This window comes from Triturus cristatus, chromosome 6, assembly GCF_964204655.1.
Source record: "Triturus cristatus chromosome 6, aTriCri1.1, whole genome shotgun sequence".
NCBI classification, from domain to species: domain Eukaryota; kingdom Metazoa; phylum Chordata; class Amphibia; order Caudata; family Salamandridae; genus Triturus; species Triturus cristatus.
The window spans coordinates 166022962-166167140 of NC_140589.1; the positions used below are offsets into that span (position 1 = coordinate 166022962).

At 45.5% G+C, this 144179-nt stretch overlaps 1 protein-coding gene across 2 annotated transcripts; it reads right to left on the reverse strand.

Moving 5' to 3' along the window:
* Positions 1-13586: 13586 nt before the first annotated feature.
* On the reverse strand, positions 13587-104046 carry CTSB (cathepsin B). 2 transcript variants are annotated; one of them, XM_085610438.1, is made up of 10 exons: positions 103864-104046; positions 88617-88749; positions 61662-61750; positions 48968-49082; positions 40869-40987; positions 39326-39411; positions 29964-30110; positions 27515-27631; positions 26700-26828; positions 13587-14598 (listed from the first exon to the last, which is right to left on the reverse strand). In XM_085610438.1, exons 2-10 carry the CDS (start codon positions 88737-88739, stop codon positions 14513-14515), a joined length of 1011 nt encoding a protein of 336 aa, XP_085466564.1. In that variant the 5' UTR covers positions 88740-88749; positions 103864-104046; the 3' UTR covers positions 13587-14512. The 2 variants fall into 2 exon arrangements, with proteins under 2 accessions (XP_085466564.1, XP_085466565.1); XM_085610439.1 differs by lacking the exon at positions 88617-88749 and having other exon boundaries at positions 103864-104010.
* Positions 104047-144179: the final 40133 nt, after the last annotated feature.

The window sequence follows — 144179 nt, forward strand, 5'->3', positions numbered from 1 at the left end:
CTCTCTGGTAACCTCTGATAAATGTAGACTGGGCGGGAGTCTTCTGAGAGGTGGAGGGACCGTCTGAGGAGTAGCCTCTGGGGGTGCCCTTGTAAGGTGAGCGACGAAAGGAACATCTGTGAGCTTGCAGCTGCAAGGCTCCCAACGATTTTGCTGTGTCCGTATCCTTTCATTTTTTCAAGGGTTGAATCCACATTTGGACCAAATAGGTGCTCCTGATCAAAAGGCTGGTCGAGGATGGAGCTCTGAACTTCAGGTTTATAACCAGAGACGCGTAGCCAGGCATGCCTACGCAAAAGGACACTCGTGTTTACTGCTCTGGAGGCGGGGTCTGACACATCAAGAGCGCAACGGATGAAGGTGTTGGTGATGAGCTTACCCTCCTGTAGGAGTTCATTGGCCCGGTTTCTGTATTTATCTGGGAGGTGCTGCATTATGGACTCTAGTTCATCATATTGTGCCCTATCATACCTGGCTAACAGCGCCTGAGTGTTGGCGATGCACCATATATTAGCCGCTTGTGAGGCTGTTCTTTTGCCAGAGGCGTCCAAGAGTTTAGACTCCTTGTAGGGGGTGGAGCATCACCTGATGTCTGTGAATTGGCCCTTTTCCTAGCATTGGAAACTACCAGGGAATCCATGGGTACTGGGCCTTTAATGTAAGGTGGGTCGTCAGGGGGAGCTTTATATTTTGTCGATCCTGGGGTTAATAACTCTAGCCCTAACATGATCTTTAAAGACCTCAGGTGCATGCTTAATAACACCTTTAAGCATAGGTAGTGTTGAGGTGGATCTTTGAGCGGTGTCAAATGTATCCATTAGGAAGTCCTGCTCTATGGGGTCTGTATGCAAGGCAACCCCGTGGTATTGGGCAGCTCTGTGGAAGAACTGATTAAAGCCCATGGTGTCCTCTGGAGGGGAAGGCCTGGAGGGGTAGATGTCATCCTGTGAAACATTAGGGACATCTGGCATGTTAGTCATCCCAGGGTTCTGGCGAAGAAGGTGGACTAGGATCCCCTAGTGGCACATCGTCCAGACCCTCCCCCATGCCATCCGTTCTTATTTATGACCCGCTGCACCGTTGTGATCTCTTCAACGGAGTCGTCTGCTTCTGAGGCACTGACGAGGCCTTCGACTCGCTCTCGCTCCGTCGGAAGATGTTGTCAGGGAATGATGTTGCCAAGTGAGCCATGGTTCTTCACGCGTGTCGGTCCCAAATGGTCTTTTTAAAGCGGAAAGAGGCACAAGCTAGACAGTCTCTGGCCTCGTGCTCTGGTGAAAGGCAGAGGTTGCACACCTCATGCAGATCGGTGTGGGGAAACTTTGACCCACATTGAGGACACTTCTTGAATGGTGTCCTTTCCATGAGCCAGAAGCCACGGCAGGCCCTAAGGCCTTAGTCGACGATCGGAATCAATGACTTCGATTTGGAGAGATGCGCGACAATTAGGGTTCGCGATCGAGACAATACCGTCGAAAGGGTGAAGGATTGCATGTTGAAAGTGGAATCGGTAACGGTTCCGAACTGGAGCTCGACAAACACATTTGAACCCGATGGCGGAAAAAAAAAAACAATCTGAGGATGGAGCCCATGCGCACTATAGTCCAAAGGAGTCACCTGTCCCGTGACTTCCAAAGACTTTTCCAAGACAAAAACAAGTGCAAACATCCGGGCCCAACACCAGATGGCAATCTATGCCAAGTGTGTGATCTGCAGCTCATATGACTCAAACATGTTTTTCCCCCATAGGATAACATTACTGCAATAGAGACAATAGAAGTGTATTTACCAGTTTTCTTCAAGACTACCATTTTAAAAAGTACTTATCAATAACAAAGTTCTTGATGTCAACAATTGTATAAAGATACGGCTTATTTTTCTATATTGGCGTCAATCTCCATTGAGTGTGCATCATTTAAGGACAGTGTGTATGCAACACATGTCAAAAACTCCTCCTTGATAAGCCTAAGGCTGTTGGACCACCCTACCACAAACAGAGCACATTGGGATTGTTAAACCAAGCCCCTGTCCACTCAGATGGGACACCTTGACTTTAAATAATAAACCAAAAAAAAAAAGGTATATTATGTAGAAAGAGCTAGCTTCCTTCACTGTTGTAGAGGGGTGGGCTCCATAGCTCGTTTGAGTAAGAGCTTGAACTTCCTGTTTGAGTAATGTTTGGTGTTCCAGAGAGCCTGTGTGTGCGGGAGGTGGAATGTTTGGAGGTGTGGTGATTACTCCGGACAATAACTATATTGGATAATGCGCAACACCCACAGATCCGATGTTATGGATTGCCAAACGGGGAAAAACTATTGCACTTGTTCTGACAGGTGTGAAGTGATCGGGTGAGGGAATAGAGAAGTGTCACTGCTTAGTGGTAGGTGCAGCACCACGTGGGGAAGCACCTTTGACTCTACCCTTGGAGTTGTTGACCCTGTAGTAGCCTCGTGGAGAGAAGTTGCGACTCAAGCCTCGGTATGAGGGAGAGGCATCGTAAGATGTTTTTGAGCCCACCCTATAGGAGGAGCAGCAAAAGGAGCTACAGGGACTTGGTGTTTGAAACGCACACATGGACTTGGCATCTTTGGTGTCCTTTTATATTTTCTCAAGAGTCTGGTCAACCTGTGGGCCAAAAAGGTGTTACTTATCAAAGGGGACATTTAACAGGCTTGTTGGACTTCTGGCTTGAAGCCCAAGAGGCACAGCCAGGCATGGTGGCACAACAAAACACTAGTGCTAATACCCCACCAGCAGTGTTTGCTGAGTCAAGGGCACACTAAATACATGCATTAGAGATAAGTTAACCCTCAGCTACAAGGTCCTGCCCTCTTTTTATGCTCTTCTTGGAGGTGCTGGAGGAGTTCCTCCATTTGGGCCTAGTGGGGACGATTGTATATGGCCAATAACCCCATGACATTAGCAATACGCCAGTGACTAGTGGACTGTGCTGCTACTCTCTTGCCAGCGGCACCAATAAGCTTGTGAATCAGCCCTCTTAACGGGTGTGGGAACCAACCAGAGAGTAAAGTGGAATTTGTCCTTTGATATAAATAGGGTCTGAAGGTAAATCCTAATATATATATAGGTTTTTTTTAAACACATCAGCCCTGGGAGTCATAGTACAGGCTTATGCAGGATCAAAGACAACAAAAAAAATAAAATATATATATATATATATATATATATATATATATATATACACACACACACACACACACACACACACACGTATGTCATAACATACCCTTGAGCATAGGGAGATAGTGTTGCCCCATGTGTAGTGGAAAGGGTTTCGAGGAGTAAATCCTCTTCTATAGGCTCCTTATGGAGTAGCACTAGATGATAAATTGCAGCCCTGACAATAAGCTCCTGATAAGAGGTGGTGTAATCAGGAGGAGATAGTCTAGCAAACTACAAGTCTGGATCAGTGTCCCAAGGGGAAAAAATCAATGTCGCGAGCCGATCATAGGGCTGTGGTCCAAAGGTATCATCCCTGCCCACCTGGGAAAGGATGTGGGGACCCCTGAGAAGTGATGTCTAATGGATCACACCGAGAGGGAGGGGGGGGGGTGGGGGGGGGGGTTAGAGTAAGAAGGTTGAAGAATAAAGGGTGGTGGAGAAGAGAGTGTAGGAAGGTGCAACAGATGGTTTGCACTGGCAGATCAATGGAGACTCCAAAGGAGGGTTGGTGCTGCGACAGAGGCAGTGCAGTCTTAGCCAGAATATGCTTAGTGTGAGGCTGTATTTTATTTGGATTTGCCTCTGGAGGACAGTTTCTCCTGCATCTTGTGAAGACATCGGTTCCACTGGAATACCAAGGTCAGATCTTGGTGCTGGTCTTGAAATAGTCAAAGCAAGATAGATTTGTGTTTCGGCACTGAAGTGCCGAAGATGGAGCAGGTTGACTCAGCACCTAAGTGTCTTCAGTGCAGAGCCCGAGGGTGGGGCATCCAAATCAGATTTTCAGGGTAGATTATGGCCTGCTGGCAGTGGTGGATCAGGAGCCTAGTGTTCAGCCGGAGCCCAAATGTTTTTTACGTAGTACAGGGACTTCAGTACTCAGTGTGCTACTCTGGTGGCAGGGCCTGCATCTCGAGGTCGATTTCTGAGTTGGAGCCTTTGGTGGAAAAAGCCTCTTCGGCTACAGAGGCCTCGTGGAGTACCTCCTCGATATCCTTGTGCCCAAAGAAGTCGAGCAGGTCATAGATTGCCTCCGCTGCATCTGCCTGCGATGTGCCGTTCGGTCTTGTAGTTTTCTTCGACTGAAACGATTGGCAGGCTTCGCAGTCCTCTTTCTTGTGGTCAGGAGACTAACACGGGTTGCACACCTGGTGAAGGCTGGTCTGCGGGTACCTGGTGGGGCACCTCGGGTAGAAACAGAAAGGAGTCCATTACAAAGCCAAAGAGGATAGAAAGATAGGCCCGGAGGGCCGCTCTTCTAGCTAGTCGATCCAGGAGGCAATAGTTTACAGATTATTTGATAACAATACCGGTAAAGGCAAGTGTGAATCACAAACTGAAGGGAGCCGGAAACATTCTGGAACTGGAGTGCAGGGATACATGGCTGAACCAGACAGTGTAAAGAACACAATAGAGTCGATGCTAATGTGTATTATCACCAAGGAGTCCCTTTACCTCATGCCTCGAAAGATCTTTGAAGAAAAACTAAATGCACACATACAGACCAAACACTAGATGGCAGGAGTATGCAAAGCATGTGCATCTACAGCCACACATGCCTCAAACATTTCCACGTCATTAATATTGCTCTAGCACAGCCACATAGTTAAGAGCCTGTAACTCACTGTGCCACAGAAGATTGTATTGGTTGAAATGGTAAAAGTAGATAGTATGTGTATACTAGACCTGTATTCGTTCCAGCCAGCTCTTGACGTGAGCAGTTTGTTCCAAAGTCTGTAACCAAAAAAGGTACTATGTTGGGAGGGGAGGGGGGGGAGTAGTAACACCATTGAACTTTCACTTTGTGTAAAATGATTTCTGATGTTCAGTTGTAGGAGTAGAAGAGAAGTCATCACTCTGATTGCTGCATCAATAATCTAGCTGGCCGCCTTTTAAGCAATCAGAATAGGTGTTAGAAGGTGGTTCTGACCATCTGAGTCGCCCGGATTTAGCTTTTTGAACACCTAATTGAGCTTTTACTGTGGGAGACCATGAAGTTGGTACTCAACCACAGTGAACTCATGACGAAAGATACTGTATGTGGATTTTACTGGTGTCCCCCTGGTGAGTAGGCCGCTGCGCTGCAGCCGGAAAAAGGGGCACCGGTCTGGTTACATGCAGACACATTTGTACATGCATGTGCACACGTGTAGGAGAGATTCCTGGTGTGCACAGCCCAGAAGCAGGTACAGATAGAATGGTGTGGCAGGAATTATGCAGAGCTGGGTGGTGACATGGAATAGGCTTTATATTATGGGAAGAAACATGTAAGGGAAAGTCAGTGTGCTTTACTGTTTTCACTGATGGACCACTCCCATTATTCTCCTATGAAGATGGGGATCACATGGGATAGTTTGTTCCCTAGGGCCTACAAATTCCAGACACACACCAAAGTACACTAACTTGTGTGAAAGGAATATGGTACTTACCAGTATGCATCTGTTCTTGGCATGTAGAGCCACAGATCTGCACACTTTGGCATAGATCGCCATCTGGTGTTGGGCCCGGATGTTTGCAGTTTGTTTTTCCTCTTGGAAAGTCTTTGGAAATCACGAGGTCGGTGACTCCTCCCTTGGTTCGTATTGCGCATGGGCTTCGGCTCCATCCTCAGATTGTTTTTCGCCAATAGGGAAAGATGGAGCGTAGTAATAACAGTGAAGAAACCCATGTGTGTTGTATCTAAATAAGATAGACTGGAACAGATCCAGGTAGCCGAGGAGGCGGGTGGCCGTGTGTAGATCTGCAGCTCTACATGCCAAGAACAGATGCATACTGGTAAGTAGCATATTCCGCTCGAGGCATATGAGCTGCAGATTACACACTTTTGCAGACTATATAGCAGTTCCCAACCTTCGCAGCGACCACCAGTATCTGTTGCAGTGGTTTGAAATAGTGTTTTTAGTACAGCCTGGCCCACACTAGCTTGTTGCTTGGTTTGCACATCTACACAGTAATGTTTAGTGAAAGTGTGCGGTGTTGACCATGTAGCTGCTTTGCAGATATCATCTAATGGGATGTTCCATAGAAAAGCCATAAAAGCCCCTATCTTTCGTGTAGAGTGGGCTTTAGGGGGAACAGATAGCGTTCGATTTGCTTTGTGGTAGCAAATCTGTATGCATTTTACATACCACCTAGCTATCCCTGATTTTGAGATGCGGTTGCCCTTGTGTGGTGGAGAGAAAGAGACAAACAGTTGTTTGGTTTTTCTGAAAGGTTGTGTTTTCTGGATATAGTAAAGTAAGGCCCGTTTAAGAGGGTTGATTGTGTGGTTACGGCAATAAATAACAAATCTTTTCCACTTTGCAGCGTAGCAGGCTCTAGTGGTAAGGCGTCTAGCTTCTCTGATGATGTTCATACAGTCAGGGGGAAGGTTAAGGTATCCGAATTCTAGGATCTCAGGAACCAGATCGCAAGGTAGAGCTGAGCTGGGTCCGGGTGTTTGATCTCTCCATGGTTCTGGGTTAGGAGGCATGGTGAGAGGAGTAGCTTTTAGTGTGGTACTACCGAGAGTTCCAGCAGCTTGGTGTACCACGGTTGTCTGGCCCACGTTGGAGCTACTAGGATCAGTATGAGGGAATGCTGTTGTAGCTTTCGCACCACTAATGTAATTAGTGGGAGAGGTGGAAAGGCGTACGCAAATTTGTCTGACCAGTTCATCCATATCGCATTGCCTTTGGACAATGGGTGTGGGTATCTGGCGGCGAAGCTTGGGCATTTTTTGTTTTCGTGGGTGGCGAAGAGGTCTATCTGTGGATGCCCCCACATCTGAAAGAACGGGTGAAGAACCTGTGGGTGTAGTTCCCACTCGTGGATCTGCTGCGTCTGTCTGCAGAGTAGATCTGCCATGGTGTTGGACTCCTGGGACATGTTGGGCTAGGAGAAAGATTGTGTGGAATTGCCCATCTCTATATGCTCTGTGCTAGCTGAGAGCTGTGGAGAGTGTGCCGCCTTGTTTTTGAATGTTGTACATGGCCGTCATGTTGTCTGTGCGAATGAGGACTGCCTTGCCTAAAATCTGTGTTTGAAAGGATTTTAGGGCTAGGAAGATTGCCAGTAACTCCAGATGGTTGATATGGAGTAACTTTTGTTGCGGTGTTCATGTGCCTTGCACTGCGAGGTGTAATAGATAAGCTCCCCAGCCGGAGAGCGATGCATCTTAGTATTATTTGTGGAACCGGGTCCAGGAACGGTCGACCTCTGGAAAGAGAGCGATGGGTGCGACTGTCTACCAACACCAGATCTGTCAGTTGCCCCTGGGCCTGGTTCCATTGGCGGGCTAAGCACTCTTGGAGTGGACGCATCTGGAGTCTTGCGTGAAGCACTATGAAAATGCAAGAGGCCATCATCCCTATTAGTTGCATAAACACTCTTGCTGGAAGAGTGTGTTGCGGTATGAATCTTTGACGCAAAGCCTGAATGCTTGCAATCCTGGCCGGATTGGGGTAGGCTATGGCTTTTGAGGTGTCTATGGTGGCATCGAGGTATTGCTTTATGTGGGATGGTGTTAGCTGGGACTTTTGGTGGTTCACCGTGAAGCCTAGCTGGTGAAGTAGTTGGATTGTAGTGGCGGTGTGGTGTACACATTGGTTGTAGGACGTGGCTTTTATCAGCCAGTCGTCCAAATATGGGAAGACGTGAATGTGCCGTCTGAGGTGTACCGCCACTACCGCTAGGCACTTGGTGAATACCCTTGGTGCTGTTGTGACCGCGAATGGGAGCACCTTGAACTGGTAGTGTTGCCCGTCCACTGCAAATCTGAGGTACTTTGTGAGCATGGTGTACCGGAATGTGAAAGTATGCGTCTTTCAAGTCCAGAGTGGTGAGAAAGTCGTTCTGGGAGAGGAGCGGAAGTACCTGCTGAAGTGTTACCATGTGAAAATGGTCCGAATGTATGTACGTGTTTAGAGGCCGGAGATCTAGAATAGGTCGTAGAGTCTCGTACCTTTTTGGTATTAGAAAATATAGGGAGTAGACCCCTAAATTTTGCTGATTGGCGGGAACTTGTTCTATTGCCAGTTTTTGTAGGAGGGAGATTACCTCTTGTTTTAGTAATGTGGAATGTTCGTGACATAGGGCGTGGCCTGGGTGGAATGTTGGGGGGTAGATGTTAATTCTAGGCAGTACCCTGAGCGAATAATTTGGGTCACCCATTTGTCTGAGGTGATGGTCTCCCAGACTTGAAGGAAATTTTGTAGCCTGCCCCCGACCGGAGTGGGATGAGCTGGAGGGAGCAAGGGGGGGGGGGGGGGGGTGAAGTCATTGGGTAGGCGGTGTGGCAGAGCGGGCGGTATTTGTTTTGCCTCTGCCTTTGTTATTGCCTCTATAGCTGCCTCTTTGATAACCCCTTGTGAAGGTGGCCTGAGCAGGGGATTTGTAGGAAGTGGACATGCTATCTGAGGAGTAGCCTCTAGCCGTACCCCAAAAGGAAGAGCAATGAAATGAGCGCCTAGGAGGGTGTGACTGCAGGGCTCCCATAGATTGCCATATCCGTATCCGTGTCCTTCATTTTCTCGAGGGCCTCATCTACCTTTGGACCGAATAGGTGTTCTTGGTCGAAGGGATGATTTAGAATGGAGGCCTGTACCTCAGGCTTGAAACCTGATACCCTCAGCCAAGCATGGCAACGGAGGAGGACGCTAGTGTTAATGGCCCTGGAGGCTGTGTCTGCTGCGTCTAGGGCACAGCGTATGGAGGTGTTAGTTATAGTCTTACCCTCTTGAATTAATTCATTGGCACTATTTTTGTATCTTTCTGGGAGGTGGTGCATTATGGTTTCCAATTCATCAAAATGCCCTCTATCGTATCTGGCCAATAGCGCTTGAGTGTTGGCGATACGCCATATATTGGCTGCCTGTGACGCAGTGCGCTTTCCTGACGCGTCCAGTAGCATTTACTCTGTCAGGTGGTGGTGCTTAACCTGACGCCTGGGGGTTTGACCTCTTCCCTGCAGTGGAAACCACTAGGGAATCTAGTGGCGCTGGCCCTTTGATATAGGCAGGATCTGTGGGGGCAGCTTTGTACTCTATGCGTGGGTTAATGACCCTAGCCCTGACTGGGTCCTCTGGCGCATGTTTTATCACCCCCTTGAGCATAGGTAGTATGGAGGTAGACCTATGTGCGGTATCAAAGGTGTCGAGGAGGAAATCCTCCTCTACTGGGTCAGTGTGTAGCTCTACCCCATGATAGTGTGCCGCCCTCTGAAGTAGGTGGTGGAAACCCAATGAGTCTTCCGGTGGAGATGGCCTGGAAGGGTAAAGGTCATCTTGTGGGACGTCTGGAATGTCTGGATTATTGTAGTTGTCCCATGGGTCTGGGGATCCTGTAGGGGTGGGGTCTTGGGGCACATCCCCTGGATCGTAATATGGGTCCCCCTGATAATCATCGTCTGGAGATGGGGTCGGGGAGCGATTAGGTGGGGTGGAGAAGGCGGAGGAGGTGGTGGAGGTGGAGGAGGCATTCTGGAAGGGGAGGTAGCAGAGTCCTTCCTCGGTGGAGCCGGATTGTCCAAATGTCTCTTTTTAGAAGACAGTGCCAAATGTCCATTTTTTGGATCCTTGGTAAGAGTCTTTTGCAATGGATCCGGTGTAAACTGTTCCTGTAACAAGGTTTGTTACGTCGGCGCCGAAGGTTTCGGGGCCGATGACTTTAGGCTTGTCCGTGCCGTGCTTAGCACTGGGTTAGGGAACCTCAGATTTCTTGGTCAGCACCGAGGTGGGCTTCGGCGTAGAAGTGTCGGTGCAGAGGGCCTTATGGGGTTTGGTCGGTACCGAAAGGCTGGGTTTCGACACTGAGGACTTTGGTGCGGAGCTTGGTGCCGAGGTAGAGGCCGGTGTCTTTTTCGGTGCCGAAGTGTGTTTCTCGGCACCGCTGGAGGACTGGCTCGAGCCGCCGGAAGGCTTATTTGGCTTCTTCACCGGGCCCGAAGGAGGGGTGTTTGAAGCAGTGTCTCTGATTTTGCCTACGCCCGGAGGCGAAGGCGTGACCGAAGTCTTTTTGGGTGTTGGCACAGGAGGGGGGTACAGTACTCACGACCCTCTGCGCCGGGGTGATGTCCTCCACATGAGTCGTCTGCTTCGGAAGCGCGGACGAGGTACTCTTCGGTGTGCTGCTTTCCCGGATCTTCGACGTCGTCCCCGAAGATGTCGACTGGAACGGAGGTAGAGGAGTGTGCCATGTTTCGTCTGGCCCTTCGATCTCGAATAGTCTTTTTTGATCTGAGAGACATGCAGGCCGGACAGTCTCAAGCCTCGTGTTCCGGGGAGAGGCAGAGGTTGCACACATCATGAAGATCGGTGTGGGGGAATTTGGACCCACATCGAGGGCACTTCTTGAATGGAGTTCTTTCCATCAGCTGGGATCTGAGCTTGGGTACGCCCGAAGGCCGCCGTGGATGACTGGAATCAAAGATGTGTCAAAGAGAAGGTGATTGAGGTGATCTGGATCTAAACAATACCGCGATGAGAGAGGATTCCGCTTAGATCGAACTGGAAATATTCGGAAGCGGAGCGCGAAGTATTACATCAGAGCCCAATGGCGGAAAAAAACAATCTGAGGATGGAGCCGAAGCCCATGCGCAATACGATCCAAGGGAGGAGTCACCGACCTCGTGCCTTCCAAAGACTTTCCAAGAGGAAAAACAAACTGCAAACATCCGGGCCCAAGACCAGATGACGATCTATGCAAAAGTGTGTAATCTGCAGCTCATATGCCTCGAACATAAGTATTCCGCTGAGTCCAAAACCATATCTGTACTGCTTATGGGTCATCCAGAAATGTCAAATTCATCTGACTCCACTCATAACCAGAGCCTGGCTAGATGTGACCCTGCCAGGCTGGATTAATGACCTTCCTCCCCAAACTGAAGCATCAGAGGACTAGCTAGCTTTTCACGGCAAGCATTCCTTTGCGAAGGTCTCCTCTCCAAGAGGGAGAGAAGGTGGGTGGAGCTGCAGGTTATCCATCAGCAGCTGTCACCTGGTGCCAGGTACCAAGCTGCTCTGGAGAGAAGGCAGCAAAAGGGGGAGTGAGGGGGAAGGGAGGGAGACCCCTGGACGACATCATTTTGAACTAGCCCAGAGACCTGGGCAGGAAGGAGGGAGCAGGGGCAGAGAGGTGATGTGTCGCTGCCTGATCGGGCAAGCAGAGCCTTCCTGCCAGCCCCCTCCAAATTACTTTCAAAGGTCTTGCACAGGAAGAGGAGCTCTCTGGGGTGCGGTCTGCTGAGGAAGACTGGTGCTGGAGTCTAGTGCCATGCGCAGTTGGCAGGAGAAAAAAAAAGTCCCACGACCCTGGATTGCGCCACAAAGGGGATTCTAGGACCAGTGAGCAGTAGCCTGGCCCTCTGCGCAAGGAGAAGAGGCCCAGGAGGAGAGCCAGGTGAAAGGCTGGCGCAGGGAGCCAGTGAAGACCGCTCCCTGCTGCGTCTACTCTGAGACCAGGAGGGCAAAGGAAAGTGATCCCTGTGGCTGGGGGGTGCCACCAGGAGCAAAAAGAGGCCAAAATAGTGCAAATTGGCCTACTGGGGGTAGAGAAGCCCGCCTCCTCCCCCCCCCCCCCCCCCCCCGAAGCTAGGAGACCTTTGACCTCTGCGAGGACCGACAATGAAGCGCCTGGGGTCCTAGATGTGCCCTCGGGGGTCAGGTCCCGTGGGCTGACCCACAAGAAGAGAGTCAGGGAGCGCCGCACTCCCAGTGAAAGCATTCCCACGGGGTGCCAGGAGCCCACCCTGAAGTCACAGGAGGGAGAGGAGCACCGTCACGCTCCCCTTGAAGAGGGTCCTGGGGCTCGGGACCCCAACCCCCTGAAGCCAAGCCAGGGAGCCCCGTCACGCTCCCCGTGAAAGCAGTTATGGGACCCAAACTCCAGGTCCGAAGCCGGGGAGCGCCACTCTCCCCGGAGTCTGTCTGCCCACAGGAGAGGGTAGATCAGAACCGAGGTGCCAGCTCCCGTGGCATCACACAAGGGTGCTGGCCAGTCCGGGAGCCACCGGTGGTGGGGTCCCAGACTGGCTCTCCAACGCTGCTTAGATGCAGGGTGCCCGGGTCCCCAAACAAAGTAGGGCGGCCAGGGGTGGGCTCCCTGAGCAGTGCAGAGCTCACCTGTAGGCACGGGGTCCGGGTGGGACCGGATCCCCAACGAGGGGCAAATGCAGCACAGGGCCGCCATCACAGGCAGCAAGGCTCTCCCCAGAGCAGCGAGACAGCCGCTCATCAAATATGCACGCAGTGGCGGAAGAGCACCCCATAATGCCTTACAGGGATGGACCAGCCTGCGAGGAAACGCAGCTTGTTCTCGGTGTGTGGTGACCCCAGGAGGACGGGGTCACTGTCAAGTGTGTGACAAGGTGCAGGGGGAGCTGCAGGAGCAACGCAGTCTCTCCCAGCACAAAGATTAAAGCACCAGGGTGTGAAGGACTGAGCTGGGGACGTCTGGAGAAGGGCATCCCCTGGAGGTGAAGGTGCATTTACCAATGTGATTTCTATTGAGGGACTGAAGGTCACATGTGTAATGTGAAGTCATAATCAAAGTGGGGTTATGTTGCTGGACATTCCTGTTGGGTGTCTGGCTAGATATGCTTAATCCTGTAACTATAAATGTGATGCCTTTTATTGCAATGCTTTATCAGCTATGATAAGTACTGTCATTTTAAGTGATGCTTAAACATGTATTCTTGCTGCTGCGTTCGGTGAAGAACAACCCAGACTGTTAGCACCCAAGATGTAGCGGTGTATACTGCACGGTCAGTACGAGATGCTCAGTCAGGGTTGTGTCACCAGGGCAGGTGTGCACATTTTAAATGCTTGAGATAATTGGGTGGTTCGCCACTGGGACGGTGCCAGTGGGCATGGCCCTCACTCCAGGTTATGTTCAATCCACTGCATTAGGGGGCACGATGATATGCATACATGGGAGTGATAGTACTAGACGACCCCCTCTCCCCCCCCCCCCCCCCCTTGCAGGCGGGGTGGAAATGTTATGCAATGTCACTAATTCCAACAACTTATGTACATTTGTAAATTGTTGCATAGCATGGAGTGTGTTTAATAAATGTACTCTCTTCCTTTTATAAAGCCAAGTACAGACTGGACAATCAATTGAGTTACTTCTGCATACTGGTAAATGGCAATTACTAGCCCACACCACCTCCCTTGAGTAAGCCTTGGACTGCTCTGCAACGCTACCCTCTTAAAGTGCTACTATGGGGTGTTTGGTTCCCAGTGAAGGACAAATTGAGTCATGTTATTTGTGCAGGCTTCACAGATGCTGCCTCGTTTTCCAACAATAGGTTTTTTTGTTAAAACTCAAATGTGCTGCTGCCCGAGACACGGGTGCAGGTAATTTCAGTCTGTGGTGCACTATGGCTCCAATAAAATTGGGCATGAAAAATTATAAAACAGGCACAGTAAGGTTTTAAAGTTTATTTTTTAAGCAAAACTTCAGAACAGGTACATTGGGCTTCAGTGGTTTGCCAACATAACATTGATTTGAACATGTTTATCAAAAGTAAAACCTAACTCATTCACACAAGATCATGCTATTGTCAGTTATGTACACACCACAGGAATAGAAAACAATTTATTTAGAATGGACCAAAAAGCTATAAAACATGTTATCATACATTTCTATGTGGACCAGTTTGTTATGGGAAACTGGCGTGGACCAGCACATTTGTACACAATGTGCCCACCCCCCCACCACCCAAAAAAAAAAAAAAAAAAAAAGTTATCCCCTCATGGTCAGTACGTTTACGTCCGTAAAAGACAACAATCTAAAAATTGTCACTATGCATTTAAGGCAAGTCAAACTTAAGCACTAGTGCCTTTGGCAATTAAAAACAAAACCTGCTTAGAAGGCTAAAAACAAGCTGCAATTGCTTTAGCTCCTAGTCATCCAGGAGCCATCCAAACATTTGTAGTGATCATTCGATCACCCTCCTTTCCTAAGCAGCAGTGCACGTAATGGACTGATTGTGCCATATTTAAAACTACTGTTCTTAAGAGCAACGTACTGTTTCATGAAAGGAAGTCACAAAACAGACTGATATTTGCATATACATGGTTTTCTAAAATCCGTAGATCAAGTGTGGTTGCCAGAATAGATTCATTTCAATTTATGAGTGCAAGGTTGTGGAAGCCAGCTACCACACTTTTTTTTAACCCAAAAGGGTACTAAAAAAAGGAAATGGCCATCTTCTCCTCTGCAAGCAGCGTCAAACTAAAAAAGGTCCTGCTGTAATCAAAAGGAATAACCCACAAATATGGCAGCACCGTTGGAAGCTCTCAAGTCAACAGGCCACCATTTTCAGATTTTCTTGCCAATAGAAAAAGAATCAATACATTTCATTTTTTGGTACTCCAGCTACAATCTCCGATTCAATTCCACAGTGGTCCTCTCCCCGGACAATCTTAAAATAACCTAAAGAATAAAAAAAGGCAAGTATTACAAAATTACAGCAGCTGAAATTTTGATAGCCAGTTCATAAGATAAGCAACTTTCCACATGTGATCGTCACTTTAACCGTTGTACAAGTTCTTCTCAGAACACACCTGGAAAATGAAAGTAGTGAATGAATGGTTGACTACACATTATGTATGAAACTATAGGTTCAGAGAGTAGTTAACACTGTTCTGAGGCTTGTAGGGACAGCCGCTTTGGAAAAGAATCCAAAGAAGGCACTGTGATCCTGTCCAACTTGTTATTTTTAATGCACAATAAATGCTGTTAAATAGTTAACTAATATGGATTGGAGGAGGTCAGAGTTCATACAATCTTTATTATGCCATCTAGGAAACCAAAAAGCCCAGATACACAAAAATGGACTGTCAAGAGGAGGGAGGGCGGGTCTAAGAAGCTAGCTGCATTGTGTATGCAAATAATTAAAGCTACTTGATTGGGGATCTGACCAATGCTTGTGTAGTTTAATGGTCTAAGCTGGAGGCACATGTAGTAGTAGCCGAGATTTACCAAGGGGAGCACTTTACTTATCTCCCCAGGCCTCCTGCTCCCTTATGTCTCGCACCCATATCTAGTTTATCAGAGGAAATCCCTCATAAACCGCACATAGGTTTCTTTTCACATGTGGAATATCTGGATTGCACAGTGAGCTCCAATTACCTTGCAGCTTAATGCCAGACTTGTGTCCGAGATAAAGGGTTTACCTGACGCAACATTTTTGGGTGGGAGGAAATGTAGGGAGGGGCATTTCAGCCATCTCCTGGCTCAAGTAACCATGTGCAGTGGAACTGTGAGTTATATTAAAGTGCAAAAAACACATGAATGACATTTTTATTTTTTTAAATAGGTAAGGAAATGCATCTTTTTGCATGATCACCCCAATGTTTTAGACGGATGCTGTTGGTTTTTTGATGCACTGAAGCCTGGTAACCGGATCTCAGTGCCAGTATTCCAACACTCTACAAAAGGTTGGTTGAATTGGCTACCCTCAATTGGCATAAGCCGACTTACTTCCAAATCCTTGGTATATGGTAACAAGAGTATATAATTTAATGTTGCCACCCAGCTCTGCATTCCTTAAATCAGTGGATTGTGCCACCCTGCATGTGACTAGTACAACATTTCTTCCAGCCTGCCACTGCAGCCTAGAAGTACAGTTTAAAAACTGCTAGTTTGACTTTGCAATTTAAACCTACAGCAAAACCCCACTTCCTTTAACAATACACATGTATCCCCTAAGGAAGGCCTATCGAGACCCAAGGAAGAGAGCTAGATATTATTTAGTGGAACATGTACTTTAATATTTCTTAACAATTAAACTTCCAAATTTACTGTGGAAAGGTTAGTCGCTCCATTGGCCAATATAGAGTTCCAGGCTGACATCTCAATCCTTTCATCTTCTGAAGGAGACTACTAAAAGGAGTACTTCAAGGTATCAAAGTAATTGTGGTATTAAGTCCGAGGCCAAAGTTTGATGTCACTTAAGAAAGGGCAACTTTTATAAAACTGCAACTCTGTTGTCCAGTTTGCCCATTGGCCTCTCAGTTGCTGGCCACTAGAGAGCCTTTTGCCCTCCTGGGGCGTATTGTGAACAGCTCCCAATGTGCAGAATACAAGCAAGCCACAGAATGAGGCGAGACCTCCCCACTACTGGAAGCCAAACAAGGTATTGGCCCAATAGGCGAGCTCCAAAAGGGAAGTCACCTATGGTGAACAAATTGCTATCACACTTGTAAGGCTGCCCCTTTGTTCAGATAAGACGGGTTGGCAGCTACAAAGTGCATAACAAAGGCAGAATAGTGCACTCTGGGACTGCTAGATCCCACACATAGCGCCATAGGGTGGAAGAGATCTTGGTAGTCCATTGACTAGTGCCTGCTTCATCCTCCTCCCTCCCCGGACACTTTCTGGGCATAAATGGCACCCTCATCACCCTGAACTTCCGATCACATCTGGACAGGAGTGAAGACTGAACTGCAGGCTGACCCCTGGATCTGGCAAGTGGCTGCACCAACCGTTGGACTGCACCTGCTTCCCCATTGGGCTAGCAAAGAGTACTCTGCCTGTGGTGCCTGGCTTGAGGATAGGTTGCGCCTAAGCCCCAGAAAAGAAATCGTGACTCAAAGGGTCAGTCGGCTGACCCCCCCCCCACCACTGTTCCAGCACCAGGTCCACAAAAGCTAAAAAGTCACCCTTCCTGGCAAGTCAATAGCCAGTCTCAGGAATCACCCCTGACCGCCGCTGTGCAGACAAGACCTTTACTACAGACTCAAGAAATGCACCTTGGTCTGATAGGCCAGAGAACGCCAGAGTGTGGATTGGTCACCAAACACCGACATTAGCCCTCACCCAAGAATACAGACGGACCCGCTGGGACAGGAGATCCGTGGTCATAGCTGGGCTTCTACTTTCAGAGGACTTTGAGGAACTCTGACCCCCGTGGCCAAAGTCACCCCACCTTACCCATCGACTGAGGAATAACCCCAGCAGGCACCAGTCAACTGCACAGCACCCAGAGCATAGAGCAGCTTCCTGCATCAGGAGCACTCTATTGAAGTCTATGGCAGTCTTGATGTAAAGTGTGGAACTGGAGTTGCGATGTAAAGTGTGGAACTGGAGTTGAGACTGCTTTGGTGAACAGGTAACTGTCCAAATACTCCTTACTGGCTCCCCTTACGTTCTCCCGGATGTAACCGGTTCCCCAGTCTGGGCCAGAGTAGCTGAGCAAAAAACACTTCCAAACTTTTCAAAAGTTTGCAAACTTTACAGTTGCTCGTTTCAAGATAAAGCTTTTAAACAATAACAAAATCGGTCCTTTGATGGGGAGCTGAAACTTGGAGGACAACAGTGGCAACCACCAACAAAGTCTAGACCTTCATCAAAACCTCCACAGGATAGTCAGGAAGAACGACCTATGGCAGCAGACTTTCCAACCCCCTGCTCATGAAGAAAAGACGCAATGGATAGGTCACACTCCAAAAGCCTGCATCAAACACAAGCAGGCAAGCTCTCAACTGAAACAGGCTAGAGAAAAAAGGAATGCTAAGAAACACTTGGCACCAAGGCTTCTAGGGAGACTGCAAGGTGATGAGTTACACCGGGAGTCAGTCAGATGACTAGAGTCCTGGCTGGTGGACTATACCCCAAGAGGGGTAGTAGACATAAGCAAGTTCTGCTCATTGGACCAAAATGCAAAGATTAAAGTTTTATTTAAAAATGTATATCTACAGACCACCCCCCATGGATTTTGCTGATCTTGGTGTTTAAAAATGCATATAAAAATCTATTTATAAACTGGTGTCGGATTTCCTTTGTTTTATTTCTTTGGCGCTTCTAAATACTTTATACTAGTACCTTTAAGCCTTGATGCACAAAGCCACAGCTACCCAGGGTTGAGCTAGAGGTTTCAAATGAGACTGACTGGACTAAAGACTGGTTCAGGAGTATTACACAGTAAGGTCGTGCAACCATACCATATAATACACCACAATCCTCACAGCAAAGTTTTTCGTATTAATTGCACATTAGGTAATGACAATGCCTCCTTGAGTTGTAGTGTCCTCCATTAAGTTTCGCAAGACCGATTGATATTACTGAGTTCTACAGGAGAAGGAAATCTTACCACCTGCAATTCTAGGTTTCCTCATCATAAGGATGCTGTATGGGTGTAAGGTTTTTTGTAATGACAGGAAGATTGGCGGTCAAGCTAGAATGAGTGTATTTGCTATGCTTTGTGCATGTACGGTGCTGCCAGGTCGGAGGAAGACACCTTGAAACCCCCGTAAATATGCGAGTCCAGAAACCCGCAATAATAATGAGAAACTGTCCCGGGCACACTTAATTGGGATAACTTTCTGGTTTAAAAAGTCTCGTATCTCAACAGAATCTGCGGTCCACACCAGTATGAGGATTTAAATGCATTTAATAATGCAACAACAAAAAACAACCAGCCAACACGTGTTTCATCACATGAGGGAGTAATCCTGGGACTTCAGGGCTGTGTGGAGCTACGGGGCAGATGGAAGATTCGACTGGCCGGTGATAATTCCAACACGGCTGGGTTATCTAGAAAGGTTTGATTAGGGCAGTTTAGTCCCTGGGTAAATCAACCTAAAGTAGGTGCGTGGAACGATATGCGTGTGCAGGACACATCCGAATGATCCAACTGGGGATGTAGAGTGCCGTAAGTGGTGGATAAGGCGTGGTCCAGTATGGAAAAGGCAAGTGCGCCTAATGGCGGAGAGTCTAAAGTTCGAAAATGGGGTGAGACTGGTGCAGTCTTGCTTTCCAGATGTGAGATACGAGACCTTTTAAACCAGAAAGTTATCCCAATTACGTGTGCCCAGGACAGTGTTTATCATAAGGATGCTCATTGAGACAATACACAATTGTCCCACACAAGTGTAGGACCTAGGAGCATTTTTAAATGAGAACTCTGAAAAATTAATCGGAATATGCCGATCAATTGGTTATTTTCAGGGCCACTGGAATTATGCGATTGTGTGGCTACGGCGATTTTCTAATAGACTTGCTGCATTTGCCACAATGTATCTGATGCATAATCTGCAGATTTTAATTAAAAAAAATTAGCTTCTAGTACAGTTTAAATGTTACTAAAAGTACAGCAACACTAGTTTCTAGTCCCTTTGTAAAGCTGGATTGGTACCGGGGGGTGTGAGGGGGAGGCACGTCATGTTTTAGGAGCACTTTTTCCTCTGTTAAATTGAAATCTTACACCTTCATGATTGTCACAGGGGATGACATTCAAACCATTGCCTAGTATGGTAAACTAAGATTTCATGGATTCAATTTTTTTTAAAAAAAATTTAAAATACCAACCTCTGGCACAGTGCGATAATTCACCATAAAAATATATTAGCTTTAACAAATGCTTTTCACAATTGTTGGAAACTGGGTTTTTGTGTTGCCGCCCCCGCCTATTTGAGGAAAGGAAAGACGTGGACATAGCTTCTCCGAAGATGAGCAGCGACCACTGCAAGGCACTTTGTGAAAACTCTGGGGGTGGTAGTTACCTCGAAAGGTATAACTTTGAACTGAAAGTGATGTCCACTTACCTTGGGTAGTGGCAGTGGACTGGGTGGATAGGAATGTGGAAATACGCGTCCTTCAGATCTATGGTGTCATTAAGTCTCCCTGCTGCAACAGAGGGATGATTTCCTGGAGCCTGACCATGTGGAAAGGCTCCAACAATTTGTACTGGAGGGGCCAGAGATCGAGGATGGGCCACAGACCCCATACTTGTTTTTGAGATTAGAAAGTATAGGAGTACACCCCTTTGCCATGTTGGTGTGGCAGCACAGGCTCTATGGCCCCTCTGAGTCAGCTTGGACTTTCTTGGAGGTGGCACGGATGGTCTGCAGAGATGGAGTGTTTGCGAGGGGTGGGGGGGGGGGGGGGGGCGGGGGGGGGAGGGAGGAGGATATTTGGTGGTGGGGCAGCAAATTCTAGGCAGTAACCCACCTCCATAATGGAAAGTACCCATTGAGCTCCGGAGATGTGTTGCCAGTAGGTGAGGAACCCCTCCAGCCTTCCCTCAACAGGTTGTGTGGTCGAGGAGAGAGGGGGTTTAAACAGTCACTGTTTGGCAGGCCCAGTTCTACAGTGCCGCACCCCTTCATCCCTTGGAATTTCCTCCTATATGCTCGAGTAAAGCCAGGAGGGTTGCTACTGGTGCTTGCTTTGGTAGGAGGTGGAAGCCGCCAGGGCGGTGGTTTTGGCTCAGCCGTGGAACTGGTAACTGTGAAAAGTGGTGATGGGGTATGAAGAGCACCTCCCCTCCCCCCATAGTTTTGGCTGTGTCCTTCTTGATCTTTTCTAGTAACTAAGCTTGAGGCCTCAAGGAGGTGTTTCCTCAAAGGGCATGTTGATTAGATGCTACTGGATCTTTGGTATAAACCTGGAGACAGACCCAGGCATGGCAGCAGGGAAGGACGCTGGGGTTTAAACCACTGGTGGTGGTGTAAGCCGGGTCCATAGCACACCAAATGGTTGCATTAGAAATTGTCAGTACTTCAGAAACTAATTCCAGTGTCCGCTGCCTATACTGCTCAGAAGATATTTGATTAAGTCTCCCATCTCATCCCACTGGGCCCCGTCATCTGTAGATTAAGCCAACTGAGTTGTCGATATGCAGGGGAGTGGCCACTCTGTTCCTGCCGCATCAATCTATTTACTCGGACGGAGCGGTGTCCCCAGTCTCCTGTGCAGTAGCCCGCTTGGGTGCAGTATATACTACTAACGAGTTTGGAGGGAGCTGGCCTCTCTGGCATGGTGGGTGGAAAGATGCAATTTTGATTAATGTGAAAGGGAGGGGGGGGGGGGGGGGGGGGGGGGGGGGGAAGGTGTTCTTTGGAAGGCAATGCAGATTAGTCCTGAGAACGACCTCCTTATATGAACCACGATGAACGGCTCTTTTCGCCGTTGAGGCTTACAATTCACTACCCTGCACAAAAAAACAATTGATACTAGAAATTCAGCTTTTCATGCGAGATATTGCATCCGACAATTATGTAATGGCTCAAACCGAGGCTCACAAGCACTACATTAAGGGTCCACGTAGGGATTTGGTGGTGGTATTGGAGAAATAACTGAAGAAAGCCCATAAATGCCATCCTAAATAAAGCTCTACGCGGTCTATTTTGCATGTAAGCAGCTACCACTGTTAAATGAAGCCTAAAGCATGTGCATGCTAATCCGGATTTCCATTTATGTAAAAGGTGTGAACTGCCATCCTGAGCAGATGCTTGCAGAGGTTGTGTAGGTCTGCTCAAGCAGTAGTGGACAAGTAGTTTTCAACTAGAGATATAGCAATCTCATGTTGTAGGTCTGCGAGCCCGACATAAAATAAGCACAAACACCTTTGACAGTGGAAGGAAATCAAATTAAGATCGCTGGTACCAAATCGAAAGGCGCATTTCTTCAGATGTGGATGCCTCAACTGACTGAATTAAACAAGAGATGCAGGCCTCTATTATAAATCTCAGCCTCTCAGCCAGGGAGGTCATTTTTGGGGAGGCAGTTTTATAAAGCACAAACAGGACCTTAAGGTATCGGAGCGCTTTACGCGAGCACCAGCTGCATTAGACGGTCACATTCATTTACAGACTGTCATTCATTTTTGTTAGGCACTGGGAGATTAATTTATTTGCCCCGAATTACAGGATATTGAGCGTTCTTGCCAAGACTAACCCACTTCCCCAGCTCAGAGGTCGCCAGCTCTAGCAGTTAGGCCACACCTGCAGTATTCATAATGGTCTCATTCCTAGATGTCCTTTGTCCTCTTTATATTGATCACCCAGATGTTGCATCAGGTCCATCACCTCCCACTGTTCATGGCCACATGTATTTAGGTGAGAATGCATTGGCAATCCATCATGTGTTGCCACCGTTTCTATGCGTTTACTATGGTTCTGTTTTGGTGGGCTCAGCGGCGCTGGAGCATTGGGGCCCTTCCTTTGTTGACAGTAAAATGGAATCAGCAAGAGCATCAACCACAATATACACTGGGTCTTGTGCAGATGTTTTAAACTTTTCTACCACGTGGGTTGCTTCGTTTGATTACTATGGTCCCTAAAAAAACCCTTCCCCAGACTTAAACATTGTGGCAACAGCAGAAATAGCCTCTTCTGTGAAGGAAGGAGTGTTTGTAAAAGGTAGAATGCTTCTGCCCGTTATTCCTCCACAGAGGTCGTCCAGTGGGGATGCCTGGAAAGGTAGGACTCGAAACCCTCTTCTGAAGAGTCAGGGACTAAGGCCTCTGTTAGACGGCGACCTCAGAGGAGCCCGGAAAGGGGTCCTAACTACCCTGAGACCCACCCTCAAAGTATCGTAGCCGGGCACTGGCGGGAGATTCCCCAGGGGGAGGACTCTCGCAACTAGGATCGTACTTCTGGCACCACACGACACAGAGGGACCACACTGGGTATTCTCAGAACAAGTTTTATCAAACAGGTATCACTGCAAATATGTACAAGGTGAGCACGGGCTCAAGAGTCTCGGAAAGGTAGGGGGTAGCGGGACTGTCTCTGGTAACGGTTCAAAGGAGGGATGTACCCGGCGCACAGCTCACAATCCTCGAGCTGGGGGGTAGGCTGGTTGTCGTGGGGTCCGGCGGGACCGGTGGAGTCTGTGGAAGCCGCGAGTCACTCAGCGGGCTCAGGTACAAGTTCGGAGGTCTTACGATCTTCAGGGAGCCGCGAGTCACTCAGCAGGGCTCAGGTACACGTTCGGAGGTCTTACGATCTTCAGGGAGCCGCGAGTCACTCAGCAGGGCTCAGGTACAAGTTCGGAGGTCTTACGATCTTCAGGGAGCCGCGAGTCACTCAGCAGGGCTCAGGTACAAGTTCGGAGGTCTTACGATCTTCAGGGAGCCGCGAGTCACTCAGCAGGGCTCAGGTACAAGTTTGGAGGTCTTACGATCTTCAGGGAGCCGCGAGTCACTCAGCAGGGCTCAGGTACAAGTTCGGAGGTCTTACGATCTTCAGGGAGCCGCGAGTCACTCAGCAGGGCTCAGGTGAGTTCCAGTTCCAGGAGCCGCGACCACGTCAGCAGGCTCTCGTTGTTCCAGCGTCGAATCTGCCGGACAGTCTCAGAGCACCCCTTGTTATAGGTCGACCCTGCTTTGATGTCCGGAGTCTGCGCAGGCAGGGGTCTTGTCACCTGGGGGCCGCTTGTCGGGGTTTCCTGCTATTGTCTTTTGATCCTTTCAGGGCCGGGTCGGGAGGAGTCCCAGACACCCAGCAGGCACGGAGCCAGCCCGCAGGGAGGCCGGAGGGCCGATCGAAACCCATCGTCCCAGGGGAGTTCAGAGGTGCGATAGAAACTGCTCCTCCCTCTCTCATCCCCTGGAAGCGTGATGTCCTCCAGCCGGAGTGGCGCCTCTAGGCCCGGGTCGCGCTGGGGCCGGGCGGCCATCTTGTTGCAGGGAGTGGGCACGCGGGCCCGGGGTGGCCGAAGGGAGAGAGGCCATGGACGGTGATGTCCGGAGTTGGCGCAGGTGTCCTGGTGGGAAAGGTCGGCTGGGCCGCGTGCTAGGGCTGCAGGCACCAGGTTTCGGTGGTGCGGGGGCACGGAGGGCCAGTCTACGAGGCCGGGTCCAACAGCCTCCCTTTTGTAATTTCGTGGTGGGCTGTTCATATTGTTCACTCACATCATAAAAGGATACCCGTTCCCCATTTTATGGTTCGGGAGTTCAAGGGGAGGGGTCGGGGTGGCTCTAGCTTAGTTTACATCTCTTCTTCAGTCCTGTTCTGGCTTGGCAGGAATTTAAAAATCCTTAAGGGATTAATAAAATCTATTTCTTTAGCAGAGCCACCATTTTGGCTTCGTGAGTGCACTTTATCCTCTCAATCGCTTGCTGTTCAGCATTGGGATCAGACTTCCACTTCACAGTTTCAAGGTATTCATCCTTCAACCCTTTATCCTTTCCTGATCTTGAACTCTTTTTGGAACCGAGTACAAGTCTGAAGGTTTGTTGCCTTTGGAGACCTTCCTTTCAACTCGCGGGCTCTTGATTTGATCTTAAGACTACAGCAGCTTTGGCAGAGGAACGTTGGAGTCTGAAACGTTCGAGTCCCACTGCAACCCTCTGGGCATGTTTTTTTCTGAGGCTATTAAGCGGTGCTCATGGAAATCTGTTCCCCTTTCGGTTCAACATAAGCAGTTTTTTGGCACGGCACACCTGACATACCTGTGCCTCTGCCACTTCAAAAATCCTCAACACTCAGTCCTGGGTCATTGACGGAGACTCGTCTAGCCTGCATCACTGCGCAGAGCGCCCGCCTCGCTCTTTCCGGGCCCTGGACTATTCTGGGAAGGAACTCCTCGTACACCCCTGAGACTGACGAGCCTCGGGCAGACACAGATTGCAGGCCTTGTACTATTGGGTGTGTGGGGCGGCATTTCAGACAAAAACCTAAAATGGTTATTTTCCGTTCATTCTAATCTTAGGAGGAGACAAGGGACATCAACTACCCTCAGATCACTCCAACAAGATGGAAGCCAAAGTGAAAAACTTAAATCCTGTTTGATGGAATCCTCTCATTAGAAGTTGAAGGATTTAGGCTCCCGTTTGGTGTTCAACAGTTAAACTATCACAAAGCTAGAGCTGTGGACCGTTCTTCCGAGCCAAACATCAGAAAAAAAGAATCAGATTATGGTCACTATGCACTGGGGCATTGCTGGTGTACACTGATGACAGAAGGGGATGGCACTACCCACCTGCTGGTCAGTGTGCAAGAAGAAAAAAGATTTTTCCAGACCCAATTAATAGATGGCAGAACAATGTTCACCACGTTAATTTAAAAAAAAAAAAAAGGATTTATGCAGCAAAAGTTGAATGATGTCTGCAGGGTGGCCATCAATTGCTCCCACAATATGCAATTATTTAGTGACCGGAGGTCAAGGGTAGGCCGCAGAGTGCAGTCTTCGGGATGAAGTACAGCTGTAGACGCCATTGGTGCAGAGGAACATGTTTTATAGCACCTTAGCTGAGAAGTGCTTGCACCTCTTCTTGCACTACTCTATGACCCACTTGTCCAAGGTCATTTCCTCCTAATGTAATAGGAAAAACCAGATTCTAACCAATAGGGGTCGTGTGGATGAGTGAAAATGGTAAGCAAGTTATTGCTGGGAGACAAAGGCACCTCTTAAATCCTCCTCTGGTATAGGACTTCTGGGTTTGGCCCTCCTAAATAGCTTGGTGCTATTTGAAGCCAAAATGCTGCATGGTTTCTTCAATTTTAGCATCCCTTCAGGCACGCTGGAGCTGAAAGCCAATTATTAATTTGCGTTCGCCTTACCAGTCTCCTTTATTGTAAGAAAATTGGCTCATGACCTGGGAAACGCTGCTCTAGAGGCCATATCAACGAATGTAAGGCACAGCAATGTTTAGATAGGATTTTCCCTTTTTTGCACCTACTATACCAAGTTTGTGGTAGGCTTCAGGAGATGCTGATCTGATCAATGCTATCAGTCATCCTTTCCTTGACAGAAGCTCACAGAAGTTGGCTATGTGCCACGGTGTTGCTGCTTCCCTCAAACTTATTTTCCAATAGCATCAATCTTGTGGCTCTCATTTGAAGTGGTGCATTTCCAGTCTCGTGCTGCACTGTGGGTTTCAGTAAGAGTCACAAGTTCAACACAAATTGGTAAGAGTCTGCAGAACACGCAATCTACAGATGCACTTTACATACCAGAGGAATACTAAGGAACCCAAAAAGTATTCAGAGTCAAAGTGGAATGAAGTGCAGAAGTAATCCGGAAGAAAAGATTAAACAGGCTAAGGTACGCGGCCCTGCGAGCATCCTACTTCTGGTCTTGAATGTAGTTCTGGGTGTGCCAAAAAGGTCATGATTGTGTTTCGCAAAAACAGTTGGACAGAATGCAGAACAATGTCATACATTCACCCCAGAACAGAGATCTGGGCCTAAATCCATAGTTTGTTGTTCACCATGCCATTCCAGTTTGAACCCAGCCATATGCAAATCAGTCTTGACCCTGTGCCTCATGGGAACAGTCCTGCCGAGCCAGGTCCTCCCAAGACGTGGGTCCTGGGCTCACTGTCCCACTGGAATCAAGCTATCCTGGCTGAAGAGGGGTGAAACCCTGAAAACGGTCCTAGGATGCTCGTTTCCGGTCCAGGGAGGACCTGGCTTGACAGTTCGGGCTGGACTGTTCCAATGCGGTACAGGGTCAAGACTGATTTGCATATGGCCAGGTCTAAACTGGGGTGGAATTGGGAGCAAAAGAATGATGGATTTAACCCAGATCTCTTGACTGGGGGGAGTGAAGGTTTTGATTCGTTCTGCATTTCGGCCATCAATTGTGCGTCTTTTGCTCATGATTGTGATTTGGCATAAGCTCAAATTCAACTGGACATGCCTGCTTACTATGAGGTTTGTAGGAATATATCATGTGTAGATAAGAATGTACGAGAACTGACCTACACACTAATGTCCTAATTTGCCAACCAAACTTAAATTAAAGTATGAAAATGTGGTTAGGCACGGACAGCCAAGCTGGAGATACAATGCAGCTCTTACCATTATCACCCCAGTCAGTGTTCCAAGAATTTGCGACCAACCAATACTTTGTTCCGTCTTCCACACCCCAGCCAAGAATTCTAATGGCATGGCCTCCAACCTCTTCTCCTGTGACATGGCGGTACACACCTAGGAAGAAAATAAAAAGGAATGCTGCATTATTCAATTCTGGGCACCCAGCAGGAGTGTTTACTCCTTCTCACTGTTAGAAGACATTACGTGTGGCAGGGTTACATTTTGGAAAGGTGGAAAGAGTATGTCTGGAGGGTACACCGTTACATTCTCCTCAAACTGTATTCTGCAAGACTAAGGAAAATGATTGCACCATGTACACTACACACATTGCTTCGTACCTTTACTATATTATGCAAAGGCATGTACGCAGCTAAAATAATCAGTTTGTTTCCATTTTCTGATCTACTCCATCTCTATAGTAACCTCATTCTTATGTAGGCCAAGACTAACACATATATACGTATATATATATATATATATATATATATATATATATATATATATATATATATATATATATACACACACACACACACACACACACACACACACACACACACACACACACAGTTGGAGAATGCACACCTGACAATCAGATTTTTTCAAGTTAGCAGGAAAAAAGTTTCAGGAAGAGGCAAATAATGACAAAGGCTGTCATGTCTTAGATTTGAAGACATTCGTTTCCTGCAAGCATGCATCGACATTTTCAAACTAAAAAAAAAAAACCTAAAAAAAGGTAAAGAACTTACATTGTTTCTTGATTACATAAATAGTGCATTGAGTTAAGTTTCAGGACAAACCTGATTTATACAACAAGAAATCTTCATAAACTGAAAAGGCTGCCTCAACTGGCCCATTTTTGTAAATTTCAGCCATGATCTCCTGCTCACTGCTGGGAACGCTGTAAGACGTAGCACCTGAGGAAAGAAAAGCAGAAGTCTTTAGGGAGCAAAACCACTTGTTAATTAATAAATTACTAAACTTTGTAAGAAGTAACCCCAACTCTCAGGCCCTTTCATGTTTTAAACTCTTGAAGCCAAGGCCGGAGAACCATAAAGTAAATACTTTCAAATTACACTAGCCTTCCAAAATTTTATTAATGCATCTCAGCTCTTAAAACGATATTCTGACATATCTGGATTTGATAGTATGTATCTGGGACTGGCAATTTGAATGAGCCAAGAGAGAAAGAAACAAGTATTGGCATAGCCAACAGTACTCGCCCGTGGGACCTTATAACATTCAGACATGCAGTACATTATCCTGGGTGTTGAGCAGCCTGGGATTGAAGAGCTATACAGTTACTACACCCTGGGTCATGCAGTCTGATTTAGGAACACATGCTTGCTTAAGGATACTTTTATGGACACATTCTAAGGCTTTTTGATGCATGGAAAGAAAGACAAGTGCCTCGATGCAAGTCAACAGTACTATAACATTTTGTTGGTGACTGCAGTATTGAACAGCTAATATAACTAAAAAAAATTTTTTTTTTTTTTAAAGCAGTGAAATATTTTTCCAATAGTGGAGAGGTCACATCCCTTCTCCCAAAGCCCTCTATTCATCATGCGGTCTTTGTCCATAGTTTTCCATTCAAAACACTGCTTGCACCATCTTACCAGCAAGCCCCCAGCTCTGCCCTCAGTCCCCGCCCTCCAAGTATAGGAGCACTGAACATAGGAACAACAAAATACACCCATTTATCAGGTTGAGGAGAAATAATGAATAAACAGGTACAGCATCACTTAAATCTCAGTGCACCTAAAAACAAAAAACATTTAACCTGACCGTGTGTAATGTGAGTGAAGCTTTTGTAAAGCACTCCAATACCTTGGGGTCAGTAGTTTGCACTCTACAAAAATGCCCCCCAAAATCTGACCTTGTGGAATGGAGCGATTTACATGAGCGCTAGTTACACCTACGGGTTGCTAGAGTTTACATTATATAATAAACAATGTCACAGTCCCTGGGGACCTGCTGTGAATGTGCTTTAAAATTAGAGATCTGAGAGGAGGAAGAAGACAGGAAGAGGTAGCGGGGCGGGCATGCAGTGACATGAGTTGCAATGCTGCTCCAATTCGTCAGGTAGATGGAAATGTTAAGGTGCGTGGTCTTTCAAAGTGCCTCAATGATTAAAAATGAAGTGCAGAGGCTGTGAAGTGGGCACTGCACTGATTAAGCCAAACAATACACGAACATTTGAGGCAAGTGCTTGTTCAGATTTTTTTTTTTTTTTTTTTTTATAGTTCCGGAGTCAGGAACTAGAATGGCACAAGTGGAAGCCTACATATAGTGGGGGCCTGCTCCATGGGAGGGAACAAACAATGAAAAGGAGGGACAAAGCGAACAAATAACCTGTTGGAAGCAAGGATTTTTAAACACAAACAAATAAATGGAAAGCAGTAGGCAGGCTGCAAGCCCACAAAGTATATACAATATGTCTCAAGGAGAAAGCGCAAGTGCTGTCTAGGCTCGACCTAAAAATGCTTTTAGCTCCAGTAGCTGTTTTGCCAAGTATTCCCGATGAGCTTTTACAGCATCTGCTGCGATTTACAAATATTAATCTGAATTATCACAAATACGTGAACAGCCATATCTAACCAACAAAATGTTGTACAGACAAACTATTTGATAAGTTTAATGAACTTCCACAAACCAGTTATTCATCAAAAGGTATTGTAAAATCTCAGTCTAGCCTTGTTCTCCATGGTTCTTGTATTCGGGATAAAAGTAATGTGTCCCTTTAAAGGAAACAGCTGCTTTTAAAAAATTTCCTTAAATGTGTTCAGTTTTGAAATGCAACCATGAGGATGGTAGTCTGCAGTTCTTTGGAGGCCAAGCCACCATTCCGGTGATTGCAGTCGATGAATATTAAATAGGCACGCCAATCGGACCTCCAGCGATTCAGTATTTTCTGAATGGACCTGCATACGTCGATCCGCAAACACTACCATTTGCAAAAAACACATGAAAATACCAATCACTTTTTGCAAATGGAATAACGGTACAGCAGGCCCTAGATTTACCTTGCTCACCCCATCCCAGTAAAATGGAAGGTTTGGGAGCCATCTGCCCATGTACCAACTTAATGTCTTTGAATGGCAAACAGCTGAATATTTCTGTATTTTTACATGTTTGTTCCACATTCTACTGCTTTGTACAGCACTTTTCATTTGGGACTAGCCTAAAGCTTTATGAATACCCCCAACCAAATGGGGAAAATTACACTGAACACCACTTGATACTTACCATAATGTTTGTCCTGTTTATACGAAGGGGTATAGCCTTCCTCACATGCAGTCACGCATTTGGGTGTGTCTCCTTCCTCTCCAGTGCATGAAGGACGTGAACCATTCACATGATGCTCACAGGGGGGAATGGTGTATGGTCTGCAGCCTGTAAGTGATAAATGAGTCTTGTTAAATCAAAGCCTTGGTCTATTACATTGTTAGAATGATCACCCACCAGTCAAAACAGATCAACAAATGGGCTTTGACGACTTAGTCGAATGTTTCTGAATACTACAATTAATTGGTTATCCACCCACCCCCCTCAACTCCTCAGCACCACCCTCTTAATATACATTAGCTTATTTAGAGACCATCAAGGGCAATCGCTAGAGACCTTATGCGCAGTCAAGGAGGAATAAATTAATTTGAAAAGTAGGTTACATTTCTGGCATGGGACAATGGCGATATAGTAGAATAGTTAATTCGGCATCAATACCGAAGTAAAGGAGTCTAAACGAAATAACATACTGAAGCATGGGAATACTGTGGCAGCAGTTTCCGGGTCAGATGCAGCGTGTGAAGTTAGAAGTAGCCTTAAGGGAAGCTCATTCACTGACTGGAATAGATCAGGAAAAGTATGGTTTTGTTAGCGGAGAGAGTTTGCTAAGGAATCAGATGGAGTCAATTCTGTTTGACATCACAAATTAATCTGGTGCCAGGGAGACTGGGGATGCCGCAAGCATTTTCTCAGCTTCTGTCTGGACGATGACAGCGAAGTAATGCAACAAGGTTAAAATATTAAAATGGAGGATTGAGTGGAGAGGTATTTGTAAACTCTTAGCTTCGGCTACAGACAGGTCAGTTAAGGGATTGTGGGAGATGTTTAAGGAGCATACTTGGATAGCCCATATGATGGGTGTGAATGTGCTAGTTGGGATTCGAGGTGTACTTTAGGGGTGGCAAGTACAAGTGCTGGAAAACGAGGGAAATGGGGTACGCAGATGCGAGCTTGAGGAATGAACCGCAATTACAGATTTAGGGTAAAAAAAGTGTCATGGTGGCAATGCAATCAAGCACAGAAATTTCCAGATATAACAAAGCCTACAGAATTAGCAACAGGGCAGAATGCCTCAATTTCAGAAAATCTTTAGTGGAAAAGTCAGACAAAATACTTTGCAGCCTCCTACAGGAGGGACATTGCTCATGAGTTGCAGCAAAATCATCCTCACATCAGCCATCCACTCCATGCATGGCACCCTCCTACACCTGTACTGCGGTCACCAAGATGGTAAAAAAAAAAAAAAAAAAAGTATAGTATCACAGGCAAGTAGCAATGGAGAACACATCTACGGCAGCTCAATTGTTCCTTTATAACTTCCTTAACCGAAGAGCACCAACAGATTAGGTCTAGTTTCCTTTGGATTTGGGGTGTGGGGTGGCAGGAGGTTGGATGAGGGTTGTTTTGGGGGGTTGAGTGTCATTAGTGCCCATAGCTGCAGCAGGGGCTACTGGGCCCAATTGTGGCAGCGGAGGCCACTTACCACCACCATGGCTTCCAGGGCCCAGTCTACAATCCCTCTGCTATCTACACCAAGTACAACCCATTCAACACCGCTTTAATCGCAGGTAGAAAAGGCGAGCAGTTAAGCTTCATATATGTGGAGGGCTTAAACCGAGCACTCCACAATCAAACAATGCTTGTAGTCACAGCTGTACTAACTACCACAGACTTAATGGAATACTAAAGCTAGAGGTCCTGAGGGCAGTTAATTGTAGGAGCTACATCCACCCATCCGGCTACCTCCCCAAGTGTTTTCCCTGGTTCTTGGTTCTTATTCTCACTAATAATCAACAGCATAAACCAGGCAGAGGTACAGTTAGACGCCAACAAGCCAAATGTTCTTTACCCCTCCTTAGGATAGTTGATATCTTTTAAAGTCTTTGAGGTTGCATCCTACCAGGGGGGCGGGGGGGGGACGTCTTGTGCACTCAAGAACTACAGGAAGCTAGTAAGTTTCAGCTTTCATCGAGCCAAATACAGCTCATGAGGCAGCGTGCTCACTCAGCACTTCCTGTAGAGGTTGTGGTGCCGGGACCTACGTAGATGTAGATCCAGCCACTGTAGTCTTCTGTACAGCCTGCGAGTTGGGCAGTGGCAGTCTCAGCAGGTTGCAGATCAAGGCTGACTGCAGGTAGGTGCAGCCCCTGTCTGCAACAATGCAATCCGGCAGTTGCAGCCCCAACTGGGATGAAATGAAGCAGAGGTGGTGCAGTTTTGAATATGCTACTTACCAGTATGCATCTGTTCTTGGCATGTAGGGCTGCTGACATTCATATCTGTGCATAGATCGCCGCCTAGTGTTGGGTCCGGATGTTTGCACGTTGTTGTCCTGGAAGAGTCTTCGAAGTATCCTGGGATAGGCGACTCCTCCCCTGGACCACAGTGCGCATGGGCATCCTCTCCATCCTCAGATTGTTTTTTGCCATTGTGGCAGTGATGGAGTAGATACAGAAAGTGATGACCATGCTTACAGTAATTCTGAGAGCTGCAGCTGCTACAGGCGCCGGGGAGGAGGGTGGGCGATATGAATGTCAGCAGCCCTACATGCCAATAACAGATGCATACTGGTAAGTAGCATATTCAGTTCGAGGCATGTGGGCTGCTGAATTCATATCAGTGCATAGAATATATAGCAGTACCCTCTATTAGCGGCGGCTACCAGTGCCAGCTGCAGCGGTCTGAAAACAAGTTTTGAGAACAGCCTGTCCTACAGCTGCCTGCTGTTTTGATTGCACATCTACACAATAGTGTTTGGTAAATGTATGTGTAGTGGACCAGGTGGCTGCTCTACATATATCATGTAAAGGAATGTTTCCCAGGAAAGCCATGGAGGCCCCTAACTTACGTGTTGAGTGGGCCCGTGGGGGGGGGGGATCGTTAATGTGAGTTTAGCTTTTTGATAGCAAATTTGAATACATTTAACGATCCATCTGGCTATACCTGCTTTGGAGATGGCGTTACCTTTGTGGTGTGGGGCAAAGGCAACGAAAAGTTTTGTTTTCCTAATGACTTTAGTCCTGTCTATATAGTACATGAGGGCTCTCTTTACATCCAGTGTATGGAGTGCTCTTTCTGCGACAGTTTGTGGATTTTGAAAGAAAACCGGCAGTTCAATGATTTGATTTATGTGGAACTGCGATATCACCTTGGGCATGAATTTGGGGTTGGTACGTAGTACGACCCTGTTGGCGTGAACCTGTATGAATGGCTCTTGAACGGTTAGTGCCTGGAGTTCACTAACTCTCCTCAACGAAGTGATCGCTACTAGGAAAGCTACTTTCCAGGTGAGGAATTGAATCTCGCATGAGTGTAGAGGTTCGAAGGGTGGACCCATCAGGCGTGTGAGGACCAAGTTGAGGTTCCACATTGCAGCTGGTGGGTGGCTTGGAGGAATTACTCGTTTGAGTCCTTCCAAGAATGCTTTGATGGCAGGCACTCTGAATAAAGAGGTGCTGCCTGTTCTGGAGATAGGCTGAGATTGCGGTCAAATGGACACGTATTGAGGTGTATGCCAGATTGCATCGGTATAGGTGTAAGAGGTAACAAATTATGTTTTGGATGGATGCGTCTAGCGGGTTAATGTCATTGTTATTGCAATAAATTACGAACCTTTTCCATTTGGCTGCATAGCAAGCTCTGGTAGTGGGTCTTCTAGCTTCCTTAATGATGTCCATACAGTCAGGTGGCAGGTTTAGGTAGCCAAACTCTAGGACTTCAGGAGCCAGATTGCCAGGTTCAGCTGTTGCGGATCTGGGTGCTGAATCTCTCCATGGTTCTGCGTCAAATGCGCGGGTTTGATCCGCAGCCTTTGATGCGGCACCACGGAAAGTTCGAGAAAGGTGGTGTACCATGGTTGGCGTGCTTATGTTGGAGCAACCAGGACGAGTGTTAGTGAGTGTTGTCTGAGTTTGCGTGCCACCAGCGGTATCAATGGTGCTGGGGGAAAAGCGTACGCAAATCTGCCGGACCAGTTCATCCATACCGCATTGCCCTGCGACTGCGGATGTGGGAACCTGGCGGCAAAGCTTTGGCATTTTGCGTTTGCTTGTGGCGAATAGGTCCATCTCTGGATGACCCCACTGTTGGAAGTACAGTTGGAGCACTGACGGGTGTAGCTCCCACTCGTGCATCTGGTGGCTGTGTCTGCTGAGCAGATCCGCCATCTGTTTGTCCTTGCCGGGGAGGTGTTCAGCCATGAGGTATATGTTCCTCTGAATGGCCCACTTCCACATGCTCTGAGCCAGATGAGAACTGTGGAGAGTGCGTTCCTCCCTGCTTCTGTATGTAGTACATGGCAGTCATGTTGTCCGTCCGGATCAACACGACTTTGTTGCACAAGTGTACCTTGAATGCTTTCATTGCCAGGAAGATTGCCATCAGTTCTAGAAGGTTGATGTGCATCTTTTGTTGTATTGTCCATAGTCCCTGCACTGTGTAGTTGAGTACATGAGCTCCCCATCCCTGGAGAGACGCGTCCGCCGTCAGTATTATTTGTGGAACAGGCTCTTGGAACGGTCGGCCTTGCAAAGGTTTTGTGGATTCCACCAATGCAGAGAGTTGAAAGCCCGACCGCTCACCAACACTAGGTCGTTTAGTTGTCCGTGAGCCTGATTCCATTGACGTGCTAAGCACTCCTGAAGCGGGCGCATATGTAGTCTCGCGTGTGGGACTATGAAAATGCAGGAGGCCATCATGCCTATCAACTGCATGAACACTCGCGCAGGAAGGGAGTGTTGGGGTGTGAACTTTGAAATCAGCATTTGCATGCTGTTGATCCTCACTAAATTTGGCTGAGCTGTGGCTGCCAGAGTGTCTATGGTCGCACAGAGGTACTGTTGTACGTGTGCTGGTTGGAGATGTGATTTCAGGTAATTTAGTGAGAATCCCAGATTGTGAAGGAGGTGAATGGTGCGGGACATGTGGCTGGCACATTGCTGGGCTGACTGTGCCTGAACAAGCCAGTCGTCCAGGTAAGGGTAGACGTGAATATGTTGCCTCTGTAGATGTGCAGCCACTGTAGCTAGGCACTTTGTGAAAACTCTGGGTGCTGTTGTCACGCCGAAGGGAAGAACCTTGAATTGGTAGTGCTGCCCTTGAATAGTGAACCTGAGATATTTTCTGTGTGAGGGGTGAATGGGTATGTGGAAATACGCATCTTTGAGGTTTAGCGTGGCTAGGAAGTCTCCCTGTTTGAGCAGCCGGAGGACTTGTTGTAGGGTGAGCATGTGGAAATGCTCTGAGAGAATGTAGCGGTTGAGGGGTCTCAGGTCTAGTATAGGTCTGAGTGACCCGCCTTTTTTTGGTATTAAGTACAGGGAGTACACCCCCGTACCTTGCTCGTGGACGGGTACGACCTCTATTGCGCCTTTTTTCAGCATACTTAGTACTTCCTGCTGTAATAGCGCTAAGTGCTCTGAGGACATAGGACGGTGTTTTGGCGGTATTGTGGGTGGAGTGGAGATTAATTCTAGGCAGTAACCGTGTTTGATAATATCTTTGACCCACCTGTCCGTGGTGATGGTGTTCCACGTGGACAGGAACCTTTGTAGCCTTCCCAACAGGTGTTATGTGGTCGGGAGGAAGGGAGAGGGCGTCACTGTTTGTTCTTGGGGGAGGACCTGGTATTGCCGTATCCGCGTCCTCTGCCCTTTGTGCTGGAGCCACGATATCCACCCCGGGTGTTTTTATCGTAGGTACCTTGTGTGTTGCCCTTGTTGTATGTTTGCTGTGACCCCTGTCCTCTACCTGCTCCTCTATTTCCGGGGCGACGAAAGGAGCCACTCCGAAAGGTCTGTGTTTGGAGAGCCCCCCATGGACTTTGCAGGGTCTGTCTCTTTTTATTTTTTCTAGGGTGGTGTCAACTTCTGGTCCGAATAAGTAGTCGGGGTTTACCGGCTGATTGAGGATGTTATTTTGAACCTCAGGTTTGAATCCGGAGATTCGTAACCAGGCGTGTCGTCGTAGCATGACGCTGGTATTTATTGCTCTGGCAGCTGTATCTGCAGCATCCAGTGCACACTTAATGGATGCGTTCGTGAGAAGTTGTCCCTCCCTGATGAGGAGCTCTGCTCCTGCTTTGTATTGGTCAGGGAGATGTTGGGAGTAGGGTTTCTAATGTGTCATAGTGTGCGCGATCGTAGCGAGCTAGGAGCGCCTGGGTATTGGCAATCCGCCATATGTTAGCTGCCTGGGCTGCAACCCGTTTGCCGGAGGTCTCTAGCACCTTGGACTCTTTGTCCAGGGGAGGAGCATCACCAGTTGTCTGCGAGTGCACCCGTTTGCGAGCATTAGCGACTACGATGGAATCCAGAGGCAACTGGCCTCTAATGTACGTAGGGTCCCCAGGCGCCGACTTATATTTGTCGATCCTGGGGTTTATTACTCTTGCCCTGGTGGGTTCTTTGAAAATGTCCTTTGCTGGTTTGAGGACACCCTTCAACATGGGCAGAGTTTTGATATTCCTTTCTGAGGATGCGAAAGTATCCATTAGAAAATCGTCCTCGATTGTGTCAGAGTGGAGTTGCACACCATGATTGGCCGCAGCACGTTCAATGAGGGCGTAGAATGCGGCAGTGTCCTCTGTGGGAGACGTTTTCGCGCCATATAGCTGCGTGTCCTGTGTATCCATAGCTGCACCCGGGTCTACAGGGTCGTCCCAAGCCTGATCAGGGTCCTGTTGGCCTTCAGGGTCCATCTCCCTGGGGTAGGGGACGTCGTCACCCATGTAGTCCTCCAAAACGTCGGTTTCGGAGGGTGTTGGAGAGAAGGACTGTGGCTCTGGGTAAGAGGTATGGAGACGTTCGTAAAGAACTGGTTCCGTCCGCTGGCAGCTTTTTCTTTAGCGGGATCCGGTAGGAGTCCAAAAGCTTGCTCTGAAGATATTCTCCACTTGTGGAGCACAATTCTGCCGGTGTCGGCATCGATGATGTGGGACGGTGATGTCTCTGTAGGAGAGGGTTCGGCAGGTGTGATCCTAGTTTGGGTGACACGTGTTCTGATTTCAAACAGTTTTGGCGCCGTGGATGGCGGCAGGCCAAAAGTGATGTTGGGTGTTGCTGGAGAAGCTTTTTGAGCCTTTTTCGGCTCGGAGCCCGAAGTGTCCTGGAGGGCTGCCTTTTCTTTGATGCGTTGCAAGGACAATGCTACTTGTCGCACCTGGAACGCCGACGGTTCTTTGGCGCCGAGCGGTTCTGTAGAGGCAGGCGTGGACTTCTTTGGAGCCACGGGGTCATCGAGTCGATGAGGGGTAGTAGCTGTCGACGGCGTCGATGATTGGGCCTTAGGTGCTGCTTTGGTAGTGGTGTGCGACGCAGTGGCCATTTTGACCTTCGTAGCCGGAGCCGATTGTTTCGGTGCCGGGGCTGTTTGGCGGTACCGATGGCCTTTTTCCGTGTGTCGGCGCCGACGTCGGCTGCTGCGAGTTCGGCACCGAAGTCCCGTTTTGTGCGGTCGGTGCCGACGGGTTTGGCTGGCGTCGAAGGTGTAGTGGGCTTCGATCCGACCAGTGTCAGTTTCAGTGGAACCGATACGATACGACTATTGGTTTCGAGGAAGGGAAACCAGTCGTTTTGGGTACTAATGGCTTTCGCTGAATGTCCGAGGCCGGGCCAGAGGGCGGGGCCGAAGAACTGCGGGATAGGTCTTGGGTAAGGCCCGAAGGCGATCCTTCGACCGGAGCCATAGACTGACGCACTGGGATATCCTCCGTCTGTACGGGTAGGCCTTGCTCGTTACCGGAGCTACTTTCTTCGGCCCCTAAGGCCTCATCGTAGTCTCCTACCTCGGTGTTGGCTTCTTCCCTGTGAAAGAGGTGTTCTTCGATGTCTTCCGATCCGGAATCGTGTTCGGAAGCGGGGCTGGATGGTAGGTTCTCCACGCCTTCCACATCTTCGTCCTCGGCGCTGAAGATGTTGGTCGGGGCCGGTGCCTCTTGCTGCGCTTCAAGTCTCGCTGCTTGTCGATTCCGGAGAGTCTTCTTGGATCGGAATCGGGCACAGGCCATACATGTGGATTCGTCGTGATCCGGTGAAAGGCATTTGTTGCACACCGGGTGGCCGTCGACATGGGGATATTTCGCATTGCAAACAGGACACCGCTTGAATGGGGTCCTCGATTCCATCGTCGATGTGGAGTCGATGGTCGGATAGGATGCGAAAAAGTTGTTTGTGAAGTCAGTAAACTAACAAGTAACTGTCGATACCGATCGGGAACAGTACCGACACGAACTAAAGGCCTTTTGGCCTTAAAAAAAGTTTTCCCTAACTTGAGTCAAGATAACCACATCCGAACCCAATGGCGGAAAAAAACAATCTGAGGATGGAGAGGATGCCCATGCGCACTGTGGTCCAGGGGAGGAGTCACCTATCTCAGGATACTTCGAAGACTCTTCCAGGACAACAATGTGCAAACATCCGGACCCAACACTAGGCGGCGATCTATGCACAGATATGAATTCAGCAGCCCACATGCCTCGAACATGATCAGAACAAAGAGGAGATTAGGGGGCCCACAAGTACTAGAGTCCTCCCTAGAATACACTTGGGCAGTATCAGAGTGCTTCTTCCTCAACTTACTACAGCCACTGGGAATGTGCTGGACCCTACTTCTGGAGCCTCCAGCAAGGCTGTGCAGATTCCTTCCCCTCTCGCAGACAGGCTGGCTTTTAGGCGCTGTAGGGCAGGTCCACAGCTTCTTTAGCAGGAAGGCCAGACTTCAAGTGATGTCCCCTCACCTCTGGAAGACTGGCTGTAAGACACCAACCCTGGTTGCCTTGCAAAGCACTGCATTCCTTGGTCAAAAGTAACTTTAACAAGAACAAAGTGGGGTGGTTTGGGTCACACTTTAAAGGCACCACATCTGGACATGGTATGTGGATCAACGGTCTCAAACTGCAGAATCTGAGTGGTTCTCATTTTAAGAGTCCTCTTCAGGCTGTTCTCTACACAATGCCTGTTTCACACCGTTCCTCCGCACTCGTGGCGGAGGCCCCACAGTCGAGGGGAGTTCTGCACTTGGGGATGACTCTCCGCAATGAGAGTTCTCATGGCGGAGATTCCACCCCAAGCGTTGAGACTGTTCGACGACTGTGAGCCTCCGCCACGAATGCAGACACCCTTTGTGAAACCGGTCCACAGTATTGAGGCATGACTTCACACCAGAAAGCATTAGACCTGTCTCCATCCGGAGGCACCCACAACCAAGGCACAGAGGTATGGAGATTCTGAACCCGGCTGTCATCCGTCCAAATGAAAGTATATTCTGAGATAGACCCAAAAAACCAGTTTATAAACTCATGACCAGATTTACAAATAAACACTTACCCACATGAGAGTTGTACAGTCCACCGGATACAAGACCATGCTTTGTCCAGTAATTCCAGGCTCCAGCAGGATAGCCCCCATTACAACTGCACGAAACAGGTTGAAAACAAATATTAAGGTATTGAACTATGATTAAGAAACTGAGCTCATCTAAAAGCACAAATCAAGAAACTGCATGGTGTACAAAGTTGGAAAACTGCACAAAAGAACTGCATTTACATACTGAACAAGAGCAACATGAACTCCTTAAAAGAATCAAGAATGCTCTAGTTACCTAGCTGAAAACAGACTGTCGGCCATATAGTAGCGCAATACAAGAATTGTAGGGTTCTGCAGCATTACTTTTTTTTTTTTAAAGGTCACAACTGGTGGTGCTTCAGTGGATGTATGCTTTAGAAGATAAATGGTGTAGAAGTAAGAAAATGCAGGTAATGTACAGTTACACCTTTAGTTTTAATCTTCGTCATTACAAGGTTCACGTGAAGGTGTGTGTGTGCACTATTAACAGCTGCCAATCCTAGGTCACAGGTGTCTTACAATGATGACCACAGGTATGAGTAGCGTTGGCCATCCCTGGACACGTGTTTCGAGGTTGTTGCCTCTCATCAGCAGGGACGGGCTCATGGTGTACGCCCTGCGCGCTACGAGAGGTATTTACCTGATAACGATTTTAGCAGCTTACCCAGCAACCCCACACACTTTCCTACTCCCTGCTGACGAGAGGCAGCTACCTCGAAACACGTGTCCAGGGATGGCAAACGCTACTCATACTTGCATTCATGACTTGGGCATAGGCGTACTCGCCGACGCTGACCTCAGGGACCACTTTTCATTGGGGTAACACGCTTGGTAGGTGGAGCAGTGTGCGACCAATTAGACTTTAGTTTCTAGCTTCACTTTAACCATTTAGATCAATCTTGACAGAGCGTTTTAGGTTCCCCGGAAGGCTATATGCATTGTTTGCAACATACCTCTGGTGACGTTTGAAGTGTCCATTTATAAAGTTTTAAAAACTGCACAACTGTGCATTCAGAATTGGGCCACCTCAGAGCCAAGTGGCCAATTCTGTATTTACTGGTTAACTGCCGATTTTCTGGTTTACCCAGCCCCTGTCGCCAATTAAAAAATATGTACACCCTATTTTGGGTGTTTACACAATTCAGTATCTCAGCACATATTTGAGGGCAAAATGGGAAGCAGGAGAACCAAGGTCCTGGTTGTGTTGTAAACTTTTGTCCAACTGGTATAGTTCGCAAAAATGCTATATGTATACCTTTGCAGTACAATTGTTGTCATGAACTACTACAGCTGCAATCTGTATACATCTGAAACAGTTAAGTGTGAGGTCTCTACTGCCCAACTTTGCGAGGCAACTTTATAGAGCTACACTGATAGAGAGAGGGAGTTGGCTGCTGAGCTAGTAAAAAAGGAACACAAACGGTAATGAAAATGAACGCGGTCAATCTAGTCCATTTGTATCCATATTCTATACAATCAGTACAGGATTATTTATTTTTAATAAAAAGACTACAGGTATACGCACCCCATTCCACATTCCAGACCACAGCAAGACAGCAGATCCTCTGCTGAAATTTCTGCATTTGCCTTTCCATTAGAATGGACACAGATTCGGTCTGAAATGGCTTCCACGGCTCCAAAAGCCTGCAAGAACATTGCACAACTTCAGAAAGAGTAAACAAATGGAACAGAGAGCAAAATATTAATGTTATCTTTTAGCACTGAAGAAAAATATTCCATTACAGTGTTTGATTGCTATACTATGGCTCCTGCAGTCAGTTATTTTTTGTAGCCTCCCTGTAGTCCTGATGCAGCCGCCTTGCTGCCCTTAGGCATTAAGGGTTGTGGAATACCGCATAATGCAGAGCAACTAGCTTCACTTTGTAGTGCTGGTTTAACAGAGTATAGAAGGTTCAGAGACCCCAATCCTTCTACAACACATCCTGAACGCCAAAATACAGACCAACCCACTATTTCGGCTGCTTATCCAACTACCAACACTTCCTGTTTGCGACCACAGGCTTTAACTTTATTTACCATTTAGTACATCATAGGAATACAGTCATAGGTGGTCACTCATTACAATTAAGATAAAATTGAGTATTAAACGTCACTAATCGACATGTAATTTACCTATTAGAGGAAGCATAGCAACAAGGAATAAAAAATGTTTTAAAAAAATGTAACAGTCCTGAAGGCCCATCCCTCCACCCCGAAAGCAATCTTCCTCCTCCCAGCAGTAGGTCTATAGTCCCACTCGTGTCCAACCACCTCAGATGAAGCCACATAGTCAGTCATGAGTACTGTAGGGTACCACAAAGTAGAGGAAATCCATCACTTGACGAGAGCGAAGCTAGTTACGCAACCCCTGTAGGAACAATGCCCCGTTCCAGTTGGGAGCCAGGGGCTTGTGAAGCATTTTCCACATAGGACCTGTATGGACACCAGATGTCCTTGGGGCAGAAAAAGCTAGGCAGTGTACTGGAGTATATTTCGCTGTTGGTGTTACAGTAAGCCAGAATGTTTAGCCAGCCTTGCAAAGTGGGAGCTGACCTACGGCCCCAGTGACCAGCTATTTCTCTTTTGGCTAGCAGCAGGCTGAGAGATGTGAACCTCCTGATGCCCCTAGGGAAGTGGACCACATGCCCCAGTAGTGCCGCTTCAGGTGTGGGGACGAGTGACAGCTCGGTCATATCGCCTAGTGTACCAAGCACCCCCTCCCAGTATCACTGTAGTTTTGGGCATGACCATGTGAGGTGTGCAAAATTAGCATAAGGGGCATTGTATTTACGGCAGGTATGGGCAGATTCAGTCTATGGCAAGGGGGATGTATATTCTTCGTAAGAACACAGTGTAGGTTATGCCTGCTGTTGAGTGATACTTCCTTACTGTACAGCATTTAGTCCATTGGTCGCCTGTGATGGGGCAGCCTAAATCTTCCTCCCAATGTTTGCTGATCTTGTCGTCAGTGACCGGAATCATCCCAGTGCATGTCTTATACAATTTAGATACGACATGAACCCCCACTTTCGTTTTCAATGACGAGTGAGAGCGGAGTGAACGAGTCCGGGTCAATGGGGAAACCAGGCAGCGTGGCACGAAGAGCCGAATGAATCCGGCCTAGTACAAAGCTGTCCATATACGTGGCGTCATGGAAGCGGACATCCTCCATCACCGAGAAGATGTGACCATCCGGTTACAAATAACCCAGTTTAGAGATAAATTTGTCCAAAGTGCGCTGCACCAGTTTTTCACCTGCGATTGGCAGCCAGCGGGCGTTGGGAACAGGAAGAGCTGAGGAATAGTGTGAAGGCGCCGGTGACTCATCGCAGCTTATCCCAGGCCCAGCTGGTAGTGGAAACAGTCTGGATATCATTAGGGTCTCTAGCTATGCCCTTGGGTAACAGTGGATAACCGCTCAGGAAGGACTAAATCAGGCTCTGGGCGGAGGAAGAGAATCCTAGCATCAGGGTGGAACCATGCAAAGCCATAGCTGCATTGGGCCACCAGATAAAACGAGTGGAAATCCGGCACCCCGAACCCTCCTCTGATATGGTAAAGTGAGCACCTGCCAGCGCACACAAGCCAGTACACGGCCTGGACACTCGCCTTATCGCCGAGCGGATTGATATTTGCCTAAATGAAATCTCTCGCGATCCGCATTATCCCTGTACTCGGTGAGGCGGGCCAAACGTTTCCCGCCGTGTCAGGTGTGTTACTGCGTTGTACAGTTGTCAGGTAGCATTCTAAGCGTGAGAGCATTTTACAGAGATCCTGGATAACCCCAGCATGTTTAGCAATACAAACACCCCCAATGTATGCCTTGAAGCCCTCCCACAGAACCACCCAGGTGTCAGAGCCCGTATTGATCGTGAATTATTCAATAGCCTCGCGCACTTCAGTATGGAAAAGGTAATCACTAAGGGCGCGATTTGGGAAGCGCCATTGCCGTTCAAACCCTTCAAGTCGGGGAACCCTAAGGAGAAGTTTAACCGGGGAGTGGTGAGAGTATGTTCTCGGGAGAGTCACAAGGGAATGGGTCCAGCTGGAGAGGCCAGGGGAAACCAGCCAATAATAGATTCTAGTCCAGGTGTTGTGTTTGCCAGCGTAATGTGCATATTCGGTGTGGGATGGGTTGTGCCTGCGCCCAACGTGTAGGAGAGAGAATTGCTCGCAGAGATCAAGAAGAGCGCGGCGCGCATGTGGTTTAGTGACAGGGGAGTCAGCAATGCTATCTACTGTGAGATTAACGAGCAAATTGACATCCCCCCACTCCCCCTAATAAGAGGATGGGATCTATCTTTGAAAGCTGGGCATGTAAAGTATGAAAGAATTCTGGAGAATCCGTGACCGCGTGACAATTAGGTATCTACCCTCATTGTCCGTTACAACTAAGCGGGGATGGATGGGGACCCTCTTGTGAAGGAGACCCTTGACCTCTGGGTAGGTTGCCCCCCCATTCGCACAGCGCCACCTGTGCGTCCAGCTCCCTGCTGCTGCTGAATCAGAGGCCCTCCTCCACCTGCAGGCTACCACCTTCGCCTCATCCCTGGTGGCCAGTGGTAGGCAGGTTCTTGTCGTGAGCATCACTGTTACGGTCTTGTCCCTCTGTATTTGTGCCCCCACTGTTTTTGCCCTTCCGTTCGGTGTCCTGAACACCAAGGACACAATCAAGACCATGGGCACAATCCACTCCTGCTCCCCATTAGACCCTTTTCAACACCACATCTTCTTCAACACCACATCTTCAACAACGCCGGCAGCTCCATCGCACCCCACCTGCGCAATGTCATCAACCTCTCCTTTGAGACCGCGACCTTCCCAGAGAGCTGGAAACGCGCAGAGATCAACGCCCTACTCAAAAAACCCAAGGGGGGCAGGGAGCTACCTCAAGAACTTCCAGCCCATCTCCCCGCTTCCATTCCCAGCTAAGGTAATCTAGAAGATAGTCAACATACAGCTCAACATACAGCTCACCCGCTACCTCGAAGAAAACCGCATCCTGAACCCCTCCCAGTCAGGATTCCGCAGCAACCACAGCTCCGAGACCACCCTCATCGCCGCCACAGACTACATCAGGATCCTGCTGGACAATGGCGAGATGGCTGCCCTCATCCTCCTGGACCTCTCCGCCACCTTCGACAGTCTGCCACCGCACACATGCCTCCACGACGCAGGGTTCCGAGACAAGGCCCTGGATTGGACCACCTCCTTCCTTCCCGGCAGAACCCAGAGCGTCCGCCTCCTCCCATTCCGATCCGAAGCATCTGCGGCGTACCCCAGGGATCTTCCCTCAGCCCGACACTGTTCAACATCTACATGGCTCCCATCGCACGCATCGCCTGACAGCATGACCTTACCATAATCTCCTATGCTGACGACTCAACTGATCCTCTCCCTCACCAAGGACCCCCTCACCGCCAAATCCAACCTACACGAAGGAATGAAAGCAGCCGCCGACTGGATGAAGTGTAGCCAACTTAAGCTGAACACAGACCAGACAGATCCCCATCTCCAACCTATCAGCCTGGGACGACTCCTGGTGGCCCTCGGCACTAGGGGGACCCCCCCCCCCTCCCCCGACACCAACCAACCAAGCACGTAACCTGGCAGTCATCCGCGACGCAACTCACCATGACCAAGCAAGCCAACGCCGTCTCCTCCTCCTGCTTCAACACCCTCCGCAAGATCGACAGGTGGATCCCAACAGACACGAGAAGAACGGTGATCCAGGCCCTTGTCAGCAGCAAACTAAGGAAACACCCTCTACGCAGGAGCCCCTACCAAGCTCAAACGACTGCAAAGAATCCAAAACGCCTCTGCACACCTGATCCTCGACATTCCATGCCACAGACACATCACCCCCCACCTGAAAAACCTGCTCTGGCTCCCCATCGACAAGAGAATCTCCTTCAAACTCCTGATCCACGCACACAAGGCACTAGACAAAACCGGCCCAGCCTACAACAGTAGACTCTCCTTCTACGTTCCCAACCGTCACCTCTACTTCACCGACCTCTCCCTGGCCACTGTCCCGCACATCCAGAGAACCACCACCGGAGGCAGATCGTTCTCCCACTGCGCCGCCAAGATCTGGAACACCCTTCCCCCTTAACCTACGACAGACCCAAGACCTGCTGACCTTCAGGAGATGACTCAAGACCTGGCTATTTGACCAGTAGCGGCAACCGCCCCCCCCCCCCTCCCCCTCCCCTCCCCTCCCCTCCCCTCCCCTCCTCTCCTCTCCTCTCCTCTCCTCTCCCTCAGTGCCTTAAGACCCTTGAGGGTAAGTAGTGCGCTTTACAAATCTTGTGAATGATTGAGAATGGCTGTGCCCCTAGCATAATTGCTGAAGTTGGCAAAATACGGATTTAGGTAAATGAGTTTCCTGCAGAAAGGCAATGTCGAATAAGATAATGGACAACATGCCGTCTTACGATTATCCTTGAGACCCTTGATGTTCCAGGACATAAAGGACAGGCCAGCAGGACCTTTAATATTACCCAGCTGAGAAATCAGTTAGTCGTAGCATGGGTGACGAATGCAAGCTCCTACAGTTAAATGCTAGCCATGGCAGTAAACCAAACGGAAGAAAACCAAAAATGGCAATACAATAGCAATTGTTCCCCCACCACCCCTTGCTACAAGAAAAGCAAGGCAAACCCATAATAAGCAACTATGTTAAGTACCAATTGGCTTTACAGTGGAAAGAGAAACCCTGAAACTGTACATCCGTGTAACCAGAAACAAACACAAGGTGTACATCATGAGGGGTAGCAACGCCACTTCAGCCAACCAGCTACTTGTAACATTTCGGTTTAATGGATAACATTATCCCAATTCAGTCCTGCTAGAATGGAGAAGGAACAGTGCAGCTGTGTCAGCCGGTCCCGGAACCAGAGAAGAGTTCCATGCTTGCGTCTGAGCCACTGTGCGGAGGAGAGTGTTGGTCTGCCTGCATGCACAGCTGAATTCTTGTACCTCAGAGGGGTTATCAAAAATGCAAGGTTTGCCATTATCAATTCAGTCTGGCAGGGTATAACATGCCATATTTCAGACCCAAGTTCCTGAGGGTGGCCTTGACCCCATTATATTTGTGACGGGCCTCTTGCACCATGATGGTGAAGTCTGGGTAGAAGGAGAGACCACAGACTTAAAGCCTCACCTGCCCACACCTACTTTCCTCAAATTGCGTAACAGAATGGTGGGTCAGATAAAGCAGAGCGCCTCTTACATTGGAATACCTCCTGGCTACTACAGCCAAAGATGACTAACTTGCAAAGGAGGTTGAAGAAATCCCCTGTCACAGTGCCCTTTTCAATTAGCCTCAGCATGCTGCAGATATTTAAAAACAATCATGAGCTATAGCTTAATCGCATGGTTGTCTGTAAACAAAGTAGTTTGTGTGGCCAGATTCTGTACAAGAGAAGGCCACAGGTACCACCCTCTTTCAGGTTGTAGATAAAAAGGGACAGGCACCAAAAATACCTCAGAGAACAGCCAATATCTTCAAGTATACCTGGGAACTCAAACACTTTCACCTCAATTCCCTTAAGCGAAGATCCTACCATCAGTTCAGCCAGGTTTATGAAGCTAATTTAGCACATTTGTCATAAGAGGCATTAGTTTAACTGTTGCTCAAAGGGTCCACCATAATCAGGCTGATTCAGCCAATTACTCAAATTCTATTTCCTGCACCATCCCCAGAGATCAGACTACAGGCTTCTGCAACTCCCAAAAACATCTGACATTTACCAGGATGGTTTCCAACTAGGCACAGGTTGAAAGGATTCTTGGTGAGCGATTGTTGGATACAGGTACTGCATCTATGCCCTCCGCCGCCTCAAGCAGTCCTGGCTCTGCGAGAAGGAAGAGCAGCAAGAAGTTTAAAGCAGGCCTGGGCGTAGTTTCACTACGCAGAACTGACGTGACGAAAAAAACAAAACCACAAACTCTGCAGAGGGCCGCAAGTGACGGAGTGCTGTGTGAACTGCCGTTCGTGCTTACTGTTTGAGAGCAAGAGTGTGGAAAAAAAACTCCCCTGCACTACAGTGAGTGGAGTTTCCTGCACTCTGCGAGCTCCCCGGAGTGCAGAAAACCCAGCAAACTCCGCGAACGTAGCGGAGTTCTGCAACTTTAAACTAGGCCTGGGCGGTGATCAAGACTTGGTTAAAAACAGCGGTGGTAGCAGCTCGAGCTGCTGGACTTTAAGTAGAACAAGAATCTGAACCTGCAACAAGGATGCTAAAAGAATTTTTGGGGGGCAAAAAATAAAAACCATAAAAAGTGCACCAATCCGGTGGTCTGCTGTTTCATTGATCACTATGTATAAAGGGATTCTTGCAGTTGAGCAAAACAGATGTACAGCACTTTAATAGTCAAAGGTTACTGGGTGCTCCTTGCTGGTGGCAGTTGGTGCCCCATCTCACATCAAGCCCTACACTCCCTTTGTCAGGACAGTTCCGATTGCCACCATGCTGAACCTGACCAGTCTGGTGAGCAACTAGCCTGCAACATTCAGCTTTGCAGGTCATCTCCTTGAGAGGAGACTGGCGGTGGCCAGAGTGGTAGAAAAAATGGCCACCCAGCTTCTCATAGCTTTTATGTCTCGCACTACTCTCCCTGACTGGACTTTCATTCTCCTAGATATAGCAACACCCCCTTCTAACCGTTTAATTTTTTGTTTCGTTTATCACCCAACTTGTGCAAAAATAAATGTTTTCCCTATTATAACTCGAACAGGCCGATCTAAAGGCAAAGTAAAATAAATCCATTTCTCATGTATTGAATCCTTTAATATGTAAAGTGCGCTAGCACCCATCGGGTAGATTTTACACTAAATAAAACTCTAAATAAACCCAGTACATCTTGATTTACCAGTTGCGTTCAACACCAAGCACCTTGTACAATTTGTTTAAAGGATTGAGGATTTATTCCCAGTCACCAAACGCACGCAAATAGGAAGATGGGAGCTAATAAATCTAGTCAACCCCATGTAGGACTAACAAAAAACAAAAGTAAAAGGCCATTAGAAATCTACGATATATTTCTGAAAAGCACTCTCTTTGGTATTCATGCACCAAGTGTACGGCAAGTGCATTTGTGCAGACTGGCTGCCTTTGTAACTCAGAAGCCCGCCAACTAAACTTCCTATCCCGTAGCTCACTGGCTGTCCATTACAAGTCAGTCAATGCATTTTACTCAATGAAACTTGCAAGCAGCTCATCATTTATTACAGGAAAATACACATTCCCATCTAAACAACTGTACTTTTGAAATTAAAGGCTGGATAATCTCATTTAAAGAGTCCCATATTTGCAACTCTCGACCAGATGGTCTATTTAAGGAAGGCTCTAGAATCAACTCGACCTGGCTGCTTCCTGGGTAATAGATCAGCCAGCCAAATGCCCTAGCCCCATAGTGGTCCCTCCAAGAAAATAATGTGCAAATACATTACTGAAAAGCCCCCACACCCCCAAATATATATAATACTTTCATCCACCATTAGTTTATAAACTAACAGACCAGGGATACATCTTTGGATTAAGGAGCCTGCATTTATTGTCCACCCATTCAAGTGTCAAAGCTGGCAGTCTCAACAAACAAGTGGTCAAAGGAGCTTACCCAACAGGAGCCACACGAGCCCTGGTCTCGGATCTCTTGAATAGTGGGGCAATTCGGCCACTGCGTTCGGGAGTCAAAGTTGTCGGGTAGACCAAGTATTTCAGCAAATGTTTGTCTAAAAGAAGTTTTAATCAACACATTAAAATTTTGAACAGATTTTACAAACTTAAAACGGCTATGCCTAGGAGAAAGTGAAGGCAATCTTTTGTAAACAAGTGCAAATATGTCATCCTCAGAACATTATAACCCTAGCTACTGCCATCCTGCAGGAAACTATGAAGGCCCCGCTGCCTTCTGGCCAAGTCTGCACTATACAAATACCATATACATACAATGAATTAATCAGTTGCAACCATTTGTCATTATCTGCATTATTTGAAGTCTCACTATACAGAATGTTAGCTGTCTGACAAAACATAGGAGCGCACAATATGTACATACGCACATAATACACAAGGGGTTTGAGGAGGCCGGCTGCAGCCATTGCCCATTTTGCCGACCCATCCCCTATTCCAACCAGACATGATTGGCTGTCCGTCTTATTCAGGAAAATCCCATGGCATACTGCAGATGTTTCCATTTTTAAAAAAAGCAATCCTTTTTTCCAATTTTACATTTAAAAACAAAATTGAATCAATGGTAGGGCAGGACCTTCCCAAGCATCACCAGTTCTTCCAGGAAGGAGTCTCACCTGGCTGACTACAGGGAAAATTAAGAAAATATACTTGTTTTTTGAGGCCGTGTACTGCATATAAATGTTCCTCAAGTACAATTAATATTGTTTATTTAAATGCAATTATCAGCATGAGTTGACATTTTCTAAACTGTCCCATCTTACACAAATAGGATTTTTGATGTTCCTTTTTTCATGGTCAATATGTTCTTCACCGAAAAAGAAAAAACGAAGCGTCTGGAATTAAAAAATAAGGCGTAGTTTGTGAATGTTTAGAAAATTCAGATTACAAAAATTCTGACCACTACTTCTAGTTAATTTTAAAGCAGCACAGATTACTAAACCCAATTTTAAAAAAGAAACCCAGACTACAGTGAATTAAGGGATGGATAGAAAGGACACACGAGTTTAGGATAAAAAGATTGATTTTAAAACTGTTTGAGTGTGTTATAACTGTATTCCCCTAAAGCCTAACCACTGCCCCCTGACAATCGACCCCTCGCGCAGCTGAGCTAGGCGCTGAGGAGGGTTGAGGACAGCCGCCGTGAAACCACAGGGACACGCCCACCGAGTTAGGCCACACCCCCCCTTCCCTCTCATTTAAGAATGTGCTGTTTCCAGAGGCGCAGCGGACGCGCCGGCGGTGCGCCGAAGGCGCGCCAAAGGCAAGCCCGTCTGCGCCCGTCCGCGACCCGACGGGGCCAGGGGCCACAACCCCTGCCCCCCACACCATCCAGTTCAGGACATACAGCTCAGCCGCCATAAAAAAGATAAGACCTCCTATTATGGCGCAATGCCCGCACTCCTTCCCTCCAGCCGACCTCCCTATTCAATGCCCTGGCTGCAAACACTCCTTTGACACCAGCCACGCCACCAGCCACGCCACAGGACTACCAGATGTACCTGTTAAACTGCCGATCTCTTCCTCGGCATAGCATGCAGATATGCCTACTCCTAGAGAACCACAACCCGGATGCCATCTTCTTGACGGATACATGGCTCACGCCCCATTCAGAGCCAGACATAGTCACCGCCCTTCCCCCTGGGTTCCAGATCCATAGAATGGACCGGACCAAGGGAAGAGGGGGAGGCCTGGCTATCATTCTAAAAGAGAAATACTGCTGGCGCATTTCGACCGAAGCTATTCCCGAATGCGAAAGCATTGCATTCAGAATAGACTTCTCTGCGAACAGCTCCCTTTCTGGTACCCTGATATACCGCCCCCCAGATTCAGGAAAACTGTTCATTAGGTCTCTACCAGATATCATCGCGAATCGGCTTCTAACCCCGGCTAACTATACAGTTCTAGGAGATTTTAACTTCCATTTTGACTCCCCCACAGACCTTGTTGCTAGGGAATTAACAGAGGACCTGGCAGCTCTGCAATTGACTCAGTTGGTTAGGTCCCCCACCCATGAAAAGGGAAACCTGCTCGACCCAATCTTTAGTAACTGCACCGGACTAACGGTCGGGCAACCCACTCGCCTCCCATGGACAGACCATTTCCTCATCCCATTTACCTGGTCTACCATCAAACTTCCCTCATTGCCTCCCCGTCCTATAACTAGGAGGAATTGGAAAAAACTTTCCATAGAGCCATGGACAACTATCCTTGAAGACTCCCGTCCACCTCCCTGTACTAACCCCAACCAAGCAAATAACTATGAGGGTTGGATCAGGAAATCACTGGACACGATCCTTCCTCTAAGGAAATCCGCTCCCAAGAGAGTACACAAGTCTGCTCCCTGGTTCTCAGATTCCCTGAGAGACCGGAAACGCCTCTGCAGGAAAAAAGAGAGCCTGGAGAATAGATTTCCTCCCAGAAAACAAAAAACACTACAAAGAGGCTATTAAGGCCTACAGAAATGGGGTGAGAACAGCTCAGTCCGCCTACTTTGCAGACCAAATAATGGCAGCAAAATCAAAACCCAAGGAGATCTTCCATCTGGTCAAAAAATGCATTACTGTCAATACTGCCCCCCCAGTCCCGAAATCACTAGAGCAATGCAATGAACTTGCAGACTTTTTCCACAATAAAGTCACGCAGATTTATTCTGCTTTCCCGGTAACAGCCAACAATTCAACTAACCAAAGCCCCTGAATAATTCCCCCCTGCAAGGACAACCTACGCTGGATCATTTCTCCCCACTAAACCTGGAGACACTGCAACAACTGGCAGTCCAAGTCAAATCTGGGTCTCCCCTCGACCCTGCCCCTCCAGAAATACTGCTCCAGGCAGGCCAAGCCATCTTTCCAGTGGTGCTAGAGCTCCTTAACTCATCAATTTCCTCCTGCACAGTACCAACCGGGTGGAAGAGAGCCATGGTACGGGCTCTGCTAAAGAAACCCACCCTCAATACAGAAGATCACTCTAGCTACCGTCCAATTTCATTACTCCCCTGGGTAAGTAAAGTGCTAGAGAAACACATAAATACCCAGTTGACACAATTTCTGGAAAGCCATGCACTCCTGGACCCATCCCAGACAGGTTTCAGGCCAAAACATGGTACTGAAACTGCTTTGCTGGCAGTCGAAGAGTCTCGAAGGATACTGGATCAAGGGGGATCAGTGGCAGTGATCCTCCTTGATCTAAGTGCAGCCTTCGACACGGTCAGCCATGCCACTCTGCTGAACCGTCTGCATAACATCGGTGTCGGAGGCAACGCTCTAAAATGGCTGGAATCATTCCTGCATAACAGATCCTTCCAGATCTTTGATGGGGACATAACATCAGTCAGAAAACCCCTAGACTGTGGAGTACCACAGGGCTCCTCTCTGAGCCCTGTGCTCTTCAATGTCTATATGAAACCATTGGCTGGGCTCGTCTAACCATCAGGCATAAAAATTGTATCATATGCCGACGATACCCAGCTAGTGGTTTCACTGACGCAGGAAAGCACCGGCCACACCTCAGGAAACCTGATGAACTGCCTAGAGGATATAAAAAAGTGGATGACAGGCTCTTCATTAAAGCTGAATGGAGACAAAACGGAGCTCATGCTCCTAGGCACTGCTTCACCCACTTTACTCCCCTCCATGTGGCCTGGATGTTTGGGCACACCTCCCATCCCCAAAGAGAGTGTAAAAAGCCTGGGAGTATGGCTGGATAAAAACCTCTCCTTCTCCACCCAGACCACTAAACTTTCCGCTATCTGTTTTGGCTTACTTAGAACACTAAGGAAGGTCATCCCCCTCCTCCCAATGGAAGCAAAACAAGTGGCAGTTCAGGGCCTGATCCAGTCCCGGCTGGACTCAAATAACGCTCTGTATGTGGGGGCCCCAGAGCTGTCCATGCGAAAACTGCAGGTCGTCCAAAACTGCGCAGCCCGTACGTTGCTGCAGATTCCGAGGACGCAGTCTGCAAAACCTGCCCTGGTCGCCCTACACTGGCTCCCAGTAAAGCAGAGAGTGGCATTTAAGGCACTATGCATCGCCCATCGAGCTTTCTGGGGGTCTGGTCCAAGGATCCTCAACAAACTGGTTACTCAATACCATCCTAACAGAAACCTCCGATCTACGGAAGCCTTTCTAGCCGTAGTCCCAAGAGTGCGGAGAGCCAGGACCGGAGGAAGGATGTTCTCCTTAAACGCCGCGAAGATGTGGAACACACTCCCGCTACAAATCAGGTCCAATCCCAACTTACTCTCATTCCGAAAGCAGCTGAAAACTTACTTGTTTGCTAGATCCACCCAAGCTCGTTTCCATCACTCATCAGTTCTGTTTTTTATGCCTTAGCGCTTGGACGCCCATTGGGCAGCAATCGCGCTTTACAAATCACAATACAATACAAGTGTGTGCGCAATGCAAGACTGAAGCAGATCCAAACAATCTCAGCATGGTCAGTGTTTAATAGGGAGCAGTTTAGGGTGACCTACTGAGCAGGAGTCATATGGTAATTTTGTAATCTATGTAAAACCTGTTGCTACTGTACTATAATGAATGCTTGAATATAGGGCCATTTGGCTTTACATCTTTTGATTGTTTATTAAAATTATTTTTTAATACTGGAAAGGTTAAGGTGGATTGTTAAAACAATTAGGCAGGTTACTGGGGGTGTACGCATTGGTCGATCAGTCATTCTAGCAGTGCCGCTGGTATATGCTTAAGATAGTACCTTTAGCTGCCTCTCAAAAACACCAACTTGAAAAATGAATCTCCACGTTGACACGGACATAGCAAGAGTGAAATGGAAGAGAACAAAAAAAAAAAATGGAATGGTATACAGCGAGCTCAAGAACAAGGAAGAAACACTAGTAATGGGAGACAAAGTCTGGTTCATTTTGTAAAGTTGAGGCTGACCTGTGGTGACCACCATCTTTTATCTGCCCAGTGGGCGGTTAAATGGTTTCATTTTCATGAACACGTGGTTTCGTAAATTGGCCAAATTTTAGTTTTAAGCAGGACCGTTTTCATTGTGATCGCCACCTTGCTTGCACAAGCGCGCCTAGAGCCCCTGCTGCATGTCCCATGACCCAGTAACCATCCTCGGTTGTTCCCCAATGAACTTCTTTTGTGGATCAGGGAACCAATGATCTTCTTGAAATCCATTAATCAGCTCAAGACAGGACAGTGCCCGGAAAAACCAAGAGCTTGCACAGTGGGAGGAGAAGCGCTGAACAGAGGAGGCTTTACAGAACTAGGGTAGTTATGAAAGTGTGCCTACATACACAATCAAGTGCACTGTCTGAAGTGCACAGCTGCCTCGTATTTGAGTCGGGGTGCATGCTACAGACATCACTGCTCTGAAACAGTGAGCAATGAGTCCCTCTTCGGTTTCCAAGCTCTGCTGTGACGCATATAAAAGAACACAAGTGCCATAGTTAAACGTGTGCACTCTAGAAAGTGTGAGTGGATGAACACAGATGCACACCTGTATCCTGCAGGAGTCCCAGTGTGGCCCTTGATGGGATAACAGAGGCTTACAATCATATTCAGTGTTTCTAGATACGATCCAGCACCTCCTCAAGCTTTTCTTTCCATTAGAAATTTGCCCCCAAGATTTGAGAATGCCAAGTGAGCTGAGGAGGTGGGAAGGAGCCAAAGCCGGAGTAGTGGATGCGGTTTGATATTGAATAAAAGAAGTTGCAAAATGAATGGAAAAACTGTCTTTTCAAATGTTCTCTGCTTTACTAAAGCTAAAAACACAGAATTGATGGACGAAATGCAGAACAAATCAAAACATTGAACCCCAGTCATTAGATCGGAGTTAAATCATTCTATTGCTCACCATGCCACCCCAGTTTAGACCTGGCCATATGCAAATCAGTTTTGACCCTGTGCCTCATGGGAACAGTCCAGCCCGAACTGCCAAGCCAGGTCCTCCCTGGATCGGAAACAAGCATCCTAGGGCCGGTTTCGGGGTGTCACCCCTCATCAGCCAGGATAGCCTGAATCCAAAACTAAACAGCTAATGGTATGATTGTGTCCTGCCGCCAACAACAGATTGCTGCATTGGAGAACTGCAACATTCAGTGGTGACACTTCAGTGTAACCTTTAAAGGTTACAACCAGAAATGCAGAGTGTAGTCTGGAGGAGTACTTCCGTGACCCGCAAGTCCTGAAAGTGCAGGGTGTGATCAGGAGGAGTGGTGAATGTGCTGGAGGTAAGAAAGTGGCGTTAGAGGTGCAGGATGTAGGATGCCATCTTTGTAGGATACTTTGTGCGAGTGGAGCCATTAGAGATAGTTATGGTGGTGGGCTTAGTCTAAAAGTAACTTGTCATATTTTTGAAGTCTCTGTACAGCCCATCTGCAAATCCGGTCCCCAGACTCTTTAGAAAGAAAAAAAAACCACTGACTGAACACGGGGTGTAGCAATAGTGATCACAGTGTTATCCAGCAAAGTTACAATTCATTCACATGCTAGCCTTGACAACTTTGTCCCCGTCTATGGAGAGTCTAGCATACAAAGGGAATAAACGGATTATTCCATTGAAATCAATAGGTATCTTAGGCTTAGCACCTGGGGCATCATGGGTAAAATACAGTATTCACAAAGGGTATAGCGAGAGACCACCTACCACCCATGAATGCAGAGGGAAGGCCTAAAAGTCTGTCTTAATCTGTAAATGGCATCTTGCCTCTACATCTCAGCCCATGTCCCGAAACGTTAATGTTAAAGCTCAAAAATGTGTGCATCATAACTAGTCAAGTAATGTGAAAAACCTGTTGGCCAAGTCCCTACTAGGGAGCCTCCATTTAGGGGCCCAGCTACCCTACAGCAAAGCCCCAGCATCGCCTACCTTCAGAGCTTTATTATGGCTCATACTGCCACTTTTTGCTGTGGAGGTCACCGACCAAGCTCATTCAGCGCATTACAACAAGATGCAGTTGGCACATTGTTATAGCACAGTAATCTAAGGTTACCCAGGCGCTTAAGCAGGAGGGCTGGTGGCTGACGCCTGGAGAGGTTAGTCGAAGAGACAGGTTTTCAAAGCATGAACTCAATTCCCCTGGCATTCAGTGTGCAATAGTCGGTGTGCTTCATGACTGGTGTAATTGTTCCATCTTTTTTTTTTTAAAACAAATTTTATTATGTCAATATAGCAATCACCATGCAGAGCCCTGTAACCCAGAGACGTCTGCCAAATCCTTCATACATTTACATAAAGGCAATAGACAATTGTATATTCAATAACTCCCCAACTCCCGTCCCAACTCCCCCCGCCCCCAAACCCCAAAGATCGCACTTCCTACTGCTAGCCCTACTCTCCCCCCTCCATCCATCCCGCTCTCCCCTCGCAGCGTACGCATCCCCGCACCGCCCCCCCCCCCCCCCCCCCAGGACCACCAACGTCCGTGTATAGCTGCCCCTATGGATTGGTCTCCCTCTCTGCGGGGGGTTCCAGCCCTATTCCACGGTAGTCTGCCCGGCGTTTCCAGATCTTAAAGTGTTTGCGTGGGCACCCCCTGGCCTCGAAGACGGGCCGCTCCAGCCCCATACAAAAGTCCAGGCCGTTCTTCCATCCCATCATAGATGGGGCTCGTGTCACCTTCCACTCCCTTGCAATGTCCCGCTTGGCCAGAGTGAGTCCCAGCAACAAGAGATGACGTTTATATACATTGCCCCCTATATCCTTCATGACATGGAGTAGAGCCAATCGCGGCGAGCGGGGGAGCTCCCACCCCAATACTTCCGAGAGGCACGCCAAAACTCCCCTCCAGAAGCGGTCAAGGGAGGCGCACTGCCAGATAGTGTGAAAGAATGTGCCCTCTTCCCTGCTGCACCTCAGGCACTCGGGATGCAATCAGCCCCGCCCGCCACAGCCGCACTCTCGTGAAGTACACCCGATGCAGGTATTTCAATTGAACCATCCGGAGCCTCATGGCTATAGCAGCCCCTCGCGGGGCGGCCAGCGCCTCCCTCCAATCCTCTTCCTCCAGAGCGCCCACCTCTGCCTCCCAGTCCCCCCCCGAAGTTTGCTCAGTGTGGGGGAGCTGTGCGTAACAAGGGATTGATAGATCCTGGAGGTTTTTTTATCAGGTAGATCCCCATGAAGACTTTCGCCTCTAATGGGCTTAAGTCAGGGAGCGAATCCAGTCCCACCAATGCGGGCGACAGGGCATGCCTGAGCTGGAGATATCTAAAAATTGCTCACGTGGCATATGGAATTCCTTCTGTAGCTCAGGGAAAGATTTAAGTATCGTCCCTAGCATGACATCTCCCAGCGTGGAGATGCCAATGTCATCCCATCCCTTAAAACCTTGTAGGGCCGCCAAGTGGGGTAGACGCCCATTGTGCCACAGGGGAGTCTCACGAGTCAAGGTCCGCCACCATCCCATACGGCGCAAAGCCTGCCTCCAGATTTGAAACACTACCTGCGTGACCGGGGGCAGCACACCCCTCAGGGACGCAGAGTAAAGGAGTGTATGCAGCGTGTGGCGTCCCATAAGTTGCCGTTCCAGCGCATATGCCGGGTCTCCCCTGTCCCCGTACCACCATTCGATAAGGACTAGAAGATGTGAAGCTTGATAATATGACAGAATATCCGAGGTGGCCAGCCCTCCACAGTAGGTGGATAGGAAGCACGTCCGTATAGCCACACGCACCCTACCCCCCTCCCACAGGAATTGCCCCAGCACCGAATTCACCTGTCTGAACCAACCTGGCTGAATCTTGTATGGGTGGTTCTGTAGCTGATATAGGAGTCGAGGGAGCGCCACCATTTTAAATATTGCCGATCGCCCATACAGAGTCAAGGGCATACGGGACCAGATTTTAAGATCGGAGCGGATGCGCTCCCATACTGGGGCCACATTTTCATCCCAGGAGACCGCCGGCACATCAGTCAAGAACACCCCCAAATATTTCAGTCCCCCCACCGCCAACTGAACTGAAGAGGCCCACGCCCCCATTTTCGTGCGCTCACCCAGCGCCCACAGGGTGGACTTGCGAGGGTTCATGTACAAGCCGGACGTTTCCCCGAAAACCTGCATAATGCGCAGGAGCCGTGGCCCAGTCCTGTCCACATCCGTAAGAAAAAGGAGGACATCGTCCGCATATAGCGCAATCCGATCGGACAGGCCCGTGGCCCATTCAACCCCCCGAACCTGCGAGTCTATGCGTATCCACCTAGCCAGCGGCTCCATAGCAAGAGCGAAAAGGTATGGGGACAAAGGGCATCCCTGCCGCGTTCCGCGTCCCAAGGAGAAAGTAGGAGAGGTCGCCCCCGCTACTCGCACCGCCGCCGTGAGGTCCGTGTAAAGGAGCGTTATGTAGGAAAGGAACCGGGGACCCAGATTCAGTCTGCGGAGCAATGCGAAGAGATAAACCCAGCTGAGGGAGTCAAACGCTCTAGCCATGTCCGCCAGCAGCAAGGCCGCCGGCTGTCCCGTCCTTTGTACGGCCGCTACTGCCACCTGCGCCCTCCGAATGTTATGTCTGGTGGCCCGCTGAGGCATGAATCCCGCCTGGTCTGGGTGCACTAAGGCGGGGATATGTGGCAAGAGACGGTTCACCAATGCTTTTGCCAACATTTTAGCCTCAACATTTAAAAGGGAAATGGGGCGATAGGAGGCGTGTTGGTCCGGGGGTCGGCCCGGCTTATGGAAAACAATTTTGGCGTGTCTCCAGTCTGCCGGGAGCACCCCCCTATCCCTGGCCTCCTCGACCACTGCCCGATAATACGGGACCACTTGCGCGCGAAACCGGCGGAAGAATTCGCAGGGAAACCCGTTGGGTCCCGGGGCCTTGCCCGGGCTCCCCCAGCACCACCCCCAGCTCCAACTGGTCCCTCACCTCATCGGACACCCCAATTGGAGGCAGGTCTGCAAGAAACTTATCTATAGTGGCACCTGGTAAGCATTCCTGTGGGGCGTATAGGCCTGCAAAGTAGGCAGCAAAGTTCGCGGCCAAAGCCGGGGGTAATTGTTCCATCTTACTGTCTGTTACCTTCTAAATATTTTGGTGCAGGCTCAGAAGAGGCACAGTGCCACCATGCCTTACTTTTCTTTTTTTTTTTGTCTCTGCATCATCCTGCACAAAAATTGTATTTACTGTTCCGGAATGGTCGCTGGCCATCTTTGAACAGTAAAATGAAGTAAAGATAATATAAATTGCGCATTAGTTTGCACACATAGGAAGGGACAGCCAAAGCCATTCCAAGATTGTCTCTCAGGCACGAGCTTGCATAGCCGCCATCTTCCCCCCCCAAAAAATGTAATTTTTTTTTTACATCAAACTAAAAAAAAAAAATTCCAAAATTGCCTCCCGTGTGCTCAACCTCACATACACACTGGTGGCCATCTTGGAAATCTTAAACTATTTTATGCAATACAAATAAGAATTGGCAATCTGCGCAGTGTCATAAAGAGGAGAGAACTATTGGCGTTGCAACTGCTGGTTTACCGAAAATGTGGAAAAAAAAAAAACACACCCTCGGAGACACCAACATATTTAAAGAGAAAAACAGCATCTTGGGAACAGGCAGGCTCAGAATTGGGCAATTGACAGGGTGGCATTCTTTTAAAGACGCATGTTCGATTGATGAAAATATCATGGTACATATACAATGGCAATATGGTTATATTACAAATGCTACTAAAGATATAGCGGTCACAAACAAAACTTTCAGTCGCCATTAAGACATTCAGGTCCAATTTATATCTTCTCTTGATCTTGGAGGTTCACATATCTCCCCTCTGTAGGTGTTCCATTGTCCCCAGACCTGAGTCCATTTAGTTGGGAACCCCCAGGCTTCATATACAGACTTTGGCGTGACCATACACCAGTCCATATCTTTGCCCCAGTCCTACATATGAGGTGGGCTCTGAGCCTTCCACAATCTCGCAATATGGAGTTTTGCCACCATCAGCCCCAAGGTGCCCAAGTACGCTCCCTGGAGTTTAGGTCCGTAGGGCTCCAGATGTTTAGGAGGGACAGTTCAATGTTACAGTCTTTCTGCTGCCCCAACACTTCCTCCATACGGTTCGCTACCGCCTCCCAATATCTCTGGACAGTTGTGCATTCCCAAAGTGTATGAACAAAGGTTCCTTCCTGCCCACACCGCCTTACACAGTAGCCGTCTGAGCCATATCCCATACGAACCAACACTGACCCAGACAGATCGGTTCTATGGAGAATGTTCAGCTTCTTCAGGCGCAGCCTGGAACATATAGCCACCTCCTGAGGGGATGCCATCGCCTCCAACCATTTGTCATCATCTAATCCCGCTACATCGTGGTCCCATTTCACCCTCAGATGAGTCAGGGGGATCTGCCATGTTGACGAGTTTTTGTAGGCGAGTGATATGGCCTTCTCCGGCAGATTGCCATCTAGTACTCTATCCTGAAGTGGGGAGGAATCGGGGAGTTCACTACCTTTAGGGAGAACCGCCAGTAGGGCATGTTTAATTTGGAGATACCTGAAATATTCTGATTGCGCTAACTCCTATTCCTGCTGCAGCCAAGAAAAAGGGACCACCTCACCCGACTTCCACAAATAGCCCACCTTGGATATACCAATAAGGTCCCAACGATCAAAATCCCTCGAGCGAATCAACCTGCCCAATTGCTTGCTATACCAGAGTGGTGTGGCCTGCGTAATTTTCCCCTCCCAAACTTTTGGTAGCCGCCTTCCACACCTGCTTTGCATGTCCAGTTGGGCCAGTTAGGGCGGGCTTCAATGACCGTACATAAAGAGCCCCTTCAAAGCTAAAGGGGGCCAAATTTAAAGAGCAAGACAATGAGTGCTTGAACATTAAGATCACGGCTCCTCCATCCAGAGGTTCTCTGGTTTCAAATTAAAGACTGCAGATAGGACCAGTCTGCTCCTCATTGTAAAAACAAAAGCAGGGTTAGCCTTTGCCAATAATGGGCTTTCTATAACAAGAAGCCCTAAGACTGGAGTACACAGGATAAGACCATCCTTTATGCCAAGTAAGCCAGGAAAAGACTTGAGCCACTGGCTCATGTGCCAACAGGCTCTTTTATACTCCATGGAAGGCGTATTGTACCATTACAGCAGTCTTACACCCAGCACAAAGTCTTGTGTCCACTTTTCTGAAAAGAATAGAGTAAGGCTGGTCACCGATTTTATGATTGTTTTAATAAGGGTTTTGCTCTTTTACCTTAACCAACGTTTCAGGCATTTTTCGTATTCAGCTCTACTATAGTCCGTGGTCCACACAATAAAGACAGATTTGCAGTTAAAGGAAAAAAAAATTTCAAAAAGGAAAAAAGATTGTTCACCATCAGTCTTTATAGAAATATGTCAGTTTACATAAAGAACCCAGAATCAGGACGCCTCTGTTTAGACCAACGTAAACAGCACTAAAACAAACGATAACCCAGTCCCATTTGTTGCAGCGTGCTGGACACTAGCAAAGGGTCATCCCAGTGAAAGGCTGTGGGAACTCTTGCACTCCATTTTTTATAAAGTAGTTGTGATTCTGGGTAAGCAGTACGCACACCACGTATTGTTGCACGACTGCTCATTTCTTTAGCGGAAACAAGGTATGTGTTGAACACAAAAAAAAAAAACTGGACTGAAGTTTAGATTAAGCAATCCATCATGGCTACTTACCGCACTGGAAGCTTTGGCCCACCATGCAAGATCGTGCCACAGAGTTTCTTCACATAACTCATGTCTGCATTGGGGAAGTTTAGCCGCGCCTAAAATGCAAATATCAGTTAATTCAGGTTTCTAAAAAGGTGTGAAATAGTAGGCAAAGGTATTAAATTCCAATCACAGCAAACTGCCTGGAATGCATCGTGAACCAAAAACATGTGTCTCAAGTGCACTCAATGTTAATACGTGCCACTGAAGCAACTCATTTCAAACATGCAGGCGCCGTGGAAGCAGAGAATCTGAACAGATTAGTTTCAAATAAATGGATGACACTATAGAATTGGGTGGGGTGACACAATATAAACAGTTTAACAAACTGAAATGGCAATGGGTGGGGTTAGAGAGTGGATAGAGAAAGCTGAATTCATGTTCCGTTTTAAGATGTTGAACTGAATAGCAGAACAAGCATTTACAATGCAATGGTCTCGGCATTGGTAAAGTTAGAGCTATTGGCATTGCTCATGACATTTTTGTTTATGTTTTTTAAAAACATTTAACCCCTTCAGCGCGGCGCGGATTTCCGCGCGGTGCTGAAGGTTCTGAGCGCGGGCGGGGCCATGACGGAGCGGTTCCGTCATGAGCACAGCGCAACCGACGCTCATGACGGAACCGCTCCGTCATGAGCGTCGAAGGGGTTAAAGAAACGGCATTGTTATTTACAATGTCAATAGCTTAATCACTCTCAAATGTGAGACCTATTGCATTTGCACCCACACACAGCCACCTACACACACACTGATTAAGCTATTGACATTGTAAATAACTATGCCGTTTCTTTACATGTTTTAAAAACAAAAACATAAACAAAAATAATGTCATGAGCAATGCCAATAGCTCTAAATTAAACAATGCCGAAACCGTTGCATTGTAAATGCTTGTTTTAAGGGGGCCTCGAACGGGTCTATCGGGCTCCGTTTTGTGCCCTGGCATAGGCGGTCCTTTTTTTTTCCCGGACTGCAGTGACAGCAGGCACATCGATGTGCACGTGGTGAGGGTTGTAGGGGGAAGGGAAATCATTTCAAGAGAGTCCTTTTCTCTCTGGATTTCCCTTCTGTTTTTGAATCTCAGGAGCAGCAACATTTTCGTGGTGTCACCTGGGCTGTAAGTGGAAGCGTTTTCAAAATTATACACAAGCCATAGTTGCTGCTTATTTATCTTATGCAACTAACAACCATTGACAAAGCCAATAGTCCTGACTTGTTGTAGGTATGATGTGGTTTGTATCATATCTGGACGCAATGAGAGGAACAGCAAAATAAAAGTCGGGCGGTACACTGTGCTACACAGATTTTTAGCTTACGTATTTTTAAGCCACCCCCTTAATTACACTGACCACGCCCCCGAGAGCCCCCCCCCCCCCCCCGTTTTTTCACCCCACTTAAAGCCCTGCCAACGAGTATGTGATGGTACCTCGAGAGATCATAGGAATGGCAAAACAGTGCTATACACATCTCCCTCAGTATCACATACCCCAGCATAATATAACAATACGACCACTCACCGGAATTTGAAAATGTCACCGCGAACAGCCCTAAAAGAAGCAGAGGTGTCGCCAGTGAGGTAGTGAGGGAGAGGGATGTTGTGAGGTAGTGATATATAAGCATAGTGATGTTGTGATGTAGTGAGATAGAGAGAGAGGTAGTGAAAGAGTGAAAGTGAGTTAGTGAGATAGAAAGAGTGAGGTAGAGTGAGGTAGTGAGAAAGAGTGTGATTGAGGTAGTGAGTGAGAGTGAAGTTGTGAGGTGAGCTAGAGAGTGAGGTAGTGATGTTTTGAGAGAGAAGTTGTGAGATAGTGAGAGAGTGGAGTAGTGAGGTAGAGAGAGTTATGTAGTGAGAAAGAGCGAGGTAGTGAAACTGATGTAGTGAGGGAGAGGGATGTTGTGAGGTAGTGAGATGTAAGCAGAGTGGTGTTGTGATGTAGTGAAATAGATAGAGGTAGTGAAAGTGAGTTAGTGAGATGTTGCATATTGCTGATCCCGTGATGAGGAGCACACACGCTGCTGAACTAGGCTCCTGACTGTCAGCGGTCCGGTAAGGCAGGTGCCTTTTATCTGACCCCTCGGTTAAAGTTCTTATTAAAAAACACAGCGGCCAAACGCAAAATAGGGTTAAAAAAAAAAAAAAAAAAAGATTTTCATGTTCAATCGGACACTACTGCAGTCCAAAGAAAAACTGGGATAAAATAAATTCGTGTACAATCCAAATACAAGGTGCCTTATTTGAAAATAGACACTGTGCTCAGTGGTGCAAGCTGGACGACAGCTAAGGTTAGTGGCAAAGACGGAGTGTGAATGAGAGCTGGTTCGCAGTCACGGCAGGCAGACTGACCTGCAGACGGGTAATAGCAGGGAAACAGGCGGAAGTCAGTGGCGTTAGCGAAAGTAATTAGGTAAGGTTTAGTGGTGAAAGCAGGAGAGCTATATGCAGTCAGTGGTCAAAAGAAATGTGGCCCATCTTTTGTGAATGAGAAAAGGAGGAAACGGAGCTGCTGTCAGTTTTGATGTAAATTCTATAACCAGTGTCTCGGACAATCCAGACGTGCTACCTTAGCAATAAGCACATCCATCTGAGTAGCGATCCGAGGCACCGGCTTAACCTGACAATGCCTGCTGTCAGCCCTTGTGTTAGTTCCCGACTTACCCTTTGTGGGTTAAAGAGGGGGGTATCGTTATGTCTACCTCGTAATACGGTTGAGGCAAATACAGTGGAAAGTGGTTATTTAAGCCACTTCTTTATTCTGGAATGTTAGGTATGATGTAAATTGTGGTAATAACGATGAGGCTGTAATCTACCTCGTCGGGTAATAAATATGCTCCCAGTTTTAACAGTATCAGAGCATTTACAACACCCTAATCCAAAAGGTAGCAGAAAGCTGGAGATTCAAGTGCTGATAACATGTTCGAAGGAAAATAGACACACTGACACTAAAGTAAAGGGAATGATAAGGATGACATCTCTTTCTATGAGGAAGTGATATCGTTGCACATTGTGTATGTTATTTAGCCCTCCGAATAATGGGAGTGTTCCGTGCTTTTTAAGTTTAAAAATATTGAAATTGAGTGTTCGAGGTTGGTCAGTTCTATACAAAACTGCGTGCCGAGCTCTAACGTCCCTCCAATAATGTACATCTCATGCGCCCCATTCGCATTTACACAGTGCATTATGCACTCATGTTTCCTCGAGAGTGTCGGGGGTCCGACGACGTTCAGGTTTACGAGTGCTGTGCCCACGAGTGCTTACCCGAAGTCTCTCTGGAACTCTGCTGGTGAAATCGACCGTCCTTCTCCAGTGCCCTATGCCTCTGCTAGTCCGAGACTGCCTGCCATGCACTGCCTGCTGCGTGTGTGGAGCGTCCAGTTGTCATGGTAACGCACCACCTCTCCCGGAATCCGCACTCGCATTCCCGCCTAAAGATCAGTGAAAAATGTCCTGGTTTGGTTTTGCCTCCACCCCCTCCCGAGGATCCGCACTCACTTCTTACCTGGGTCACCAAAACCAGAATAAAGCGAATATGCACCGAAAAAGACAGCTATCCTAGGGCGCAGGGAACAACGTCAAAGATAGTGCTGGCAGGTTCCGTGCGAGGCACTTCCGGCGATCGGGCAGGGGTTTGTTGCGGCTCGTGTCGCGTAGGACGTGACGCTGCCCCAGAAAATGTAGTTTATTCTTTCGCGCTCCGGAATAACGTCACTGTGGATATCAGAAACACTAGATTGCCGAGTTTTGTTTTTTGGGAGGCCGTGTTGGCCACTCAGAAAACTCGATAATATCAATAAGGTGTAAGAAAGTAAAATCCTGCCGCTCTTTCATAATCCTGTCCATTGCCTTCACCTTCGCCGCGAGCCGCTTTCTGGACGAACGAATTTGGCCACCAAATAGTACAAGCCTGTCTGCCGATAGGCATCAATTATGTAACTGTAGTAATTCTAATTAGAGGTGCTCTAACTGAAAGGAAGGATCGAGCCAGGGGTCCGGCTTGGCTGTGAGACCGTATACGAGCCGAACATTAAAACAAGCACACCACTGCCTTTCTCCGAGGCAGAGCAGAAATGCCTCGGAGAAACGCAGCGTCCTTTTCGGATTCAGGGGCGTGTTTTGCTGTTATCTCCTCCAGCCATTAGACTTTCTGCAAAAAACACGCCCCCCGATCCGAAAAGTACGGGCCTGATCGTAGAGAAACCTCTTCTCCAATGACTGGCCAGCATTCAAGAGGCCAGCCAATGGAGAAGAGGGGCGCGTTCAAACCCCTCTTCTCCGAAACATTAAATCTCTCGACTTCCGGTTCTGCCTTCAGCAGACCGGATGGTCCCGAGACCTAAAAAAGGCTGTTTCTCACAGCTGAGACATAACTGAAGTGAACATCAACCAAACCTCATCCACAGCCCACGCGGTCTGGTCAGCACCGCCTATTCAAAACACTCCTGCTACAGTAAAATTGTGACAGCATCTTCTACATAATACTTAAGATAACCGCGAACATGTTTATGTTGGTATTAAATAAGACTGCAAAACATGTCTGTAGAGCTCATTTCGTGTCACATGCCAGACTGGAACTAAAAGGTGGCACAATTGGAAAAGAAAAGGTTACATTTATCCATTTCTAAAGTCATCAATCGTAACTTGCAGATACAGCATACAGGTACCCAATAGCCAAGTATGTTCGCCACTTTATGATATCTGGAAATAAACGTACGTCGTTGAAGAAAAAAAAAAGTGGGGTATTCACCCGTGATGCCACCATGGTCTATTGGGTCACGACATCGCGTTTGCATCTGTGGGCTTTCAACTATCAACTGCATTTTTGGAAGTTGTAGTAAGCCATTGGGTAGGACTAAAGAGCCAACACAAGCAAACCGCATTTGTGAATGTCTGTGTGCGTCAGCACCTTAAAGTCAGACTTATTGGCTTTGCCAACGATTGCAAAGCCACTGTCTTAATGGAACATAGGAACAGGAGAAGCAAATGTAATTCAATGATGCCAAAAATAGCAAATGGCACCCTGCCATCGCTAATGACGCCTATGTGCAATGACGGACTTTACTATCCCCTTCCTGTGGTACCAGCAGCAACTGTGCAATTTACTAATAAATCACCTTACGCCCCCCCCCCCTGTCCCCCCCCCCCCCCGAGAATGCACCTGCTCGAGCCGAGAACTAAACTAGTTGCAAGAAATATCAGTTTCACCGTAATAAACTGCTTTCGAGAAGATTTTACGATTCTGAGAAGACGGAGCTCGCTCACGCCTGTTCTCACAGCGCGCTCCTGCTAGCCAACTTAAGGAAAGGTAAATCATAGCTGAAGAGCTTTTAAAAGGTCATATTACATGTGCCAGTAACCTATATCAACTTTAAAATGTGGTAGACAATTAGCATGCATTAATGTCACATAATATGCATCCGCTTTCAAAATGCGATCACCGAGTGAAGCAACACAAGTGAAAATAAAGTTATGCGTATAAAAGGTATTTGGCAGGAATGCTTCATAACTGCATAGTTAACAGAATTGGGATGTGTCTGGGTCATACATAAGTATACCGTTTCTTCTGCAGGACAATGTAATCCAAATGTAATCTTAGCAACCAAAAAGGGAATATGGGCTCACATTTGTTTCATTGCTCTCCATGCTTTCGCTTTCATAATTCGGGTTGGAGAAAGGGTCTTGGAAGCAAGCAGCCGTGTGACCTTGGTGGAAGTCCCTTAGTCAAGCAGCAATTAGCGATGACGGAATATGGAGGCAGAGTAGCCGCTTCCTGCCTGTCCCGCGGGAAGAGAGGATGTGCCCCCAGGGTATTAGTAACACAGGCCTTGCAAACTGCACTCCTGTGGCGAAGCTCGTGCTGCCTGTGTTCTCTCAGCTAAGAATGCAAAAACTAGCGGCGAGAAACTAGCATCGTGGCGACTAACACTCTCGGTAGACCCCGGTGTTTATCCACCGACAGCGCCCTAATTGGTTTTGGATTTAAATGGGTGCACGCTGTGCGCGTCATTGTAGTTTAATTTGTAGTAGGGTTGTTCGAACCTGCTAAAGGGCAGTTGGAGAGATGAGAAGGCGAGGGTCAGAGTTTGCAGGCTCCCCAGGGGCTTGGCTCGTTCAGTCACGACACAAACACTGGACTAACACCCCTTTGAGATCTTGTTCCGATGCAGGCCTTCACCAGCGCTTCCGAGTTTCTTCATAGAATTCAAAAGATAAGAAAAACAAGTTCCCTTTTGGGCCGCCGTTACATAAGATCAAAGAACGATAACCACTAAAAACAAGCAACACTGCATGACCGAGAGAGAGGTATGGGTCAAGCGACAAAGCATAGCACAAGCACGGAATTGGGGGGTGGGTGGCAAAGAAATACCTACATCGTAGTGGGAAGTGGGCTGCCATCTTAATCTCAGCAATCCTTGGCCTGCAGAGCCAGGTCTGCAGTCAGTCTGGAGGGCTATCTGGTGCCATTGTTACTGGCTACCCCGTGGCTAACATTTAAGAGAATTAGACCCCAAAAAAGAGCTCTGGTCACTCACAATGGGTCACCAGGGAAATGAGCAAGAGACTGGTTAGAGTGGTGGATGCGGGAGGCGAGTCAAGGCCAGAGCTCAGAAGTGTGCTGAATTGCAAAAAATAAAATAAAAGCCACACAAACCTGTACTTTGCTGAAGCACTGAACACAACAATCAGCGACAGGCAGAAAAGTGGGGACGAAGACACAGGGAGGTTAAGTGAATTGCAAGCGACACCGAAGCACTGAATTAGTTTGCAAACAAAAATTAGTTTGGGAAACACATGGGACAGTTAAAACTGGTGGAGTGATATTGTACTTGGTCGCTGCTCTTGGAGAGGGATAAACACGGCCAGAGGCATAATAAATGCATGCCATAAACCAATAGAAAGACCGAATAGAAGAGTGACAATGGCGCCGGCAAACAGCAAGCCTTTGGGTGGTTTGGAAGCCCATACAGTGAATACAGCACGTCTCGAAGATAGTGCATGTGCGCTGCCTAGAATCGATCCTAGAATCGATCTATAAATAGTATCACTGCATACCTTAGGAGGATCTAGTACAACAAGAATCAGCGATATGCGCAGTTCTGAAGACCTAATGATCTGTGGATGAAAGTCAAAATAGAACAATCTATTGATTTTAGCAGGGCCGCACACAAGAACCCTACTAGTCCGATACAAAACACTCTCACTCCTAGCCTTCCATCAACTTTACTTCATAAAACGACGCTGCGGTTCACTCCAGTTCCAAGCTTCTCCTCCATACTCCTGTAAAAGCTCGCCCACCTCTTGGGATGAGCTTACTGGGATAACTCATGCCAGAGACACTTTTGTTATTGAGGGAGGCTATGTTTGAAGGTATTTTATAATTTTAAGACCTACAGCCCACAAAGTGCCCTGTACTTTGCTTTGTAGCACTTCAGAGTTGCTGGTTCTGAAACACAGCAAGATTCCCCCACATGGATCCTGAAAGAACTCTAAACTTTAAGGTCACACCGGAAAGGTGCATGGTCTCAATTCTTCCCTGGTCTCATGTAACACAAAGTGGTGTTCTTCAATCAGTCCAGATTCTGTCAAGCTTCACCTGGCTTAATTCTGCTCATATGAGAAAAGGTACGTTACACAGCTGAGTAGACTCACCAGAGCGGATCCATTTCCAATTGTAGAAGGCAGGAATATACCGTCACAAATCATTAAATAACTGAGCAGTAAAAAGAACGCCATCACCACCCCACGCCCCCCAAAAAGTCCCCATACAAATGTCAAGCACTAGATACACAACTAAATCAGCCAGTCAATATAATTAAGGGGGATTAGAGTAGATCGTCCAATTCAATCTCCCCAAACGGCTCTGAATACAATTGGTCTATTCTAAGTATCCCCCTGCTGGAGTTCAATCTATCAATAAGTGATTAGGATTAGTAAAGTGCTGAATAGATGTGATTAAATAGGACACATTTCGTTTCTATTACGCTCTGTAATGAGATCAAGCTTACATATATATAGTGATTATTCTAAACGCGAACGGATTCCTTTGTAGGTTATTGATTTCTGGGAGTTTCTAGAATGTTAACCACCGACTCGTTTATTGTTATCACGGAGAACAGGGGTCAAATAGAACGCAACAGTTAAAAGGGCATCAGTACATTTGATTCATTGTTTTGCTAAGAGTTTATAACACCGAGATTAGGTTATCAAAGTTGAGCATTGAGTGAAGGATAGAGGGGAATCTTTATGCCAGGTGAAACCAGGACAGGGCCAGTTGATGGCTACAAAGGCACTTTACCTTCGGTCACTGATCTATCAGTGTAGCTGGCCACGCCATTACATTGAGCATATTGCACCATTGTTCAAATAGGTATGCGGGTGTCTACCATTTCTGAAACTTGAAAGTTTCATTGTCTGCTGAACAAGAACTAAACTAGCACTTCGAAGTAGCAGAAGGGGAAGGATTGCTGTTGGATTATAACAGCAATCAGGTTGGCGTGGTAGCTCTTATTTACGCTTTTCCAAGTGTTGCTGCTGTCATTTTATTAGTCTTCATTGTGGTCAATATTCATATTAAGTGCACTAAACTAAGAAGCTGATTCAAGATAAATCTTTAAAAGTATCCTTGGTGTTCTAGTGTTGGCACGGAGCAGCAGGTATAGTTCATGAACATTATTTAAAAAGGGCATATTGCCGGAGTAGAATTTTCAAATTCTTTGCTCAACTAATTACTTTCCGTGGAAGCTTCTGATTTTGCATAATTCACTTATTTCAGAAAGATCAGAAAACACAGCTTTCCTGTTAAGTCCTCTGCTCCGGTTCTCGGTCTCCCCCTTCGATGCAATGTTTGCAAAGCCATAATGCCACCCAGCAATAGCTTACACTGCAAAAAATAAGATCCTGCCATCTAAACCTATAGCTGTCACACCACTCACCTTGTTCTGACTGCTGGTAACTGCCGGTTTGCACAAATTGCAGATATATGCATAGTCTAGAGAGTGTCAGGTCTCGCTCCTTCATCAACATCCCCATTAATGCCGGTGTAAAAATGGTCGCTACAGTAGAGTATTTATGCCAATTTTTCGAAACTTTGCTCCTGTGCGTCTTTCATGGAATTGCAGGCGAAGCCTTAATTGTACAAAGCAGTGCTGGGCACACAAGGTTTAGAAAGGGACCATTAGAACCATTTTACTTTAACAAAATATCCAAGTTTAACAAGGACAGGCCATTTCTCTTCAGACAGTTGTGATCTCCACATATCCACGGCAGACAGTAGCTGGCTACAGCAACTCCAGCATCTTGGATGCGGCCATTCTTGATCTGCTCGGGCCCATCAATTACCCACCTTGGATAATGCAAGAAGCATTTCATCCCTCGATCAAGTATTGTGTGGTTTATTAGCTGCTCTTCCTTTTTCAGCATTTAGTATTGCTTTTAGTCTTTGGCTGGCAGAATTTCAGAAATGGGCCTGTGCTAAACATCGGGGGGAGTGAAATTCCATTGTTGCAGCAGCTATTTGGTAGTAGCAATACTAGGTCTACAAATGTATATTTCTGCCTCTATATTTCGGTCTGGAGTCTAGGTATCAAGCCTAATACCCCTGGCTTTAGGAATCCAGATTTGCTCGCCATTTTGATATGAATATCAATGATTCTCCTTAGTAGTGTTAGATTTCATATCGGTTCCCCGACATAGGTTTAGAGAACATCGTACTCTTCCCCTACATCTCCTTCATTTCATATGAACGAGCCTTAAAATAAGGACAGAATGCTTTACAGGGACTGAACGCCTTATAAGGACTGAGGCTTTTTAAGGACTAAAACCTTCACCTAGTTCCATGACTATTGCCCGATCGATATTGCTAAGACATCATCCTTACCACATATGAATGAATAATTTATGAGAACACTCTCCAGGGGGCATACTTCACCTCCCATCTACGCACAAAGGTTTGATCCCCAACTTCATCCTCATACTGAACAATGGGTAACACGTACATGGACTGTATAAATACAGCACCTCATCCTATCTGTAAGCAGGAGGAAACCAAAACTTCAAAGCAGACACTGACCAGAGACGCTTCGGCATGTCATCGATCCAGCAGACAGTGGTCTAACCATCCCTTGCGGGGTGTCCAGCACAAATCCACGACGAAGTCCCACACTCTCACTATTCAGGTATGGGGGTTCGACTAAACCCTAGTGGGATTCTTGGCTCTAAGACTATTAGGCTTATTAGCTCTTTCGCACCTACTCACATGCTAGGTACACTTCGGTACATCTAGTCAGGCATCGTGGGAGTACGCACTTTATTTTATAAATGCATTTTATATTCATGTATATGTTCATGACTATTGAAAAATGGTAGCGCTGTACCAGGGCTCGAAAAATTCACTCGACCGCTCGCATTTGCGAGTCAGATTAATTCAGGACGAGCTATTTTTAGGTCCTACTCGCCCTTACTGGAGAGTAGGAATACAAACCGACACTTGACCTCTGCCTCTGAAAACAGGGGAAATGTGACAAGATAGCAAGATTTAAAGGCATCTTTATTGCTCACAAAGTAAATGAGCAATAAAAATGCTTTTAAATCTTGTTAACATGTCACATTTGCTCAGCTTTCAGATTAGAGGTCAAGTGCATTTCAGTTGGGTCGAGGAGATTTTGTAGGTTACTAGACCTGCAGGTCTAGTGCATTTTCTATGATTTTTCAAGCCCTGTGTATTATTCCTTTTTATTCACTGTACTGTGGATACTATATCTCTGCTACTGGGTTAAAGTTGTAGCAGCACATTTTACATGAGAACGGTACAATACATTTTTATTGTAACACGCTCAACTGTTTCTTCTATGTGTCTCTGAGAGAAAACAAGCCAGCACGATTGACTGGGTGAAAAGTAGTATATGGTTTCCACGAGTCTGAGGTTATTGTGCTCTGTGGTTGCCAAAAACTAAACAGGAGATTCTAGTGGCACTGCGAGCTAGCTAATGCAAAACATAAGCTAACATATGCGGCAGGGGTGTACGAAGTCAGTTTGCCACCAGACCCACAGTATATGTTATCTGTAAACAGCGCAAGTCCTGCATGAAAAGGTACTATTGAAACTACACTACAGTAGATTACCTCAGAGCACAACTATAGTATATTCTAAAGATCGGCATTCGCTACTCGACACCTACAGGAGGTCATTTGTCTTGTGCAAGTAATTGTACTGCAATAATCTTAAACAGGACTCCTATAATACTTTAGACAGATGCAGTGCAACATATCCACACTTTCAGCTAGTTCACAATCCAGAGCCAAAGGACACTTTTCCCCAAAGGTCTGCCAGGCTGCATTTGGACAGATTTAGCACACGTCCATGTCAGGGGGGGGGGGGGGGGGTAGTATTCCTAATATAAGCGTCCCCAAGTCAGTCAAATTGCTTCCAAGACGAACCCACAAAGAAAAACTCACTGGGACTGCATGGATCACAGCCACATCTATGAATGAAGGATTCTGGTGTCCAGGTCTTGTTAAGCTCACCCACCACTATGAGCCAAACAGGGCTCGTAAGAGTGACTAGCTCAGTAGTATCAGCCACATACAGTTGTCCTCTCCCCAGGGCTTGGGCCAGTACTTCATTTGAGCCGGTGGGTGCTGTGAGGCACACTGGCACTCGGTTTTTTGAGGACCGGCACTTAGTTTCCCACATTATCGGAGAGCAAGAAAAGGGAACAAAAAGAAACAGGGAAAGTAAGGAGGAAAATAAAGATGGAAAAAGCCTCCAGAAAGGGAGAAAGCAGGAACCTGCAAGAGACAGATAAAAGTACGGGGTGTGTCTGGTGGTAGATTAAAGAGGCATGGGGTGGATTCAATACTACAAGCGTGGTCACCAGCATTTCATAGCACTAGCTGTGGGCTTCTGAGCAGAGTTGGGCACTGGCACTCATTCTTTTCCAAATTCATCACCGCTTGGGCTAAACCGTTGTCCTTTTTCTCTACCTTCCAGCTAAAGCGGAGACACATGAGCCTCTGTCATGGATGTCCTGGACAACCATCTGGTCACCTATTGAATTTGGACAACCATCTAGTCACCTATTGAATTTGGGCCACCAAGTAACGAAACATATTTGCACATGTCGATTTAGCTTCTAAGATGCTGAATGACAAGTCCTTCTGCTGGGGGTTCAAAGTGCACTGCACCACACAAAAGATAGAGTCTATAACAGAAAGCATTGAACATGCACAACTAAGTTCATCTAATTTATGTTATTTGCACCTACAGATCACTTTCAATAATTGTTACAACATACTACTTTCTCACGTAGGCACCCTTTTGAAAAAAAGAACTTGAACAGCCAATGCACAATAGTGCATATGTAGGGTTTCCTGTTCTATTTCTATTTTTTAGAAATGCTGTGAGAGAAGAGTGTTTTTAAAACACAAAAAAGTTCTATAGCGTTTGCCAGGGACCATTACTGATCACTTAGATTACCTGTAAACAGGAGTGGAAATAAACATGTCAAAAGGGGGAACTAGGAGATTCCCTAGATGGTATTGGGCATGCATGTTGTACTGGCATGCACATTTCTGGTATTTCCAGTGGCGGGATACTTGGAAAGTAGTCTTATACTTGCTGGTAGAAGAAGAAAAAAAAAAAAAAATCCCACTACAAAACTTGAAGCTACAGCAACATAGCCAAACAAGTAGCCACAGATGCACCATTGTTATATAACAAACATTAGGCAGACATGCTAAGACATTTAAAGCAGTAAAAATAAATCGTGGATGAGAATAGACCTTATCTACAGAAGATAAATGTTCATGACTATACAAGAGGATTGCTGAGCTATTAGCTTTGCCAAGGCGTGGCATTGGCAAAAAGAAAACCACCACTGGGGACTCAAAATGTCCATGGACAGGCAGCCGTCTTGATCGAGCTATTCTCCTCCTACCCCTAAAGGAGGACCATTCCAAGGAGGTCACTGGTGCATCATAATGCATGTGCACACGGGCTACTATTTTGCAGAGTTTCTTATAGGGAAAGAGCATTTCAAGATGGCCGCCAATGCGTGTGCTGGTCTTCATGTACTGTTCCAAGGGGGTCATTTTAGAACAGTAAATTTAAAAAAAATGAAATAAAAACCCCAAAACCAAGTATGTAGGTGAGGGTGTAAAACGAAAAAGCAGCAAGCTGCCCAGAAGCAGTAACCTGCTGCCAGATCCTCAAAGCAATTTGATACTAAAAATAAAAAACAGGTAGGGGCAGGCGAGAAATCGATGAGCAAGTGGAGTGGGAAGATTCAAGAGGGCATGGGCGGGAATGTAAAGCGGGGGAATAAAACAGATGGCGAGAGCAATTAAAGATATGTGCTCCCTTAGGGAGAGTAGGACTTGGCCTTTTTGGCTAAAAAGCCAAAGTTTTGCTTTCCCCCTAGACTGTTTTCCTGACAAAGTGCCAATTTAGATGCTTTGGGTACTTTGCCACTGCTGATCAGTGTCAAAGTACAAAGGGTTACCTGCAAGTGCAATGGTAATTAGTTAGCCATGATCAGTATGTTGCCTTACTAGTAAAGTCCCTAGTGATGTGCACTATGTGCCAGGGGTAGTAACGCAAAGGTGCAGAGAAGGGAACTCAGGCCTGCAGTGTAGGGCCTGCGCGCAGTTTGCTTAGCATGTTGTGCTGATAAGTGCAACCACTTGTCAGGCCTTACTTTCCCTTTTGCGTACAAAGTGGGCACCCCTGTGGTAGGTCCCAGGAAACTCCTGGGCATGGTGCAGCGCAAGTAAAAGGCAGGACATATACAGAGGAGTGTGTTATGTCCGGACAGTGAAAAATACTCCCATTTCGTTTTTCACTGGTGAAAGGCCATCCTGCCCATAGTTCCAGAACAACAAAGTCAGTGTAGTGTCTGCAAGGCACTTACCATCCGAAAAGCACGGGTCTCCAGAGTCGGGACCTTCCCAAAACGACCCCGTCCCTCTTCTCTCTAAAAGTTACAAACGGGCCAGAAACCAACCTAGAGAAGTCCTTTTAGAGGACTCTGTTAAAGACGCCATGCCCATACCACTCACATGCGTCACGACTTACAGTACCCTGTCAAACGCTATGAAGAAAGTCGTCATGAAACACTGGCGTATTATCAATAGCAACAACCGTAGATGGGAAAAACCTCTATTCTCATTCAAACGAGCACAAAGTCTGCGGAATAGTCTGGTACATACACGCCCTATCATCCAATCAAACACTGCTCAAAGATCCATCACTGAAGCATGGGGTCTTCCCAAGATCTCTGGCCATTTCCCATGCTCGGACTGCAGTATATGTCACTTGACCTGTCACACTACCTGCCTTAACCTGGAACCTGGCAAGGTCTGGACCCAGACAGGACATACCAATTGCAATACATCCAATGTCGTCTACCTGATCACTTGTCCCTGTGGTCTACGCTATGTAGGGATGACCATGAGGAAAGTGAAACTCCGGATCGGTGAACATCGGAGCAACATTAGATGTAAGCGAGTCACTACAAAACTTAGTGAACACTATCTGTCTGCTAACCATACTACTAATGATCTACACTGGACAATAATTGAAGAAATCACGACACGCAGCAATACTCAGAAAATCCTTTTTGAGAAGGAACAAAGATGGGTGTATCGTCTGGGTACTAATCTTGTGGGTCTGAACGATAATATACCTTGGGTTAACATACTTTAAGTATGGACTGAAGATCTCATCACTCACTATGATTGCCAGTCCATGTAAACCCTTCCCCTGCTTTATGATTATGACTTGACTTTCATCTTGGTCGGTCCCTTCTTTGGTTGTTGCACCGCAGACTTCTTTAGTACATAGGTCTCCTTTTTTTGGGCCGTAATATTTCTGACCCCCTGTACACGATTAATAATTCTCCTCTGAAATACACGATTAATAATTCTCCTCTGAAATACCTGTGTTTTGGCTTCTTTGCACAATGTCATTTGTTCCACGAACATTTGATCTCCCATCTTTCGTATTGACACTCTACAACTTTGAAGCACTTAGCATGTGCTCGATTACCTCCCTGCTTCCGATTTGCGGATTCAGCATTTTTTCTATTTTCCCAGGCTCAACACGAACGATGTTCGTTTGCCCAATACAACATAAAGTTTTCCCGAATGACAGCGTCTCGGGTTTCTACGGCCGAGCCCTTCTGACGTACTTTGTCTCCCCTCTCTCCATTGGCTGGGGCCCAGCCAATTAGAACACAGCCTCGGGGAATTTGCCCAATCACATTTGGGCTGACACCCACAACGTTCCTGTTTATACCTGGCTCGCTCCGGGTCTCGTCACTTCCTGGACCCGGCGGATCGAGGCTGCATAGGTACACAACGGGTGCCGAACAGCGAGGGCGTAAGTGAACGTCCCGTTACCTGCTTCTTTTCTATTATTTTATGCTCCTTTGAAGCCACAGTTCTGGTTATTGAGCCGCTCGTGGCCTCGCTCTTTTTCTGCTCTTCTCTCTTCAGGGTGTGCCATATTGTTCGCACCCCCACCCCGGGATCCCTGAGGCGACGAACTGTCTGGCCTCTTAGTAAGAATATTTCTTCACATTTAAGCATCTTTGCCTCCTAGAATTGATGCACGGGCCATGTCCAATGAGTTCCCGGCCCCTCTCTTTGATCTAGATCCTCACGTAGCGTGCAAACTTTCACGATTAGTTCCGATATTGAGTACTAGTCACGTTATTCAGGCGAAGTCTGGTGTACTCCCCTGACACTAGTACCTGGATAAGCGTATAGCACGGATAGCACATCCTTTGTCACTTGAGGTACTGATTATTGGCACAGTCCCATCCTTGCACTATAATAATTTTCGTGCCAGTAGTTACGGCGATTTAGAATGAATTGACCATGCACATTTACAATTCTTTTATGTTTTGTCTTGTGTTTGTTTGTCCTTTTTCATTTTAAGAGTAAACTCGTTTCTCTCCACCTTGATACCACTTGGCGGATTTTGAATGGTTTATTTACTTTTTCACATTAGAGCCCACGGTAGGGTAAACCTTAGTGCGTTTATACCTCCGGGGCTCACACACTCCCACTCTGGTCCTGATGAAAGCCTGTATAACATACCCTAGGCAGAAACATGTTGACCGCCATGGAGTGAATCCGGTCTGTTATTTTTTGACCCTCACTCCTTTTTAATCATTCCCAATTCGCAAAACTATTAAATTATATATTTTTTGACTCAATTGGGTATTTTTAATTCCAAATTCACTATCACCTCACAAAATCCCGCTCCGCAGTAACCTGGCGTTGTAGCACACTGGGATGGCACTCGGTCATACCCAGTGGAGCCCGATGATGAAGCATGTCACCAACCAGGTTGGTGAGTGAGGGCTTTCATACTTAATTTGTATTACCTCCCAAGGTCTGTGCTCCTCCCTATAACGTTTTGGGAAGGTCCCGACTCTGGAGACCCGTGCTTTTCGGATGGTAAGTGCCTTGCAGACACTACACTGACTTTGTTGTTCTGGAACTTTTCCCTTGAGGGGACTAGTCGTGTTTTTACCCTTCCTCTTCTGTTGTTGATTGACATATTGGCAGCGCACAGCTGTGAGAGCCCCTTCCTTGTTCTCCCTTACTTGAAGGGAGCTTCCTTTATCTCTAAACATTTCCCGGAAGTTAACAATATGGCCACCCTTGGTCTCACCTTTTCTGACTCTGAGGTCGATGCTATTTTAGCACGTCCCTCACTCTTTGCAGATCCAACCATCTCACAGACAGTGACATATGCCAGTGAATGGGAACAACTCTCAGAATTAAAGAAAAATCGTATCCGTACCATACTACATGGGACTATCTTAACTGAATACTTGAGGACGAATACAGCCCCTAGGGGCTTACTAGTGACCAATGCACCCCGCATCTTCTTAGAGGATGCCACCTTCAGGAAAGAGTGGGCCATGATTGCATGGCACTGCACTCGAGACTGGCTTGTCTTGATTATAAAAACAGCAGTACGACTATCAGAGGCAATCATGATTGAAATCACCCAAACAGACACAATTTAAGGCCACTCTAACGGGGTTCAAAAAACGACTAGATGAATTAAATAAAGACATTAATGAATACAAGGAGAATCTGACCCAAAGTAAGGTGAACCAATTTCAAAAAGATCTGAAAAAGTTCGAATTCACCAAAACCTATCCTTACGCAGATCCTTCCTTTGTGGCAGTGCGTAAAACCGAGACCTACACCTATGGCTCTGATGATGATTCATCAAACAGTAGCGGCTCGAGTAATAACAGTTCCAGACAGGCGAGGAGAGGCAGACAAAGGGGGAGAACACGCCCTCCCTTTAATCAACCACCCTGGTTGAACTTTCCTCCCCAACAAGGTATTATGGGGACACACCCAATGCAGTTCCATTACCCATTCAACCCACAAATGGGCTGGAACCCAGCGTACACGGCTCCAATGTATCCACAAAATCACTTTACACGACCTCCTTTTTTAGAGAGAGGCCAAAGAGGCAAGGGACGGCGGAGAGGACCCAACCAAAGGGTCCATTGGATACAAGACGACCCGGTGGGCAATCACACCAGGAGCAAACAACCACAGGATCAGACGATCGCAGGTCCGAGTACCTCAACAGCCTAATTGTTAATCTATCTGACTTGATCCTAACTTCCAACGAAATAGCTATACTGGAAAAGGGATTGGGTTTTGTTCCATCTGCCCGTCCCGACAAATTTCGCCTCCATTGCGAACTCTCGGCTTTCTTTAGGAAACTAAAGTTGAAAGCCTTCTTTGAGGAACACACCTCAGAGTCAACGGATGTAGATTCAGGTGACACCACTACGACCAAAATCAACGTTCATACCTCCCCCACATACCACACCAGTGGAAATTGTAACTTTCGAACGTGCGGTTTTTACCGAAATTGAGAATATGGATATCCCCCCTATTTTCAAAAATCTTAGAGCCGATGAATTCAGAGCAATCAATTCTTTACGCCAGGACCCTAATCTTACCATCAAACCGGCTGACAAGGGCGGAGCAGTGGTCCTGTTGAATACTGCTGACTACGACCATGAGTGCCGTAGACTCCTCAGTGATCGCAAGAACTATACACCTCTTTCCAGCGACCCCTCTAATGATCTTAAAAACCAGATCGAGAGGATAGTCGAAGAAGCACTCACAGAAGACATCATCACCAGACCAGAAGCACGATTCCTCACTGAGAGCCAGGGTATTATTCCCTATTTCTACACACTCCCCAAAATTCACAAGGGTAGACTACCTCCCCCTGGACGCCCTATTGTGTCAGGGATTGGCTCTCTCCTGGAACCATTATCTCGGTTCTGTGACCATTTCCTCAAGCCTCTGGTCCAGCAATCATCCACGTATCTTAAGGATACTAAGGACCTGCTTAAATTACTAAACACCATTCAATGTTCTGAGGACACGGTCTTGGTCACACTGGACATCGAGAGCTTATACACTAGTATCCCCCAGGATGAGACCATCCGTGTCCTGGGGGAGTCTCTCAATACCCATCCTTGGGAATATAGGACATCTAAGAACTTCATTGTTCAATGTGCAACCCTTGCCTTGAAAAGGAATTTTTTTGAATATCAGGGACATTTATACCTACAATCCACAGGTACTTCCATGGGGAGTACCTTCGCTCCCAGTGTAGCGGGATTGTATGTGTATGATTTTGAACGAAAATTTATTCTTCCTGATACCAATCCTCATCTATCCTCCATAGGCCTATGGAGACGCTATATAGATGACGTGCTCCTCATCTGGCACGGCGATATCAATGCCCTCAAAACTTTTTTTCAGTGGGTCAACACCTTGGATCCCAACTTAAGATTTACGTACACCTATGATCTCCAGGAAGTCGTATTTCTCGATGTTGTGATCACCAAGAAATTTGGATCTCTTCACACGAAGACACACTATAAACCCACATCCAGAAATAACCTTCTTGATTTTACGAGCTTTCATCCTCGTGCTTTGAGGGAGAATTTGCCTTACGGGCAATTCCTCCGCCTCCGGTGGAACTGCACCTCTTTGGGAGATTTTAAGGCCCAATCCAGTGATCTCACTTCCAAAATGACAGCCAGAGGGTACCCCGTCCCTCTTCTCTCTAAAAGTTACAAACGGGCCAGAAACCAACCTAGAGAAGTCCTTTTAGAGGACTCTGTTAAAGACGCCATGCCCATACCACTCACATGCGTCACGACTTACAGTACCCTGTCAAACGCTATGAAGAAAGTCGTCATGAAACACTGGCGTATTATCAATAGCAACAACCGTAGATGGGAAAAACCTCTATTCTCATTCAAACGAGCACAAAGTCTGCGGAATAGTCTGGTACATACACGCCCTATCATCCAATCAAACACTGCTCAAAGATCCATCACTGAAGCATGGGGTCTTCCCAAGATCTCTGGCCATTTCCCATGCTCGGACTGCAGTATATGTCACTTGACCTGTCACACTACCTGCCTTAACCTGGAACCTGGCAAGGTCTGGACCCAGACAGGACATACCAATTGCAATACATCCAATGTCGTCTACCTGATCACTTGTCCCTGTGGTCTACGCTATGTAGGGATGACCATGAGGAAAGTGAAACTACGGATCGGTGAACATCGGAGCAACATTAGATGTAAGCGAGTCACTACAAAACTTAGTGAACACTATCTGTCTGCTAACCATACTACTAATGATCTACACTGGACAATAATTGAAGAAATCACGACACGCAGCAATACTCAGAAAATCCTTTTTGAGAAGGAACAAAGATGGGTGTATCGTCTGGGTACTAATCTTGTGGGTCTGAACGATAATATACCTTGGGTTAACATACTTTAAGTATGGACTGAAGATCTCATCACTCACTATGATTGCCAGTCCATGTAAACCCTTCCCCTGCTTTATGATTATGACTTGACTTTCATCTTGGTCGGTCCCTTCTTTGGTTGTTGCACCGCAGACTTATTTAGTACATAGGTCTCCTTTTTTTGGGCCGTAATATTTCTGACCCCCTGTACACGATTAATAATTCTCCTCTGAAATACACGATTAATAATTCTCCTCTGAAATACCTGTGTTTTGGCTTCTTTGCACAATGTCATTTGTTCCACGAACATTTGATCTCCCATCTTTCGTATTGACACTCTACAACTTTGAAGCACTTAGCATGTGCTCGATTACCTCCCTGCTTCCGATTTGCGGATTCAGCATTTTTTCTATTTTCCCAGGCTCAACACGAACGATGTTCGTTTGCCCAATACAACATAAAGTTTTCCCGAATGACAGCGTCTCGGGTTTCTACGGCCGAGCCCTTCTGACGTACTTTGTCTCCCCTCTCTCCATTGGCTGGGGCCCAGCCAATTAGAACACAGCCTCGGGGAATTTGCCCAATCACATTTGGGCTGACACCCACAACGTTCCTGTTTATACCTGGCTCGCTCCGGGTCTCGTCACTTCCTGGACCCGGCGGATCGAGGCTGCATAGGTACACAACGGGTGCCGAACAGCGAGGGCGTAAGTGAACGTCCCGTTACCTGCTTCTTTTCTATTATTTTATGCTCCTTTGAAGCCACAGTTCTGGTTATTGAGCCGCTCGTGGCCTCGCTCTTTTTCTGCTCTTCTCTCTTCAGGGTGTGCCATATTGTTCGCACCCCCACCCCGGGATCCCTGAGGCGACGAACTGTCTGGCCTCTTAGTAAGAATATTTCTTCACATTTAAGCATCTTTGCCTCCTAGAATTGATGCACGGGCCATGTCCAATGAGTTCCCGGCCCCTCTCTTTGATCTAGATCCTCACGTAGCGTGCAAACTTTCACGATTAGTTCCGATATTGAGTACTAGTCACGTTATTCAGGCGAAGTCTGGTGTACTCCCCTGACACTAGTACCTGGATAAGCGTATAGCACGGATAGCACATCCTTTGTCACTTGAGGTACTGATTATTGGCACAGTCCCATCCTTGCACTATAATAATTTTCGTGCCAGTAGTTACGGCGATTTAGAATGAATTGACCATGCACATTTACAATTCTTTTATGTTTTGTCTTGTGTTTGTTTGTCCTTTTTCATTTTAAGAGTAAACTCGTTTCTCTCCACCTTGATACCACTTGGCGGATTTTGAATTGTTTATTTACTTTTTCACATTAGAGCCCACGGTAGGGTAAACCTTAGTGCGTTTATACCTCCGGGGCTCACACACTCCCACTCTGGTCCTGATGAAAGCCTGTATAACATACCCTAGGCAGAAACATGTTGACCGCCATGGAGTGAATCCGGTCTGTTATTTTTTGACCCTCACTCCTTTTTAATCATTCCCAATTCGCAAAACTATTAAATTATATATTTTTTGACTCAATTGGGTATTTTTAATTCCAAATTCACTATCACCTCACAAAATCCCGCTCCGCAGTAACCTGGCGTTGTAGCACACTGGGATGGCACTCGGTCATACCCAGTGGAGCCCGATGATGAAGCATGTCACCAACCAGGTTGGTGAGTGAGGGCTTTCATACTTAATTTGTATTACCTCCCAAGGTCTGTGCTCCTCCCTATAACGTTTTGGGAAGGTCCCGACTCTGGAGACCCGTGCTTTTCGGATGGTAAGTGCCTTGCAGACACTACACTGACTTTGTTGTTCTGGAACTTTTCCCTTGAGGGGACTAGTCGTGTTTTTACCCTTCCTCTTCTGTTGTTGATTGACATCCTGCCCATAGGACAGAATGGGGGGGCTGGGTATTGTGTTTGTTAGCCTAGTTTCCCAAAAGATCAAAACAGAGGTGACGTTTAGTATGTATGAACCCACGGTGTCATAACACATCTTTCAATGAAAGTGGTTGTCACTGTGTTCAGAAACCACTTTTAGAAAGTGGCTCAGTTTTGTGCTTTAGGAATCTGTGTGTCTCTCTGCTGTATGTGGATTGACGGTCTGGATCAAAAGGGGAGGAGTGAGGTGGCACCAGGCTGACCTGCATCTGGAAAGGGGGTGTAGGAGAAACCCCAGGAGGTGAAGAGGCCTGGGTTGCAGCTATATAACAATTGACCCATCTCCAGCTGAGTGAAGGAGGATCCAGACCCCCAGTATCAAAGGGAGAAAGACGACACTAGGAGGGGAGACACCTAGAACTGATTGAGGCAGGGTTCCGGGTCACCTGAGCACAACAAACTTCAAAGACATTTAGGGGTATAACTAGGAGAGCTTAGGCCCCTGAAGGTTGGAATAGAAATTGACTGAGACTGAAAAGGCTTGGACCCATTTTGTGGTCAAGAGGAACCTCTACTAAGGAAGGAACAACTGAAGAGACTGCTGGGAAGGACCAGCTCTTGCTTCGTGATCTGGGGCTGGTCTGCAGTTTTAACCAAGTAAGAGGCTGTTGCGACTGCGCTTCGTGCGCTTGGGTACCCCTGCTTGAAGAAGACTGTTTTGTGCTGCGTCTTGTAACCCCCAAGGGCCCAAGGCGAGCTGGCTCCCTGTTTGGAAACACAGGAACAAAAGTTTCTGGAGAAGTTTCGAGCGATGCAGTGGGCGCGTGCTGTGGCCGCTTGAGACCCTCAGAAGGTGTGCCCTGTGATCTTGGACACACGAAGGAGAAGTGAGTTTCGGACGCGCTGGGTGCGTGTCGTGGTGCACCGCAGGCGAAGAGCGCCTGGTGAGCGTGTGCATCGGAGGTGACGTGCAACTTGTACGCGCAGGGTGCATGTCGGGGTGCACAAGAAGCATTGATGAGGAGCGCCTGGTCAACGTGTGCATCAGAGGTGGAGCGAGTCCAGGATGCGTGTCGTGGTGCACCAGAGGCACTGCTGAAGAGCGTCTGGTCAGCGAGTGCACCGGAGAAGTGAGGCTTGGACATTGCGAGCGTGTCAAGGTGCGGCTGAAGTTGGTGAAGAGCGCCTGGATATCGGGGAACCAGGAGTTGGAGAAGTCCCAGTAAGGCAGCGTGCGTGTTTTGGTGCAACCTGGGACTGTGGAGGTGATTGGCTGATCATCTTGTACACCGGAAGGAAGTGAGTCTCTGCAGCGCAGTGGGCATGTCTTGATGCCAACTGAGCCTGCAGGAAGGAGTGCCTGGTGAGCGTGCACTCTGAGTCAACACGAAGACCCCTCAGTGTTGTGTGTGTGGCTTCGTGCCAGAGAAGACCTGGAGGGTGCTGTGGTGAACATGCATCCGGATTAATCAATCTCCGAGGCGTGGGGTACATGTGCCCTGCAGCCGCCTGAGAACTTCTTAACAGTCGCGGCCTGGACTGGCAGCCCCACAGTATCTGAGCTGCCAGGCCAAGCCGCAGAGGTCCATTGAGAAAGTTCTACATGGAAGGCCCAGTTCGCGGAAGGAGGAGAGTGGGGGTCGTGGCCCCAGGTAACGTGGAGCATTGCCTGGGTAGGGTGCGGGCTCGGAGGGACACTCTCGGCCTCTCAGTCCTTCTGGCGAAGTGAGCCTTTGCTTCGGCTCAGATTGGGGCCCGTACTGACCAGAAGAGTGCAAGTACTGGGGACGAAGTGAGAAGCGGTACTGTATGTAATCGTTGATCCGTGTGGGGAGCAACTGGTACCGAAGAGGCTGACTGCCGTAATACACATTGCCAATATTGCCAATATTGCTGCTAACGAACTGCTTTATGACACCTGACATTATTTCTGCATAACGAAGTACACGATTGTAGCGCTAAGCATTGCATTATTTCTCCCTTGCAAAGTACAGGATTGTAGCTACGCATCGCATTATTCCTTCATTGCAAAGTACAGGATTGTAGTGGTGCGCATTGCATTATTTCTCCCCTTGCAAGGTACCAGGGTGTATTATGCATTGTATTATTTCTCTTTTGCCCAGCACAGGATTGTATCGCTACGCAGCGCACTATTGTTAGTTTATTGCAACGCGTGGGATTCTAGCAATATGACCAGCATAGCATTGTGAAAGCGGGGTTGGGATTTGAACCTACCAACCAGAACGAATATTACCCTTTATTATACGTTGGCTTTTGTATTGTGTGGTCTGATCGTATATCTTTTTATATAAAGTTTATACTCATTTTATCACACGTGTGGAATCCATTTGTGGTGTCAGTGGGTTGATGTGGGCGTGGTTGCACATACTGTACACTTGTGCCTTGGAGATCAGCCTGGCTGCTCGTGCCAAGCTACTAAGGGGTAAGCAGGGCTTTCTCAGACGGTGTCCTTACTTGGCCCAACGTTGAGTGGGGAGTCCCGGGTCTCACACCTGGTGCACGACTGGGACTCCCGCTTCCAACAGGGAGCAAAATAAAACTTGCTTCCCTCATGTCAGCAGTTGAGGAATACAACTCATCCAGTCAAAAAGTTGGGAAATCTACACTTTAGGGCGAATAATTGCTGGGTGCTATAGTTTGCACCCCTAGTTAAGTTTTGGCGTGCCAACTCTGGCAAAATTTAGAGGGGGGGGGTGAAGGAGTATGGATCACAGGATGCAGATTTTGGTATGGTAATCAAAATCGGCATCGTATTTCCTAAAAATAGGAAGTGCAATTTATGGTTTCCAATAAACTTAAACACAGTTGGAATAGAAGGACGATAAACACCTTCTCTATAGGGCACTTTGCACAAACGTTGTTAATTTTCCTTATGTGCTCATCATGGACACCACTTCTTAGAACTCAAACTGTGCCCGGAGATTCCCCACTCTCCTCTTTTTAGGTCCAGCCTAGAGGCAGCACACATGCGTTGCTCTGCGAGGCATGCGGTCATCCCTCAGTTGGCTTAAACACCCACTGCTTTTCCTTTGTTGTTTCAAGTGCCTTTCTAAATTGCTTTATTTTTATTGGTGAAACCCTGCTCTTTGTCCCGTATTTGCATTACATGTGTACTGTTACATGTGCTCTGACTTTTGGATTTATCTAGTGTTTGTTCAGCGCACTTTATTGCATTAGTGGTCCCACAACGTTTGCTTTCCTGTGGCCTCTTGTTCCATTTGTGCAGGTCTGTAATCTGCTCCTCTGAGCACTGCTAGTGTTTCCTTTGCACCCGCCCCCTCCCGGTCTGTTCACCACCTCCCTCATTTTGTTTCAGCCGGTGTGTTTGAAGTGTCTGCTTTTCCTCATGTAGGTGTTCGGTGGTGATGAGCTTTTTGCCATGGTTTTGTTTGCATTTCGGATGGGCATGTCTCTGCATTTCTGTGGGCACTGGGGAGCCGATGCTGGGACACCGGCCCACTTCCCCGGTTCAGAGGTAGACGTCTCCGATGATGGATTTTCTTTCAATGTTGAATGTCCAAGCCGATGCTGCGTGAGTGTCACAGCTCAACATTTCAAAGTTCACCGAGCTGGCCCTTCTCTCTCTCCACTCTGTCATGAAGCCCCTGCAGTCTGGCCACGCCCTGAAGCCCTGCACTGCACAGGGACACCTGAACGCAGATATTAACCATACTAACAACCCTCTCAATCTGGGAGAGGAGCTGTCCCAGCCTCCACCTTATTGGTTGCTTCCCTCAGCCTCGTCAGAGTTGCGTTCCTTGTTCAATAAGGACATTCCTTTCTTTGCGGATCACTTCCAATAGGCTCAGACTGGAATAATTATGCAGACACATTACATGGCGTCCAGATCAGGAATTCCCAGGGAGTTGGTGCATTTCAGTCCCCAGCAGCCTTCCCTCTGCCGCCAAACCAGGCCCAAGCAGCATCTCTTTAGGGAGACCGAAGCCCAGCCCACCCCCACTGTCACTTACACCCCAGCCTGCTACTCCTCAGGCTCCCACCAGTCCACCCCCTTTCCTTCCCCTACATTCCTTTTCACACCCAGTCAACCCCCTCTTCCAAATACTGCTGCCAACTCTTACTCCACAACCGATTCTACCCCTTACCGCCCCTGCTGCTTCTCTTGCTTTCACATTAAGTCCCCTCCGCATCTTATCCTTCCTGGCCCAACACTGCCTGCACTCCAGCCAGGTTAGCCCCGCCCCGCCCCTTCGTACATGTTTAGCCTGTCCCTGCACTCATGTGACTGAAGGTTTCATCACACTCGCTGCAAGTCTCCAGGGAAGCCAAAGAATGTTTAAATTGCTATCCAAGCACCCCTGTGATCGTGCATTAATCGCCACGCGGACAGAGGTTCCAGCCCACACCAGCCCTCTCATCAGAACTTGCACATCCCTTGCTGCCCTCTGGAACCCAACCTCCACTGCATACAAGCAATGCTTAGATGCGCGTGTTTCACAAGACAACATCAAATAGACATGACCTAAAGGAGCAAGAATGGCATTGTCCCTTTCTGACTAAATGGCTGCCAAAATAGCAAAGACATGTGCTAGTGCCATTTAAATAACGCATTCACACCCCACGCCCATCGCGATCTGTTGCGACCCACCCACAGAATCAACTAGTCCATTCTGACAAGCATCTGTTCACCATGCCTTCCATGGAAACCCAATCAAGAAGCACACAACCACGAGCTAGTGGAAATAATCATGCACTCGATTACTTGCACAAAATCATAACAGGAACTTATAGGTGGCACCTCCCCCGAATAGGTATTTTTGCGTTAGTGACAGAAACTGGTGGTTCTTTCACAAACACTTTCAACCAGTTAGCTATAAATCTCCTTTGCAGCCCGCTTCAACTGAGCCACACAAAAAGGTTACTGAAAAAGAATGTTCCAAATAGACTTGGTGCACCATCGACAGCTCAAGAGGGTCTGGGGTATGGATGTCCACAGCAGATTTCAAAATAAATTGCAATTGGACAACAAACTGCTATGTTGATCAACTTTACGGGATAGCCTTATACGGACAGCATACGAATTTATGCTGTATGAACAAACCCTCAACTACAGAATCGTATTTTAACCTTTGATTACTGCAAAGGGCTGGTGCAAGCTCCGGCAGTAAAAGGTCAAAGTTCAAGGTTTGTATTCTTTAACTTGCAAAGCAGAATGCTGCTGCTACTCACCGTCCAGGTAGTGTTGATTTTGTTAATATAGTTGATCATATCATGAGACCAGGGAGCAGAGTATGGAACATTGCGCGCACTCGTGAGCACTGCCAGCAAACAAACAATCACCGGTTTCAACATCTCTGCAGACCTGAGAAAAAAAAAAATGTTAATTCAAGCAGAGCCATAAAAGGTAAACATCAACTGAAGGTGGTTTCAGTTCCGCGGAGCTCTTCCACAAGTAGCAAAGCACACATGCCCCGTAAGCAGGTTTGCCCACAGTGGAGTGCAGGGAGGGAGGCGGTGCCTAGTCAGTCAACTAGGTCGCCCACTGTAAGCAAGTTACGGGAAAATGAGGATTTCACCATCCCCTCTACGGAATATTTTCCCACTGCTGGTGGGTTCAATGACCCAAGAGAACACTAAACTAGCAGACTCTCTCTGCAGTGGACTTCAAGCCAGTGCAAAATAAGGATGCAGTTCAGCACCACACATGAACCTTTTACTAACACAGATACCAGCAATCACCAACTAACTGGAAGCAACAAGAGAAAATTAACAATGTTTGTCCCGGTTGGTTTCATTTCAGGACATCTTGTATGTAGCACCTCGAAGAAACCCGTTCAATGTACAGGAATAGATCCTCAATTACATTTTGGAAAAGTTAAATAAATTTCATAGAAGGGTACACAAGGCTCCAGTTCTTCACGCAATGAACGAACATGCGGGAATGACAAACCAAGCTATTTCTTGTACTTGTTCACTAGCATTCACAATTCTGACAATACTTTCAAACAATGGTGTATAATATATATATTTTTTTTTTATTAATTACTACTGCACTACTCCACCTGCATGCCCCAGTACAGACTGCTAACCCTGGTTAATAGAACTTATATGGGCTGTATGTTTTAACATGATCTGAGGGCTTACAGCATAGATTTAGCAGGTGAGGTTGAAAGATGTCAAAAATAGGGAATTTGGTACATTTGAAGAACATAAGTGAAATAGTTTAGTCCTATGGGGCACCACTTTGCAAAATGGAGGACACTCCGGTAGTTTCAGAGCAGTGCCCCAACCGGGGACTACAGTTCTTAACGTTGTACCAGATTGAGATTAGTGCAGACTGCTTCTTCCAGACTGGAATCCATTGCGTAGAAGGACACTAAACTATTTTGTTCAATTAATGTTGATATTTGGGCAACGGGAGCCTTTCGAATAGCTTAACTAAAAAAATGGTTAATGTATGAGGGGGCAGCATGCGGATTAGGACAATCTGGTATACTTGAGTGCTCCCGTTTGCAAGAGTCGTTGTAATGGTTTTTACCAAGTTATGTTTTTGGATTCGATCTTGACCACAGGATAGGCTCAGGCCGACACACTGAAGCTTGATCTGATATGACCACCAGGCAGTCAGTGCAAGACTGGAGGACAGACTTAAAGTGGTTCTATTGTCTGAGCCCGCCTACCCCCATGGCACTCACGACTTCGGTGCTTTGTATCTTGTAGGTTCATCGTGATTCATACCTCGGTTGGTGCGAAGTGCCAGAAAGAGCTGACTGCTCTGCAACAGCTCAAATGTGACTCCTAAAACCATAATAACGCGCGACATTTTTTGGCTCCACAGTGAAGTCTGGAATGAAGATGCCTGGCTTCACGTAATTCTGTCTGCAAGGGGTCACATGCAACCTAGCAGTCCGGTTAGGCACCTTTTGCAGACTCCTGATGAACAATTTTATTTGTAATAGCACGCAAACCTTTTCTTGGACCATCTGGGAACCCAAAACGTCTCAGAAGAGTGAATCAACTCAGAATACTGAACTTTTGTAAGTTTGAAAAGAAATTTCGAAAAAATATTCCCTAGAAATTCAAGTTGATGCGGACATGCCAAGTAGACACTCATTAACCCCTCCCTGGTACTCAAATAGTGTTAAGAAATCTCCAAATACACAGAACAGAAAACAGTCTTGCTCCTTCAGCCAACACTAGTGGATTGTAACTCAAGAGCAGTCCAGGATGCATAATTTCAGAAAAGAGCAGGGGGAGACACGGTTAAAGAGCATCTGCCATTAATCTACTGTGTTTCTAAACAGTTTTAAGGGCAACGATAAAACAATTCAGTTACTTGGAGCAATTACATGAACAAGTATGCACATATGGAATTTAGTCGACTACATCAGACAAAGACCTAACTAACTATTGTGAAGGAAACTGGTCCAAGAAGCTGATGGTATGCCAACTGGTCCAAAAAGCTGATGGTATGCCAACTGGTCCAAAAAGCTGATGGTATGCCAGGTTTTAATCGTGTAAACAAGATGCAGTTACATAACATTAATCGAAATGGAACTCAGTGGCATAGTGAGTGGTTATCTTGAAAACCTGGTACCACTCTGGTCCTTGCAGAACTAGAATGGGTCACACCTCGCGATACAGCCCTCTATACATGTACTGGCTTGGTTGTGCAACTTCGCTCTTGAAAGGAAAATGCTGACAGCTTGGAAGCCACCTGTACCCAGGAAGCTCTTCTATAAATTAGGATTCGTGCAAACAGGCGTGTTTATAAAAAAAAGTTCAGTATGTGGTGAAGTGCCTCAAAGATATTGTTAGTGTGGAAGGTCAGACTCTTCTGCACCCCCTTAACAACTGATGGCTTACATTCAAGATTCGAGTCCTGTCACAAACTTTAGATACTCATTACACCCAGACACAAAAAAGGGGGCTTTATGCAATTGCCTCTTGCAGCCGACTAACGCCGGGCGAAAATGGGTTTTGGGGTGCGGGGGGGCGGGGAGGAAGAGAAGAGGAATTGAAGTCTCATTTCCTCTCTTGCAGGAAAAGAAAAAAAAACGTCCACCTACATATTCTCCCTTAAATAACGAACCGATACTTGCTTACAACAGGAGTAGATGACCACAACACGAATGCAGCGTTCGATGCGGAACAAAGATAGTGGTTTTTACTCTGAGATTTATGATTAGTGTTTGGCAACTGTTCAAGATTACCAAGAGGAAGAACATTACAGAACAAGCCAGACTGAGCCCACGGCTTCCAGATAAAGTGCATGGGCCCTGCTCTTAACTATCCCACGTTTCCACCCAGTAGGCCGGGTTCTGTTCCAGTCAGAAACCCTCCCTTGAAAAAGGAGGTACTTGAATGAGCAGCAACTACAGAAACCCAACACAGGAGTTCCAATTGGTGTGCTCTCCCTACCCCCTTCAAGCTAAGAAAATATGGTTCTTCTCAGGCCATGGTTGATGTAATTCCCGCCTGCATTCTTGAGAAAGTGGTCTCTGCCCACTTCTTGATTCTGTTTCGCTTGGTGACGTGTTAGAGTCTTGCAGCTGTAAAACTTTGTGGGGGGGGGGGGGGGGGGGGAGATGCGGTGGGAAAAAAAAAGTCCGAAAGAATTATTTTTGTATCAGAAAACATACATTGCCATAGTAGTCCCTCACACTGAAGGCAAAACAAACAGTTTGTAGATGTCTTCCTTGGGAAAGAGCAGGATGCAATCACTCAGTGGACTTGGCCAAAGGCTGAAGTGGGCTGACCCATGCCGTAGGAGGCAGACAAAGTGTGAATAACAGACATATGGAAGAAGAGGGCTGGCTGAAAACTCCTACAAGTATATTTTAGACATTATGGTAAAATTAAAAGGCAATTGCTAGTGACAGACTAAGAGGGCTATTTTAGAGTACAAGTAAAAACCAGGATTCACAAAGCCAAAAAGGCTTGACACTCAACATGTCGAAAAAAGCAATAAAAAGAAAATGACTGCTGTAGCCTAACACCATATATGACAGATGAGTTGGTGTATATAAAATTAGTGGATAGGAAAGAATTAAAGTGCGATGACAATGTTCTCTACTCTTCAGATAGAAAATAGGTGGAAGAATGTACCCCAATAATCAATAGAAAAGTGAGACTAAAATATTCCCATGGGCCGATTCAAGGTGGACCGCCAATATCACTAGCCAATGGCAGACTGTCCCGGAGCCAAAAAAGCCAATCGTTGAAGGAGGCTTAACAAAAGCCACCTATCAAGTATGTGCACAATCCAATTAGTTTATCAATGAAAAAAAAACGCATTTTCTTCACAAAAAGAAATTCACTGTTCGCCACACCCAGAGTGGTGTGATCCCCATTGGATTGAGTGCCAACAAATGGACACCAGGCAGCGCAGGGGCTTCTGATCTCATTGAATGTAGACCTACCCCATAAGATCGCCCTCCATAACTTACCCTGATTTTCAGATCTGCCTCTCCCTTCAAAAGGTCCCATCCATTGTCGCTCACTCCCTGCTTCCCATAGTCTACCTGGGCAAAATTTCTACCCAATACCTGCCGATCTCCTTGGGAGCCATTGAAGCCTCCTGTGGAACCAGCTCGAGAAACCAAAGCAAAAGGCTCGTTTCATATTGGGTGGGACCAGGGTTCGGGGTTCCTGTTGTCAGAGTAAGGTATGGCTGACATGTTTCTAAAAACAGCTCCAGCAAGAGTAACTGTTCTATGGCTCGTGTATCAACACATTTCCCCACAGGCTTCAGTGAAGCTTTTGACACATCAGTCCCCTACATTAGTGTAATCGTTTTAGAAATAGAGTTTAAAAAGGTGATCATGATGGCGAGTTAAGTGATTTTCATGTCACACGTTTGTTTAGGAGCCGACTTTTCTGTAAGCACTTGAGAAAAGGAGCAGAAGTCACCCGACGTATCCGTGAGAGTATGGCATTCTCCATTTTAGGGACGGTGCTTGAGAAATTTTTGGCATGCAAGATTTTCTTTGCACCTTGGGAATGTTAAGCCACATGGTGGTATCCCCAAGCTACAGAACTTTTTATTTTAAAGTTTGGGAGTTTAGAGCACCCCACTTAAGACCGAGAAAACCAATGCTTGCCCAAGCGGGGTCACTTTGATAGCTTACAATAGGCTTATTGTACAACTTCATGCATACAGGACACCTTCTCCACCACCCCCCCCTCCCCCTTCATGGGCTCTTTCCATCAATCAGTATCTTGGGTCTTAGTCCAACTAGTACAATTTAACCAACAAAGAACAAAATCGCAATGAATGTATGCTAAAATAAAACAAAGGCAGGGCCAGAATTGTTAAAATCCCACTAATGTATATTAACACCAGTTTTAACAACCCAGGAGAAGTCTAATTTAAAACAGAAATGCTGGTGTCATTTATGCGTCCTGGTGGTGGTTGAGATTCAGCATGTTAGGTGCAGAGGAGAAGCCCACACACAAAAAACCAGTGTCTTGGAGAAGAGTTGTTTTAGAGGGATAATGATTAAATTGGCATCACCCAGTCTTCATAATCCATTAATCGACTACCTGCAGCATTAACTAGGTACAGCCATCAACGAGTAACTCAAACCGCTTCCCAAGAACATTCTTCTACGAAGACAGAGCTACCTTTTGTCTTCACCTGAAGTAAACGTTCACGTGTGAACAGGTTCCTGTAACCCGAGTCCATTATAAAAAAGTGCTGATCACTCAAGAGCGATACCCAACTCCTTAACTATTTCAACATTCAGTGTTATTTTACCAAGCGAAAGAGGACAAATTGGCACAGCCTTAATGCACACTCAAATGCCCCAACACTAGGTTTAAAAGAAACTGCAAGCAGCCCTCCACCCACTGCAAGCAGCCCTCCACCCACTGCAAGCAGCCCTCCACCCCCACACCAACAACAAGCATTTGCAATGCAATAGGTCTCATTTGAGAGTTTAAGCTATTGTCATTTACAATGGCAAAAGCTCAAACTCGAGTAAATACGAGACCTATTTCACTTCAAAGAAGCAGCAGCCATTGCCCGGAGCTGCCTGAAAGTGAAAGTGCACATGGCACACAGAATGCAAGGAAATCCGCGCACAGAACGCAAGGAAATCACGTAGTGCCTAAGTAGGAGAAACTCATTAAAGAAAATAGTGCTTACAGATAGACATACTGTGTCGCAACAGAAGTAAAAGGGCCAGTCGCCATGGGAGGTAACACATGCAGACAAGGCAGGACAGAAAACAAATAGCGACTTGGAAGGCAGCGTTTACAAAGGACCATTGTCCTTTGACATTGACAAGCCAATTAAAAATATGGGTGGGTGTTGCTTCAGCCATACTCCGATACTGTATTCCTCCTCACAGCAGTGCGCATGCGCTGCCCAGGCTCGACCTAAAAAGGAGGCTGCAGAGGTCTACAGGACATCTGAGGACTCCACAAAGGCTAGCATCCCTCTAGGCTGACAGCAGAGGGTAATTAAAGACAATGTATAGCGACCACACATAGATGGCACATGGCTATATCAACTCATTAGGCCCAAAGAACACTTGCCTCACTCCATATGCAACATGCCCAGAATCTGGAAAAACGTGGATTCTTGCAATGGCAAGAATAAAGAAAAGTTAAAGGAAGAAAACCAGCATGATAAAGGACCTTCTGCCCCAAATATTTTAGAACATTAATGATTGTGGTGCTGTGTTTTCTTTAACTCTAGAAGCAGGCTAAAAGTTCTCCTCAGTGGTAGTTTGACAGCATCAAGATTCACTTGTATGAGGACGATACACAACTCTACTTGAAAATCTCCTCTGCTTAAAGCATCCAATGCCTCAAACACTGCTTGCACATCACCCCGAACTGGGTATTCAGCGTCTACCTGAAGTCCACACCACCAAGAACAAATTCCTGTTTTTTGCCAAGAGCAACAAATACGATACAAATCTGGATCACCGATACAAGACTTGATGGCTTTGAACCCAAACTTCACTGAATTGACAGCAGCTAGGAGTTACGGGACTCGAGGTCTGGCCCGGACTGAGGGATGACAGTTTCCAGAAGAGTTTGCCTCTGGAAAAGTAGCTGCCCAACAACGTGTACAAGTATGCTGTACTTAAAACACAATGTACAGGTTACTGCCTCAAAGAGCAGAATTCATCAGACAGTGGTTTTTATTTTACTGAGTTTTATATAGCGCAAACTTGACCCGAATCTGGTATCAGTGCTTTACATAGCACCAGTTGCGTTACATGAGGACACATTCATTTTTTGTTAGGCACGGGGAGATTAAGTGATTTGCCCAGAATCGCAGGATGTTCAGCATTGTTGCCGAGACTCGAACCCAGTTCCCCAGATTTGAGGAAGACCGTCCTAGCCGTTAGGCCAACTCCTCTCCCCAACAATGAAATTTCACCAATGAAAACCAGGCAGAACTGGTTTTTAATTCTATATTCTTTGCTTTTGTCAGGTTATGGAGCAAGCATTGCAAGGTCAGACCAGTTGGTACTGGTCAAGGTATAAATGTGGATTCATCCAAGACAGAGCCCAAAAGAAGGCCACATCTGGCAAACAGGCAAAGAGACTGTTTGATAACGGAGTTTCTGTTTTCCGTTAGAAACAGGCTGCCTATAGCTTCGTATGGATTGTAGGTTGAGCAGCCAAGCTCAGCAAGTTGACTCACAGCCCTCATCAGGAATAGCTAAAATGGTAATGGGATCCTCAAGTATTTGACAGGTGCAAAACTAAGTTGTGTTGTCGATTTTCTTTGTCAGTTTGATCTCGTGCATATCTTGGGTTCCCATGGCAGTCAGAGGCCAGAAGCCAATAATTATTAGGGTTACTTTATCACTTGTGTCAATACTGTTGCATCTAAAGTGAATGGCTAAGTACTCACTTTGAGCAGTGGGCTGAGCAACAGGGTAACACCTTTAATTTTAGTGTCCAACCAGCTCTTTTTTTTGTATTTACCTCATTGCATGCAATTAAATTGCAGTACACTTCGAAACAGATTACCTAAAGAAATCAAGCATTGGCAAAGCCAACTCTGCTTCGGCAGTCAAGCAGCAGACTTTGCTAATGATTGTTTTGAATTTTATTCAATGCATTTATTAAAAAAAATCCAATAAAAATAGCAGCCTGTGTGGATGCATGGGCTGCCATCTTGTAATTGCTTTAGACCAAGTATAAGAAAAACTATTACAAGACGACCACCCGTGCATCCTGGAATGGCTTCAACCATTTAAGGAAGGGTGCAGCGGCAGTACAGGATGCAGCAACAAGAACTCTCCAGTAAAATCTGGTTAGCTGCTGAGCCCTCAACAACAACAAATTTAAAAAAGTTAAAGTGAAGAATTTTAATAAGAGGAAATGCGTTCTAGCTGTAGGGACCTGCAGCAAAAATCTACTGGTCACTATAAATTCTCTAGTGGAGGGGCACCCACTGGGAGTCAGAGGACACCAAACTACTAGTCCAAAGAGAGGTACTGGTGACCACGAATTTAAGAGGCAGTACCTCTAAGAACTGCCAAGAGCAGCTCATCTGGCTCAGGACACTGAAGGGGCGAGGGTGTAAAGATTAGAAATCCTTGGGTCACACCTGGGTGATAAAGTAGAGCAGGGGCGGCTCTAGGCTCATGGTGGCCCTGTGCAGGGAGCACAGGTAGGGGGCCCCGGAAGAGGGGGTCCGGGCAGGGCGGAGCTCAGGAAGGTGTTTTAATAAAACATCCAGAAAAGGCGTTAGATGACCAGTAACATGGTAACAGAAAAACGACGTTTACTTTTGGAGTGCTCATCACTTGGATACTTTGTTTTAGAATCTGAGTCTCTGGAGGGACCCCTTTCAAAAAGAAAAACACGTTGCGCGTCCGTAAGAGAGTTCGCAGTACTACAAAACAATGTTCACAAGGAACTAATTTGAAAATAATCATCTATTGTATACAACATCAATAGTTGTAATTGAATTAATCTCACAAAACGACACCACAAATCAATGATAAACACAGTAAGCCTACACACGACCTTTTGAAATTTACTAAGCCTCAGCCGAGGTCTTTTATTTAACACAAATTTTTCATTAAGTCACATATAAAAACATATTGTATATACACAACTCCTCTCTTTCTTACATTCGCAGTGCAAAGTGAGCCCCAGTGAAAAAGACCATAACCTCACGAAAATAACAGAAAATAAAGCAAAGGTGTAAAAGGTTATTGGAAAGAAATATAACAAGGACAGTTTATAAACAATATATAATAATCCAGTCAAGGCTGTCTCCTATTTCGTTTGTCGACGGCGTTTCGACCCACTTTTAGATACCGGGTCTCATCAGGACTGTAATTCTGGGGACAGTGTTAGGCATACAGTCGTCCTTATTGGATCCAGTATGCAAAGGATATGGAGGATAGAAATTTACGTCCAAACTTGGACTTTTTATTATTCATCCACGGGTAGGGGTCAAATGATAGACCAAATATATTGGGCGATACAAGCTTCCTTGGGCTTTATATTATTATTCCTCCACGTATACGGTTCAGAGGTGCACCCAATATTCAGGGAGATACGACCTTCCCAAGATATTATCAATTCTTATCTCGACATTTATATTGAATGGAGAGGAAGAACAGATGTCCTTCAATCCGTGCTGACTCTACTAAATACGAGAGAAATCGCACTGACTATGGCCATCAATCCAATACGTGGTTACTCCGTGTTGTGTCCGTGGCGGAATGAATCTCGCTGGCTGGCCACGGACACAACACGGAGTAACCACGTATTGGATTGATGGCCATAGAGTCAGTGCGATTTCTCTCGTATTTAGTAGAGTCAGCACGGATTGAAGGACATCTGTTCTTCCTCTCCATTCAATATAAATGTCGAGATAAGAATTGATAATATCTTGGGAAGGTCGTATCTCCCTCAATATTGGGTGCACCTCTGAACCGTATACGTGGAGGAATAATAATATAAAGCCCAAGGAAGCGTGTATCGCCCAATATATTTGGTCTATCATTTGACCCCTACCCGTGGATGAATAATAAAAAGTCCAAGTTTGGACGTAAACTTCTATCCTCCATATCCTTTGCATACTGGATCCAATAAGGACGACTGTATGCCTAACACTGTCCCCAGAATTACAGTCCTGATGGGACCCGGTATCTAAAAGTGGGTCGAAACGCCGTCGACAAACGAAATAGGAGACAGCCTTGACTGGATTATTATATATTGTTTATAAACTGTCCTTGTTATATTTCTTTCCAATAACCTTTAACACCTTTGCTTTATTTTCTGTTATTTTCGTGAGGTTATGGTCTTTTTCACTGGGGCTCACTTTGCACTGCGAATGTAAGAAAGAGAGGAGTTGTGTATATACAATATGTTTTTATATGTGATTTAATGAAAAATTTGTGTTAAATAAAAGACCTCGGCTGAGGCTTAGTAAATTTCAAAAGGTCGTGTGTAGGCTTACTGTGTTTATCATTGATTTGTGGTGTCGTTTTGTGAGAGATTAATTCATTTACAACTATTGATGTTGTATACAATAGATTATTTTCAAATTAGTTCCTTGTGAACATTGTTTTGTAGTACTGTGTACTTACCCGGTTCGCAGGGACATAAGGGTTGCTCTTGTAATTTTGAATATACGCAAGAGAGTTCGGCCACAAAGTAGGATCCCTCCAATCACATAAATCATATTCAGAACACGGGTCTGTAACATGGTCTTGCTCTTTGGCTTCCTTTTCAATACCAGCATCATCCGTCTGTAAACTCTGAACCTCCTTCAGAATGCCAGATGTCGATGGACCGATGAATAATGTTTGTTTCTCTGTCTGAGGGTCTTTTGTAATAATCCTCATCCTGAGTTGGTAATTGCTGCATGTTTGTATCAATTTCAGAGTCACCTTGTTCATTTTCATTGGTCTGCTCATGGATATCATCATTGTTTTGTTCTTCTTTATGGTCGTCAGCGCCTGTTTAACCGAGTGCATCAGCAGTACTCTGGCCAGAGGATTCTCCATCTTTAGGTTTCCCTTGGGTGATAAAGTTCAGGATTGCTCCTTCCTGTGACACTAGGAAAGCCTGCTGAGCCACCTTTCTCTTTCGAATAACCAGATTTGTGTACTCGAATTCTCTTCATTTTGCTTGCAATGCAGCGGGCGAGGCTAGCAGTGGGTAGGGAAAAAAAGAAGACAATCAGCAGTGGCGGCTGCTGAAAGATTTTGATGTGTCATTTTTATTTTCTTGCAAAAACAGTTGGACAGAATGCAGAACAATGTCATACATTCACCCCAGTACAGAGATCTGGGCCTAAATCCATCGTTTTTTGCTCACCACACCACCCCAGTTCAGACATGGCCATATGCAAATCAGCCTCTACCCTGTGTCTCATGGGAACAGTCCAGCACAAACTGCCAAGCCATGTCTTCCCTGGACTACACAATGAAGGACCAGCATACCTTAATGAACGAGTGAATTTCCACCAACCTACCAGGAAAATATGTTCCAGAACCATCTCCCTAGCAGCCACCCAATGCAGCCGCTGATAAAACCGTGGAGGCCGCTACTTCTCCCACCTGGCAGTGAAGACCTGAAACCCCTCCCCCTGCACCTCAGAGCCTCACCATCGCTCCAGCAGTTCAGGAATGACCACAAGACCTCGCTGTTCAACCAACAAGCAGCATGAATCCCACACCACCTTGAGACCCTTATGTGTGAAGCAGCTGAGCTTTACAAACCCTGACTGATAGATAGTAATTACCCTTCCCACTACATGTATGACACATTATGAGGACTAGCCACATATGGAAGGTTTATTTGAAGAGTGTTATAAAACTATAGGGTAGATCATGTGACTTGGCATACAAGGTCTGTTTTCTCAGTCCACTGAGAACAGTAGAGCCTGGAGAATAGTTCATGATCTATTTGGGAAGTGACCTTAGCAGGAAGAGAGTAAGCTACCTTGAAATCATGGCACACAGAGACCTGTCTCAGTACGTCACTAACTGATCCTGAAGACAGCCTACAGGTAACCAAAGACTCGTCCACTTTAACACATTGTCAAAGACAAAAATACAATATATTTAATTAAGGTTTCTTGTATAGTGCCATATTCCAGCAACCAGTTCTGCTCGCTTTCAGAGCACCTATTAAACAAGGATTAATTACAGTGAGTCCTAAGGCTATGAAAAGGCACTAGAGGTTCACTGAAGCAAAATTAATGTGCAAGGAACATCCAGTCAGGAGACAACTTTCAAGCAGACGTACGAATCACAAGCACAGCGTACCAACGACCCCATGGGCCGTGGCATAAGCAAGGAAAATGGCCCCTTTGGCTGCTGCTCAGGAAGTAAAATATAGCAATTATCAGGGTTCAATGGGCCCCTGAGGGTTTTGGGTCTCAGTACCACTGTACTTGCTGAACCAATGGTAACTATGCCCCTAGTATGGACAGAGAAGGCTGCTTCACTAATTGCAAACTGAGGACTAGTTAAACTAGTTCTCTGCTAGTCACATGACAAGCACTGGAATGTAATTAAAGAAATGATCAAGAAGCCAGTCTCCTACCAAGGTCTCTGCAAAAGGGCATTAGATTGAGTTAACATGGGTAGGCACTGCCATCCTATTCCAGGCGTCCATCCATAGGTGCTTGCATTTCATGTCTGCCTCAACACCATATAAATAAACATAACCAAATGCCAAGTACATTCGAACACTCTATGTTTTAAAAGATTTGTGCAGGCAGATCCACTCATTAGATCACAAGTATCAGCTTCATACTCTGTTTTCATGATTGTTGATAAGTAATTGTAATCATTTGAATGAATCCTTAACATTACGTCTAACACCTCATACCCTGCTCTCCTCTTCCCCCCAATACGACCGTGCCTCCCAAGTTACACCTCCAAAAGTCACCATGCCTCCCCTCAGCCACAAGTAAACACCGCCCATGCACTCCTGACTCACTCTTCCCTCAACATACAGCGCCGATCTATACCACTCCCTACCCCTGGCGCACGGTGACCACCTCTCCGACCCGCGCCCTCTCAGAGATGAATCGTGAGATCGAGGCTCTCTCTCACGATTCATCATGCCCTCCCTTCCCATGACCACCAGAAAACCTCCAGCTCGCCACTTCACATGGCTTACCTCCACCCAGACCCAAAGCACACACCATCTACAATAACATCCTCACCCCAACCTTCCCCACGCCCCCGGCTCCTCACCCCCACGGGCTGTGATACATTCCTACGCCTGATCTGCCCTCCTCCCCAGGGCTCCCCACACCCTCGTCCAATGGCTCACCTTCCCTCAGGTTCACTCTGCAGTGGCACACGCTGACCTCACTCCCCCTCCCCATGCCCTGACCCCCTATTACAAGCTGGGCACCCCACTGGAGTAACACTCTACCATTTGTGTGTAAAGGAACACAAAGAGAGGCAACCATGCCGAACCTGCACATACAGTTTCATGCCTAGTGTCAGGCAAATTTCATCGAGGAATGGCTCCAGCTTGTACGTGTCCTTTATATCCAGAAAATGCGATGCGAGAGAACCAAGGGCTGATGCTTCATGGAGTATAGCTAGTTTCCCACCCCAATAACTAGAACTTAGATGTTTGCGCAAGGTTCTCAAGCATGCTGAGTCGGGATTGTCCCAGAGGTCATTTCACCCAATTGCAAAAATGCCTTCCCTAATGTGTGAGAGCCATGGCAGCTTTCATGAACCAGGGAGTCCCAAAATTTCTACGAGCTCAGATCTATACTCTGCCAGTTCCGGTGTCACCCAGAGGCGCCACCAAAAGAGTAAAGGCCTGCAGCCAATTTCCTCTGCGATGGATCTCACCCCTAGGTCCATGCGCAGTGGAATCAAAGGGGGAACTTGCCAGTAGTCCGAATAGTTGTTCTCAGTTTTAACAATGGGCCTTGGGTTTGAGTGTCCCCAGAGTTCAGCCCCATATAGGGCAGCACTCCTAGCCTGGGTTTTGTATATCTCTAAAACCAGGCTCACAGGTTTGTATAACCACTTTCTAAAGAACTTGTCCAACCCACCTACAGTCTGGATCAATTTAAGGTTTGACTTGTCTATTTGTGGCCCCCAGGTCATGTTTTCTGTGAGTGTCAGGCCCAAATAGACGAATTCAGATACCGGCTGCAGGGGGTACCATTCATACATAGGTTGGGTTGAAGACCATAAATTTTGCCTTTAGGACTTTGATCTCCAATCCCCTAGTCCTACAAAACTCACAGAACCCGTCTAAAATTCTCTGGGAAAATGTAGTAACTAGCTCTGACCCAGGTATCTTCAATCTTTCCCATCAAGGGTCAGTATTAAATGCATTTCACCTTTCAATGAGGACATATTTTCTAACCTTCTCAGAATTTCTCTAATGGTAACACAAGATGTAGGTGCGTAGGCCCAACCTGCCAGACCAAGTGCTGCAGTATCAACTGTGATCAAACAGAGTACCTGCAAAATCCAAAACATTAGAGGCAACAGGCTTCAGTGAAACCGTTCACAACAAATAGACTGGAATTTCTCCTAAGTTCTTCTGTGACGAAAGGAAACATCCCGTGCCCGTACTGGTTCTTCTCGTTTGTCGTTGCCCAGCGCCAAGAGCTGTGGGCCCTGTATGCATCTCTTTACTAAATGGTGGTAAAAAAAAAAAAAATCCGTTGGCATTGGAAGTTGCTCAACCCAGGCACCTCAGGAAGTACAAGGAAGTGCACCGTAGAGAAATAAAGAAACAACCGTGTGGCGCGTGAGATGGCATGGCTGAGGTTGGACTGCTGACGTACCCGTTTGTTACCGATGTACACAAACACCCGTGAAAAAAAAAAAAAAAAGTTACCCCTAGAGTTCTGTAATAGTGATCACAGACATGTTCTCGGCAAACCAGCATTGGCTTTTTAACTCCATTCCTGAAACATATTGCATACATGGGTATTTCTATGTTGAGTGAACATAGCCAGGGAGCAAGAGTGCTGAGCGCTAGTTGGGTTCAACATAGTGTAGACTGCACTTAAATTGGGTTTAATCTAAAGGCTGAGCGCACAGGACTGCTTTTTGACAAAAACGGGAAGCTGACATTACAATCCATGTAAAAAAATTAAAACATATCTACTAATTGCCCATTAAAATACCCTCAAAAAGTTTATGTATACCTCTCCATCTTTAAACATACTTTTCGCGCTGCATTGAACAGCTCTGAAAAAAAAATGACCAAAGTTGCTAAGTCATTTTCAACATCTTACACCACTACTAGATTTTCCAACAACCGTACTACAAGTCCCACAGTGCACACCACAGTGCACAGCCCCCCCCCCATACCAGCTTCCCAATGCTTTAATGGGAGGTCGAAAAAAACATCAAAACGACTGTGCAGACCCCATTCAAAAGATGTAGGTAAGGCTACACCACACCCAGGTCGACATGGCATGAAAGTTCCTCGTGCGTGATCGCTCCACTGACACTGAAACAGACAACCGCATCTCACTTACCTTCCTGTTCTGTTGCTGGGCTGAATGGAACACTCGCAGGGAGCCCCACGCGACACTGCCTGGCCCGGGAGTGCGCGAGCACCGCCCCCACTGGGATTTTATAACAGAGAAGTGACGCCACCTCCGAGAATCCCAGCCCTAAACCTCGCGCTGCAGACGACTGCGTCATGTGACCGAGCTCCCACGGTAAACACCGCGTGACCCAGTCCAGGCTTGCTGTAGCCGGGTGGTGGGAGGGGTTAGGTATAGTGATGGGTTAGGCTAGTCAGCTGACCGCTGTTCAAAGTGTTCTGTGGTTTGTGGGAATTTCCAGATCTTCTGGTATTTATTCATTTATTCGTGGGTTTTTATATAGCGCGTACTTTACTCGAAGGTGTCACAGCGCTTTACAATAGAACCAGTTACATTACATAGGACTGGACACCTCTTTACAATATACCCAGTTGCATTACATAAGGACTGCAGAGTACATGGATTACATATAAGATACGAAACAGACGCATGAGTCAAAACACAAAAGGAAAACGTTACAATGGTGTTTACGAAAAATGTGCAAGTTAAACTAAGAGTTTAGATATAATCTGCCCGTATTGGCAGGAAGCGAGTGCAAAGAATATAAAGATAACATAATTATATTATATAGCATAACATTATGGTCTCGGCTGGTTGGTTAGTTCAAAGATAAGTCCAAACAACAACCAAGGGTCCCAGCCGCTAGTCATGTCCCCACGGTCGCGCTACATAGGGAGGAGAAAGCCAGGTTGTAGTCACCGTGCCCCAGGTGAGACATCCTTCCCAGTTGTACCCTGGTACTTTACCAGGTATCAGGGAGGCACAGCAGTCCGACCTCTTCACAGAGTGTCCATTGAGCGCCGCAGGCTGAGGGAGGGGATGTATGACGTTACAACGCACACTATTACAACGCATGCACTTACAACGCATTTTTTACAACGCATAATCCATTACAACGCATGACATTGCAACGCATGACATTACAACGCATTTTAAAAAAATACCTTTACACCGCATTGCCATTACAACGCATACTACCTTTACAACGCATACCATTACAACGCATTATATTAAATTACATTTAAGGTAAGTATTAGATAGTATAGGGGTAAAACTTACTATTCTAACTCCAGGGGGTGCAACAGTAGGGTAAGTGTTGGATAGTATAGGGGTAAAAATTACTATTCTAACTCCAGGGGGTGCAACAGTAGGGTAAGTGTTGGATAGTATAGGGATAAAAATTACTATTCTAACTCCAGGGGGTGCAACAGTAGGGTAAGTGTTGGATAGTGTAGGGGTAAAAATTACTATTCTAACTCCAGGGGGTGCATCAGTAGGGTAAGTGTTGGATAGTATAGGGGTCAAAATTACTATTCTAACTCCAGGGGGTGCATCAGTAGGGTAAGTGTTGGATAGTATAGGGGTCAAAATTACTATTCTAACTCCAGGGGGTGCATCAGTAGGGTAAGTGTTGGATAGTATAGGGGTAAAAATTACTATTCTAACTCCAGGGGGTGCATCAGTAGGGTAAGTGTTGGATAGTATAGGGGTAAAAATTACTATTCTAACTCCAGGGGGTGCATCAGTAGGGTAAGTGTTGGATAGTATAGGGGTAAAAATTACTATTCTAACTCCAGGGGGTGCATCAGTAGGGTAAGTGTTGGATAGTATAGGGGTAAAAATTACTATTCTAACTCCAGGGGGTGCATCAGTAGGGTAAGTGTTGGATAGTATAGGGGTCAAAATTACTATTCTAACTCCAGGGGGTGCATCAGTAGGGTAAGTGTTGGATAGTATAGGGGTAAAAATTACTATTCTAACTCCAGGGGGTGCAACAGTAGGGTAAGTGTTGGATAGTATAGGGGTAAAAATTACTATTCTAACTCCAGGGGGTGCAACAGTAGGGTAAGTGTTGGATACTGTAGTGTAATATAATGCGTTGTAATGGTATGCGTTGTAATGGTAGTATGCGTTGTAATGGAATGCGTTGTAAAGGTAGTTTTTAAAAATGCGTTGTAGTGTCATGCGTTGTAATGTCATGCGTTGTAATGGATTATGCGTTGTAAAAAATGCGTTGTAAAGGTAGTGCGTTGTAAAAGTTGCGTTGTAAAGGTTGTTCCCCTGAGGGAGGCATTTATTTTCTGTCACATTCTAGGTCTTCTTATTTTCTCATTTTAAGGTTTCAGAAGGACTGCTGAATCTAGAATGCCAAGGAAATAGTAATTAGATCCTCGCATACCATGCTGGAAAGCTTGGGAGTTCTTGTTAGTGGATAGGATGTGGCATAACACGCAGAGCTGCCAACTTTGGAACTGGTGAACCGAGTTCAGTGTCTGCGTTGGCTCCACATTCTGTGTGATTCTGGGTAAATCACTTAATCTTCCTATGCCTACAAAAAAAACAAGTATTGGCTAAGCTAATAGCATACATGCCAACCCTCCGGATTCAAGCAGGAGACTAGACTACCATAGCTGTCAACTGTCTAGTTAATTCGTTGGAGACTGTCCCGGGTAATTCACTATCCTGGGACAGTCCCGACAAGGCACTTCCAGCCCTGCCAAGTCACAGGCCTAATCAATATAGACAGAATTGCTGGGAATTTCAAACTTTAGGCCAAAGTAGCTGTCATGATCCGGTGTGCGGCGGCGCAACTCCGCGATGAGCGGACTCCAAGTCCCAGGAGCCCCCACGCTTACCCGCAGCATGAGACCGTGCTGCAGATCAGAGCATATAAATTCTCTCTACTTCCACGGACAGAGTAATTCCACAGTCATACGCACATACACTCATCATAAGCTAGGGCCCATCACACTAACATTCATTCTATTACTCTATCCACACTGAATATATGAGAGAAATCCTAAACAATCTGCGTCTAAAGCGAGGTCAATACGACCTGAAAGATCTGCCTTGAGTCATGATTTTAAACATAGGAAACACATTTGAAACTCAATAAATGACAAAGAAATAACCACCCGACACTGTAATTCAAACAAAGGTTATCTTTTATCTAAATTAGTTCAAAGAAAGTCAATCAATAGCAAAATCATTATTCTCATAGTTACCTATTCTAGCTAAGTGTCATTTGGGTCAGGACAGGTCTCTCAGTAAAGTCTCCCGAGTCGCCGTCCTCTCAATCAGCGTCGATCCTCTCGAGCATAGGTTCGGGAAGAAGTGGCCTTAGACCCTCTCTAGTCTAACAATATTTATAGGGAAACTAACAAATTGAAAGTAACAAACAATCTCTAAATGTCCGTTGAGCCATTGAGCAGAGCGAGCAGGAAAGGATGTTGATTCGCAACATTTAGAAAACCTCCGCTCACGAAAATCACAAAAATAAAAACACGGAAGAAGGAAGCTCAAACTAAAAAATGTTACATCCATGAATGCTCTTCCTCGGAATCATAGTGAAGCCACCGCAAGTTTATCAGAGTTCATTGTGGCTTTATTCTTCTTCAAGGGCAATTGGCAGCAAGCCTGGAGCTGCTGTCCTCACGGAAACTTTTAATACAGTCAGAGGCCGAGGTCAGGTGGTCTCCAACCATGTTCAGCGAGGCCTCTCGTCAAATTTCAACTACTCGAATGCAGGCTGTAAATATCGGCCATCTTGGATTAGGCCAAAACGGACCATCTTAATTAAAAGAAATACAAAACAACGTTACTACATCGTAATGATTATACAGTGTTAATTCCCACTAATACCCTTATGTGTATGCAATTATCTAGCCATCTGCAACACAAAGAAGCATTAAAGCACGTTATTTTAAAGCGCAAACACATAACAAATTGCACTTTAGCCACACATATTTTATTAATTTGCTCACCAACTTAATCCACGTATTAATAAAGCAACATAAATGCATTCCCGCGTGCAATTCTTTCATTAGTAATGTTGGTTAATCAGAAAACTTCAATAAAATTAATAATTAACAATTAATTATCAGTAATTTTAGTTATGACATATAAACATAAAACTGGAGTTTAAATCTCAAAAAATTTTCAATAGAAAACTCTGCTCCAGCAATCCCCCCTTTGGTGATATATATCACCACAAAAACCAACCCAAAAAAAATAATTTAGTCCCCATTTCTTAGGAGAAATTCAAATGTCTTTTCGTTTTTGAACAACATGAACATGTTACACACCAGTCTCTCTTTCATCCTCTACTCTCGATTCTAGGTACACACTCTCCCTAAATTTCTCAAATTCAATTTCCTGTGGGTCTCTCTTTGACCTCTTTTGCTTCTTTTCAATATTCTCTCTTATTATTTTCTTTTTCCCTCCCCTGTTTTTACAACACAAACACACTAATCTTAGTATCAATAAAGCAACAATTACACATGTCAAAGGAAATAATATCTTACCAATAATGGTACTACCTATCTTAGCAATAAAACTCTTAACAGCAAGTAGCTTATTAGCCATTTTAGTCCAGATACTTTCAGCTTCCAGTGGTACTAATTCTTCATGCAAATCAGTAATATTTTTGATATAGACCTTTAGATCTTTGCTTTCGTCAGGAATGTAAGTGCAACAATGTTGAACTTTCAGCATTCCACAAACTCCACCCTCTTTTGCCAATAGAATATCAAGGGCAAGTCGATTTTGCATAGACATGGCACGTACGGCAATCATCTCCTTATTTACCAAAAGAAACCCTCCAGCGGTACTTGTCGATAAGCGATCCACCACTGTTGACAGTTTCCGAATTCCATATGCATTTAACAAAATTCCCACTGCTGGAATTAAAGCTCCAAAAATATCCCCTACAATCTCTGACCAAGTTTCTCTCTTAAAACGTGTTAGTAGATTAATTTGTTCTGCATCTTCTATCTTATCTATATGAAAAATCTTTGGAAAGACCAGGCCAACATAACACGTGCCATACCAATGGTCAGGCAACCTGTAATAAGCCTTATTCCCACAAATATAATACACTCCCGGGAAAACTGGATCTTCTCCTCCCTTGAATCCCCATCCTGTTGCAATAAAGTATGTATCATGACACTCACTAGTCCCAACAAAATACCTATCATATTGGGATTTCCTTCTGGTAATGCATAATTTACCCTTCCGTGGTGCATCTAAAGCCAAAGTTGGACTGGCCCCATTCCTCAACTCCTTTCCCATCTCAATATCCGATATTGTCTCACTCACTTTATATTTCCCTGCCTTTTCATGCATGCTCACTCTCCTTTTCTCTACCATGTCTAGGAAAGCCTTTTCTTCTTCTTTTAAACTGCAAGTTAGATTGTTTCTAAAAATGTAATCTAATATTAATTCTTCTGTCTCAATAAAAATCTCACCAAAAATGTTAGCTTCTTTAGTTGGATTCAGCTTTCTATTCATAGGTAATTGCCCAAAAATGTTATCTTTGTTAGACATCTCATAATCTATTTTCCCTAACAAATAAAAAACACTACTCAACACACTACACGAAATTCCATACGTAGCTGGTAAATGATGATAAGTAACACCCTCTGAAACGGATGCAGGCAATTGCATACAAACGTAGCAATCCCTAAATTCCATTGTCTTTACGTATTCGTATAACAACTTTGAAAAAACATTGCTAGAAAAATCATTAATTGACCTATCTTTATGTATGTAAATGTTACTAATTCTAGTTGGAACTACTTTCTGTGAACTCTTCTGTATGTTAGTCACATTTTCAGTATGTATTCCAAAAGTATCTATTGTAACTCTAAAAGTAACTAGTAAAGCAAGTACACCCCATAATAGCATTAATAGTCCTATACAGCAGCAGCACATTCTACACCATCTTTTCAAGAAGGCACATCTACTTTGATTATTTTCTGTGTTAGCCATCTTATTACTTTGGCAGTGTCTTTTGACTTAGCCTCTACTACTCCACTACTGAATTTCTAGAACTCTAGATTATTTCAAACAGCTAATTTTAGATTTTCTTCTTTTCACTCCTCTCCAAGTGACTCTTTCAGTTCACTCAATTTGGATTTTCATCACTTTTCACTTCTTCTTCAGCAAAATCAAATTGTATCAGATCTTCAACGTCCTGAGCATCCGACTCTTCTCCAATGTCAGTCAAGATAACTTTCAGGATTCCAACAGTTTTCTCCTCCTTAACCACTTCTCGTACGGTCCCCTCTGGATTTCCTTGACTTTCTGCCTCTTCACCTTCAGACAGTGCCACGTACTTCCATTCCGGTGACCTATACTTCTGGTTAGGTTTTCTGATTCTCTTGATCTCCTCTGGTTCTTTCGAAACCTTTTGTTTATCACCCTTTGCTTGATTCTGACTGGACACCTCGTTCACCTGTTCAGCTTTTGATGAATTTGCTCGTGTCAGCCTGTACCTTAGCCTCTTTATCCTGTTAGGCCAAAGATCCCCTCTTACACTCCTTTTCGGTCTCACTTCTTTATTATTTCTTTCTCCGATCCAAGTTCTCTTTCTCAGAACTCGACCCTCTGGTTTCTCATTCTCACTCTCATCTGATTCTGTTTCATTTGCCTCTTGTTCATTAACGATTTTCTCTTTTTCCACAGACTTCTTCTCCACTGATTGAGATTTCCCTACTACTGTCCCTCCTCGGGTCTCCGACACGCAATCTTCTTGCTGTCTACTTGTCCCTTCACCTAGCTTTTCAGGAATGTTCCCTACACCTCCTCGGGGGTCTTCCGCAATCTGTCCCTCTCTATCTTCTTCTGACCCTACTTCTTCAGGATTAATCTCAAGTGGATTTTCAATCTCTTCATCTGACTCAGGTATAGTCTCTGTGGAATTACTCTTTAATCCTCTTTCTTGTTCACTGCTTGTTGGAACTTCAGGCAATCTTACAGAATCCGATCTCTCCTCTGAGACTCCCAATGTTTCTCTTGAAGCCTCTCTCGGAAAGAAAAAATAATCACCTGACTCTCTTTCTGACTCTCTTTCCCCCCTTTCAGGATTCTTTTTTCTTCTCACTGGTTCAGTTTCTGCATCATCACTGGAATCAGACTCTTCAAAATACTCTTTACCAGTCCCATCCTTTGGATACGGAACTCTCAGAGTTTGACTTGCATGAACCCAGTTCTTCACACCAGCACACTTTACTGCAGTTGTCGTAGTCAGAATAACTTGTCTTGGCCTTCCCCACCTTGGAACCAAGCAATTTCTTCTTCTGTGCACTTTTATCCTCACCCAGTCCCCTGGACTCAGATCATGGGCTTGCTTCTTTTCAAGTGTAGTGGCGTCTTCTCCAACCTGGTGAAACACAGAATGAACTGCGTCAGCCAGGCCTTTACAGTAATCCAAAATCATGTCATCAGTTATTGTCATTAACTTGTTGACAGGCACGAAAGCATGTCTCATCGCACGTCCCATCAATATTTCATGTGGACTCAACCCTGTGGTTCTATCTGGAGTAGACCTAATAGTCATTAGCACTAGAGGCAAGACATCAGGCCATTTCATTCCAGTGGCTAAACACATCTTACCAATTCTGTTTTTGATTGTGCCGTTCATCTGTTCAACAACACCAGAAGCCTCTGGTCTGTATGCACAATGTAGCTTCTGCTGTATGCTCAATGCTTCACAAATTAAACCCATGAGCTCATTGTAGAAGTGTCCACCTCTGTCTGACTCAATTGTCACTGGGAACCCGTACCTAGGAATCAACTCTCTTAACAGTAACTTTGCCACTGTTATTCCATCATTTCTCCTGGTCGGATAGGCCTCCACCCATCTTGAGAACAAACAGACTACCACTAGAACATACCTCAATCTATTCACTTGGGGCATTTCAATGAAATCTATTTGCATCCTGGTAAAAGGACCTCCTTCTCTGCCTATTGTTCCTAGGCTCACCACTGTCTTCTTTCCGGTATTGAACTGCTGACAAATCAAACATCTTTGACAGATGCTCTCTACAATCAGCCTGAATTTTGCATTGTACCAGGTTTGCTTAAAGGACCTAATCATTGCGTCCCTCTCCAGATGTTCCTGGCCATGATACATTCTTGCCATTGTTGATAACATCGAGTTAGGCATGACTGGTCTTCCATCTCTATAGATCCAAACATGATCTGTCTCTCTTGGGGCACAACCTGCCTTGATCCTATCTCTCATTTCCTCATCTCCTGCTTCATCTTGCAACTGTTTCACTTCATCCCACGTTTCCAGGACATTAGTAAACATCACAGAAAAAAAAGACATTTCCCTCTCTCGTCCCCGGTTAATCGAATGATTGTTCTTTGCACAATACTGTGCTATGTCATTGGCAAAACGATTACCAAGAGTAACAAAATCATCTCCTTGTCCATGAGCAGCACATTTTACAACCGCTAATTCTTTAGGCAGCTGTATTGCCTCAAGCAACTTTCCAATCACTTCAGCATTCTTTATAGGAGTTCCACTCGATGTCAAGAAACCTCTCTGTAGCCAAAGTTGGCCAAAATCATGAACCACTCCAAATCCATACTGACTATCAGTCATCACAGTCACTCTCAGATTCTTCCCAATCTTGCAAGCTTTCGTCAATGCCACCAATTCAGCCACTTGAGCAGATCTAACTCCCTTCAAAGGCGAAGCTTCCATAACTTCTGAAACCTTGCACACTGCATATGCTGCACTCAGCACACCATCATCAGTTCTCAGACATGATCCATCCACAAACAGCACATGATCACTCTCAGGTAATGGCAAATCTCTTATGTCTGGTCTAGGTTTTGTGCAGTAATCAAGCACATCCAAACAATCATGATCAACATCATCTCCCACATTCACATTTTCAGCATCTGGTAACAATGTTGCTGGATTCACATTCACACACCTCTCAAGGGTCACATTTGATGCTCCCAGAATGATCTTTTCATATTTAGTCAGCCGACTATGTGACATATATTGAGTCCTGCTTCTTGTCAAAAGAATTGCCACATCATGAGGTACGAATACCCGTACAGGATATCCCATTATTATACCCTCACTTTGTTCCAAGCTTCTGCATGTAGCAGCTACTGCTTTCAAGCAACCTGGCAAACCCACAGCTACGGGGTCAAGTGTCGATGAGAAGTACGCAATTGGCCTCCTTAGTTGTCCATGTTTCTGAATTAACACTGAAAGTGCACATCCATTTCTCTCACTACAGTACAACTCAAACTCCTTTTCATAGTCTGGCATTCCCAAAGCAGGGGCTTCACACATTCTGCTCTTCAACTCTTCAAATGCTGCCATTTGTTCTGCATTCAGTTCCAATGGGTCTCTTACCTCACTTTTAGTCAACTTAATCAATGGCTTTGCTATCAGGGAAAAATTACTTATCCACTGACGACAATAACCCACCATTCCCAGAAACATCCTCACTTCTCTCTGGGTCATTGGGGCTCTCATTCCTCTGATAATTTTGATCCTGTCATCGGTCACCTTTCTCAGACCTTTTTCAATATTGTGTCCAAGATAATGCACCTCTTTCTTGCAAAATTGCAATTTGGCTGGAGATACCTTTAACCCTCCGTCTGCCAGATGATTCAGTAAAGCTATGGTATCTACTTCACAAGCTTCACGTGTCTTCGATGCCACAAGTAGGTCATCAATATACTGCACTAATACCGAGCTTTCAGGCATGATCAAACTCTCCAATGATTTTTTCAACAACTGATTGAATATCGAAGGACTCTCTGTATACCCCTGTGGGATACGACACCATGCCAAAATACGCTGTCCAAACCGAAATGCAAAAATCGGCTGGCTGTCATGATGTAATGGAATTGAAAAGAAAGCATGACACAAATCAATTACCGTGTACCATTCAGCATCATGAGGAATCTGATACAAAATCACTGACGGATTTGGCACAATGGGACAACATGCCACCACAATTTTGTTAACTTTCCTCAAATCCTGTACAATCCTGAATTTTCCATTGGGTTTCTTTAGCCCCATTATCGGTGAATTACACGGGCTACTCAGTAACTCTCTCAAAACACCCTGTTGAATCATCTTGTCAATTATAGGGGTTATTCCCTCAATTATCTCTGGTGTCAATCTGTACTGTGGGATATTAGGATAAACGATTCCCTCTTTCACTGAAATCTTCACTGGATCTACATTATTCATCAATCCCACATCTTCTCCAGTAAAATCCCAAACTGCTGTTTTTACTGTGTGTCTTAACTCTTGAGGCAAATCATCTGGATTGAACACAGCATACGTACCAACAATCTCATTTTCTCTATTGTCTAGAGTCATCCTGTACAGAACATCCTCATCTGGTGTCTCAAAAGCTATTCCATCCGGAGTACAGAAAATTGTGCAATTCATCTTACACAATAAGTCCCTACCTAACAAGTTCACTGGACTAGTGTCACAGACTACAAATCTGTGCATGTCCGAAAATTTCCCTATTCTTACCCTTACTGGTTCAGTAAGACGAGTCTTAATCTGTGTATTTGCTACACCAACCACTTGGATTGCTTCATCCGAGAGAGGAAGATTTCTTATATCTGCTGACCTGACAGTTGATCTCGTCGCTCCTGTGTCTACCAAAAAAGTAACACTTTCCCCATTTATTTTCCCATCCACAAATGGTCCTGCCTGGTCTATTTCTAGAGTTGCACCAAGTATGCACTCTTCCTCCTCTCTTCGGCACCGTCAATAGTCCCCTTCAGACTCACTCCCTTCATTCTTTAACCAGTACTGCTGTACCGGGTTAGTACGTCTTGGTTTGTTTACCTGCTCATCATTGTAGAATCCTGAGTCCTGGTTATACTTCTCGGTCCCTCTATTCTGCGGCAAGGGCGGTTTTGGCTCTTGACTCTGCTGTCTGACAACCTTCTGCTGTTGTTGCTGATGATTACACCCCTCGTTCTGCACCTGTTGATTCAATGATTTATTCTCATTACTCACTAATGGTGGATTGGTACACTCGGATCTCCAATGCCCCAATTGTCCACAGTTGTGACATGGGAACTTCTTTTTGTCTTCTTCTAGATTCCCCTTTCCTTTTCCTGTACCGTATCTGGGCCTATTTCCTGGATTATTTGCTTGTTCCACTAGCTGTGCTTCTTGCCTTTCTGCAACTTTCACCTGTGCCCACATTGCTTTCTCTTTCAGCTTTCTCTGTTTTGCCTCAATCTCATCACTGAAGTATTTTGCATGTCTCAAGATTTCATCAATCTTTTTACTCTGCCAGTCAACTGTGTGTTCACGTATCCTTTCACTTATTTCAGGTCTCAAGCCATATACAAACCTGTATACAAAATGACTCAAATCCTTATCACCCAGGTGTTCATCTCCACTGAACTGTTTAAAAGCCAGTATCAGCCTTTCATAAAAAGCATGAACTGATTCTTTTGCTTCCTGATGTGTTCGATCTATCTTAACCCAGTCTGTCTCTTTCGGGGGTACCTTATTCTTCAGGAACACAATAACCTGTTCATACTTCCTCATGACCTCCGGCTCTGGAGCTCCTGTTTTCGGATCTCTTGGATACTCCTTAGCAGGCCAATCTACAACTATTTTACACTCTGCCCACAAGTCTGCTGGAACAATTATATCAAACAGACTATTCAGGTCAATCCACAACACCTTTGACAATTTCACAAACCTGTCTACCTGCCTATGCCACTCGACGGGCTTTTCTCTCAGTCGAGGGAAATCATTCGTAAAGGACAAAATATCCTGTCTAGTCCATGGGACATGTACATATCCTCCTCCAGGAATCTCTCTCATAGGATAAGCATCCACTGTTTTTTCTTTTTCTCTCATAGGGAAAGCTAAGTAAGTCCTATCTACTGAATCTTCCCTTTTCTTGTACCACCTATCCTTCCACTTTTCCACATCACCCCATTTTCGCAATAAGGAAATAATTTCCTTAATCTGCCCTGTTCTGCCAACATCATTTAGATTCTCAATGTCCTTATCCGAGAAATCCATCCTGTAAGACTTCTGCAAAGCTTTCACCTTATCCATGTCAACTCCTAGTTCACTCGCTATTGCTTTTAACCTGTCATGTGTACTCTTAGCCTTCCAGGTAATACTTTTGCACATGAATAACAACTCTCCATCATGATGATTTTTCAATATTTCTGTAGGAATTGTTCCTGCAATAAGCTCCTCCAATTCTATGCGCAACCTAGCTACATCAATTGCCTGTGAATCTTTATCCTTCTTTTGAAGAACTTTCAACCAATCATTCAAATCATCAGCTGTTATTTCTGTAGACTTTTCACTGCACCCACTTGTTCTGCCATCCTCTGTGGTTCCAAAATTGATCCTCCTAAACAACCAGTATTCAATCCTGAATTCGGCTGTACATCTGATCCTCCACTACATGTGTCATGTCTCAACTGTCTCAAATTATTTTCTCCCGTCCTCATTCCTGATTCCTCCAAAGAACAAGAACCAACCAAACCATTTCCTACATAGGGAACTGTCAAACCATTCTCACCCATTCATTGCTTATCAAAAATAGGCACAACCGGACCTATGGTTACAGGCACAGTAACAGCTTCTAGATTTTTCGCCAGCTCTCTAATTTTCTCAGTCAGCTCAGATGTGGTTCTGGCTAATTCTCTTGTTTTCTCGTCACCAATTTGATTCTCTCTCTCTCGCTCTCTCTCTCTTTCCCTTTCTGTGAAAGAGCTACCACTTTTCAAATCAGGTGTCACAACCTCAGTTTTAACAATTCGCAAAGTATCTCTTATGGGAGTAGCAACTGGCGTTCTCTCTTCTGGTTCTGGTCTATATGGAGGTGGTCTCTTGTAAATCATGTCATCCAAGACCTCATCCTCATAATCATTAGCCCCATACCTTCTCACTTCTGCATCAGGCACCTTTTCCGTACCCTTCCTCTCTTCCTTCTCTTCAACTGTCCTCATAGGATATAATCCCTCTGACATACTAGCATCTCGCCATCTCCTCATTCGATCATGATGTGTCTCACGATCATATTTCCTCCCGAAAATATACCTATAATTGCCTCCACTCCTCTGCTTTTCTCGCTCATGCACCTCATCTTCCCATTCCACCAACGCCTCAAACTGTGTCGGCCTTGGTCTAGGCTCTAGACACATCATCTTTTCCCGTAAATTTCTCAACACGGCCAGATTAAATGAACCATGTTCCGGGATCGCTAAAACACCATCGTCTTTAGTTTACTTAGCCCAATTGTCTAACCATATACAGGTATGATACCCATATTTCGCAACCATGAAGGATGCAGGAGTTCTTGTCGGAGGTAGCAATTCACCTTCTCTAGTTATTATGTTCTTATCCTTGTTGAACCATCTTTTAATTTTACTGAACAAGGATTTCTTTTTCTTTTCCTCTGTTTGGTAATACATTTTAGCGTTTACCACTATTCTCTAGTCCCTTCCGCAACTGTACGATCTTTTGTCCAATAACAGCGCGACTCACACTAACGCACCAATCCTGGAGCGTCTACGTCACCCTGTACTCCTTCCAATCCCTGCGCGGCTCACACCAACGCACCAATCCCAGCGCAAGCACTGTTCTAATCCACTGTCCAATCACAGCGCGGTCTGTCTCTGACTCCCTGACGTCAGTAGTCGCTGTAGACGCTTCTGCTCCTGTCTCCTGTCACTCGTCTACCCCTCCTTTACAAAACCTTCTCAGTAGACTTCATTTCAGATTCTACAAAATCTATTAGTTACAACATATAAACATCTCCATTGTCTGCTTCGCTAACCACAGAATAGTAAAGGAAAGTCTTTCTCACAAGAATCCCGCTTTTCTCTAGAACAGCGTTTACCTCTGCTCCACTACGGAATTATTACTTTCGTTGACACAGTAGCACATCCCTCTACTCTGCCCTTCTAACATGCATCCATTAACTGTTTCCTCTAGGAATGCTCCAAAGAGTCTCACAATTAACTAAATGCTCATACATTCACACACTTTCACACCAGAATATGTAGCACATCCACACAGAATCCTGCCTTTCCCGAGAACAGCGAACAGTCTGTCCCACTACAGAATTATGACACACGTTAACCAAGCAGCGCTTTCCTCTGCCCAGTCCTTCAAACAAGCTCAGAGAATACCTATTACTTCTCCAGCAGTAAGCTTTAATGGCAAACCTTATGGATCCCTGGGACTTAAGACCAGAGTTTCACAGATAACCTTCGCTACCATACACACTCCTTTTATACTGAAAATATGTCTCTAATAGTAACACACGGCAATGTCACTGATTCCGAACCCAGACAATGTGACACGCAACTTCAATTGTCACTCGTGTTTCCCCGCATACGTACAGGGCCAACAATCCCGTCTTTCCCGAGAGCAGCACTTACTTCCCTCTGCCCTACTACGGAACCGTCACCAGCTCCCCACGTTCCAGAAGCCGTACACACTACATAAAACTCAATACGACGACTTCAACATATAGTATTAGTACATATATCAACATCAATCAATAAATCAATGAATCAAAAGCCTATTTACAAGCAATCTATCAGATCAAGACAATAATCTAAAACCATCATACTGCTACCAGGAAACTGCTGCAGATCAGAGCATATAAATTCTCTCTACTTCCACGGACAGAGTAATTCCACAGTCATACGCACATACACTCATCATACGCTAGGGCCCATCACACTAACATTCATTCTATTACTCTATCCACACTGAATATATGAGAGAAATCGTAAACAATCTGTGTCTAAAGCGAGGTCAATGCGACCTGAAAGATCTGCCTTGAGTCATGATTTTAAACATAGGAAACACATTTGAAACTCAATAAATGACAAAGAAATAACCACCCAACACTGTAATTCAAACAAAGGTTATCTTTTATCTAAATTAGTTCAAAGAAAGTCAATCAATAGCAAAATCATTATTCTCATAGTTACCTATTCTAGCTAAGTGTCATTTGGGTCAGGACAGGTCTCTCAGTAAAGTCTCCCGAGTCGCCGTCCTCTCAATCAGCGTCGATCCTCTCGAGCATAGGTTCGGGAAGAAGTGGCCTTAGACCCTCTCTAGTCTAACAATATTTATAGGGAAACTAACAAATTGAAAGTAACAAACAATCTCTAAATGTCCGTTGAGCCATTGAGCAGAGCGAGCAGGAAAGGATGTTGATTCGCAACATTTAGAAAACCTCCGCTCACGAAAATCACAAAAATAAAAACACGGAAGAAGGAAGCTCAAACTAAAAAATGTTACATCCACGAATGCTCTTCCTCTGAATCATAGTGAAGCCACCGCAAGTTTATCAGAGTTCATTGTGGCTTTATTCTTCTTCAAGGGCAATTGGCAGCAAGCCTGGAGCTGCTGTCCTCACGGAAACTTTTAATACAGTCAGAGGCCGAGATCAGGTGGTCTCCAACCATGTTCAGCGAGGCCTCTCGTCAAATTTCAACTACTCGAATGCAGGCTGTAAATATCGTCCATCTTGGATTAGGCCAAAACGGACCATCTTAATTAAAAGAAATACAAAACAACGTTACTACATCGTAATGATTATACAGTGTACATTCCCACTAATACCCTTATGTGTAGGCAATTATCTAGCCATCTGCAACACAAAGAAGCATTAAAGCACGTTATTTTAAAGCGCAAACACATAACAAATTGCACTTTAGCCACACATATTTTATTAATTTGCTCACCAACTTAATCCACGTATTAATAAAGCAACATAAATGCATTCCCGCGTGCAATTCTTTCATTAGTAATGTTGGTTAATTAGAAAACTTCAACAAAATTAATGATTAACAATTAATTATCAGTAATTTTAGTTATGATATATAAACATAAAACTGGAGTTTAAATCTCAAAAAATTTTCAATAGAAAACTCTGCTCCAGCAACCGCACCTGACCCCGGACACGGATAAAGTGCGCAAAGAGCTGGGAGGCGGGGCCAATGATTCCCGTAACCTTGTACCTTATCAACGGCTCCGTAGCAAACCCTCGGAACATCGCAGTGACCTCTGCTCCCGCATCTTCAGGCTTGCTGAGACTCCACGAGGAAGTAATAGAAGCACGCAGTGACGCTTCCCACGGCATCGTCGAGGAGGTGAGCGCGCATCCGTGACTCTTCTTCGCTTCGCCCGCGGCCCTCGCGGCGGTGCAGCCTCCCCTACCCTTATCATACCTTCGTCCCAGACAGGGAACCTCACCGGCCTTCCCGGCGCTCCTCCGCCCAAGGATTCCGGGCGTGACGTGGCAGCGCCTGCTACACCTCCAGCCTCTCAGGCGCTCCTCCGCCCCAGGAGTTCAGGGCGTAGAGTGGCAGCGCCTGCTACACCCAACACCGACTCCTCTGGTGTCTTTTGGCTCTCTCTCTTCGCCTCCCCGTGACGTAATGGGGCAGGTACATGAGGAGGGTGCCCTGAAACAAACCCTCACCTGCTACACTCAACTCCGGCTCCTCTGGTGTCTTTTGGCTCTCTCTCTCTTCGCCTCCCCGTGACGTAACGGGGCAGGTACATGATGAGAGCGCCCTGAATCTAACCACTCACATCAGGGACCCCACCAGCACCTGCGAGTTGCCCCAAGCGGGGATCCAGACGTAGGAAGGAAGGAGTACCAGGTAGGGGGAACGACAGGCCTGGGGTGGTGTCTTGGGAAAGGGAGTGAGCCTTGGGCTAATCCATCTCCTTGTTTCTTGCAGGTCTCTCTCCCCGCTGTCCCTACCCTTCCTTCCCTCACCCACCTATCTTCTCGTCCGAGAGTATTACACGTACACCGGACAGGGGACGGATGGGCGGTGGACCCACACATAGCATCGGCGTCATCCTGAGGAGAGGATCCAAGGGGACCGTGACAGTAGCCAAATTGGACAAAATCTCGCATGCAACTGAATGTGAGAATTTTTCCAACTCACCTACTTTGGCCTCAAGTTTGAAATTCCCGTCTCAATTCCTTGCATTCTCTCTTTATTGGGTAGACCCTATAATCTGCTCTATGATAGGTAGGCAGAGTTAAATTATGCTAATTATGTGTGTTAGGTGGAGTGGGCAGAGATTTGGGGCAGTGGGTGTGGTACATTTTCAAGTAAGTAATTGATAGCTGTGCTGCATAGTGTCCCTGGATTTTTTTTTCAAATGTTGGCAAGTATAGACTACCAATTGCAAGGCTAGTCTCCTGCCTCCCGATTCCTGTCTGGAAAAATCTGATTCCTCTGCTTGCTTCTGCAGACAGGGACTGGTCTTGTGTGGCTCAGAGTATGCATTGCCTATAACCTGCTCCCGCAGGCTGGTGCACAACACTTTTGTCACGCTCACTCTGCAACCCATAGTGCTTTCTCCATGTTCCTGACAGATAAGAAAAAAAAATTGTATTTTCATTTATTTCCAGTACATGACAATAGACCAGATTTAGGCCTCAATTGAAATCAATGAGAGGAATACATTCTACCGATTAGTTTTCAAAAATCTCCCAATTTGCTCTTCTAAAATGTTGACATGTATGTAATAGGTCTCGCCTATGGAACCTTATAAGCGTTTAGCCATGCAACACAGTATCCTGGGTGCTGTGCTGTAAGGGAATTGAAGAGCTATACAATTACTACACGCTGGGTCTTGCAGTGTGATTCAGGAATACATGCTTGCTTCAGGAAACATTTATGGGCACATTCCAAGGCTTTTTAATGCACAGACAGAAAGACAAGTGTTGACGCAAGTCAAAAGCACTACAACATTCTGTGTGTGATTGCATCAATAGAGTATTGAAAATCCTATGTAAAAAAAAAAACAGTGAAGTGCTTTCCAATGGCAGTGACATCACATCCCTCCTCCCCCAGGCCTCTAATCACTAGGCACCCTTCTCCAGAGTTTTACATTCAAAACTCTGCTTGCACCATCCGTTTACCAGCAAGTCCCCGGCCCCGCCCTCTGTCCCAGCCCCGTGGGTATAGGAGCACTGGCCATAGCAACAACATAAAAAAAATCTCCCATTGGTCAGGTAAAGGGGAAATAACGAATAAACAGGGACGGCGTTGGGACTAGTTAATCACCAGGCACTTAAAAAATAAAATAAATAACCTGTGTAAAGTAACTGGCACTTTTGTAAAGCGATCCAATACCTTCAGGTCACTCGAGTTGGCGTTCTAGAAAAATGCCCCCAAAAATTAATCTGACCATGTGTAATGTAACTAGCACTCATGTAAAGTGCTCCAACACCTTCGGGTCTCTTGATTTCACATTGTACAATAAAAAATGCCTCACAGTCCCTGAAGAGCTGCTGTGAATGTGTTTTGAAATTAAAGCTCTGAGAGGAGGAGGACGACAGGCATAGGCAGCTGGTAGGGCATGCAGTGACATAGGAGGAGGTAGGAGGTCCGAATTCTGCTCCCATTTGTCAGGTAAAGGGGAAATAATGAATAAACAGGGACGGTGCCGGCATCACTTCATCTCTCCGCACCTAAAAACAAAAAAAGTAACTTGACCTTGTGTAATGTAACGGGGGCTTTGGTAAAGCGCTTCAATACCTTTGGGTCAGTCAAGTTTGTGCTCTATAAAAATGCCCCTAAAAATTAATCTGACATTGTGTAATGTAACTAGCGCTCATGTAAAGTGCTCCAACACCTTTGGGTCGCTCGAGTTCACATTATATAAACAAGAATCAGAGAAAATGCGACGGGAGTTGCCCAAGCCTTTGCCTTAACTGTGCTGCAAGGTTGGGCTGCTAAAGGTCCGGTGACTGAGTCTCTCTACAGCAACAAGCAGTGAAGTGGGAGGGGCTGGTTTGGGGAAAATCCTCACACTTTGAAGTCAGAGAAGATTAAAGAGGCAAATGCCAAAAACAGCATCTGAAGCGACTGACATTTAATCTCGGTATTTGAACGGGACGGGTAGATTAAGTGATGAGCACCGAAGCAGAACCTCCAAAGACGGGCAAAAAAGTGACACGAGCAGGAATCAAAGAAAAAAATAGTCCCCAAAATGAGCACATATACACAGAAGCGTAATGTTAAAAGTATTTGGGCATTTCTCAGTGAGAGGAAACCAAACACAAAAAGAAGGGACAAAGAGGAAGGATTAACCACTTGCAGGCTAGTATTTTTTAACAACAATCAAAGGGAAAAATAAAAAGGCAATGGGTGGGCTTTAAGCCCACAAAGTGAATACCTCATGTTTCAAAGAGACAGCGCATGCCCTGCCTAGGCTCGACCTAATAGATGTCTCCCTTTGTAAAGTAAATGGTGCTGATGTAAAGCGCTCCAATATCTTCAGCTTCAGGTCAAGTTCGTGCTATATAAAACTGCAAAATAAAAAACACTAGAAACACAGCAGAACTGATTGCATAGAGTTATTGTGGACCAAAAAGCTTCCCACAGCAAGGTGTCAGAAGTTCTTATATATAGACGAGGTAGCCACCTCTCAGTCATGAAGGAAACATTCTTTTGGCCCTTGACTTATTGCTTACAAAACATTTTTGTCAGACGTCAAATTATGCCTCACAACAGTATGCCATTCAGAGCTATCTTCTTCGGACCTAGGACTGACCTTAGTCGACCCACCATTCAAATCACTAGGAGCAGAATTCAAAGTCACAAGATTGTGGTAGAAAATCCCAGGCCCCTCACCAGATCCCTCTGGCAAACATGTACACCTGCTGAGTATGCACTCCCTGTGTCTTGTTCAAAATCAGTCTAATCACCGGGATCAAAGAAAATCAAAATCCAGGCTAAGTTCCAGAAGCCACCTCCCTCAGTCCTACCTGCCCCAATCAACAACCCAGTCACCCTAACAGGGATAGAATGTGACTTCTTATTTCTCCTAGCATGCTTTATCGGAGAGCTTGAACCTTGCATGCACCACCATGTACCCTCCCATCTTAATTTTGTGCTCATCAACCTTCTTAAGAACCCTCTTGTACACAGCTTCCATTGAAGCACCAGAAGGAGCTATGATATCAGGCCTGCACTTCAACAAACACTGTGCTAGGCGTGATCAAGGCTTTAGTCTTTTCAATAGCTCAAAGGGCGAACACACTGTTACAGAATTTGGTGTGGTTCCGTATGAATGAAATGAAGCTTGTAGGGCTTTGGTCCAACAGATATGTCCTAGAGCTGCCCGCAGAAGATCTTCCTTGGTAACACAGTTATACTCTTTCACTTGACCACTGGTTTCAGGACGATGACACATGATCGCTAGTGTGCGATACCACACCCAGTCATATATGCAAAAGAATTCTCTCTGGAGGACTATGGACCGTGATATGACAGAAGATGTGATGTAGCTGTTTTTCCAAAATTAAATGCATCACACTAATGAAAACCAAATTGATGCTAACTTAGAGAGTATAGGCCTCAGAAATCACAGTAGAATAATGCTGAATGCTATTTCCCAGACAAGACATTTAGTTTCCCAAGAATATTAACTTGTTGATTCAGCAAAATTGTATGTGTCAAATGTCTAACCTAGCTGTCATGGTAAACTTATGTAAGAATGTAACCATATTTTTTTTAGTACAGGTAGAATTTGTGTGTAGCTCCATGTTATAGAATTATTTGACCCTTTTGAAATATATTCTTCTGCAACTGTTTCACTTTGCTTAATTCTGATTGGTCCATGTGGTAGGAACCATGTGCAGCTGTCTCAAATGTGTGAAATTCTTAGTTCAGAACCCTATAAAAGTACAGACTTTTTGGATTTGTTAGGGCTCATTTCTCCCTGGCCCTAGGATGCAAATCCCTGACAGTTTACTCTCCCATTTTATACTCTGTATTTTGCTGTCCTGAACTTTGCTAAGTTCTTTGATTCATTTTGTATTCTGACTGAGCTACACATTCTGAACTACTGATTTAATAATTTAGCTATACTATTTGATATATGGTATGACTTAAAATCTGAAACTAAACCTTTAAGGTTTAAGCTTACTCTGTCATCCCTGGGAGACTAAATGGGTGTCACATGTTCATTTTAACTCAACAAGTTGTGTAGGGCACATTTGATCCCTAATGCTGTATGCTGGAGATGTCCGGACGTTACATGTGATCTATACAATATATTATGGTCTTACCCTACACTAGCTACCTATTGTCATTTTGTATGGGAGAAGCTACACTCTAGTATTTATATTTCTTTTGAGGAGTCTGACAAACGGGTCTTGTTACATGACTTTGTCGCCTTGGATGATATGACTTCCCATTGGCATAGACAGATGTCAACAGCCCTTATGGTGGATAAGATTTGCATATTATGGCATTGAAGTTAATTCCAAGTGCCCACACACCAGGAATGGATTGCTGAGCTCTACCGTATGGCTAGATATGAATGCCATATCTACAAGGTTCAAGATCAACTCCACATTTATGATGAGTTGTAGGGTCCCTAGTTGAGTCAATGTGAAACTTAATTGTCTTTTCTCATGCATGGGCCTGCTTCTTTTGTCCATTTGATTGGCTTGGCAGCTGGAGTGTTTTTGTGTCTAGATGAACAAACAGATCTGATCCCTTTATTATATACAATTATAGTACTTCTGTTTTTATTTTGTTAGGAAGGGCAGGGTATGCGGTGGTTGGGCAGGTATGATGGCATTTTGTCAGGGTGGGGTTTGTGTTATGTATGGGGAGGTCGTTTCGGGCAATGTTTATATTTGTGCTGGTCAATCGTGATGGCTCTTTTGTTACTTTTGTTTTTAGTGATCTTTTTGTTCCTTTCGGGATCTCATGTATTCTAGTACTTAGCGCGGAGTACTTTGTGAGGACTTATTTTGTAGTTGTTGTTTTCATATGATACTCTCAAAATTTCAATAAAGAAGTCTGTAACAAAAAAAAGAACACAACTAGGTATAGTGTATGCCATTTTCCTAGGGACAGCCAGGTTCCACCCAGCCTGTGAAGGTTGCTGTACTGCCCTGTCCAGTTACAGCCCAGTTCGGACTCTGTTCTCATGAGGCACAGAGTCAAGACTGATTTGCATATGGCCAGGTCTAAACTGGGGTGGCATGGTGAGCAAAAGAATGATGGATTTAACCCAGATCTCTTGACTGGGGGTGAATGTTTTGATTTGTTCTGCATTCCGTCCATCAATTGTGTGCCTTTTGCTTTATGCCCTAAGTGCCCCAGGTATGCCCAAACGTGGGTCCTGGGCTCACTGTGCCACTGGAATCAAGCTTTCCTGGCTGAAGAGGGGTGAAACCCCGAAACCGGTCCTAGGATGCTTGTTTCCGGTCAAGGGAGGACCTGGCTTGGCAATTCGGGCTGGACTCTTCCCATGAAGCACAGGGTCAAGACTGATTTGCATATGGCCAGGTCTAAACTGGGGTGGCATGGTGAGCAAAAGAATGATGGATTTAACCCAGATCTCTTGACTGGGGGTGAATGTTTTGATTTTTTCTGCATTCCGTCCATCAATTGTGTGTCTTTTGTACTGCCCTGTGGGACACATTTAATTTTTATTCTAGAGAGACATGAAAATAAGGGTCTATTCACGAGGTGTTATAAAACGTCACAGACAAAACGGAGTCTTAGGCTAAATCACTTTGGTGCCAAGCATCCCAACATGTCCCTTGTATCCCTGAGTAATAATCCTTTCTCTTACAACAAATGAAGGCGTAATATTAGCATCTCTCATTAAAGTTTCATTCTCCCACACCAATTCTCCTTAGATGTTGTCTAAAGATTTCATCTCCCATCTTCCATTGTTATTACTGTTCCTTTGGCCAGTCTGTGTCAATATACTTCTTAACCTCTAGGCTGCAATCATTTTGCATAGTTTATCCAAGTCCTATTCCAAACACACATTCACCAGCTGACCCAACATCTTTAGTTGAGAAGACCCCACACATTAATACTTGGCCTCCACCTTCCCTCAGGCTGGCAAAGGAAGAAACAACATGGAGGCAGTCAGTTGGGTCATCTTTCATGGCAGGTTTTTAATTACAAACTGGAATGCTTGGAATTTGGCAGCTAATCTTGCTAGTTTTTCCGCCAAGACTGCCTCCACCCAGCGATAGCTTGTTCAGAGGGTTTGTGGTCAGGTAGGATGACAAGATTGGCTCCCCACGGAAGCTTTCAGTATTTCTCAGTTCCCCTGCTGCAAGCCAATACCTCTTGCTCTACGAGAAATGGTTTCTCTCAGTCTTCTGAGACATCCTTAATCCATACACCAACAGCCACTGTTTCTGTCCATATCGACTTTTGGTATTGGTGAGGGGGGTTATGTCCACAGAAATCACACACTGCTTTCATGCTATAAAGCTTTTTAAGCTGGCATGTGACATATTTCTTCTTTTAAAACACATAAATGCTTCTTTTTCTTCATCAGCCCACACACATTTTATGTTTTTGTTGAGTAAGGATCGCAAGGGTTCAACCATAAACACATCAGCCCATCAAAGGGCATCATTGTTCCATCAACATAGGATAAAGAGCAGCCATTCTAACTGAAACATGACATTGCTTCGGACTGATTCAGATTTGAACTTGTCCTTATCAAGTCTTAAAGTTAACACTTTACTTGGCAATGATTAGAGTACTCTGTCTATTTTGTTTTTTATTGTAGTGAGCATGATATTTCCCAAACACTAATCTGTCATCCTGGAAAGTGATGGCTTCCTCTCACCCTTCCAGCATTTCCATCAGGGGCGCAAGTTATAGTTAGCTCTGCTAACCATAACTGGTGAATTTCTGTGCTTTTTTAGTTCAAAACATTAATTTTGTCACTGACATATTCACCAAACTATAACGTTACTTTAACCTTCGTTTTTTCAGTGAATTTCTAAGGCTTTTTTAAAAACAAAAACGTATCTTTTTATCACAACAAACTATAATGCTACTTTAACCTTTGTTTTTTCCAGTGAATTTCAACGGTTTTGTTAACATAAGGTAGCATTTTATTACCATAGGTAAAGCCAACCCCCCGCTGCTGTTCGGCCATGTACGGAGAAAGGTTGGCTACAGAGCCTGGCCTGCAACTAAGTCCTGAGGCAAAACCCCACAGGCAGCCTACCCCACACTGCGCAAGGCCTCTCGCTGCGTGGGGTTCGCTGGATGCTGCATTCAGCCTTTGGCCAAGCACAGTGGGAGTTGGCCATAGGGCTTGTCCAGCTGCCAGGCCCTGTGGTCCTGTGGCCAAATCCCAACAGGCTGCCAACCCCACACTGTGCACAGCCTTTGGTGTGCGCAGCATAGGGTTGGCCTTCGGGCCTTTGGGACCCCATCCCCTAGGACCAAAACGTATATTAAGGGGAGGGGAACCCATCCCCCTGCTTTTATCCTCACATATTAAATCATTCATGACACACTCACTCACGACCTACTCATTTGAGTATGTCACATCTGAAATGTCATCATTGTTGACAGCACTGTGCATGGTGGGGGTGTGAGTTATAGTTCCTGTAGGGCACAAGATATACTTACTTGAAATTTCTATAGTTTTGTTAGTTTCAAATGGTATGTTTGACGTAACATTTTCACTGAACTATAACATCCCTTTAACCTTTGTTTTTTTCAGTGACTTTCAACAATTTTATATAATTTTACAATTTCCAACTATAACGTCATCTTAAACTTTTTTTCCAAGTGAATTTCTAGGGTATTTTCAACGTAAAGTAAGATGTCCATTGCAATGCACGGTGGGGGAAGAGGGTTGGACGTACACCTGCCTGGCATTGTCCGTTGTGCTGTCCCTTCCAAAGCTTGCTGCCCCTGTCCCCTTCCTCCTTACCCTCCATTGTCCGAGTCCATGCCCCTGCCCTCTCATTCCAGCCCTGTTTGGCCTTTATTATGCCACTGCCCTCCCTGCCTGCCCTGCACGGTTAGCTTACTGAACGTACCCACCTCATCCGTGCCCCTTGTTGTCCGAGTCCATGCACCTGCCCCCTCTCTCCTGCCCTACATGGTCCGATGTGCTGCCACTGCCCTCCAATTAGTTTGTTGTCCCTGAACACTCCTCCTGCCCTCTGTTGCCCGAGTCTATGTCTGTCACTGCCTTCCTGCTTAACCTCTGTGCTTAGCTTTCTGTCCCTACCCTGCTTCCCCCTGCCCTCCGATGTCTGTGCACATGCTCCTGCGTCTTCTCTTTTGCCCACCATGCTTTACAGGTACTTCCACCGGCCCTTCTATATACTCTGTTTATCCAGTTGAGCTGCCACTGCCCCTCCTGCCTGCCCAGCTTGATCAGATGGCTTCCATCTAACCCTGCCCCCTCCACCCTGCCTTCCATGGTGTGAGTTCCGTGCCCCTATACCCCTCCTCCTGCCCTTATGGTCCATTTAGCTGCTACTCCCTTCTTCCTTCCGTGCTCTGTTATGTTACAACTGCTCTTCCTGCCCACTCTGCATAGTCTGCTATGAAGTCCCTTCCCCTGCCCTCTGTCTGTTGTAGTAAGTGAGTATGTCATGAGTGATTTAATATGCGGGAGTAAAAGCAGGGGGATGGGGTCCCTTGATGAATGAAGCAGCATTTATTGAGTGGATGACTACCCAGGGGCATCCCAGCACTATGACAGTAGCAGAGAAGGACAGCACAGCACACTTAAGGGAAGAGCCAGGTCTTCAATGATTTCTGGAAGGCTAAATGGCTAGTTTCCCTCCGTAGGCAGAGGGGAAGAGTATTCCACAGCTTTGCAGCGTTCTAGGTGAATAGGCGGCTGCCTCTTCTGGCCCTCTTAATCCTGGGAACAGCAGCCAGATGTAAATCGTCAGAGCGCCGCCGTCTATTCGCCACATAAGGCTGGACCATGGAGTGGTTAATTATGGAGCCATTCCCAGTTAGCATCTTGTGGACAATGCACTTGGCCTTAAAGTTAACTCTCTCCCGAACAGGAAGACAGTGGAGGGACTTCAATGCGGGCTTTGCGGATTGCCAGTTCAATATCCCCATAAGCATCCTTGCAGTACAGTTTTGCATCGTTTGGAGCTTTGTGAGGATCGAGACCGGAGCTCCGAGGTAAAGGGCGTTCCCGTAGTCCAGGCGGGAAAGAATAAGTGCCTGTACCATAAGCCTTCTTGCGCGGAAGGGGAGAAGTGGAAGCACTTTACGGACCATCCTTACCCCCTTCCTCCTGCTCTCTATGGTCCGTTGTGCTGCACCTACCCCTCCAGCCTGCCCTGTATGGTCAGCTTGTTGCCCTTGCCTCCTTCCCCCCACTCTCTGTTGTCCGTGTACATGGCTCTTTCTCCTCCCTATTGCTTTCAAAGGTCAGTTGTGCTGTACTGCACTTCCTCTTGGTCTATGTGGTGTATTGTGCTGCCACAAACCCTGGTGCTTACTCCGTAAGGGCAGTTGGGTGCCCTTGCCTTCTTCCCGCCTACCCTCTATTGTCCGAGCCCATGTCCCTACCCCATTTTTCCTGCATTCCATGGTCCATTGTTCATACATGCCAATGTTTCGAACTTGGTAAGAGGGAGACTGTGAAAGGAAAATCGGGGGAATCGATTTCCCAATTGACTTACATTGAAAAAGAGGAGATTTTGGGTGGGAGACAGCAAAAATAAAGCCCTTTAGTGCTGGAAAAAATTGTGAGTTTCCTGCCTGAATCAGGTCTGTTGGCATTTATGGTTGTGCTGTTACTGCCTCTCCTTTCTGACATCAGTGGTAGATTGTTTTGCCAAAACAGCCTCTCTTGCCTTTCCTGCGTGGTTTGGTTTGCTGCTCCTGCCCCCTTTTCCCTGCCCTCAATGGTCTCTTGTGCTGCCACTGCCCCTCCCGCTTGCCCAGCGTGGTCACCTTGTTGCTGCTGCCCCTCCTCCCTGCCCTCTATTGTCCAAGCCCGTGCCCCTAACCTCTGCCTCCCCATAGTGTTCTAACAAACAACTAGATTGCTAAAAAACTGTATTTATTACAAAAGTGTGGCACACCTGAAGCCATCTTGATGGAATCAGAACTGTAAACCTAGCGCATTTCCTTTTCAAATTATAAAAATGAGGGGGTCTTTTCCCATAGAAATTGTTAGCGCTATAAAATTCTAAAATGAGTTCTCTAATACTGACAAAGCCCTTTAAAATTATTTATTGTCATTATGTTTTTTTGTCCAGTTGATCACGTGATTTTTTGTTGCACTTAGGAGAGAAGATGTGGTGTAATGGGCAGAGCTGCTGACTTTGTAACTGGGAAACTAGGTTCAAGTTTCGGCATTAAGTTTGAGCATCGGCTCAATACCTGTGAGTCTGGGCAAATCACTTAATCTTCCCATGCTCAAAACCAAAATAATGTGTTCTCATGTAAAGCACCCCAACACCTTTGGGTCATGTCCCCCTATATAAAACTGCAAAAAACAAAACGAAAAAAATTAAGCGTTTTCATGCTTCTGTCATTGAACTATACTTTGCCTATGTTGGGAGAGGGGGTATTTGGGCTACATTTGGGCTCTTTTTTCTATGGTGGCCATCTTGGGTGACTTTTTTGTTATGAAGCTCCCTAATTTACTGCGATATCTGTAATACAAAATACTTTCAGTTTTCCATTTCAGTTCCATCATGATGACGTTCAGATGTGCCACACTTTATAAATTCTGAATGTTAGCGGTTTTGTTGCTCATAAGAACACGGTGGTAAAGCTGTAGTTGATCACCTGGGAGTTAACTGGCAGTCTGCTGCTGGTGTTGAAAGTACGTTTCAAACTATATGTCAGAATGTTTTAATGAAACAGATGAGGAAGATATTTGAAACCTCATTTAAAATTTGTCCTCATTTTGCTTTCTACAGCACTAACCATAATTTCTATGACAAAATTATCCCTCATTTTGTTCCTTTCTAAATGAAATGTTTTACATTTTACCAGTTCGATTCAATCAAGAAGGCTAAAGGACTGCCACATTTTTTTCATAAGTAAGAATGTTGGCGCTCTAGTTGTTCTTTAGAACACTCTGGGAGGCTGCAGTAGAACAAGGGAATCAATTGACAGGCTGCTCCTGATGGAAGTATTTTTTACTGAGAATGTCAAGACTTTCCTCTCACATGGCTGAGAAAGATAGTGTGAATTTACAAAAAATAGTCTCTAATTTTAGCTTCTGGACCACCTTTCATAACCTCTACGACAAAATCATTGGAGAAAACAGTTTTCTCTCAAACATGCGTGATGCATGACTTCCGAGCAGAGGGTCAGCAGTTGTCACAGGACATCACATTAGAACACACGTCAATTCCTAAAATTAGTATAGTACCACCAAGAAATTATTTATATTGTAACTAAAATCTGTTATCACCCTTTAGACGAGCTCCTTTTGGTGACCCACACAACCAGCCATTCACAGCGTACTTTTAAAATGGGGCAGCAAAAGTGCCCCATAGATTACGCATTTATTCCGGCATGGAGCTTTCATTTAATTAAACACTTTGAAGTAGGGGGGGCAGATGGTAGTGACCATTACCCACTGATGATAAAACTACAAGTAAACAAGGGCCCGCAGAGGCAAAAAGTGTTACAAGTAGACGTGGAATACCCGAAGCGGCTGACAACTAGGATTAGTGATGACCACATAAGGAAATTGAGTGCACTCCAATTACTAGTGGAAATAGAAAATCAACTAGCAGGAGTGGATTTAATCTGGTATGAGGATATGATAAGGCAACTAGTAGATTGCCTTAGGATTAATATTAAACTGGGTAACAATGGGTCTCAAAATAGACCAAAAGCACCCTCAAATAGTAAACCATGGTTTGATGATGACTGCAGAAAAGTAAAAGCCACTATTAGGCAGAAAGAAAGATGCCTAAGAAAGATTTATAATGATGCTCTATTGCATGAACTAAAAGAATTAAGGACGAAATATAAGGCAACCATTAGAGCAAAAAAAAGATCCTATAAAGATAGATGCTGGATGAATTTATTGGAGGCAATCGAAGATAAAAATATCAAAGGCTTCTGGAAAATGATACAAGAATGTATGGGAAAAGTTGTAGGGACCCTACAGTGTTCAGTTGTGGAAGAGAAGTGGGAAAGTCACCTTGAAGAAATCTATGGTAAATGGCCAAGGAAAGAGGAAATATTATCAAATAATTGGCCAGGGGTCAGTGAAAATGTGAAAGAGAACTTCTCCACCGATCATATCAAGAGTATCATATCAAATTTAAAATTAACACGAGCAGCAGGTCCGGACAATTTACCAGCAGTTGTTATAAAAACGAACTCTGAGTGGTGGGCCGAGTTCTTCTCAAAGATGTTTCTGAAGATATTGATTACAGGAATTTTCCCAGATAGCTGGAAAGGGGCGATAATTAGGCCAATACACAAAAAAGGTGATGTAAAAGATCCCAAAAATTATCGCTTGATAAACCTCCTGGATATAGGCGAAAAAGTATTCTCCAAAGTAATCCTAGGTATGCTAAAGGATTGGGCATATGATAATCAGATAGTACCCCCAGAACAGGGAGGATTTAGAGAAGGACATTCGACGGTGGATCATTGTTTTGCTCTCTGGGCCATAGCGCGGAAGTCGATAGAACAGAGGGGTAATTTATTCTGCTGCTTTGTGGACTTCCGTGCGGCTTTTGACCTTGTGGACAGAGAGCAGTTATGGATAACCCTGATAGGATATAAAATAAAGGATGATCTTTTAGCACTGATCCAAGCCCTACACATTGAAAACTGGGCACAGATAATTTTGGATAAGGATGGAGGTCTGTCAGGGAGGATACAAATTGGAAATGGATTGAGGCAGGGGTGTGTACTTGCCCCCCTACTTTTTTCCCTGTTCATAGCAGATCTACCTCAAAAATTAAGAGAGGTCAGAGGGGCTAGCCCGAAACTGGGAGGGAATCATGTACCCTGTTTACTATATGCAGACGACCTGGTGATTATGGACCAGACGGAGATAGGTCTCCAGAGAAAATTAAATAGGTTTAAAGACTACTGTGTGAATAAAAAACTAGTAGTGAATATGGAGAAAACAAACATTTTATGCTTCGGAAAGAATAAAACAAAGTTTCAATGGAATCTTGGTATAGAACGCCTCGAGAGAGTTACGGAGTATAGATATCTAGGTATATGGTTTACGAGTAATCTAAAATGGAATACTCATCTGGAAGCGCTAAAAATACGGGCAGCGGCGTCTGTGAAGGGCCTAAAAAGATTTAATAGTGTATATGGGGAGATGTCGGATAGGCCGGTTATAAAGGCCTATATAGCAATGGTTCCGCCACAATTCCTGTACGGGATAGAAGTACTATATTTAAGCGGAAAATCCAGCTGGGATAAAGAAGAGGGAAATATCTTAAAAAGTTTGTTCTCGCTGCCAAAATCATCAATGGTACAAGCAGCGAGGCTTGAGTTGGGAATCACCTCATGGGCCATAACAGCCTGTATGGCACTAATACGCTTCTGGCAGCGCTTAGGGGCAGAGGAGTCACATAAAGTTTCCCAGTGGTGTAAAGCAGAAATTGCCACGAGTGAGCTGTCCTGGGCAAAAGAGGCAAAATCTGTAATAAAGGAAGCGTATGGAATATTAGGTTTAATGCTGGATGCGCAGTTAGGTCACCCCCGAATAGATAAGAAAGAACTCAGGTCATTGGGTTTTGATACGTCATGTATACATGACCGGGAGTATCTCTCACGAAAAATTTCAGTATCACACATGATTTTGGCTTGGGAAAAGGATAAACACTACCCTTATATAGATAGGTTACCAAGTCACTATTTACGACGAGAGGTGCTAAGAGTGCGAATGGGGATAAACCCCTGTTATATGAATAATAGGGTGAACAATCTCATGATAGATCTTAGGGGGAAAGGCACTTGCACTTTGGGGACCCCCTGTGATATTCTACACATTTTACTGGATTGTATGAAATTTTTAAATTTACGAAAGGAGATTCTACGCCCAATATTCATAAAGTACAGAATAATGAGTAGGACGCAAGCTGTTGAACTTTTAATGGAAATGAGGAATTTAGACATAGCTTGCGCCATGGGGAAATTTATGTGTAAGGTCAAAACGATTCTTAAGGGCCTAGAGTAACCTTTGTATGGATACGTAAACGTTGTTATGAGATGGCACAATGAAAAGACATCAGTCCTGCAATTGACCTATCGGAAATACTGGATGTAAAGGTACAAACGCAGGAATCACCTGGTTTTATTAATTTTAGAATATTTTATAGGATATGGATTATTTTAGCTATGATGAATATGTGATATATTTTATATATGTATTTTAATAGATGAAACAGATGTAATGTACACTTTTATGGTTGTAACAAACTAAATAAAGTTAAATTGACTGACTGACTGACTGGCATTTCAATGGGAACCATGTCCCAGAGTCCTGTAACGGCTGCTACAGCATGTTGTCCATGTTGTGGCCATCCAATAAAGGGGGGAGGGTCCTATTGGGACCTTCCCACATGCCGTTTGGGGTCTGGGTATGCTCACCCTGCCTCCTTACATATTTTTTGTTTTATTCATTTGCATGACACAGGGAACCTGAGTCTTGTAATGGCTGCCATACCATATTGTGCAGGTTGTCACCAACCAATTGTGATTGACTAGTCTCCTTTAAATTGGCAAATCAGAACATATCTGAGCACCATCTGTCCTGATCTACAATTATTTTTTAACCTCAATATCTTAAAAAATACTGAACAGATTTACACTAAATTATAAACAACTTAATCTGTGGACCAATATCTAGCTTCCTGCCAAATTTGCTGTAATTCTATTAAGCAGTTTTTGCTGTAGCCTTATCTAAAGAAGTGTATGGAAAATTCATGAGGATATTGGGTTTTGAGACCCCATTTATTCTTGGCCCCCACTTACTGGATCACCCGAAACCTTTAATGCACAAACTAGTCAAAAAGTAGCACCTCTTTGGAAAGTTTCATGGAAATTTGTCAAACGATGCCAAAGTTATTAGCAACACTAAAAACACTTTTCCTATGGAAAACCAATATCCTTATATAACTACTATAACTACTATATATATATATATATATATATATATATAATCCAAAGTTGCCCTGCAAATGAGCCCGCACTCCACACAGGTAAGTTGGAACACCAACATTTATTCACAGTAAGGCAGGCATTTTAGTCCGAGGCTTTTTTCCAGTTCACTGCTTTTCTCTTGCGTGACGCGTTTCAGAGAACATTTCTCCTTTTTCAAAGGCATGTGAGGTTTCAACATTCACAGCACCACAGTTTCCTTCCTGCTCTGTTCAGTTAATGAGCCTCTGGTGTGCTGCAGCCTCCGGTGTGCTCTTTCCCCTAAGGCATTTTGGTATTTGTAGTGCTTGCATAATTGTTACCTTCCAATGGGTTTCTATGTTAAGCATGAATTTTAAACAGGGAAACACAGACTGAAAGTCCTGCTTTCACTTTGCTTTTGAAATACCTGCTTGTCGTTTATTTCCTGGCATGATTCCAAGACACGATCCCTCTCTCTTTTTCAGGGTGGTGCGTCGAGCCCACGGCTGGACCTGCCGTGCATAAATCATCCAAAGTTGCCCTGCAAATGAGCCCGTACTCCACACAGGTAAGTTGGAACACCAACATTTATTCAGAGTAAAGCAGGCATTTTAGTCCGAGGCTTTTTTCCAGTTCACTGCTTGTCTCTTGCCTGACGCGTTTCAGAGAACATTTCTCCTTTTTCAAAGGCATGTGAGGTTTCAACATTCAAAGCACCACAGTTACCTTCCTGCTCTGTTCAGTTAATGAGCCTCTGGTGTGCTGCAGCCTCCGGTGTGCTCTTTCCCCTAAGGCGTTTTGGTATTTGTAGTGCTTGCATAATTATTATGGGTTTCTATGTTAAGCATGCATTTTAAACAGGGAAACATACATATATATATATACACACACACACACACACACACATACACATACACACATATATATATATATATATATATATTCACTTAAAAAACCATAGGTTTCACACATGTTATAGTTAGCTGTACATTTCACTCGTAAAAAACCAATGAAATTCCACGTTATAGTTAGATCAGGTAACTATAACTTGCGCGCCCACAATAAACTGCTGATGACGTCACATATTACATCACTCATGACATGGTCAGTGACATCACTCATGACATCAATGATGACATCTGAAATTACACATTGTGGATTGCGGTCGCGCAAGTTATAGTTACCTGATCTAACTATAACGTGGAATTTCATTGGTTTTTTACGAGTGAAATGTACAGCTAACTATAACATGTGTGAAACCTATGGTTTTTTAAGTGAATTTGCAAGGTTTTTTAAATGATAATTCCTAACTATAACGTGTGTGAAACCTATGGTTTTTTCAGTGAATTTGTACGGTTTTTTAAATGCTAAGTTATATATTTTTTTTTTATTTTTTTTTCGCGCACCGTGCGCGCGCTGTGGGCGCTCGTGCGCTTCGCGCACCGAGCACCCACGTTGCGCAGTCCATGCCGTGCGCACCTCGCCTTTTTTTTCACAGTAACATTTGTTTTTTTCTCCCTTGTGGGTCCTTCAATTTATTTTTTAAATGTGATTGTTACGTCTTTATTTTTTTTTGCCGTGCGCGTACGGTAAGCTTACCGTACGCGCACTCCGCGATTTTTTTTTAAAATTATTAAATGTATTTTTCGTACTTTTGGGTCCTTCTTGGACCCCCTGACAAACACTAGGGGGTCTGCAACTCTCTTCGTTGCCCCCTTTTCACGTTCCCCACCTTTGTTTCTCAGTGCGAGAGACAGAAAATGGCGGCCGACACTTCCTGATTTCGACCGATTCGAATGTTTACAGTCATGTAACCACCAATCAGAATTGAGCTCGCGCACGGCACCGTACGCGTACGGTAAGCTTATGGTAAGCGCACGGAGCGCGCTTACAGATATATATATTGATTTAAATGCTATTTTCTCAGGACCTACTGAACAGATTTACACCAGACCTACAAAAGGCACATCCTTGACCTGAGGACTACCTCTCTGCCAAATTTCAAGTAATTCTGTTCAGCCGTTCGGGCTGTAGCTCGGACTAAAGGTCCTATGGGAAAATGCATGGGGAAAACGCGTTTTGGGACCCCCCTTTTTTCTCAGCCCCCGCTTGACGAATCCCCCCGAGACTTTCAGGGTAGGAGCGGAGCGTAGCGCCCCATTAGTTTTTAAAATTTCGCGAGGATTCGTCAACCGGCGCCAAAGTTATTCCAAATAGAATGTTGCGGATTTCCTATGGAAACACGGTCCTAACTATAACTATCTACTGGCGTCCGCCAGTAGATAATATATATATATATATATATATATATATATGAATGAGCAAAGTGTCCTTGCGGGGGGAGCGCTTCAAGCTGGTGCCGGCCGTGAGGTAGGACAGCCTCACAAGTATTTTCAAAAGCAAAGAAAAGCTGCACTCTTTCTGGATCTTCGTTTAGTAAATTTTAATGACCATCTCTATTACCAACGCGTTTCGAACTCCACTGGTTCCTGATCACGGTATTGACAAGAGTCCATCATTTGTTTTCGCTTTTATACCCACTGATCCGTCCTGCTCACAATGAAGCATTCTGGGAGTTGTGGTTTCAAGGCACAACAATACATATGTTTCCCAAAAACATACAAGGATATTTACATTTTTACATTTTACGCTGTATTATTATTGATTGGCATGGAAGTCAGTAGTTTATGACTGATAAGTTCAGTTATAGTCAATTACACGTATAAGCGGCAAAGTGCCGAGGATGATTGATTTTGTCAAATAGTTGTGCGTCAACCAATTTATCTTAATTTAATGGTATGGCTAAGTGCCATTTGTTTGACAGGTTGCTCTGTGTTTTAATGCGGGCTGAGTGCCCCTGTTATTCAATTTTATCATCCTGTAATGTGTAAAAGGTGGTAACAGCTATGAAAACAAAAAAATTTTGGGAAAATTAACATTGATACATTTTGAATTGTCTGCTGGTAGCTCTATCTACATGCTGAATTTCTCAGTAATACACTTTATAAGAACCAATGTTGGAGGTGGATTTTACACTCTAAATGACGTTTATAAGTGTACATAAAGTTCCTCATCCCCATTGAGCCCATGAGGGGTTCGAGTTTTGAAGCGGATTATTAATTTAGACTCCAGGCGTCTCAGTCTTTCAGTTCTGTTCCCTCCTCTCTCATGGTCAGAGATTATGGCAATGCCTGAGTAGCTAATGTTTCTCCATGTTAGGCCGACATGATTCTGCAGGTGTTTCGTCAGAGCATAGGACATGTCTTTATTTTGGATTGCACGTATATGCTCCAAAATACGCTTCTTGAGTGGACAAATGGTTGAGCCTATGTATCGCTTCCCACACGAACATTCAATCAGATATACCACAAACTGTGATTCGCAATTTATCGAGTTTTCAATTTTGAAGGTCCGATCTTTAGGATCCTTTAGTGTTCTTAAATTTTTGCCTATCTTGCATGCCTTGCAGGAAGTGCATTTCGTAAATCCACTCTGTCTTTTTTCCAGCCAAGATTGCGTCTTGATGTTTTGAAAATGACTGTTTACAAGGGTGTCACAGAGCGATGGAGCCTTTCTATATGTTATCATTGGAAAGTTCCCCAATGTTGGGCCAATATCAGTATCTTTTTTCAATACATTCCAGTATTTCATTAAGATTTTTCGAATCTGGAAGCTTTCTTTTGAGTATGTTAGTATTAGGCGGGGTGCCTCTTCTTTGGTTGACTCTTCCATACTCACTTGATTTTTCAATGTGTTTTTGGCCGTTAATGTTTCAGCTCTGGTCTTCAGTCGAGCTTTTGTTTCTCCACGTAGGATGTCTCCATGTTTATAGCCACGTGCTGCAAAGCGCTGTTTGATGTCCAGAAATTTTTGTTCCATTTCCTGTGGTTCGGAACAGTTTCTCTTCATACGTATGAATTCGCCATACGGAATGCTTTTTTTTAAAGAAGGTGGATGAAAGCTCGATCCATGAAGGATACTGTTTGTTGCTGTCTTTTTGCGAAAAACCGTGGTGTGTATTTCATTTGACTTGATGTATACTTTGGTGTCAAGAAAGTCTATTTCTTCTGATTGTATGTTGTAAGTGAATTGCAAGCCTACATCATTTGTGTTGAGGATTTTTATGTAGTCCGTTATCGGAGCATGCATTTTAAACAGGGAAACATACATATATATATATACACACACACACACACACACACATACACATACACACATATATATATATATATATATTCACTTAAAAAACCATAGGTTTCACACATGTTATAGTTAGCTGTACATTTCACTCGTAAAAAACCAATGAAATTCCACGTTATAGTTAGATCAGGTAACTATAACTTGCGCGCCCACAATAAACTGCTGATGACGTCACATATTACATCACTCATGACATGGTCAGTGACATCACTCATGACATCAATGATGACATCTGAAATTACACATTGTGGATTGCGGTCGCGCAAGTTATAGTTACCTGATCTAACTATAACGTGGAATTTCATTGGTTTTTTACGAGTGAAATGTACAGCTAACTATAACATGTGTGAAACCTATGGTTTTTTAAGTGAATTTGCAAGGTTTTTTAAATGATAATTCCTAACTATAACGTGTGTGAAACCTATGGTTTTTTCAGTGAATTTGTACGGTTTTTTAAATGCTAAGTTATATATTTTTTTTTTATTTTTTTTTCGCGCACCATGCGCGCGCTGTGGGCGCTCGTGCGCTTCGCGCACCGAGCACCCACGTTGCGCAGTCCATGCCGTGCGCACCTCGCCTTTTTTTTCACAGTAACATTTGTTTTTTTCTCCCTTGTGGGTCCTTCAATTTATTTTTTAAATGTGATTGTTACGTCTTTATTTTTTTTTGCCGTGCGCGTACGGTAAGCTTACCGTACGCGCACTCCGCGATTTTTTTTTAAAATTATTAAATGTATTTTTCGTACTTTTGGGTCCTTCTTGGACCCCCTGACAAACACTAGGGGGTCTGCAACTCTCTTCGTTGCCCCCTTTTCACGTTCCCCACCTTTGTTTCTCAGTGCGAGAGACAGAAAATGGCGGCCGACACTTCCTGATTTCGACCGATTCGAATGTTTACAGTCATGTAACCACCAATCAGAATTGAGCTCGCGCACGGCACCGTACGCGTACGGTAAGCTTATGGTAAGCGCACGGAGCGCGCTTACAGATATATATATTGATTTAAATGCTATTTTCTCAGGACCTACTGAACAGATTTACACCAGACCTACAAAAGGCACATCCTTGACCTGAGGACTACCTCTCTGCCAAATTTCAAGTAATTCTGTTCAGCCGTTCGGGCTGTAGCTCGGACTAAAGGTCCTATGGGAAAATGCATGGGGAAAACGCGTTTTGGGACCCCCCTTTTTTCTCAGCCCCCGCTTGACGAATCCCCCCGAGACTTTCAGGGTAGGAGCGGAGCGTAGCGCCCCATTAGTTTTTAAAATTTCGCGAGGATTCGTCAACCGGCGCCAAAGTTATTCCAAATAGAATGTTGCGGATTTCCTATGGAAACACGGTCCTAACTATAACTATCTACTGGCGTCCGCCAGTAGATAATATATATATATATATATATATATATATGAATGAGCAAAGTGTCCTTGCGGGGGGAGCGCTTCAAGCTGGTGCCGGCCGTGAGGTAGGACAGCCTCACAAGTATTTTCAAAAGCAAAGAAAAGCTGCACTCTTTCTGGATCTTCGTTTAGTAAATTTTAATGACCATCTCTATTACCAACGCGTTTCGAACTCCACTGGTTCCTGATCACGGTATTGACAAGAGTCCATCATTTGTTTTCGCTTTTATACCCACTGATCCGTCCTGCTCACAATGAAGCATTCTGGGAGTTGTGGTTTCAAGGCACAACAATACATATGTTTCCCAAAAACATACAAGGATATTTACATTTTTACATTTTACGCTGTATTATTATTGATTGGCATGGAAGTCAGTAGTTTATGACTGATAAGTTCAGTTATAGTCAATTACACGTATAAGCGGCAAAGTGCCGAGGATGATTGATTTTGTCAAATAGTTGTGCGTCAACCAATTTATCTTAATTTAATGGTATGGCTAAGTGCCATTTGTTTGACAGGTTGCTCTGTGTTTTAATGCGGGCTGAGTGCCCCTGTTATTCAATTTTATCATCCTGTAATGTGTAAAAGGTGGTAACAGCTATGAAAACAAAAAATTTTTGGGAAAATTAACATTGATACATTTTGAATTGTCTGCTGGTAGCTCTATCTACATGCTGAATTTCTCAGTAATACACTTTATAAGAACCAATGTTGGAGGTGGATTTTACACTCTAAATGACGTTTATAAGTGTACATAAAGTTCCTCATCCCCATTGAGCCCATGAGGGGTTCGAGTTTTGAAGCGGATTATTAATTTAGACTCCAGGCGTCTCAGTCTTTCAGTTCTGTTCCCTCCTCTCTCATGGTCAGAGATTATGGCAATGCCTGAGTAGCTAATGTTTCTCCATGTTAGGCCGACATGATTCTGCAGGTGTTTCGTCAGAGCATAGGACATGTCTTTATTTTGGATTGCACGTATATGCTCCAAAATACGCTTCTTGAGTGGACAAATGGTTGAGCCTATGTATCGCTTCCCACACGAACATTCAATCAGATATACCACAAACTGTGATTCGCAATTTATCGAGTTTTCAATTTTGAAGGTCCGATCTTTAGGATCCTTTAGTGTTCTTAAATTTTTGCCTATCTTGCATGCCTTGCAGGAAGTGCATTTCGTAAATCCACTCTGTCTTTTTTCCAGCCAAGATTGCGTCTTGATGTTTTGAAAATGACTGTTTACAAGGGTGTCACAGAGCGATGGAGCCTTTCTATATGTTATCATTGGAAAGTTCCCCAATGTTGGGCCAATATCAGTATCTTTTTTCAATACATTCCAGTATTTCATTAAGATTTTTCGAATCTGGAAGCTTTCTTTTGAGTATGTTAGTATTAGGCGGGGTGCCTCTTCTTTGGTTGACTCTTCCATACTCACTTGATTTTTCAATGTGTTTTTGGCCGTTAATGTTTCAGCTCTGGTCTTCAGTCGAGCTTTTGTTTCTCCACGTAGGATGTCTCCATGTTTATAGCCACGTGCTGCAAAGCGCTGTTTGATGTCCAGAAATTTTTGTTCCATTTCCTGTGGTTCGGAACAGTTTCTCTTCATACGTATGAATTCGCCATACGGAATGCTTTTTTTTAAAGAAGGTGGATGAAAGCTCGATCCATGAAGGATACTGTTTGTTGCTGTCTTTTTGCGAAAAACCGTGGTGTGTATTTCATTTGACTTGATGTATACTTTGGTGTCAAGAAAGTCTATTTCTTCTGATTGTATGTTGTAAGTGAATTGCAAGCCTACATCATTTGTGTTGAGGATTTTTATGTAGTCCGTTATCGGAGCATGCATTTTAAACAGGGAAACATACATATATATATATACACACACACACACACACACACATACACATACCGTTATCGGACTACATAAAAATCCTCAACACAAATGATGTAGGCTTGCAATTCACTTACAACATACAATCAGAAGAAATAGACTTTCTTGACACCAAAGTATACATTGGTATACTAGTCCTATGCTCTGACGAAACACCTGCAGAATCATGTCGGCCTAACATGGAGAAACATTAGCTACTCAGGCATTGCCATAATCTCTGACCATGAGAGAGGAGGGAACAGAACTGAAAGACTGAGACGCCTGGAGTCTAAATTAATAATCCGCTTCAAAACTCGAACCCCTCATGGGCTCAATGGGGATGAGGAACTTTATGTACACTTATAAACGTCATTTAGAGTGTAAAATCCACCTCCAACATTGGTTCTTATAAAGTGTATTACTGAGAAATTCAGCATGTAGATAGAGCTACCAGCAGACAATTCAAAATGTATCAATGTTAATTTTCCCAAATTTTTTTTGTTTTCATAGCTGTTACCACCTTTTACACATTACAGGATGATAAAATTGAATAACAGGGGCACTCAGCCCGCATTAAAACACAGAGCAACCTGTCAAACAAATGGCACTTAGCCATACCATTAAATTAAGATAAATTGGTTGACGCACAACTATTTGACAAAATCAATCATCCTCGGCACTTTGCCGCTTATACGTGTAATTGACTATAACTGAACTTATCAGTCATAAACTACTGACTTCCATGCCAATCAATAATAATACAGCGTAAAATGTAAAAATGTAAATATCCTTGTATGTTTTTGGGAAACATATGTATTGTTGTGCCTTGAAACCACAACTCCCAGAATGCTTCATTGTGAGCAGGACGGATCAGTGGGTATAAAAGCGAAAACAAATGATGGACTCTTGTCAATACCGTGATCAGGAACCAGTGGAGTTCGAAACGCGTTGGTAATAGAGATGGTCATTAAAATTTACTAAACGAAGATCCAGAAAGAGTGCGGCTTTTCTTTGCTTTTGAATATATATATATATATATATATATCCAGAAACAGCTCGCTGTC

What these genes read in the sequence shown, in the direction of transcription:
- CTSB (XM_085610438.1), bottom strand. Translation starts at nt 88,739, where the DNA reads ATGTTGAAACCGGTGATTGTTTGTTTGCTGGCAGTGCTCACGAGTGCG. An exon ending in AAATCAACACTACCTGGACG is followed by an intron (nt 61,751 to 88,616) that starts GTGAGTAGCAGC and finishes TTTGCATTTTAG; the next exon opens with GCGCGGCTAAACTTCCCCAA. An exon ending in ACTGTACAACTCTCATGTGG is followed by an intron (nt 30,111 to 39,325) that starts GTAAGTGTTTAT and finishes TATCACTTACAG; the next exon opens with GCTGCAGACCATACACCATT.